General features: G+C 42.4%; 1 protein-coding gene across 1 annotated transcript; it reads right to left on the bottom strand.

Moving 5' to 3' along the window:
* Positions 1-23,764: 23,764 nt before the first annotated feature.
* On the bottom strand, positions 23,765-121,857 carry LOC124762290 (facilitated trehalose transporter Tret1-like). Its single transcript, XM_047249119.1, has 5 exons — positions 121,630-121,857; positions 103,555-103,594; positions 45,050-46,080; positions 42,260-42,453; positions 23,765-23,933 (listed from the first exon to the last, which is right to left on the bottom strand). The coding sequence occupies exons 1-5, from the start codon at positions 121,855-121,857 to the stop codon at positions 23,765-23,767; spliced, it is 1,662 nt and encodes a 553-aa protein (XP_047105075.1).
* Between the last annotated feature and the right edge of the window lie 22,322 nt (positions 121,858-144,179).

Below are 144,179 nucleotides of genomic sequence, written 5' to 3'. Positions count from 1 at the left end.
GGCCGCCGGTGTCCTACAGCCTCAGCCCGGCTCTCGGCTGTCATTTAGCGGTCCACGCCGTCGGTCGGCCTGGTGTCGAACGTCCCGTAAGCGCCTCACCCTCACAACCTGGTAGCGGTTTTGGCTACTGGGTGCCGGGTAGATGTGAAATAAGCCTTAACCACATTCGCAAATCCGAATATCATTCTCGAATTTCATACTGCCGATCGCTGCAGTGCCTGTTCCTTCAGATATGCATGTCTGTAAGTGTCCCTTCAGGCACGCATCCAAATCTGAAGGACATTACAAAGTTCATTAGAACACCGGAGGTTGTGTATTTAGTTTATTTCGTGCCTCTCAGTGAAAGTTAACAGAAAATAGTTTTTGAATGTGTGTAATGTTTTTAATTTCTTTACTGTATGTTTGATTTAGGATGGGCTGGGGTCAGGAGTTGTTCTCACAGAGAGTCATTGTTGGAGGTTGTGGCCAATGTGGGATCTGGATGAAAGAGTTGATGGTTGTCCACGAGCAGCTGGAGCTACAACGGCTACTGTAGATTGGCTTGATATTGCAAAAAATGGCTCTGAGCACTATGGGACTAAACATCTGTGGTCATCAGTCCCCTAGAACTTGGAACTACTTAAACCTAACTAACCTAAAGACATCGCACACATCCATGCCCGAGGCAGGATTCGAACCTGCGGCCGTAGCGGTCACGCGGCTCCAGACTGACGCGCCTAGAACCGCACGGCCACAACGGCCGGCTCTTGATATTGCCGCTGCTACTCGCCCCTGTGGGCGAGTGTCGGCTGGCCTCTCGCCGTCGCCAACACGTTGCGAAGATTGTTCGTGTCTCGTACTGTCAACGTGGCTAACAGAGAACCAACATCTAATTTGTGGCAAACGGTCAAAAGTCATCATAATTCTAACGAATAAATCTGAGACATTTCTTCCCGCTGACGATGTGACAAGAGTCTGTTATTTCTTCGTATCTCAGACTGCTTTATGCCCGTCACAAGACATTACTTTCGGAATGATATCACTTTCGTTATTAACTATCTTCGTTTCCGCTTTACCCAATAAGTGTGTGTAAAGATCTTACTTCATCTTCAATATTGATATATGTTATAAGAGAAGTAGTGATCTAGATCTCCTTACATGTCAAGAATTAATTCCTTTTTCTGTCTTTTTGGCACCAAATACAGGGTCATTCTGATTAATGTTTAAAAACCCCTGAAGCGACGCAGATGATGCTCACATTACTAATTTAGTATAAGAAACATGTGGCCGCAAATATCGGGAAATAATCATATAGTGGATGACAAATGTTGGACATGTAATGTCATCAGATGAAGCACCTTGTCACACGTGCAGCCGTGGAACCTGTCGGTCTGTCGCACCTCATCATCCCATCATTCACGACGGTGCCCACAGGCGTCACTGGATGGAGATATGGAGGGCCAAGTGCTCAGCACACCGCTCTCCCAGCCGTATGTCAGTTTCCGAGACGGGAGCCGCTACTTCTCAATCAAGTAGCTCTTCAGTTTGCCACACAAGTGCTGAGTGCACTCCGATTGCCAGCAGCGGTCGGTAGACCGGATGGTCACCAAGTTCCATCCAAGTTCTAGCCCAACTCGACAGTCCTTAATTTCGGTGATCTGACGGGAACCGGTGCTACCACTCCGGCAAGGCAGTTGGCAAATGCATTGCACGCGCTTAGGTAAGACTGGAATACGGATGGTACTGAGAGGGCTGAACTTGCAGTTATGAACTTCCTTAGGAACGGAACAAATGACAATTTTTTCGCTTTATATTGTGCCTTAACCTTTTAATCTGATCATATTTTTGAAACAAAACATTTCGCAAATTCATCTCGTGTTGTGCTCTTTTAAACGATGATTACGTATTTTTCTTTCTGTTTCTAGTTGTATTTGTATGTCTTCTTTTTCAAGTATGACTTTAAACTTAGTTTTAAATTTGTACACTTTAATTTATTCCAAGACTACCGGAAAAGACCCGCTTCGCACGGTTTCTATTTTTACTTTTGTCTGTGAACGTTCTAGATCACTTGAAAACATTCGAGAACACAGTAAAAGAAACATTTAAAATGTAGCAACAATATCATTAAGCCACGCTAAAAAATATTTTTGAACGCTCAAAAGTACTCTCCAGTACTCTTAAATCCACTGAAGCGCTCAGCAGCACCCTAAATTGAAATAACTGTCTTGGTGACCATTACAAGATGATAGCTATTCTGTAACATTTCGTAACATTTTGGAACATTCTACAACATTCTCCAACATTGTATACCATTCTAGAAGGACCATTCTGGCCAGTATCGGCCACTTCGGAGTCGATTCCGAGCTGTTTCACTCTCTTCCCACAAAAGGACACTGTGCGATGCCCCTTTTTGTCGCACAAATTCTCGAACCCAACCCCTGCAGTTCTAAACCTGGCCTTCTTCATAGATCAGGGTTGGAGGACTACCGCACCATATAACCCCCATGGCACTGCGGTAGTGTATCACGGAGTTATAGGTTCACGCACGCACAAACCACGCTTACATTTATTATGTAGTCTTCAGACACGCATGTCGTCCTAACTAACTCCTGCAGTTAAAACCTTCATGTATGGGGGATGGAGGATTATCACACCATAAAAGCCCACTGGACTGCGAAATTCGCTTGAAAGGTTTTGGCCGCACACGCAGACACGCCACACTTACTTTTATTATACACTGAAGAGCCAAAGAAACTGGTACATCTGCCTAATATCGGATAGGGCCCCCGCGAGCATACAGAAGTGACGCAACACGAAGTGGAATGGATTCCACTAATGTCTGAAATAGTGCTGGAGGGAACTGACACCATGAATTGTGCATAGCTGTCCATTAATCGGTAAGAGTACGAGGGGTTTAGATCTTTTCTGAACAGCGTGTTGCAAGGCATCCCAGATAAGATCAATAACGTTCATGTTTAGGGAGTTTCGTGGCCACAGGAAGTGTTTAAACTCAGATGAGTATTCCTCGGGACACTCTGTAGCAATTCTGTACGTGTGGGGTGTCGCATTGTGCTGCTGGTGGTGCCCAAGTCCGAGTCGTGTCTAGACTTATCAGGGGTCCCATATCACTCCAACTGCACACGCCCCACACCATTACAGAGCCTCCACCAGCTTTAACAGTCCCCTGCTGACATGCAGGGTCCATGGATTCATGAGGTTGTCTCCATACCCGCACACGTCCATCCGCTAGATACAATCTGAAACGAGACTCGTCCGATCATGCAACATGTTTCCAGTTATTAGCAGTCCAATGTCGGTGCTGACGGGCCCAGGCAAGGCGTAAAGCTTTAAGTGAAGGGTACACAAGTGGGCCTTCGGCTCCGAAATCCAATATCGATTATGTTTCATTGAATGGTTCGCACGCTGACACTTGTTGATGTCCCAGCATTGAAATCTGAAGAAAGTGCGGAAGGACTGCACTTCTGTCACGCTGAATGATTCTCTTTAGTCGTCGTTGGTCCCGTTCTTGCAGTATATTTCTCCGGCCGCAGTGATGTCGGACAGTTGATGTTTTACCAGATTTCTGATATTCACGGTACACTCGTGAAATGGCCATACGAGAATATCCCCACTTCATCGCTGAGATGCTGTGTCCCATTGCTCATGCGCCGACTATAACACCACGTTCAAAAGCACTGAAATCTTGATAACCAGCCACGGTAGCAGCAGTAAACTAACAACTGCGCCAGACACTTGTGTTGTATAGGTGTTGTCAACCGCAGCGCCGTATTCTGCCTGTCTAGATATCTCTGTATCTGAATACGCATGCGCACACCAGTTTCTTTGGCGCTTCGGCGCTGGCGGAACGAGCGACGAACGAATTATAAGGAACGGTCTTTCATAGTTCACTTTGGTCGCGGCTTTCTACTTATAGTTCCCGGGAACGGGAAAGGGTCGGTCTCGTTCCCGAACGGCATGTCGGCCGGTCTCGTTCCAGCCCCAGTCCCATTCCCGTCTGTCTCGGTCTCGGTCTCGGTCTTGCTCGGCCGGACTCGTCTTTCTTCGCGTGACCATTCGTCACAGTTCCACTGCCGACTGCTCATGGTTCAGTATCGAATTGTTGTTCTTGTTCGTTTCGTTTCGTTCGCTTCGCACACCCACTCTAGATCTGTTTCAAATCTTTTTTGAACTCTGAACTTCTGGTTCTTTTCGCATTCTATCCAGCGTCCACGACATGTAATTAAAATGTATTTTATAATTACGTATGTTACATAAAAATTACGTAATATGTAATACATCTTTTCAGGTAACAAAAGGGCGAATCAACTTACTTCACTATTTCGATAAACAGCAGAAGGAATACTTGTAAAAAGGCAAGATTTTTTGTTATTACACATGCAAAGGACGTCGGCATGGCACATACGACTCGCCCTTTTCCGTCTTTTTTTTATCAAAGGCAAAAGAGCATGTTCATTGTTATGGAAGGCAGACCGACTTACAAACGAATGAAGGCCGCGCTTCGTAATAGAGTGTCTGGTGTCACGTTTTGTAAAGAGAATATGATAACTCCTACAATATTAAACAATATTATTTCAGCGGTACAGGGTGGCGCACGAAAAAGGCCCCGAGCACTAGACTGTTCATTGTCGCTTACCAATCTTTATCTACTGTGTCGAAGTTGTTTGCATTAGCTTATTTGTTATTTCTTCACTGCCTGATTACAACATGTTTATCTATTCTGCTCGTAGCGGTCAACAAATCGTGCGTAATTGGCGAGCAGTCTGTACTCGGGGCCGGTTTTTCGTGCGCTACGTTATATTACTTCACTGCGATCAGCCACATAACGCTACAGTTGGCTAAACGAGATGTTTTGCAGAATCACGAAAATTTCAAGTGTGTGTTGATTCTGTTACTAATAAAAACTCTACTCCAGGGGGGAGGCAAGTGTCCCCTCTTTGCGCCTTCCATCTTCAGTCACCTACGCTACTAATTTTGTTTTTCATAAGAACCTTATACCAAGCACAATGAGTGGTGAACGAGTAAAAATGAACGGTTCCCAAAAAAGAGCGATCACCAGTGAACTAGTTCCCAAGGACGATCGATTTTGCCCATCTCCAGTGTGTGTGTGTGTGTGTGTGTGTGTGTGTGTGTGTGTGTTTGTGTAGTATTCCCTGTGGCGACCAAACGTCTGACCGTCACTAAATGGTAGCTTGAGTTGGGTTGCTTTGGGGGAGTAGACCAGACAGCGAGGTCATCGGTCTCATCGGATCAGGAAAGGAAGTCGGCCGTGCCCTTTCGAAGGAACCATCCCGGCATTTGCCTGGAACGATTTAGAGAAATCATGGAAAACCTAAATCAGGATGGCCAGACACGGGATTAAGCCGTCGTACTCCCGAATGCGAGTCCAGTGTGCTAGCCATTGCGCCACCTCACTCGGTAAATGGTAGCTTGAGCATCTTGCGCATGTTGTGGGATATATTGCTTTGTAAGGTTTTCATTGATAAGAGTCACTATTAATAACCTTGTGTTGTTTCTAAATACGATAAATTAAATGTTCTGGCCTTGTTTGTTTTCATTTAGTAAAATAAGCTCTGGCTGACTGACTGCTTGTTTTCCTCAGCTTTCTTACAAGAAAAAGGCAAGTGCCATAGCCTGATTTCCCAGAAACTTCGCTCAGTGGAAGAGGGGTCAAAATAAGCGAACACGAGTCTTGGCTAATGCGCAGATATTCGACCGTTTCTGAGAAAACGACGGACAAAGTCTTCGAGATACTTTGCGTGCCTTTTAGTGAGTAAATAGTTCAGTCACTGAGGTGCCACTGTGATCAGCCACATAAAATTATTATTTAATAGAGCTTAATAATGTGACATCCAGTTCAAACACGAATATAAATTGTCATTGACATCTAGTACAAAGGTATATAATCTGAATAATATTCAATCTCCAAGTCGAACATGTACATATCGTTAGCCTACGCTAACACTTCAGACCTCTGCCCTCCATCAGTGCTAACTTCTCACATCTAACATCCATCAATGCTGGGTGTTCACCTCCAACTGCCCAACAGCACTCCCATCACTGCTGGTGACTAACTTCCAACGCCCAACACTACTGGCGATTAACTTCCTACAACGAGTCCAACAAGCTACAGAGTCTCTTACAAAGAAAGCGCAGTCAAAAATCCAATGCAAGGCGCTACACAGCGCTGCCAACACAGAAGCAGCCCACTTACAGTACGTAGCTTCAGTCCTGCACAGTAGATTTTCACTTACGGTGTGTTGTACAATAGAACTCTAGACTATTAACTAACTGATAAGAAATACGGGGTCACGAAAACTGACAACGGCCGGAAGAGCCGTGTGCTGACCATGCCCCTCCGTATCCGCATCTGGTGACGCCTAGCGGCTGAGGATAACACGGCGGCCGGTCGGTACCTTCCGAGGCCTGTTCGAATCCAGTTTGAATTTCCTGTTCAAAATTGTTTCTTTCTGCGCAGTTTTTTGCACTATACAATAGTTCCAATTGATTTTTGGGAGAATTTGTGAGTGTTGCAAATTGCATTAACATCGTTTATGCATGCAGTCTACATCTATGTCTACATCATACTCTGCAAGCCACCTAATGTTGTGTAGCCTAGGTACTTTGGGTACCACTATCTGATTCCTCTAACCCTGTTCCACTCACGAATAGCGCGTGGGAAGAGTGATTGTCGGTAAGCTTCTGTATTGGCTCTAATTTCTCGAAGTTTCTCCTCTTGGTCATTATACGAGACGTATTTAGGGGGAAGTAATATGCTATCCGACTCTTCCCGGAAAGTGCTCGCGCGAAATTTCAAGAATAAATCTCTCCGTGATGCACAACGCCTCTCTTGTAACGTCTGCCAATGCAATTTATTGAGCATCTCCGTAATGCTCTTGTGCCGACTAAACGATCCCGTGACGACATGTGCAACTATTCGTTGGATCTTCTCTATCTCTTCTATCAGTCCTGTCTGGTAGGGATCCCATATAGATGAACAACACTCAAGAATGGGTTCAACAAGCGCCTTATTAGCCACTTCCTTCCTGGATGTGTTACATTGCCTTATGATTCGTCGTATGAATCTGAGTCTGGCATCTGCTTTACCCACTATTTGTTTTACACTTAAGGTTGCTCCGAATAGTTACTCCTAGATATTTTACAGCAGACACTGTTTCCAGCGGTTTATCATCAACGGTGTATCTAGACAGCAGTGTATTTCTTTTCCTATGTATGCTTAGTATGTTACATTTATTTACGTTTAAGATGAACTGCCAGAACCTGCACCATTCATCAGTTCTGTGGAGGTCATTCTGCAAATCGTTATTATCTTCTGGCGTTGCTACTTTGTTACAGACAACCGCATCATCTGCGAACAGCCTTAGAGAGTATTCGACGCTTTCTACTACGTCATTTATATATATATATATATATATATATATATATATATATATATATATATATATATATATATATATATATTGTAAATAGTAACGGTCCTATCACAATAGCTTCTTCAGTCTTATTACTTGCTAGGGACATCGTTTTGCTCTTTTTTTGTTTCTCCCTGATCATTTACTGTATTGCGGATTTCTATTAAACCTGTTGCTGAAATAAAAGTTGAGTGTGCTGACAGAAAGCCATTACGTAGAAAGTAGTCATCTTCACTACGTGAAATATTTCGTATTTTAATTAATTTTAACACCCTCCTCCACGTCGCACACGTAAACGTGTTATCTCTACCTCCTCATCCTGACGAGTTCTGCAGCATATTTCAAACCACAGGCATCCGTGTAATACTTCTTTCCGAGACCTGGCTCTACCCAAGCATTCCCACCAGGTAAATCAAGACTGCTACATAAGTTCACCAATAATGACGATAACCAACTGGAATATATGTTCAAAGACATCAAATCCCTTAAGCTTAAGGAACATATCTAATCTATCTCCTTTTGAAACCACAAAGTAAGCAGATTGGCCAGTTTAATAACTGCACTCTTCAGTCTCGAGTGGACAGCTGAGCATATAATTACAGCTAGTGATACTAACACAAATTTTCTGAACAACAGTCCTTCCAAAGCGAAATTTAAGTGTATGCTTTCATCTTCAAATCTGACTTTACTTCAGCTTACTTCTGCTTACACAGCCAGTAGTCACACCCTCATTGATTTACTTGCAACGTAATCCCCACTCAGAATAATTCTTATCTCTCAAACATCTTCGTCTGGCATACCTGCGCACAACGTAATTTCCTTGGCATACTCACTAGGATGTCCGAGAAAGAAACCAAGACTGACTATATACAAAGATTTTAATCGCATCAGTATATCTGAACTTGCAGCTCAGACACAAGAAATAGTTTGGGAGATGACTTCTGATTCTCAGCAGCCGTAAACAAAAAACTTCGTAGATCTTCTAACGAACTTAGTTACATGGCAAATGGAAAAGTGGGAAGAAAACCCGCAACTTGACTAATTGACAAGCTAAAACAGCTCATGAATCTCAGACCCTGCACATTGTATATACAAACTAATCAACATCGTATTGTTTCACAAGCAGAAGCGGGACGGAGTCAGTCAAGCAGTGAGAAATATTAAGATCACGTATGTCCATACATTAATCGACAACAGACCTAGTAGTCCTTGTCGTATAATACATGGCAATAGTCTTTTAGATCCTGAGTCAAATCAGATCTCTTTCCGATACGTTATTTATATCTTACAGAGTAATATGTCACAGAAACTAGATTACTGGTAACAGTTACAAGTCTGGCACAATTACACTCGCTACTGAGAGGTCAGAAGCACTGTAGAGCTAGGTAAGTACATTGCTCAATACTAAAACACTTTCAGCTGAAAGTTAGTTTCGTATCATAAATAGGATATGTATTTAAAGTACTACTACTAACCCTTACTTACACCATAATTACATACCATACCACCTGTAAAGACATAATAACAGCGGAGGTCAGCACAAGTGATGAAAACTCAATCAGAAATCAATTGTTACTAAATGGTTTGAGGCTCTCTGTGATCAAGAAGACAGCAGAGATTCAGACACTGATGGTCACCAGATAATGAACCCACATGTTTTAACGTCTCAGTAAAGCAGTCAGTGAGAATCAGATGATACAGATTTGCTGATTTCCTTATCGGTGACGAGGGACCTCAACAGATTAAGTCACTGCCACCAATGAGCTCATAAAAATTCCACCTCGTCCAGGAAGAGGTAGTGGAACTAAACAAAAAGATATATCCACTCAAAATGAAGGCTTCCATACCAGAGAAATTTTATAATCGTTTTCGTCTGCAATAAATTTGACAATTGGACCTTGTGTAGCCAAAGTGGACAAATATGTGATGCTGCTAAGCCTCTGCAAAATAGCACAATTGTAGATGAAAAGCTTAAAACCATGATTATTCTATACTGAATATACATCAGCAATTGATTCTCTTGACCAGAAGGTAAATACATACAGTTGGAAGAGACAGTCACATGACAGAATTTTGTCTGACGGACAAACATCCTGAACGTTGTAGCAATCAGTATCTTATCCTTATTTTCACAATAACATGCCAACTACATGGAAGGCAGATCCGATAATCACAGAACTTTTCATATGGAGAGGAGACTCTACAAGCTGTGTCTCCAAAATAAATTTCTACAAGTCACGGCACGTTATTACATTACTAGCCATCGAACAAAGACTGCGGGAACTGAAAGAGAAGTATGTTTCATGTGATCACATGTGTAAGACAGAGAAGCCGTCAATCACGAAAATTCGCAAAAAATGTATGGGAAGTGTTCGGTCGTTATATCTGATTGTGTCTCTGGGCAGTGCTGTACTGTACTCTCTGGAGGCATTTGTACATGAGGGACAGTGGTCAGTGGTTCACGCCTCCAAGGGCACCTAACTGAACACTCGCCGCGGGGAGGTAGAGATTTGGCAGCGGTGAAGGAGTTGCCGATCGGGGCGGGGCGCGCCATGTTAACTTCCCTATGAATAACAAGTGATTATCTCAGCTCTCATGTTTCGTTACAATCTCAATGGATTTGAACCATTAGTTGTCTGCGCACGCTAACAAAATCATAGCCAAATTATTTGTGAACAGTACAACTTTTAATGAGCAAATATTCCAATGTCAATCTGTAAAACTGAAAATTAGTTATTCAACTTTACAATGTTATAGTTTATAATGTTGTATATCATAATATAAAATATCGTCATAAATACTTTTTATTCATTGTGTGACAACAATCCTTTCGAAACTTGCTAACATTTCCTTTACTATCAACATTTGTTACTTGTTACAAGGTATGTGTCGTACAGACCACTGTTATACATTTTTGCTAGTCCAGCCACTCACGCATCAATGACATAACTTTCTCACAAATTTAGTAGAAAACATCTGATATATGGATCTAAATCATGACTGCTTAACAAGGAAAAGGGCAGAGGAGTGATAGATATGTTGAAGACTGGGAATAAATGAACAGGAGTTATACAGAAGGGTCCAGAAGAAAGTGGACGCTCATTGTTAGTTAATATCTTTGGAACAAGATGACATATCGTTGCAAGAATGAAATTTCCGCTCTGCAGCGGAGTGTACGCTGATATGAACTTCCTGGCAGATTAAAACTGATGCGCCAGACCTAGACTCGAACTCGTGTCTGCCAGGAAATTTTATACCGTTGCAATTTTGCGTGGTGGCGTAGTCTGTTGTTTTCTCGGAAGATCTTGGCGCAGGTTTTCTAGCAGGAGACAGTACAGCAATGAATGAAGTAAGATAGTCGTTTGAGCAACGCAAGGCCGTATTGAAGTGGTATTGTAAGTACTAAAACATGATGGCGGCATTATGGCGGTGGCGTAATGTCCACGAACTTAGCCGCCAACACGCACAACAATTTATCGTAGTAGGGATACATCTGAAGCCGACGGTACTGTTCAGGATGTCCCTAAGGAGAGATATAGGCGATCGAAAACATCGACAAGTCCAGCTTCCAGTGCTGCTGTGTTGCAACATTTTACTAGGTCACCTCAAAAATCTGTCAAGCACGGTGCAGGTGAAAGCGAGGTAATCCGATCAAGCGTACGACTAATTCCGAAGGCTGCAAAGTGGAAAGTTTACATTCCAAGATCGCTGCACGCTATGAACGAGGACGCCCCAGATAGAAGTATGGACTGCTGCAAGTGGTTTGAAGGGCTGTTTCGCGAGGGTGAACGGTTTGCAGGGGTGGTTAATTGGTCTGACGAGGCGCAGTTCATACTGAACGGTACTGTAAACTGCCTCAGCTGTGTGTATTGGGCTGCTGAAAATCTTCACATACACGTTGACAAACAAATTAATCTACTGGGTGTTAACGGTGGTGTGGCCTATCATAGCGATGTTTGGTCCATTCTCTGAAGGTACCGGTGAGGTGTATCTTCATACGTTGCAAACATCGATTTTACCTGCCTCCCGAGAGATGTTTGGAAATGAAAGATTTTACCTACAACAAGACGGCGCTTCGCTTCACTGTCGCAGAGATATTAGAACCTATTTGGATGAAAATTGGATGAAAATCTACCTGGACGATGGACTGGTCGAAGAGGAGCTGTTGAGTACTCACCATGGTTTCCAGACCCTACATCTCGTTACTTCTGTCGAAGGGGTTCCTGGAGAAATGATGTTTATCAACGGAAGCCAGCTATACTGAACGAGCTACGAAAGACCATCGAGGTGTCCTGCGCAGCTACTCTTCCAACAAATGACAGCCGTAGTTTGGTCAAAAATTCAGTAGCGTCGAAGTGGTTTGGCTGCTAATGGGGTTCACTTTAAAACCTCCCCCACGTGCAAGAATCGTAAGGGTATGTCATTTTGTTCCATTAATACCGAATGTCAAAGAACGTCTTTTCTGGACCCCCTCTGTATAACAGTCTGCAGGAAATTTTTATTTTTATTTTGTAATGTCCCTCATACTTACAGTGTGTATACACCAGTTTCAATTCACCAGCGATATTTTTCAGTTTTCTGGAGAAACATTCACGTTGACTACGATCACTTTTCATGTAAGTGCAATTTATCGATTTCAGCTAGTCCTCACTAAAATCAGAGTATTCTAGGGCTATTGTACATAGGGATGGTTCAAATGGCTCTGAGCACTATGGGACTTAACTGCTGTGGTCATCAGTCCCCTAGAACTTAGAACTACTTAAACCTAACTAACCTAAGGACATCACACACATCCATGTCCGAGGCTGGATTCGAATCTGCGACCGTAGCGGTCACGCGGCTCCAGACTGTACCTAGAACCGCACGGCCACTCCGGCCGGCGTACGTAGGGAATTGGCTCTTTGTGAACGAAAGTTTATATTGAGAAAATTACATACGTTATTATGTACAAAGTGGACCATTAAATAAACTCATAGTAGTGTGTCCTTATTTGAAAGACCTTGTCAGTTAATGATAAGAACTATAAATTTGTCCTTGTGAACCAGTAGACACATGATCAGACAAATTTATCGAGAATGGTACTGAAAAGGTACACAGTTGCTCAGAACTACCTCTGCAGTCTCACAAGACTGCACGAAAACTACAAGACATACTGAAAAATGACATATCAATGGATTAAGCATGTCTCCAAGCCGTGGCGTAGTTTCATAGCGCATCGCTAGAAGGCAGGTATGACAGAAAATGGCGTATTATTGGAGTGATGCATGCGTTTTGCGTCCTTGAATTCGATAAATGTGATTCAGTTGTCACGGATCAGTGACGATTTCGTATCAAATATCAGGTAAAAGCTCTGACAAAACACTCCATGGATGGTACATCTCATTCCGTGAGACTTGCCACTTACGTGTTGGAAGGAAAACCGATCGCCTGGGAACGTCAGCAGAGAAGATGGGCTGCAATTCGTCAGGAGCCCAAAAAAATTACCAAACGCGCAAGCAGAGAATTGAATTTACCACAGTCAACTGTCTGGCGCATTCTACGCAAATGTCTGCTTGTAAAACCCTAACAGCTGCAGTTGTTGCATGCGTTAACTATTTGCGTCTGTGGTTTCACATGACTTGCAGCGGTCCCTACGAAAAACCGTTTTCCACAGAAGCAGCGGCTTCTAAAACACGATTTTTCACAAAAGATGATATTCAATGACGAGACCGATTCATTTGTCTGGGGAGATGAATCGTTATAACATCCATTTTTGGGGTACAGACACCCATACGAGACTGTGGAACACAATGATTCACCCAAAGTTGACGATGTTAGTAGCATGTCCTCTGGAAAAGTTAACTAACCATTGTTGTTTGAGAAATTACTGTAATGGCTTGGACCACAGTTACAGCGAGACAGCGGAGACATCATTTTGCAACAGGGTGGTACTCTACCACACTTTCTTTCACGCATCCGTGATTACCTCGCTGGCGAACTACCTTCGCATTGGATAGGATGTGGTTCCCATGACGCTTTTCTTCGGTGCCAACCCCTCCCCATAGTCACCTGACTTAGCTCCATGTGATTTCTTTTTTCATGAGGTTGTGTCAGAGTTCGTGTGTTCCTGCGTCCACTGCCAATTTGGGAAAGAACCAGAGCTCCGAGCCCTAATAGAAAGCACTGAAGCTCACATAGTTATAGGTGCGGAAAACTGGTTAAAGCTGGAAATAAATTCAGCCGAAATTTTTGCAAACGACCTAATAGTTTTCAAAAAGGATAGATTAAGTGTAGTTGGTGACTGAGTATTTATTGCTGTCAAAAGTAGTTTACCTTGTTGTGAAATTGGAGTAGATAGTGTCTGCGAAATAGTATGGTTAGAGGTTATATTTGACTTTCGGACTAAACTATTGATTGGATCGTTTTACCGACGCCCCGACTCAGAAGATATAGTTGCTGAACAGTTCAAAGAAATCTTGAGTCTCATTTCAAGCAGGTACCCCACTCATACAATCATAGTTGGTAACTACAGCTTTCGACGTCTTACGGTGAGCAGACACCCTGTCGTCTGTTGCTCTGACGTCAACTGTTCGGAGCAAGTTTAAGATCAGCCCGGCACTGTCCGCAAAGATGGCCAGGTTGGCCGCAACAGTAGCAATTTCCTCTGATAGTGACTTTACTACAGGAGGCAACGTCCACATTGGAGTCCACGTGCGTTAAAATGACTGCCCTGGCTCCTCCCCTGTGATCCGCTTGCGTAACTCCTTCCACAAGTCTGACAAGATCATCCAAATCGCGGTAAGTCCTCGGGCGCCCTGCAAACAAAACTCTAGACTGATCTTCCGGCTTAATGCCTTACAGAATAGTTGCGACAATTTTTCTGCCCAGGGAGTTGCAATTCAAAGGCTACAGCAGCAGTAGGCACCTCCCAAACATACTTAACCAAACTCTCGTTACTATCCTGAACGCAAGAGAAATGTTCGTTAACAAGACCACTTTTGATTCTGACCGATAGATACTCTGAGTTCGCATGCACGCAACTTCTTTACGGACCCCCTGTTGAAAAGGACCTCTTCAATCATTTCCGCCAAGGACCCTCGATGTGAAAGGTACATCAACGGGAAAACATTTCCTATGCTAGTTGTAAGACACTAATTGCTCCTCTAACTTACAATAAAACACAAAAATTGAACTAGTTTCTCGTGGCTCTCTAAGCTGAGCCAGAGTGCCCCTTTCAACACCGGCAGAAAGGGGTTAGGTAACTTAGAGAAGGGCAAAAGAAAAGCTGTAATTGTCGGTCTCCCAGAAGTCTAGATCCGACCATATGCATTATCTCACAGCACTGTGAAATTTGGAAGTTCTGGAAGACGTTTTGTCGTCTTATGGAAGTGCTGTAGCTCCATGGGAGCTAGTAGTTCGCCGGCGGACGGGGTGGAGGTAGGACGTAGTGTGCTGTGCGCTGCGCCGTCTGTGCTTCCGCGTGGTAAGTCTTGAGCTTGCTGCGGCTTAAAACTCTTTTTATAGAACACTTCGAGAAGTAATGAGTAGCATGCAGTGATGGCTCAACCAAGTCGAAAAGATAGGTTGAAACTTACCTTTGATCCTCTATATGCCAGACCCAAGTCGTTCGAAGTAGAAAATTGGTTAGAAGGAGATGTGAAGCTCTCCTTTAATGATGTAACTGGGATCCACCTGTCGATTGTAGCTTGTGTCGTGTTTGTTAAATTGCGTAGTTCCGAGTTGTGCGAGAAAATAGTTGAGTCTTCCGGAGGTGTCATGAAATTTAAGCACTACCCACCCTAAGTTACGCAAACCAGTTTGTAAGCTGCTTATATTGCTACGCAGTTGCTTGATAACGGGTTGAAATTTCGGCTCGGTAGCAACCACGACAAGATCCTCTATCCTCCGCAGCCAGTGCTAAATTTGAGCCTTCATACGATAATTCTGAAGATGTGAAGGAACACTATCTTTTTAAAAGGTGAAGCTTTCCTCGTGTTAGAATAGGGAAGCGGCGCAGTACTGCGTAGCGACGCTTACCTGCCCAACCAGCTCCGCTGTTACCTGCACCGGAACGCCCACAGTTGCGACGATGAAACAGAAACGTCCCCATCATCTGAAAGGTTTCGTATCTTACTTTCGTACTGAAGCTGTTCCTTTCTCAAACACTCCACTCCAATCACAGCTCGACGCCTCATTCGAAAGGAAATGGATCTGCAGCACCAAAACAAAAAAAGCAACATCTTCGCATAGTTACGTCAGTCAATAATGCAAAAAACCTACGAATGATGTAGAATACCGCACAAATCCCCAAAGACAACCACGCTCTTGCCGCCAAAATGGAGCACAGCAACTGCGTGAGGTTGTCTAGGGGAGGGGGGGGGGGGTGGAGGACTTGGCACAAGTAAGTGTTGAACGTCATTCAAGACCAAAATATTTATTTTACCATGTACGCTTTAAGATCAATGAAACCAATTAAGAAAAATGTACATGTAAGATTTCAACAATTAAAAAACATTAAGAACAACAACAGTCCCGACTATGCCCGAACGTGTGGTGCAGTTTCTACTTTGCGTTCAAGTAAGACTTGAATACACTGTCACACTGACCCACATCATACTATTAGAAACATAGGAAACCCAAAATGTTGTGTATGATTATAAAAATATGTCCCGAGACAACAAATGAGCTTTACACTTAACTATCATGGCTATGGAAGAAAATACTTTCAACACCTCAAATGAAAGAGGCAAAAATTTTTTCAGTTCCTTGAGAATTAATCACTTGTCAGTAATCTTCAATTCTTATAATGAGAGATCATGTAATTATTAGGACGAAGAAATTGTTTTTTTTGGACTAGTTTATGTGACAAAAACGATGCAGAAGTTTCATACAGTATCTGTGCTTCAAAACGATAGCTACAACAAAAAGAATTTGTGTCCCAAACAATTTAGCATTTCACCTTATCGTGTTTTCTGACATCGTGTTCAGTGATTTGCAGCTGTTTGGTATCAAAGAATGTCCTGCAACACTACTGACCAAGAAAGGACACATACACTCCAAATAATACACAATCCGTAAAACACAAAGACAGGTACAATGCTGAAAAACAATTTTTTGTGACGCCAGGATACTGTTGATCAGAGGCAACGCAATCCGCAGTCTGAGAATCCAACCGGCGGCATCCAGGTAGTTACTCAGCGTAAATCAGATATGGACACCTCGCGCTAGTAACTGCTAGTATTACCTGTTGAGGGAAAGGATCTTTAATTTCAACAAATAATCAAATCATAAATGATCGCTAACTTCTCAATCATGGAACTGAATGCAATATGGCTACAAGTGTGATTACACAACCACACACCAATAAAAGGGCAGAGAACAAGTCCTTCAGTATTAATAGCAAAAGCAAAAGGGGCCTTATTATTTAACGCACCAAAATCTCAAGAAGGAGATAAGATTCGGGGCTACCACGCAGGACAGAAGATCAACAGGATTTGAACGTATGCACACGGTTGGCAAACTGGCTTCAATTACAATAGCAGTATATCAAATACCAAGAAATTGGCACGAACCATTTCCTCCCAGAATTAACAGTTTAGCTAGCAAGCATCAAAGGCACTCGCAGCAATAAATGAGAACTTAAACCCAAACCTATAAAGTTAGCATATACAAAAAGAAAAAGAACACAGTATTACTTACAGAAATCACAAATTAACGCTGGTACAAAAAGCAGTTGGATACGAACATGTGCAGGCCTCTTGAACTTGCACTCAAAAGTACCCAAGACCAGGGCTTAAGCAAGTAGGAAGATTGAGCCGGTAATTTTAAAGTTCTAAAATCCATGATGGCGGGTAAGATCCATAAGCAAACAGCGATGCACTGGGAAATACAATAAGAAGGACCCTTTTGCAAGCCGCGCACAGTCCCCAATTCACTCAACAGAAGTAAGGTAACGCGCCATAGTTCTGAGACAGCACTATTCCCTCTTAACCAAGGCGCCACAACCACAGACCTCAGCAGTAGGAACAGCTTCAGTCACGTCGTGTCCTCCGGAGCCGCCAGTACGTAAATTCATTCTCGGACACGAGTCCCCAGCGAAATACCGAGGTCCAGTCGTCCGATAGTGAAATCGCACGGTTCGAATGATAACAGGATGTGTCTGAAGAGCCCTTCCTGCTCCGCAACTTGCCACCGTCTGACTCGCTCCACACACTGGCACTTGCTTACCTCAGAACGGCACGCCCTCCGCTTGAGGGAAAGATGGCATGCGGAAGATATACCGCGACCTGTCGACACGATACGGCTCAGATATTATGCCCTTTTAAGGTATGCCAAGGCCTTTTGGGAACAGCAAAATACTGCATACGTATTCCTTATCATATAATCCTCCAAATTCGATATTAATCACACCTTTCCACGTATTACATTCATCCGCCTTTGTAAATTAACATTCAACGTGTCTCACGAAGGATCGATGTTCGATCCACAGAGTTGGTAAGGGATTTTCTATGGTAGGGGGGCGTTCATTTGTTGCAAACAGCGCGTGAGGACGACAATGGAACTGTTTGAAAGAGGCTCAGTTTCTAAGTCAGACGTTAACGGTTGTGAGGGACGAGTGATAACTATATCCATCCAATGGAGATACGTGATCATACAGCTTTCCGCCTTCACTGTTCTGTATTCTGCGACTTTTGTCTTTTTTACGTTATAAATGTCATATGGTGGAGTCCATCACAGGAAACAATTACACTGAATTAGGGATTCTTCTCATTTCATATATAAGATGCTATTGTTAAGCGATGTAGAAACAAGGAGAGGATACAGTCATGAATTTGTAACCATACTCACTTTGCAGCTTGGATGGGGATGTGACAGTTACTAGTGATGACTAGCGAAAAAATCATCTTGTATAATTATGATGGGAGAACTTTACACAAACATGGTAAAACTACTTCATCGTCCATTCACGTGTGGTTCGTCATGATGCTTTGTCTTTATTTTGTATGTTCAAACTGTTATCAGGTTGAAACAGACAAGTGCAGTTGGCTTCACGCTGGTTACATAACATTCAGCCTCCATAGTCCTGTTGCTGTCACGTTCATAAAAACACGTTGATCAAAGGTCAGTCTGAAGTGAGATATCGTAAACACTTCATAAACATAACATGCTTGTACTAAATGAGCGTTGTTTGGTTCTTCCCACTCACAAATTTCTTATCAAAAAATGGTTCAAATGGCTCTGAGCACTATGGGACTTAACATCTGTGGTCATCAGTCCCCTAGAACTTAGAACTACTTAAACCTAACTAACCTAAGGACATCACACACATCCATGCCCGAGGCAGGATTCGAACCTGCGACCGTAGCAGTCGCGCGGTTCCGGACTGAGCGCCTAGAACCGCACGACCACCGCGGCCGGCATTTCTTATCATTTGAATGTAATAACAAGGAGTCAACCTCCCGAAGAAATATCAATCGGGGTGTTTAGAAACAAAGTCTGTCATCAAAAACATGATAAGACCCTGGAAGAATGATGCTGAGTCTCTCTTTTCTAAAGGTTGTATCGTCGCACGGGATACCACTATTTGTTCATCTGGAAAATTTATTTTAATTTTAACTTTGTTAGCGAATGCCGTTCAGGTTGCCACAGTCGTCAGGTAATATAAAGTAGGTTAAATTTCTGTACAAGGAATGTATGGCCACCCTCTATCCCTCCACGTGCAGCCATCTGTGGTTCGTGACTGGCTGACGTTGTGTCACGTGGCCCTTCCAGCCATATTTTGTGTTCTTGTTACCTTTGTACTATAGGACATGTTCGTTTGGTAATTTCCATTGAAACGATTCCGTAGTATTGTGTTTCGGCTGCGCTTTTTGAGGCCAGAAAAGAAGAAAACTTTATAGGGTTCCTGGTGAAGGGAGAAATGCAGCAATAAGAAATTTTATTTCACGTAATTAACGTAAATCGTCTTAAGATGTAATATTCACGGATGAGTACGCGTATGTCAGGTAATAAAATAGTGCAGTGTTTTAACTTGAACAAGTCTGTAATTAAAGATGCCCGGGAATGATGTAAGATTAAATTCTTGGTCTATGAATTCTTTTTATTGGTCTACATCAGCTTGAAACACTCAAGTAAAGATGGCATATAAGTGAGCACATCTGACTATCATTTCATTTCTTTTCGTCATTAATGTTAAATGTATGGAACTCTGCATGTATGTGTCTACGACCATACTACTTGTCTGGCGTAGCGGTAATAGATTATACAGACGAACCTTCCTCATGAATCATCCCATTTATTAGTATAAACCATATGAAAATCCCTTCAGTAATTCTGATTAGCCTTCACATACCGACGGCGTGGTGGGGGGCAGGGAAGGGGGGAGGGGCGAGGAATTTTCTGCCAAAAGAATCACTCCTGGATGTATTAGCATCTCGTATTCTTACTATCCTGTTATTTCTTCTACTAAGTGTTTTACATTGTCATTCTGTGCTGTTCACTTGATTTTTAACAGCCTCCTGCAGAGCTGTGTAGCAAATGTTCCAAAATTTCATGCAGTCCACTTTTCAATTCCGTACAATATAGTGTTACAAAGCTGCTAGTTCTAAAACGCATTCCTCACTTTCGTTTGTATGTTTTATCGCAGTAGAGAACTCACAGAAATGAACTAGTTCTTCACCTGCGTCAATCTACTTCTGATCCCTCCACATATTGTTGCCTCCTCTACTGTTATGTTTTCAAATTTCGAAGTATAGCAACTCAACTACTCACACCTACACACATTCACGACTAACTAGGTCCTACCCTCATTCAGGCCTAAGTAGGCTGTTCGTTCCAGTCATCTACTCCTACATCTACATCCATACTCTGCAAACCACCATGAAGAGCATGTCAGAGGGAATTTCCAACTGTGGCAATTATTAGGATTTTTTCCTGTTCCACTAGCATATCGAGCACCGGAAATATGTTTGAAAGTCTCTGTGCATGCTGCAGTTAATCTAACTTTGTTTTGGCAAAACCTACTGGAGCGGTATGTGGGAAATTAAGCATACTGCTAGACTGATCATTTAAAGTAGGTTCTTCATGCTTTGCATGTAGGCTTTCTTAGGAAATTCTTCATCTGCGTGGCCATAGTGTCCGTAGTTGCTTTACAATTCTTGGGGGTATTTTTGTTCTGTCATTGCAACTACAAATATGCGTGATTTTTTCAAAATGTAAATAATTTAATTACAGACCACTGATGATGCTCTACCTCAACAAAGCGAAATGCCTCTGGTGGAAAAAATTCGCATTTTTGTAGTTGTAATGACAGAACAAAAATACCCACCCCCAAGAATTTCTTAGGAAAGTCTATCTGCCACTCATCAACTAGTTACATTTCTTCAGCATCTCCGTGACACTCTTCCACGAATCAGGCAAACCTGTGAACATTCGTGCTGCCCTTCTCTCTATACGTTCAGTATCCCCTGTTAGTCCGTTTGCTATGGATCCTACGCACTTCAGCAATTTTCTAGGATGGTTTGCACGGGTGTTTTGTAAGCAGTCTACATCGTAGACTGATTACGTTTTTGTAGTAGACTACCATCGATCCTAAGTATATCATCTGCTTTATCTATGATCAAGCCTACGTAATCTTTCCATTTAATACCCCCACAAACTGTTGCACCCTGGAGTTTTATGAGTTGATCAATTCCAGTTGTGGCTCTTGATACTTTAAGCCTAGGAGAACACGGTTACTCGTTTTGTGAAGTGCAGAATTTTTATATTTCTGAACATTTAAATCAAATTGCAAATCTTTGCACCAGTCTGCTATCTTAGCAAGATCCGAGTGAATATTTATGCAGGTTTGTTCAGCAAGTCCTTCCTTATGAGTTACTTCGTCACCTGCAAAACGTCTGAGTTTACTACTAATATTGTCTGTAACATCAACACGAAAGACATGGGCCCCAACATAACATACGACACGAATGACATGGATTCCAACACACTTCTCTGACGTACATCTGAAGTCACTTCTATGTCTGTCGACGATTCTCAAGGCAAGGTAGCATGATATGTCCTCTCCCGTCCAGACACAATGATATCAAGAAGAGAGAACTGGACATACAAGTGCAGCCTGCATTGTTGCCAGTGTGCCTCCCTCCCACTCCTCCCTCGTCCTATGCCCCCCAACCCCTCGAGCTGACTGTCCTACTGGTGGAATGTTCAAGGGCAAGTGTCTTATTGGTAGGGTGTATGGAGACAGCATGAATGGTTGCCAGATGTTTTCCAAGAGGCGGAACTACCCTCAAGGTGAAAAGGACAGGGAACCAAATGCAGGTTTGTGCACAGAGTGTGTTCCCTGCCTAAGGCTTCCTGACAGGAGCAGTCACGGAAGCCACTTGATAGACTTTAATGACGGTCTCTACGACGTCACATTCCAATACGGTGGCCCTGAAAATACAAAAAGTGTCACACAGTTCCGCCGAGCTAAGACAGCAGAGCCGGCCGCGGTGGTCTCGTGGTTCTAGGCGCGCAGTCCGGAACCGTGCGACTGCTACGGTCGCAGGTTCGAATCCTGCCTCGGGCATGGATGTGTGTGATGTCCTTAGGTTAGTTAGGTTTAAGTAGTTCTAAGTTCTAGGGGACTGATGAGCACAGCAGTTGAGTCCCATAGTGCTCAGAGCCATTTGAATTAAGACAGCAGAACCAGCCCTCAGAGTCACCCTAGACAGCTTCTAAACGATTTCCTCCATCCCTGTGACGGCGCTGTGGACACAGTCCAATCGCACTCAGTGTAAAATGGTAGAAAATCCAAGATACCTGTATACCGCTTAAATTTATGAAAGGTCAAAGATGGTCCATCGACCCTAAGCTAAAAACTATGATCTGCAATTGTTAACATCTTTTAAACAATTCCATATTTCATGGCCTATTTACTTAAACATAAGAAACAATTAGCCCCTCCCATTCAGATATGTACAGCAGTATTTTATTATCACTCAAGTATGGAAATTTAATTAAAAAAAAACACGCTGCGTATGGCGCAAGAGACATCGCTCACCGCACAAAGGATACTGGAATTCATTCTGGATTTCTTACAATGACTGCAGCAGTTTTTATGTGATCACACTGTACTGCTAGGAGTAGTAGGAAAGAATGGTGTTGTTATGAACATTTGCAGCCGCAGTGCACCGTCCTGTATGAATACTTATGGGCCTTGTAGGCTTGCAACATCTATCTGCTGGGAGCGAGCACGCCTGCTGCTAGAAATTGCCGTATGAGCCAGCTGGAGGCTATACGCATTTGTTGTAGCCCTGACCAGCAGCCAAGCATCTGCGGAACTTCCACCCAGCCATTCCTCAGCCGCCTGTCCATGACCGTGCAACTGCTGAATTTTTACTGAGTTTATTGAGCAGAGGATGTGCACAAACAGTGATACCTCTGCCTCTACTGGAAGGGGATTGCGTGAGGCAACCGGATTCTGGTGCGAGAACAGGAAGCACTTGACAGGCCTCAAGACGCAGACGGCGGACTTCTGCCTTTCAGGGAGAGGTGTAATGAGGGTTGCCGAAAGGGCAGGAGCTGTCGATGTTGTGTGCATTAAGACAATATCTCATGTGCCGGATGCTGGTGAGCACGCACCTTCTCTCGGCCCTCAGCTCACATGTTGAATCCACATCTGTGTTAATCTGTCTTCTGCGATGAAACATGCATGTGATAGCTCTGGAGAGCGGGAGGAAGGTTGTTGGCGTCTTCGTCTCGACGCTGATATTTCAAGTAAGCAGAGAAACATTTGAGTGTGTGTATTTACGCTTGATACTTACATGTCATCCTCTGTTCTAGAAATACCTCCAACACCACTCAGCACACAGGGTCGGCATCATGTAGTGGGCATCTTTCGGTGATAGCCAGGTCTCCTATAATGACTGTGATGACGATGGTGATCACGAAGCATCTATCTGGTACCAGGTGTAACTCACGTATATATGTTAACTGGTCAGACATACGTGGTCGTGCGGTAGCGTTCTCGCTTCCCACGCCCGGGTTCCTGGGTTCGATTCCCGGCGGGGTCAGGGATTTTCTCTGCCTCGTGATGACTGGGTGTTGTGTGATGTCCTTAGGTTAGTTAGGTTTAAGTAGTTCTAAGTTCTAGGGGACTGATGACCATAGATGTTAAGTCCCATAGTGCTCAGAGCCATTGGTCAGACATATAACATACAGATATGTCTAATGATAAATAAAATTGCTTAACGAATTCAAATCATCTTCCTGCTTTGGCATAGATCCTTCTCTGTTCCCTGACACCGACCCTAAAACAACTAACGAGATTCTACTCCCTCTAGACTCCGTTATAACATTAATTAAGGGGAAACTCAACGAACAATATTGCCGTCAAGTCCTGATCGTGCCATGGAGGCCACACCAGCTCTGCGTTGGTAGCTCAGACCCGCGCTGGGAAACAATGTGACGTCACCAACAGCACCTGAGCTGAGACCATCAACATCAAGGCAGTCAGCCTCACCCAGACCACCTCTGGCAGTTCTGATAATACAGGGAAACCTAATTTACACATTTATCACCTCTCATTTTTCACACTTATATCTTGTTTTGTGTACTTTTTCACTTTTGCATGCAAAGTTACCTGACTTCCAAGTTTTCAGTTTATATGTTTTCGCCTTTTTACGCTATTATTTTTTACGCTATTATTTTTAAGCCCCCCCCCCCCCCCGCACAATGTCATTTTTATCGCACTTATACCTTTTAAAGTATAAGAAATGGACGTGAAATTTTCGTATATGGTGTGACCGTGAAAATTGGTTTGCTGTCTTCATGCAAGAGTGCAGTCATTATTGTGGGTCGTAGCTAAAATACGCGCACAAGTGGCGTCACTGTTGTTCATGACCTTGTGGCAGTCGGTTTCAGATATAAAGAGAGGGAGTGCTTCCGCAGTCCAACCATCACAATACATAACTGATGTATGCAGTTGCAGCTCGAGGTAATTTCAGCAGGTGGAGAGCACACCGAGTAAAACTAGGAGTGTTTTTGAATGGAATGAACCTAATTTTTTTAGTATAGTTTCCAGTTTTTGTGCATGCGGAAAATGATGAGTTTGTCACAAAACAAAAGATGGTATATCTCCATTTATGAGAAAATAAATGTAACTAAAGAAATGGAAAGAAGTCCTAAAAGGAGCATTGCACAACATCTCAAAATCCCACGCTCTGCTTGAACTACCATAGTGTCCAATAAAACACAGATAAGACCTAGTGCTTCGAAAGCCGGCCAAGCACCCTGAGAAATGTACTCGAATCAGGGTGTAAAGTTTGCGGGCTTGAAAAATTGCGTACAAACTCCGTTTCAGCAGCAGAGTGCAGTTATTGTGCCTGTTTCAGGAACAATACTCAAGGAAAAGGCTTTAGAAATTTCAAGAAAAAGTTAAATGAGTGAAAACTTCCACAATTTTTCTGGGTATCTATACACCCTCAAAGTAAGATGTGGCATTGCTGGCTGCAGAGTCTGTGGGGAGACTAACAGCGTGAATAGCGTCACTGTAACATGCTGGAAAAAATGTGATCTTCCCAGTCTAACTGTAAAATACTGCCTGAAAAATGTTTTCAACGTATGGTAATCAGGACTTTTATTAACTTATTGATGTACAAAACACTGGAAGTTAAGTGCGATCCCTTCTTTGGGATAATAGAATCAAGCAGAGAATGATAGTCTTCCTCGCCACAAACACAGACGGCTGTGATAAATTCCCACCACTTGTGACTAGGAAGTCAGCAAAGACATTGTATCTCACCGAGTATGAGTCAGACAAGAAGACATGGATGACTGCAAACCTCTTCAAGAGTCACTCGAAAAGCTTAACGCGCTCATGCATCGTTAGAAGACAACTGTCAGCTCACCCTCTGGCACTATAGTTCAGCAACATAGAAATGGCAGTTTATAGCATATTGCTTGAGCCATCTTCAACCTCTGGACTTGGGAATTATTCCTGCCACAAAAGCGAAGTATACAGATATAGTGGTTCAAAGTGTGATTGCACACTTTAACAGTGGGAAGGAAGATCCTAAACTGGATGTATTGCACGTAGGGCAAATAATCGCATTGTAGGTTAGGATACTCTTTCCACACACAATGATTATTTATAGCTTTCCCGGTTATTTCCCTCTGAACGTTACTAAAATTTTTAGACTAGATCTATAAATTAAATTAAATGGCAGTGTATGTACATTTTTAATTTAGTTTTGCATATCTGTCACTATAGTACATAAGGACTGATTGGGATCAATTGAAGCCAAAGACAGTACAAAAATGCTTTAGAAAAGCTGGTACCACAAAAGATGAAACCCAAGCATTGCCCAAAAATACTGAAGATTTTGACGCAGCTTTCGATGTACCAGAAGATAATGACTGGGTTCTTTTTTGGAATGGAACTGCTATGTGTGATTGTATTGCTTGTGATGCCGATGTTGCCATGGGTTGTATGCAGAATGACGATGCAACAATTAAAAAAGTCGTGCCTCCATGAATTAAAACAAATAGTTCTGAAGAATATAAAGAATTGCATGGTGACTCCGTGGATCCTCCCTGTCAGAAGTATTTACTCGTTTGAAAGTAACACAATGTTATCCAAGAATAAGAAACGTTATTGATAACAAGATGTGCATAGTAATTCCATATGAACCTCTGATCTATGAATGCAGTGTTATTTCCAAAAAAAAAAAAAAAAAAAAAAAAAAAAATACACAATTGATTCATTCTTTAGTCCTAAGTAACTTAAATTGTCCATGATTTAGGCTGAAGCCTATTTGAACTACTGGACTTCCTACTATACAGTATATATGTATTTTATGTTTGCATGCATTTAAGGTTGACACACATGTGTTAAGAAGTCTCATTTTAATATTAATCTCAGTTGTAGGTAACGGAGGACCGAGTACCAGACATTGATCAGGAAGAAGCTGCCAAAGGAAGATCAGAGAACAGTGGAAGAAGAATGGGGAGATTTTAAGAGGGTCCTAGTTGAGGCAGCTGAGATTGTGTGCGGAAGAACTAGCACAAAGAGGAGAAGTAAGGAAACCCCATGGTGGAACAACATATGTAAAGAGGCAGTACTTCGAAAGAACAAAGCCTTCAGAGAATGGTTCCAGACCCGAACAGAGGAAGCTAGGGTAAAATATAAGGAAAGCAAGAAAGCGGCACAGACCATAGTAAGGGCGGAGAAGAAGAAGTGGATGGAAAAATGGACAAGAATGTTAGAAGAGGGCAGTGAAGGGAACAAAAAAGTACTTTACACCATGGTAAGAAATAAGAGGAACGACAGAAGCGAGTGCCTGAGGATCATGGATAATAATGGAAGAGTTGTGGAGGAAATGCATGAGCTCAAAAAGATTTGGAAGGAGTACTTTGAAGATCTGTTGAATGCCGCCAAGAGGGTAACTAACAGCGATGGAGAGCCTAAGGCAGCAGACGATGATAATAGTGGGGAAATTGCTGATCTAACTTGGAATGAAGTGGAAGAAGCCATAAAGAGGATGAAAGGGGGCAAGGCACCAGGTTGGAACGAAGTAACAGTGGATATGATACGAGCAGCAGGAGAAATAGGAACCCAGTGGCTATACAGAGTGCTGAGGGTCGTGTGGAAGGAGAACAGAATTCCTGAGGATTGGAAGAAAGGAATTATAGTCCCGATCTTCAAGAAAGGGGATAAAAGGAGATGTGAGAACTACAGAGGAGTCACCCTGCTATGCCACTGTGGAAAAATCTATGAAAAGATCCTGGAGAAGAGAATAAGAAGCAGTATTGAAAGTATACTGCAAGAGGAGCAGTACAGTTTCAGACCGGGAAGATCAACAACGGACCTCATATTTGCGGTAAGGCAACTGCAGGAAAGGCACTGTGAGTACGGGAAGGACTTAATCATGGCCTTTTTAGATATTGAGAAGGCGTATGACAGTATCTGTAGGGACAAGCTCTGGGATGTGCTGAACGCAAAAGGGATAGATGAAGAGATAACACGAAAAGTCAGAAAAATGTATGAGGGAAGTGAGAGTTGTGTGAAAGTGGGGAGGGAACGTACTGCATGGTTCAAGCTGGAAAATGGGCTGCGACAGGGAAGTGCACTTTCGCCTTTATTGATTATTATTGTTATGGATGAAATCCTACAGCAAGTGTCAGATGCAATTGGAGATCATAAAATGAAAGCAGTGCTTTTTGCCGATGACCTGATGTTATGGGGAAATTGCGAGAAGGAGGTGCAAGAGCAGTTAGATGCATGGGAGGCAACGGCAGCACAATATGGAATGCATTTCTCTGCAAAGAAAAGTGAAATAATTGTCACAACAAGGAAGACGAATAGGCCAAATGTGGATATAACTTGTGGAGGGGAAAAACTACAAGTGGTAGAGAACTTCAAGTACCTGGGAAGCGTGATTGAAAGTAAGGGGGGAAACGCAATGGAAATAAATGAAAGGTGCAGAAAAGCAGGGCAGTTCTACAAATGCATTAGGGGGCTTATTTGGAGCAAGGAGGTGCCACAGAAATCCAAGGGAATTATATACCGAACCTACTTTGTCCCCATATTGGCATACGGAAGTGAGACATGGGTAATGCACAAAAGCGACAAAAGTAGAATACAGGCTAGTGAAATGAAGTTCCAGAGGAGCAGGTTGGGTGTAACAAGACGAGACAGATTGCGAAATGTGTATGTGAAGGAAAGACTAAAGGAGGAACCAGTACAGGACAGGATAGAAAAATCAAGACTGCAGTGGTATGGACACATGAAGAGAATGGATGAGGGAAGAATTCCAAAGAGGATATTTGATCTGCAACTGGAGGGGAAGAGGCCCAGAGGAAGACCAAGAGATAGATGGGTGAAGGGAGTGAAGGAATGTGTGACGAGAAGAGGAGAGAACTGGACAAAGGTGGAAGAGGGGGAATGGTGGAAAGACAGAACACGATGGAGGGGCTTGTGTTCCCGACAGACCCAGCCAGTGGCTGGAAACTGTCCAAGATGATGATGTAGGTTTATTTTATCATTCCTCTTCAAAAACATGGAAATGAGATTCTATTGTAATATTCTATCAACTACCAGCAGCTTCTTGTCCCGCCCTGTTAGTATTGATAACCATCAGGCATATCGCACAGTATTGCCATAATCAGTGCTTTGAGGCGCATTTAGAGATAGAATCTCGTTTGCCCACATCGATAGTAATATGGTTAGCTACCAACATTCAGTCCTTTTTCTAAATGCGTGCTTACCTGTTTTGGAAAGAAAACCTCCTAAAATCATAAATGATCCATGGAATCCTGTCATTAGTTATAGTGCAGTGATGTGCAGTGAGATCATCAACCGAAACCTGTTGGTCATGGTAAAAAACTATCGCATATATGTAGGATGAAAATAGTGCAATATCATGGGACACTTCAATTGCTGATCTGTTAGAGAAAAATACAGCTTGGGTGTTATACAGACCTGCAAGAAAGAGGGTATGGGAAAGCTCTTATTTGAGTTCTGTTTTTGGAAATTCACCCATGTGTGTTTGATCCATTAACTGGTCGTCCTCCTACATCCATCTTCCAGAGGATATAGCTGTTAAACAGGGCATTATTAACGTCCAAAATACAACGTTTGCTCACCGTGGTCAGCTCTGGCTTGCTAGAGAAATTACAGGAATGATGCACGATATATGAGTAAGTACCAAACGTATAATACGCGTGGATATTATAACAGTGGTGGCATTGAATTACCCATAAAACTCCAGGACGTCAATAAATTTGAAAGTTAGATTTCCCATATATTTACTCGTGTATACGGCCAGGATGACAGAAGCAAACCTGTTAAGCATGAAGTTGTTGGACCCCTTCCTTTCTCTGATTATACCAGTCAGTTCCAGAATTACGCAGATTTGTCATTTACGCTCAGGTGAAAGAAGTCATGGGATAGCGCTGTGCATATATACAGAGGATGCTAGTATCATGCACACAATGTATAGAAGGGCAGTGCATTGGCTGTGCTGTCATTCGTACTCAAATCACTCCTACAGTATGAAAAGGTTTTGAAAGTGGTTATAGCAGCACGACAGGAATTAACAGACTCTAGACGCGGAATGTATTTGGAGTTAGATGCATGGGACATTCCATTTTGGAAAGCATCAGGGAATCCACAGTTCCAAGAATATGCCGATATCACAAAATTTTAGGCATTATCTTTCACCATGGGCAACGCAGTGGCTGACGGCCTTCACTTAATGACCAAGACCAGCAGCTTTGGGTAGAGTTGTCAGTGCTAACAGACAAGCAACGTTTGTAAAATAGCCGTAGAAATCAATATGGAATGTATGACGAATGTAGCCATTAAGACAGTATAGCGAAATTTAGCGGTAATGGGCTATGGCAGCAGACGATCGAAGCAACCACCTTTGCTAATTGCACACCATTGACTGCAGAACGGCTCTTGGGCTCGTAGCCATACCAGTTGGACGCTAGACGACCTGAAATTCGTGCTCCCATCAGATGAGCTCCGATTTCAGTTGGTAAGAACTGGTGGTAGGGTTTCAGCGTGGCGCAGACTCCACAGAGCCGTGGATCCAAGTTGTCAACAAGGCACTGTGCAAGTTTTTAGTGGCCCAGTAATGGGGTAGGCTGCAGTTACATGGAATAGACTGGGTCCTCTACTCCAACTGAACATGTCGTTAACCATTTGCAACCGTTCATGGACTTCATGTGCCCAAACAACGATGGAATTTTTATTGAGGACAATGCACCATATTACTGGAACACAAATGCTCACGACTGGTTTGAAGAACGTCGTGGACACTCGAACAAATGGTGTGAACAACCAGATCAAATGACATTAACCCCATTGAACTTTTATGAGGCATAATTGTGCACAAAATCCTGCACCGGCAACACTTTCGTAGTTACGGACGGCTACCAAGGTAAATTTTCTAGAGGGGACTTCCAACGACTTGTTGAGTCCATGAAATGTGAGATTACGGCAGTGGGCTGGGCAGCAGGAGGTCCGACGCTATATTAGGAGGTATCCCATGACTTCTGTGGCTTCAGTGTATATCTCAAGGAAATAAACAATGGTGCTGCTGGATAAAGAATATGTGTCACCCAATTTCTCGTTGCCACCCCCCCCCCCCTCCCTCACCAAATTTATCAAAAACTCGTGGTGCACAACATATTTACACTACTTGCCTGAACCCATTTCATATGAGTAAGCGATTAACATAGCTTCTGCTGCATTGCTCTACACAGGACCAGATATGTGTAGAGATACCTGCTGACGCAAATAAATTCTTAAAGTTTAAGAAATTTCACTACCAATACACAGTACATTTTATCGTATATGCTCACTTCAAGTATCTTCTCGCTCCTGTGGTGTGCTGTGATAGCGACTACATGGCTTTACATACTACCCTCAAAGACCAATATGTACTGTATGTGGCAGTGAAGTTCATGTGGTTTATCACACCAAAATTACTATGACCAACTCGAAGGAAGGTAAAACATTATTTGATGATGCAGTTGACTGCTATGTTTTTGGACTGCCATTTGATAAGGAAATGGATGCTCTGCATAGTAATCATTGTCGTCTGGGGGCAAGTTCTGTAGTGCAGCACACAATGAATGCAACCTGAACTACAAACTACAATGACACTTATCCATTTCTTTCCAGAATCAGTGGGTGTGTTGCTCATTTCCTTTTTGAGCACTTTGCTGATTTTGTCTTGTGCAATGACCTGGTTAGGATTCTGCCTGAGAGCAATGAAAACATATTTCATTTTCCAAGTGAATCATGCCAATGATTATGCTGCACTTCCTGGACTCACTATAGTGTATACCTGTACCACATCAGTAACTTGCTGAAACTACACATCAGGTGGATATGCTACTCTCTTGCTGCCCATTCCGATGATGGTAAGGCTCAACTTGTGACAAAGAAAGTGGTCTTCCCATATTACTATCAATTTCGATGGAGAAACTCCATAAAGCTGTGTTGGCCAACACAACCACATTTTCTAGAAATCTTAAAGGCTTGCCATAACGGGTGCAAAAATGGCCATTTCTAGAAAATTCTGGAGTGTATTCATGGAAACATATATGCTGGACTCTGCATTCTACTACACTGCACCAGGTCTTTTGTGGGACGCTACGCTCAAAAGCGCAGAAATCAATACGAAACTCTTAACCAATCTCCACACGATGTAGTTATTTGTGATCGAAATTTGTGGGGGAATTTGCCAGTGGTTTCATATGCAGGCAAAAGCAACTAACTTGTGAATAGGTGAAAAGTTCAATAGAACATCTGCTAATTCAAATAACGTCCTGTATCAGGATAACGTCCTGTATCAGGACGTAAACATTTTATATGGACATGCATGCAACAATCTTTGCCCATTGCGGGAGGCTTGACGCCTTTCTTATGAAGAAATCGTTGCGCTGGGTGATTTCTCGTCTGTGCCAGCAGAGTCTGACACACGATATTTCGTGGCGGGGGCATGCTATATCCTAACAGATTTGCATGAAGCACACAGCGATTTTCCGCTGTGTCCTGATTATCGACATCAGTGAAACCGTTCCCTCCTGAAACTGATGATGACAGGGATTAAAAAAGGGGGAATGGAACTGATTAGAATTAAAGTCTACCAGTCATGCTCATTATTCAATACATTGGTATTATTACCAGTAAGAGAAATTACGCAACATATGATATTGAGAAAGACTCTTAGAAGCCTGTAAATAATGCAATCAGGAAAACCACGCAGAATGTTAGAAACCATTGTGTTATTTATTTAGTCAGTTCCTATTATGGAAGTAACTGATTGCCAAGCCAAATTTTAAATAGGTTACCAACTTCAACAAAAAATTTGTACCTCTGGAAATGGCTAAGGTTTTCATAGAGTTCATTAAACCTTTTTTTGGCGATATGTGTATTTTCGGCCTGTCGAAACTCCACATGTTTCAGTTTCATTATGAGTTTGCAAAAACTCATTTTACTGTCCCAGAGCTAATTTACTGGGTAAAGGGTTGTGACCTTTATAAAGTATTAAGATGCCACCGCAATGTATTCGACGTATCAGGGTATACGATCGATAACTCTCTCGGCATAAAGCCTGCTAGCGATAAGGTTATCTTTGTGATGAAAGACGTGGAGAATGGGTTGCAGACAGAGGAATTTGTAGGTCTTACATCGAAATGAATGTATACTGCACCGTGACAGGTACCACCCGAAGGCAAGTGAATGGTGCGCTTTCTGTGGCCTCAATGATCCTCATGGCAGATGGTTTCTTGGCACTCCTATGATGTGGTGCAGATACGCTCCTTCGTATGTGGTATGCCAAGTCAGTTTTCAATCACAAACCATAAGGTATATTCTGTATCACAATTAAAAATCAGGCTGCTACTTCAAGATGACAAACGCGTCATAAAGTCCTTCTAAAAACTGCAAGCACATGTAATCTTTCAAGATTCTCATGGGAAAACATATTGCGAAAATATTGTACAAAAAAATTTGTTACCATACATCGGTGTTCCTGTTGATAATCGGCACATTAAATTCCGACCCCAGGCACATACAAACCATTCAGTATAAAAAAGGAGCCAATGCAGTTCCATAGATGTATAGTGAATGAGTTGAAACCATTCAGTATTAAACAAGGGCAACAGTAGACACAAAGTGAATAAGACACACGTCAAAACCACAGGAAGTGTTCGACGTCAGTACACATTTGGCAAAGAAAGTATAGTGTGCAGATGTAACCCAGTAGAGATAGCATTTTGGACTGCAGAAAGTGGAGTAATTTTGATTTTCAGGTATGTCGTATATATCAGCTATCTCCAGAGAAATCCAAGTTTTGGACCTTCACCCTCTCGTATTTTATCCGCCGTCTTGCAAAGACCTCTAAGAAATGACACTTTTTTCAGTCATTCTTCAGTAGCTCTCTTCCAGTGCCTTTTGGACAACAATATGCCATCATCAATTGTAAAGAGAGCTCAATTTCCTGCAAATTTCACACACTAAAGCTACTGGAATACGATGCCGTGAAAATCGGCAAAAGCGTCAAGAAATCTTAAAAAGTTAGAGATGTTTGTGGTTTGACCTTAGTGACTCCTGGTGCAGTTTTGTGCCCAATAACCAGTGATGTAGAGGATTTCATACAAAATATTTTTAATTACCCCTTTTACGACGAGAATTGTTGCCGTAACAATGTTACTGAAAGCGGTCCCGAAATTGAAAATACCATCGTCAGTCAAAACTAATATTCCTGAATGTAATTCAATCTGCAAGCCAAATGTATACAATATACACGTTTAGTTCATAATTTTCATGTCATTCCTACGGAGTAAGTATTTTTGAAAAAGAGAAACACATATTTTCAAAACTTTTGTATGTGCTTACGTTTCAGCAAAATACAATTTAAAAACAGACGATAAAATTTTGTATACGTGATTAAAATAAAATTTCAGTTAAACAATAATCAACTTCTCATGTTTTTATTCAGATGTGGGTGATGTGTACCGTTCGTGACTTCGACTAATAGGCTAGTAGACCATGTAACTCGTCTTCTTGCATTTTGAATTCAGCCTCTGGTGCATTACTACATGAACCTATAATCGTACAATGGATCATGCAAGTCCTGTTTCTTTGCAGCCGCATTTGTTGCCACAAGTCTTCTGTATTGCCATGAAATCACGTTCAGCAGTGTCTGCGGTGCTGGTTCTTTACTCATTGGCACTGGAGTAAGACCACAAATATTTTGCTTTCAGCCTCACCTGAGGGCGACTTTTTTATACCCCATCCCCCTTTAAACTAGCAGTTGAGTAATATATGAATGATACTGAAATGCCGTCCCCGCTGGAGGTAGGCGTGCCAAATAAAATTCGGAGTTTGCAGCATCTTTACAAAAGCGAAGATATGACAACTCATCTATACAAGTGATCGAGACACCTCCATAAAGGGCCACAAGGAAATTTTCAGTTGCTTCTATGATCTTCTCTTTTTGTGCAGCTGGATCCTTGAAAATATACACAGTGTTTCTGTGAGAAACATCCCTCTCAAGTTTGGTGTGAAATTTAGTTTCCCCCTGTCCAGAGTGGTGGTGATATCGCAACCACTTATCACATGGAGAAATAGAATGTTTTCCACAATATCTTTGTACATGAAGGACGTTTTGGAATACAGCGCATCTCCTATGTTACTCCTTCCACATCTGCAAAAGAACATATTGTCTGCCGCTAGAGCCATTACTAGAAAAAGTTATTGAGGCGAAACCGCTAACATATCTAACTTTTTTGCGATTTCGTGACATTTTTGCTGATTTTCACAGCATCGTATGTCAGTAGCTGTTCCGAATTTTTCAACATGTTGCAAATGAAAATTGCAGGAAATTTAATGCTCTTTAAAACTGATAATGGCATATCGTTGTGTAAAATGCACTAAAAGCGAGTTACTGAGGAAAACTGAAAAAAATGCCATTTCTTAGCGTTTTCTCAAGATGACAGATGACGCTCGAGGCGCAGAAGGTCTAAATCTTGAATTTTTCACGATATGGGAATACGTACAACCTGCCTGAAAATGCAGATACCTCCACCTTTGGCAACACAATGCCTTTTTCAGAGCTATCTGTAATAGGTTTATAAGAAACGTGACTCAGTTCACAAAACAACTGCAAGGGACTTAGCTATTGTCACCCACATATCGGTCCATAGGAGCAGACAGCACATGATCACAGTTACTTCCAAATATGTATGAATGTCATAGATGTCACATCTGGATGAAATTTCATTTAAAAAATTTAATGCACATAAAATTGTATACATGCAATGAACAAACAGAATAATTAGTTGTTACAGAAGGCTGAGTGGAGACACTTCTCATTCAAGTGAGTGTGGCTGTTGGGAACCTGCGAAGCGTCAACGACGCCATTAAACTATTATTAGAGTTCAGTTATTTATTCCGATTTTTTCTAATTTCCACTCCTTACTGTTGTCTCACATTCATCTCCTGAATCAGCATCACAGTGCAGTTATTGTGTGATGTGCAGAAGATTAATCTAGCTCCCTCTAAATATAGAACATATGCCCCCTTAATATAGAACATACAGTGTTAGGATGGCACCTTTCGGTGGTTGGTCTTTAGCTATTAAGAAACGCACTGGCAAGTAAGTGAAACTAGATTCTTTTACACCGCCGATGAAGATGAAACCGTGTCCATCTATGGTGGTGGAGGGCTGAACTATTGGAATGAAACGCACAAACCATGGGTTGAACATGCTGTGTGGTTTTCCAAGTGCTTGTTTGTTCCTCTTGTGGAGGGTGAGGACTTTGGGCATAATGTCTCTCAAAACATAGATGTAAAAATTACTGCAAAGAATGCAGCTAATATTGAATTTCCATGAAAAAAATAATGCAAAGGATGCGGCTAATATTAGATCTCCATTAATTTTTTGAAAGCATCATCAGAACAGCATGTGACTGAGAGCTCCTGACAACTCACGAGTGTGTAAAATATGCTTCCTGGAAAAAATGGGAGTATTTTTCCTTTTGCGTAGACATATTGGTATTTGTGTTAAATATGAACCTTGCCTTTCGTAGTGTGCTATGTATTAGATAACTGTTTTAGCTACAGTTAAAGCATTTTTGGCGAAGGCAGCGATGTCGTAAGAAATATTATTATTTCGTTATATGTTTTTTGTACATTGGTAATACACATTGTGAAAATTAAAACAATATCGTTAATAATTATTATTTTCTTCTTTATCCCTACATCAGTCACAGTTAGGCCTGCTGTTAATGCTATAGCCATGACTATACTATGATCGTAACTCCTGACATGTGTTGAAGAATCGCAATTTCTTATGTCAAAACATAGAACCGACAGACAATAACACCCTTATGTCAACCCATGCACTCTTTCATGGGATTAAAAAAACATCATTCCGTCCTCCAACAGAGAACTACTGTTATCACCTGTGCTACATAGTTCCATATGATCCGGTACCAAGTGCTTTTCGACATGTATACCCCATTAAGGTAGCAGCGATTAAATTCTGTATTGGAGCGCATTGTACGAAGAAAACGAAAACCTGATTTTGTCACCGCACAAAAACCAATTGCCACATATCAATCATAGCGTGTTGGCTACAGCCATGTGTCATCTTGCTTTAGTATAAAGCATTATACAGCAGATGTAATCGGTATTGTCGGTAGAAAGTCATTGGTTTCTTAATGTATGCTCTGTATGTAGGTCAGAATGACATCTCTAGAGACATTGTACCATTTACGATAGTAAGGAGCAGGAGGCATATTACGACAAATTTGTATAGAGACCAGAAAACCAACCAAAACAGAACTGATTGGTTTTGAAATGGATCATCAATCTGGACTAATGCAATGACCTAAAGATGACTCTTACCTTATGGATTCTGATAAAATGCGGGATTTTTTTAACAAAATGGACATGTGCGGCTACTAACGTCTGTCAAAAACGTTCACATTCTCCTCCGCTAAAGCGAACTTTGTTTTTAAGTTCTGATTTATAACTACGGAACGGACTGTTCGAGCTTGATCCTGTGTAAATATTGTACTAAATACGATACGGATACGGATGTATATGCATCTACTCGTGTATGGTGCAGAAGACTGTAGTTTTAATGGAACATTTGTTGATTGTGGTGTGGACTACCCTACAGAGCATCACTGTACTTAAGTAGCCCTGACAGACGTTTGGAAACTATATTACATACATCTAGTTTGATTCTATCGGATGACTGGGTATTTTATTCGTAAGCAAATTACATTTCAAAATCAAGAGGGAGTCTGTATGCTATAGAAGACTTAAGGAGTGAGTGGACAACTGACTGTTCGTCATAACAAATTAAATTTCAAAAATCACTGTGGTATTTATACACATGCACTGCAGTTTTAGTGGAACAGTGGTTAATGGCATGAGGGTGTACCACCCAACCAGACACACGCACACACACACACACACACACACACACACACACACACACACACCGATTTACTGCACATAAATAGGTCTGGCAGGCATTTGGAAACTGCAACAGCATTTCCATATAACTGTTTTTTGCATGCTTTGAATAACACGTTTGTTGCATCCAAAAACCTGTTAAAGTAGGTATATCATCTTGCGTTGAACTTTTGTTGATCTTAGAATGATTGAGTGGCGAAAATCACAAAGAGAACATCTCCATCTCAGTGCTTTCATTACCTTAGGCAAGACAAAACAACTGATATACTATCGCTCCATTGTAGCACATACCGGGTCCTATAAACCAGCTATGTTCAAGACATTTCGATGCTTTAGAAAAGCGCCCAGAAATGACTTTTGAACTGTTAATTTTAACACAAGGAGTGTTGATGTACTGACACTGCTGCTGTCGAATACATAAATGCTGAGGCAGAATGTGCTATACCTAGCTGTCAACGGTCGCTTAATATATGCCAATTTGTCTCAAAGCTTCTACCACTATTTGAACGAGCCCCACCTTCGTACCTCAGTACACATTCTCAGTTACCGTTATCACTTTGAGGTCATTGTCAGCTTCTATACTGACTTTAACTTGTATAGATCCGTTGGTGGTTAAATGGTATGTACTGGTGAATGGTAACACCGATTAGACAGCTCAGTATTACCTAGTCGCTCTCTACCAGTCGTGTGAGTCCTCATCTGTTCATATTAGTCGCTGATCTGTGAGGCAAATGCATCAAGATCGTATAGGCTAGTATACTCCATTCAACTATTTAACCGAAAAAGAAAGCTCTGGGGAAGATAACACATTGCTCCCAAAAACATAAGGGTAGATTTGGGTATGTATGGAGGTACAGAGACAGCCATGATGTACTCGGTCAGCAAGTGAGAGTTTGATGGAAAGGTAATCGATATTACTTGTACGATATACCCTCCACCTTGCACTGTCAGCGGCTTGCGACTTATTTGTTTTAGGTGTAGTATGCTCATAGGCCATGGAGTTGTCAACAAGTAGGCAAGAAGACCTGTGGTGCAGGTAGTAGATGACCTGAGCGTAAATAAATCTATTGCACATTAGTAGGACTGGAAATTCCCTATACTGTCACCATAATCATAGTAGAAATCCCCTACACTCTCACCGTAATCTTTAACTGCAGGAAGATGTCTTGCTGTAAGCATCTGTGTCGAGCTGGAATAGATTCTGGCTCAATCAATTTGCAGGAATCTTAAGGAAAGTGACACAAACACTAAGAATTGACAGGTCAGCATATGTGGGGCAGGGGAGCAGCCATAAATCCTATCGGCATGTTACCTAACTAACGTTATAACGTGGACCAAAGTTTAAGTACTGGTGGGTCTGTTTCTATAAAAATAAAATATGTACAACTACATGTGTGCCCACTGCCCCCTGCTCCAGCTGGAATACGACATCACGGTCAGTCCACTCTCGAATATAATCGGGCGGGGGAATGGAAACGCTTTGATTAAACTCTAAATCTTTCCCTAGTCTTACAGTAGCCCCTAACTGTGCGTGGTTGTGCGATGCAATTGCACTAATGTAAATAATTCAATGGATAGTGTGAATTGGAAGCACTGTGACACTGTTAGAATAGCATTAGCAGCTACAGGTATCTGCAGAGGACTGACAGTTGGTGAGAGTTGGAGCTGAATGCAAATGAAAGTAACTACCGGGTGGTTGTAATTAAGACTTCCCTATTTCACACGTTATAACACGGAAACTAATAAACAAGCGAGTACCAAACTTGGTAGCATTAATGTCAAGTATATGTGGAAGAGGAATAATTCAGAATCAGTTCAATTGACACACTTTTAATGTGCTGCTACGGTACATCATACCATTACATACCGGTACCATTACTGATACGAAAGGGTTCAATATGACACCCAATCAGTGTCCAGAAAAGTCGGGAAGCACAGGATTGCATTCTGCACAGCAGAACGAAGCGTGTCCGTGTGTATACTTCCTACTTCTCTTGATATGCTGCGCTTCAGATCAGCACATGTGTGAATGTTGCCCTGGTAAACCCTGTCCTTCAGGAGCCCCAAACATGAAATCACAGGGAGTGGGATCAGGTGATCGTGCTGGCAAAGCATTTGGAAACGGTCGGCTGATAATTCGATCGTTTTCATATGTGTTTCTGAAAAGCGGTGTGCAATGCGGCCCCATCTTGCATGAAAACTGTTGAGATCAATTCGTCTGTCTTCTATAGGGCGTGTATGACAGGCCAGCGAAGCATATCATTGTAAAGCTGGCCAGCCACACTGTACGTCTTTGGTCCTTGAGCCCCATCGTGTTCAAAAATGAATGGGCCAATGATGAACGTAGCCATGAAGTCACACCATACGATGACACATTCACGTACTGAGGAACTTCATGCACAGTGACTGGAGGTGAACATCCCCCCACTCGGCAATTTAGTATGTTCACCTCACCTGTCAGAGAAAAATGAGCTTCATCTGTCCTTAGCATAGTCCAGGGACAGCCCTCGTCAACTTCAATCCTTGAGAGAAAGTGGAGAGCGAAGTCAACACGTCGTTGCACGTCCTGTGGTGCAAGCTGCTGTATGATATGGATATTGTACGGATACCACATGAGACTGGTTCGAAGAACCTTCCATACAGTGGACCACGGGATTTTCAGCTGTCGTGACACAGCACGCGCACTGCCAGGCGATTGAGAATTGCGCGCAGTGTTGTCTTCCATTGCAGCAATTTCTACCACCTGTGGTGCAAACAGTCGTCGACGTTTACGCCGAGCGACAAAAAAAAAAAAATAAAAATAGTTCAAATGGTTCTGAACACTATGGGACTTAACATCTATGTTCATCAGTCTCCTAGAACTTAGAACTACTTAAACCTAGCTAACCTAAGGACATCACACACACCCATGCCCGAGGCAGGATTCGAACCTGCGACCGTAGCAGTCGCGCGGCTCCGGACTGAGCGCCTAGAACCGCTAGACCACCGCGGCCGGCCTCCGAGCGACGCCCAGTTCCCCAGTTGATTCGAACTTCCTCATCATGCTCCGCACGACAGGTGGGGAAAGAGGACCCTTCCATAATTCTTTCAGCCGGCGATGTTCTCGAAGTGCAGCTGCAGCATTACTGTTGTTTTGATTACAGAGCTTCACCAATAATGCCCTCAGCAAGTGGACTGCGACTGGTCAGGTGTGTGAGACACGATGACTGATCACAGCACTTGGTGGCCATAGTTGGAACTGGACGGTGGCACTGTGACGCATGGAAATCATGCACCCCCACTCTGGACATTAATGCTACCAAGTTTGGTACTCGTACGGTAATTAGTTTCTGTGTTATAACTTGTTAAAAGGGAAAATTAAATTATAACCACCCGTACTTAATCCCCATACAATCTTAATGAATTGTCTAAAAACTGTAAATAGCGCCATATGCTGAAAATTGTTAATTACTTAAAACCACGTATATTATGCGGTTTCCTGAAAATCGATAAAGCGCATCTTATATTTGCATGCCTTGTCTTAAAAAAAGTGGGGGAAATCGGTAAAATAGTAATTAAATATGCATCTTCTTAAAAAGTCGGTAAAAATTAGCCATGAAAACATAAATAGCGTCGTACAGTGCAGGAAATAGCACTGGATGCCTAACTTCAATGATAACTATGTTACTACCGCTGGACGTTACACAATGCTGGAAATTTGCAGTATCACATGAATTTACTCATGCTGCTACTGCTGCTTGAACAATGTCGAAATTAAAAGCGCCAGTCTAAGGATGCTGAAGACGCTAAAGGGTGGTGAAGCTGATGTCTGGGAAATGATGAATGGCTGCGCAGTAGGGGTGCCGGTGGGGTGGAAGGGCCAATAGCACCATAGTGGGGGGATGCCATTTTTTGGATCATAAATTACCATCATGAAATGGACAGCAATAACTTTACACTAAAAGCACTTGGTCAATAACTAATACCTGGGTATACATGAACCCAAATCCCAGACTAGGCCGTCATCTTGCCTGTAAATTATGTTAATTATCATGACAGTTATTGCCCACTAATTACATCCTAAATAAACAAAATATGCACCCAAGTGAGCAGTTTGTTTGCATAAGAGAATAAAGCCCCCTTTGTTCTGAAACCAGCTGACGTGCTCTATTACCAAAACGTTTTCATTGTTACAATTATATCACCAAATGTTACATGACGATGTTACATTGTATCCTAACCGACGTCTGACGTCGTTTGCTAAGATTTGCAGCCATTCACTTCATACGCCACTACAATAAAATAATAAATATCTTACTAAATCCTAATGCAGCACTTTAAAGACTAACTAAAATACATAAATTTAAACAATTTCTTTATTTCACCTTACTTACACTAGATTTACTGTATTTCTATTCTTCACAGACGAAACTTACTCATACGTATGTTCGGCATTGAACAGTCTGGATGCCTTATACGTTCCTTACCCAAAGAATTTGTGCATTTGTGTACCAAACGTTTGACCATCACAGTTTCCTCATCAGCTCTACTTTACCAACTTTGATTGGATAACATTTAAATTTCTTGACGCAGTGATAGCTCTGAGCGATTCCTTACACGACGTTCTCACGATCATTGCACATATCAGTCTATTAACAGATAGAATAAATTATACTCAGTCTTGCTTTACAGTTTCATCCAAGTGACTCAAGAGTCACTACTGATTTGTTTTCAGCTCGGACATTGTTTCATGGATTCGTCCATATTACTGCTGACTGCTCCACCTACACGACTGTCCATTTCCTCGTTGATCTGCGCGAAACTCTTGTTCCTCGTCTCGGGCATGAGAGCGTAGACATAAATAACGGCAAACACGCACATCACGGTGAAGCCCCAGAAGGAGTAGTAGGCGCCAAGGCCGTCAGAGACCACTTGGAACATCTTCTTGAGGAAGAAGCCATACAGTGCTATAACGACCGTGCCAATAGCCACGCCGATGCCCTTCACAGAGACGTGGAACAGTTCACCCATAAACAAGGACAGCACTGGTGCCGGGCCGATAGAGAACGAAATCTGGAAGAAGTTTAACACATGTTACAATCTCACTTATCCCAGTCTCCTTAGAGAAACTAATGTAATCAAAGCCAAAAATACTAAAATTTGCAATGTTTTTATGCATTTGGGAAAACTGTTGACATCCAATAAATCATTAAGCTCACTTAAAAATTAAGTGTATTGTTACTACAGCAGGGCTGCATGAAACAGTCAGTTATGCAGTAGTGACATTTCAGTCTGCTTTCATCACGTGTACTTATGAGTCATTGACACGTAGAAAACCATTTGCTTCTCTGAGGGTGAGATAAGACAGCTGCTAGAGGCAGCTGTGGGGATTAGCGACATTAGTTGTACAAACTGGGATGGTGCGCCAGTAACATACTGAGATGTCTCAGGCACACCTGGCCAAAATTTCTGAATGAAAACTCAAATTGTGCAGTAGAACTTTGCTATTGTGTTTTGACAAGTATGAAAATGTTCCTATGAAACAGCAGTGGAGGAATCCGTTGACATGAACTAAATTTCTTCACTCTGTTGTTCATAGAGTCCGGGTGTTAAGTCTATCCACATATTCAGCAATGAATATGGTCAGCCAAGAACGGCCTATGGCTATGAGATACGTCCATGACCGAAACTGTGTAGTTTTGTTGCACAAGTTACTGTTCGCCGAAGGAGAAAGTTTCAATATCTGGCACATCAACACTTGCATTGAAGTGATGATCGTTCTCTTTAAGAATGAATTCATACTTAGTCTGTAAAAGTAAAGCCGACGTGTTTCAGTATCACTAAGAACTGGGACTCATTGCAATCCATCATACACGATTAGACGTGGATCCTATGGAGCAGATACAGACTGGGTACGAGGTGCGGCAGAAAAATAATGATATTCATGAATAACTTTAGTTCCCAGCTGTATGTGCGGTTATCCCAACACAGCCACCCGGTTTGAAACTCGAGAACATTTCATCAGCAGCTTTGTTTCATGCTGGGAAGCGTTCGTTCACACACAAGTAATGACACTAGCATTCTGGCAACAATCTGGCGGTACTGCTTACTCACATTTCCCAACACTTCTAGGCAGGTCTCTCAGTGACAGCCGGAGCATAAGTTTTTACATGGTATCAGACGTTTCCAGAGGTCTGAGAGATAGTAAAATACTTTCGATAGTAACGGAGGCTTACGACGTCAAAAACTGAAGCAAATGTGAACTCTTGTCAATTCAGACCACAAAATAATATGAGGTTAATGACTAGGAAGTGTGAAGCAGTATTTGGACATGAAAAAGATACAAAAAAATGGTTCAAATGGCTCTGAGCACAATGGGACTTAACACCTATGGTCATCAGTCCCCTAGAACTTAGAACTACTTAAACCTAATTAACCTAAGGACATCACACAACACCCAGTCATCACGAGGCAGGAAAAAGATACATGCTGAGATAGTTTCAATATATAATTTACAAGTGAAGAGAATGTTTTGAATTTCTAGACATAACTGTAAATAGACCCGATTTCTTCCGTCATATTTTCAGTGATTACGAATTACAGATTTTCAGTTATGGTTACAAACCAAAATTCCTAAGTGAATAATGACACATGATGAATGGCCTCTATAGGAGAAAGCTAGAATGACCAAGTCGAAAATCATTTGTATGCTTTCTATTTACTTTTCAGCAAGAGAGCTGATAGCAAAAGCTGTTATCTCCGTTTCTGGTCCAAAGAGTAGCAGACTGATACGACTCATTTTGCGAAATTTCCCAGTTGACTCCGCAGCACTGTAGTCCAGAGAATCTCTCAAAGAGGTTTAACTTTCTTGAGTAAACCCACGCTTTAGCTACAGGTCGACTGGTTCTGATTACTCTGTCAATAATTGCGCTTTTCTGGGGGGTGCAGCCTATAACCACACTGTTAACATTTTAATGTTGCAAAACTATTCACTGGCGCTTATACGAGGCCAGAGAAGTTTTAAATAGTGTTCTGGAAGTACTAGGATCTTTTCTGAAAACTGTTATTCATAGGGACACATAACCATCTGCAAATGGTACACCGCCAACGAGCCGGCCGGAGTGGCCGTGCGGTTCTAGGCGCTACAGTCTGGAACCGAGCGACCGCTACGGTCGCAGGTTCGAATCCTGCCTCGGGCATGGATGTGTGTGATGTCCTTAGGTTAGTTAGGTTTAATTAGTTCTAAGTTCTAGGCGACTGATGACCTCAGAAGTTAAGTCGCATAGTGCTCAGAGCCATTTGAACCATTTGAACACCGCCAACGCAGATGATTATCCCTGAACCAGCTCAAAGATACTGGCCAGGAGCATTCAAAACTACCAGACAGTTGATCACACCACAGATCGTGTTCGTGAAATTACTCCTGCAATTAGAAGACTGGTTAGATAATTAATAACTACTAAATATCATTGGCTCAGATGCTCCAGAATTATATTACGAGTCTACCGAACCTTCTGCACCTGTACAGGAGTTTGTCTCGTCCGTCAACAAGTAAATAAGAATAATATAATGAAATCATAATGTAGTAACTACGTCCACATCGGCAGAACAAAGATACTATTTCACATAAAACCAATAGCAGCTTTCCATTAAGAAGCTGTTGTATTACATTGAATCCAATCATGCCGGCGAGTGGCACCCAGTCGAAGGCAGTAGGCACGTCCCCGTAGATGTCATCGACGTAGAAGTAAGCTCCCTCTGCAGCCAGACAGATGGCGCACGCCGAGAAAGTCGCCATGCAGAGGGGCCTCCGATCGAACCTCTCGACGACCAGCGACGACGCGACGTTTGCACCAAGCGTGACGACCGTCAGGATAATGGAAGAGATGTTCGAGTCGAGCTCGCTTCCACTCTTCTCAAATATGTACGTCGTGTACGTGGTGAGTGCGGTCGACCCTGCCGACATCTGAAATAGAATAAATCCTATCGCTAAGAGCAATGTCCGGCGGTGCACTGGCACCAAGATAACGTCCGTGAACTTTCCTTTGTTTTGCTTTTTCTCACGTATATCTTTATACAACAACTCCAGCTCAAACTTGAGCTCCTCTGGTGTTAGTTGGCCTTTGAGTCTTTCTAGACACTTCACAGCTTCCGCTTCTCTGTGATGCGTGAGAAAGAAGTATGGTGACTCCGGCATCCAGATGAATGTCAAGACGAAGATTATCGGAATTGAGGTGCAGATGAGAGCAACGGTGGTGATGGATAGGTAAGGTCCAATGCAATACACAAGCAGGGTGCCACACTGCATCAGGATGTAATGGATCACAATTAGCGTCCCCCTTAGGTCGGTGTCGGCTATCTCACACAGAAAAACAGGTAAGGCAGTAATAATGGCGCCTCCGCCCAAACTTCCAATCGCTCGAGCTGCGAGCAGCATTCCGTAGGAATCGGCGAACGCCACCATCAACCACCAGATGACAAAAGGGCCAGCTCCAAAAAGGGCCACTTTTTTACGCCCCACGACGTCCACTGCATAGCCGGCGGCAAATATAGTAACCAGCATGGTGAGTGAGTTGATGGAGGCGAGCCAGGACCCCTCGTCAGCGGTGAGTGGAACTGGTGAATCTTCTGCCTCCAGGATTGGTATAGTCGTTCCAGGCCAACCCATGAAGGTACCGTAGCACGTGTAGATCAGCGACGCTGTAAAAAAACAAAAAGAAGCCCATATGAATCTATTAGCTGGGAGATCCCTGCCACGTAGTGTGAAAACTTGATGAGGGATGACATGGTCAGCTTGAAAGTAACAATGGTCGATTATTTGGGAATGCGTGGAAACGAAAACAGTCTTTGAGCGTAAGCTTCATCTGCTTACAGCTGCAGTACTGCATAGTGTGCTAAGATGGCTGCACGTCACAGGCCATGAGTGTCTTCCACTGCTTTATCTTGTTTTTATATTGTGTGTCGAGGGAAATTTCAGCTATTAATTTTCTTTGCTTCTTTTACTAAGTTTAAAGATGATGATCAAACGATCGAAACCGGTTATGACACTGAATACAACAAATTGTCAACCAAAGACTGTTTTCGTTTCCTTGTGTTCTCTAGTAGGCAAAAGTTGATCTGGGAAGCTAAACAGTTAATTCAGTGGTTCTCACTGCAAGAATACCATTATCGAAGAACAAATCGAATGACCAATTCCTGAAAAAATAATATGGCTCACGAACGCACAGAAAGTACAAAATTGTTCACGGTTTCTCAGGGACTGTGGTTGATACAATGAAATCGAAGGAGGAAGAAATGACCAAACATGAGAATAACATTCGTGTTTCTTATCTCGCTAAGTAACACAGAGCGTTAAATCTATTGCATGTCCTATCTCAAAGAAGAAAAATGAGCGAAAGTCAGGTAATCAGGCGAAACTAGTGATTATGCTACGAATCGAATACTAGAAGTAGAAAATGTATTGTCTCTTGTGTTAAGGAATAGATACTTGAACGAATTTTCATTATGCAGCGGAGTGTGCGTTGATATCAAACTTCCTGGCAGACCAAGTTTATGTGGCGGCCCGAACTCTAGATCTTTGCCTCTCGTGGGCAAGTACTTCATTAGCTGAGCTGCCTAAACACGACTCAAAAACCATCCTCACATCTTCACTAGAGCTAGTACCTCGTCTCCTACCTTCTAAACTTCACAGAACTTCTCCTGCGAAACTTGCAAGACTAGCACTTCGGCTCACTGCTCACTGCTGCTAAGTCATCGTCTCCGTAATATCCTTTCTTCCAGGGGTGCTAGTCTTGTGAGTTTTGCAGGAGAACTGTGAAGTTCAGAAAGCAGGAAATGAGGTACTGCTAGAAGTGAAGCTCAGTTAGACAGTCACGCTTTCGCAGCCATGCAGTGCAGATGTGTTGTGTGTTTCTGCCTGTGCAGTGCACGCACTCGCTGTTGTTTACTTTCGGCAGCTTTTGCTTATGTGTCGCTTACATGTACTAGAGCTATGGCCAACCGTTTTCTAAAATCCACACCACGATTCACCTTTTTAATGATTACTCCAGACCAAAGGCTTTGGAAGGGGACGATTTCTATGTGACGAAGCTAAGATCCCAGCTTCTGACATTTGGGGCATCCATTTGTCCATCGTAAACAGTGTGATGTACGTCAAAGTCGTCAGTAATGCGATGTGTGAACAATTACTTCGTGACGCGAAACATGGACCAAGCTTTCGCCACGCCGACTGCAACGTCCGTGTGGTCACTGTCGACCATGTAGGCTTGGGCATACTCACCATGCGAGTCTGAATTAGCGTTCGAGACCGAGAGAGGTGGCGCAGTGGTAAGCACACTGAACTCCCATTCGAGAGGACGACGTTTCAACTCACGTCTAGCCACCCTGATTTAGGTTATCTATGTTTTCCCTAAATGATGAATGGCTGCACAGTAGGGGTGCCTGTGCGGTGAAACGGCCAGTAGCACCATAGTGGGCGAGATGCCATTTTTTGGGTCATAAATTACCTTCATTTAACGGACAGTTATAACTTTACACTAAAAGCACTTGGTCAATAACTAACACGTGGGTATACATGAACCCAAATCCCAGACTAGGCCGTCATCTTGCCTGTAAATTATGTTAATTATCATGACAGTTATTGCCCACTAATTACATCCTAAATAAACAAAATATGCACCCAAGTGAGCAGTTTGTTTGCATAAGAGAATAAAGCCCCCTTTGTTCTGAAACCAGCTGACGTGCTCTATTACCAAAACGTTTTCATTGTTACAATTATATCACCAAATGTTACATGACGATGTTACATTGTATCCTAACCGACGTCTGACGTCGTTTGCTAAGATTTGCAGCCACTTACTTCACACGCCACTACAATAAAATAACAAATAACTTTCTAAATCTTAATGCAGCATTTTTAAGATTAACTAAAATACATAAATTTAAACAATTTCTTTATTTCACCTTACTTACACTCGATTTACTGTATTTCTGTTCTTCATAGACGAAACTTACTCATATGTATGTTCGTCATTGAACAGTCTGGGGGGACTGATGACCTTAGCTGTTTAGTCCCCCTTAAACATCCCAACAACTACCACCAACAGTCTGGATGCCTTATACGTTCCTTACCCAAAGAATCCGTGCATTTGTGTGCGAAACGGGGGCGCTTTGATCTGCAGACGCAGTTTTCAGGGGTGAGGGACAGGTTTGGAAAGCCCATGATAAAAATCGTTAAACAGAAGTGTAAATAACTTTAGTCTGTAATACACTGAGCTAAAATAACCAAGAAGATGAGGGTAATGTACAATTAATCGTCAGCTGTGCTTTCGACGTTCCAAGCTGCAAGATAATATTTTTCATACTTACATGGGAAAGATAAATTAAAACGACACCTGCTACATCGAATGAACGAAATTTTATCGCATGCACAAGGAATCCTCAGAGTTTCTAAAGAGAAACGAAGCTCGTTGACATTTGAAAAATTTCTTTCTTCCGACAATTTGGATGCAAAACTCGCGTAAGGCACCATTTTCGTTAATATCGGCGCTAAAAAATTGGCAATGTACGATTGAATGTATTTCAATAACATTTTCACAAAAAGAAATTTGTTGTCAATACAATATGAACAATGTGAAAAAAATATAAATTAAAAATGACCGCCGCCAACTAATCCGTAGGGTCGCATCGAAGCTTTACATCACTGACTCGTGAAACTTCTCTTCCCATTTCCTCGAAACTACGTAAGTAGTACGCCTTACTACTCGCACATTTCGTTGTCCTAATGGAGGTTATTAAAATTGCACACAGTTTGAAGTACATCCTTGGTCCGCAGCCGGCCGCGGTGGCCGTGCGGTTAGGGCGCTTCAGTCCGGAACCGCGTAACTGCTACGGTCGCAGGTTCGAATCCTGCCTCGGGCATGGATGTGTGTGATGTCCTTAGGTTAGTTAGGTTTAAGTAGTTCTAAGTTCTAGGGGACTGATGACCTCAGATGTTAAGTCCCATAGTGCTCAGAGCCATTTGAACCATTTGAACCTTGGTCCGCACGTTGTGACCTCCTCTTTTCAATTGGGCTGAACTCTATGTCTCAGGTGTTTTCCCCTAATGCAAATATGTCGGACGGAATCCTAATCGTTTCATGAGCTGCCAAACTTGAAATCCGAAAAATTAGGGGGTATGTTCACTTCCAGCAACCACACTAAGCCGCCATCAATCAATGTGGACATGTTCCCAGAAATTTCGCTGGCATGAACCACGGCGAAAACGCAGAGGATTGGTTTCCCACGCAGGCCTGGCAAACCCAGACCGTTCCTTGTGTTTTCATGTCAATAGTCTGCAAGTAGGTCATGACGCCATTCCAAGGTTTTCGTTCCGCCCATACCAGACTGTGACTGTTGTATGACACGAGTGTAGACGCAATACCGAAATGGCGATTGTTCTTCTGTGGCAAGCGATAGAACGCCGTTTGGAGCCTAGAAAAGCAAGTTTATGTACAGTGTCGTGCTGTACTACAGTTATTACCACTGGATATATGACGAAATCATACGAGGAATATGATGTCTGTCTGCGCTTGCGTCATCTTGCTTGCTTCGATCGTGACCCCGTCTAAGATGTGTCTCACGTTATTAGTCGCAAAACAAAGTGTTCCTGCTTATTGAAATCTACTCCTACGTCTATTTGGAAGCGAGACAATGCATGTGTGTATTTGTATGTTGTGAGATATATGTATGATGTATGCAACTGAGAAACGAGGCCCACATCTGTAGCTGTTGCTCTGGCTGCTTTGACCATAGTATATTACACTGAAGAGCCAAAGAAACTGGTACACCTGCCTAATATCGTGTAGGGCACACGCGAGCACGCAGACGTGCCGCAACACGACGCGGCATGGACTCAACTGATGTCTGAAGTAGTGCTGGAGGCAACTAACGCCATGCATCCTGCAGGGCTGTCCATAAATCTGTAAGAGAACGAGGGGGTGGGGATCTCTTCTGAACAGCACGTTGCAAGGCATCCAAAGTATGCTTAATAATGTTCATGTCTGGGAAGTTTGGTGGTCAGCGGAAGAGTTTAAACCCAGAAGTGAGTTCCTGGAGCCACTCTGTAGCAATTCTGGTATTGCCCAAGTCCGTCGGAATGCACAGTGATGAATCGGAAGCAGGTGGTCGGACAGGATGCTTACGTGTCACCTGTCAAAGTAGTATCTAGACGATCAGTGGGCCCGTGTAATTCCAATTGCACACGCCTCGCAGAATTACAGAGCCTCCACAGCTTGACAGTCCCCTACCCACAGGCAGAGTTCATGGATTCATGAGGTTGTCTCTATGCCCGTGCACGTACGTCCGCTCAGTATCATTTGAAATGAGACTCGTCCGCTCCGGCAACGTGTTTCTAGTCATTAACAGTCCAATGTGAGTGTTGACGGGTCCAGGCTAGGCGTAAAGCTTTCTGTCGTACAGTCATCAATGGTACAAGAGTGGGCTTCGGCTCCGAATGCCCATATCGATGATGATTCGTTCAATGGTTCGCACACTAACAGGCCCAGCGTTGAAATCTGCATAAATTTGCGGAAGAGATGCACTTCTGTCACGTTGACAGATTCTCTTCAGTCGTCGTTGGTCCCGTTCTTGCAGGATATTTCTCCGGCCGCAGCGATGTCGGAGATATGATATCTTACCGGATTACTGATATTCACGGCACACTCTTGCAATTGTCGTACGGGAAAAGCCCCATTTCATCGCTACCCCGGAGATGCTGTGTCCTATCGTTCCAGCGCTGACTATAACACCACGTTCAAACTCACTTAAATCCTGATAACCTGCTATTGTAGCAGCAGAAACCGATCTACCAATTGCGCTGGACATTTGTAGTCTTACATAGGCGTTGCGACCGCAGCGCCATAATCTGCGTGTTTACATAACTCTGTATTTAAATACGGATGCCTGTACTAGTTTCTTTGCGCTTCAGTGTATAACCCACGATTATTTGCCGATAGTAAACGAAATATCCTGCCATACATGAATAATGAAATTTCTTTATGCTGTATAAGATCGCCAGGTTTTTCGTTTCAAATTGTGAATATTTTCTTTTTGTGCTGCTAAGTTTTTGACCGACCTATTTGTTGCCCTGTTCCGTCAAGAATTTTTTGAAGCAATCATGCTGAGGACGTACTGCCTCGCATCAACCGAAAAGCTTAGTTACGACGTCAACATGCTAATCTGTGGGCTTAAGACGATTTTTACACTGAATGGTGCCTTAATTTTCTTGGCTGGAAAATACTATGTTTGTTATGCCTACATGAGAGTCGATTCACTTCGAATATTTTAACAATGAATGCAATTTTTTCATACGTTACTCCCTACTAACTCCTGCAATGTTTATGTCGTTCATATAATACATACCGTGTGGAACAGTTTAGATGAGTTGTTATGCGTTAGGCTAAAATATTCCACGCGCACTCGAAACGGAATGTAAATCTATTGTAGCTGTTCAGACTGAAAGGCGCGTTAATTACCAAAATGTGTTGTGTGTCTGCGTCGACTAGTAATTGCAGATATGTGTTCGTTACGTCAGTCTTTGAGGAGAATTAGTCAAATGGAAATTGCGCCAATAATTCATCATATTGTGATACGGGGAGTTAACAGTGGTAAAATCACCACATATTCATGTAGCTCCTCTCACTTCGTTTACTACCATGACGCAATGATGCTGGAGTAATTACCCCAAATTCCTTACACCGGTTAAGTCTTCTTTCGGTGCTTGTTTTACTGTAAAGGGCACCGATCGGGCCCTATAAAGACAGCAGTTCTGTAGACGCCTGAAGCGACATGTGTGCTTGGAAACTACTTATTATGTCTTCGAACGGCCGGATAACGGTGCACATGTCAGCGAACAGGCGAGAAACGATGACACGATGCAACCCGGGAAGATCGCTTGAGGTCGGGACTCAAATTCACGCCGGAGTTGAGCAACAGGACAAATGAATGGCGGATCCGACGCAATAAGATATGAAACTTCCTGGTGGATTAAAACTGTGTGCCGGACAGAGACTCGAACTCGGGACCTTTGCCTTTCGTGGGCAAGTGCTCTACCAACTGAGCTACACAAGCACGACTCACGCTCCTTCCTCACAGCTTTACTTCTGCCAGTACCTCGTCTCCTACCTCGCAAACTTTACAGAAGCTCTCCTGCGAACCCTGCAGAACTAGCACTGCTGAAAGAAAGGATATTGCGGAGACATGGCTTAGCCACAGCCTAGGGGATGTTTCCAGAATGAGATTTTCACTCTGCAGCGGAGTGTGCGCTGATATGAAACTTCCTGGCGGATTAAAACTGTGTGCCGGACCGAGACTCGAAATCCGGACCTTTGCCTTTCGCGGGCAAGTGATGGTTCAAATGGCGCTAAGCACCACGGGACTGCGTCTGGCCCAAAAAAGGCCAGAGACCAAGTTGAAGGACAAGAATAGTGCAGGCGTCTCAATCTGCAGTCATTTCCTAGGGTTGACCTCAGGCGTCACCGTCGACGACAAGGGAGCTTAATACTTAGGACTTACAGTCAGACAGACCCAGTTATGTGCCATCGATTTCAGGGCAAACAGCGATATCCAGTCCCGCCAGTTACTATAGTTCAAATGCAGCACTAACCGCACTGCCGTTCATGCACCTTTCGGACTTCCTCTTTATCTGCACTGTAGCTGCAGCCACAACCAGCACTTTCTAGCGTTTTCGGTGGTGGACAAGAGTGTGGGGCCTCATGCTAAGAACTATACACATTGCATAATTGAAAAAGCAAGCTGCGGTTACTCACCACACTATCAAGGAACGTCAAGGCCATACTCTTAACTAACGGCAATTTGACAGTAGTTTTATCTTGACGTTTCTGTTGAATACTGCCTTCAAGATATCAATTAATAACGCACAAACTTCGATTGACAGGGTTTTCAGTGCATATCACCTGCTTCATCTAATGTACCACCAGTCCATAACGTGCGACTTGATGACACTATATGTGGTCGACGCACCTGCCGCAGGGGATTACCATTACTTTCCAATCTAAATTCCCCTCTGTATCTGTAGTATGAGGGGTAGTGAAATGAGAACAAGGCAGACGGAATAAAAGTAAATAAACTGTTTATTACTTCAAAAGTAATCGTCATAAGTAATCGTCATAACTGTTAAGACATTTATCCCACTGTGAGATAAGATGGTCAGTGCCATCATGGAAAAATGTTTGCGGTTGCGGAACCATGATTGTATGCATGCGTGCACCTCTTCATCCGAAACAAATCGACGGCCACGAATGTCCTCCTTCAGATGCACAGAAATATGGAAATCTCATAACGAAAAATCGGGAATGTATGAAGGACGTGTATGGCGTTCCCAGCAAGCTTTCGGCGGGGTGGACCAGACCACATATTGCCAATGTGGTTTCGACTACGCTGCAGATGTTCCGCTGGGAAACACTCCTTACACATCCCCCATGCAGTCTCTGTCTCTCCCCTTGCGATTACCGTATTTTTGGAGCCCTGAAGAAAGATGTATTAACAGTCATGGCGATTATTTTTCGGATAAAAACAGTTTATTAACTTTTTGCCATATGTGTCGTTTCCATTTGACTGCCCAATATATAAGTCGATTTAGATTAGCTATTTGCACCTGCAAATAATATCCTGCAGTATGCGTGTAGAACGTGTATCCACACATGATTAAAAGTTTAGTGGCAACACTATTCTTTCTGGAAAAGACGGTCGAGCTGATGGAAATCTCAGAATGCTCATACGAAACCCAGATTAGCTTTTCAGATATAAAATCGTCGTCTGTGAATTCTTCACGATGTCAGTAGATGAGTAAGTAGTCCATCCATAGTTCACCTAGGGCTGTGCACCATTCCAATGAGCAGTTCAACAAAATTTCTACGAGTATACGTCGACAGCAGTACGACGTACACTCGATTTGGCAAGCAATGAACACGGTGCGTGTTCAGTATTATAGGGAGCTATCGCAACGCTGTCGCTCTTGCTGTATAGAGGCATCATCCGTTCGGAACGACGTTTATTTGCTTGTCCTGGTAAGGTTAGAAACATCCGACACTTTGTTATATCTCACGAGATATCTCACATATTTTTCATTGCATTTAGTATGACAAACTTATTATTAGAGGTCTCTCACCTAATACACACAAAGTCAAATAGAGATATGCAGCAGGAGCTCTAACAATGTATAAGAAAATTGAACTGCAGGTAAGCTACTATACACAACATAATGAACGCATTATACACTCCTGGAAATGGAAAAAAGAACACATTGACACCGGTGTGTCAGACCCACCATACTTGCTCCGGACACTGCGAGAGGGCTGTACAAGCAATGATCACACGCACGGCACAGCGGACACACCAGGAACCGCGGTGTTGGCCGTCGAATGGCGCTAGCTGCGCAGCATTTGTGCACCGCCGCCGTCAGTGTCAGCCAGTTTGCCGTGGCATACGGAGCTCCATCGCAGTCTTTAACACTGGTAGCATGCCGCGACAGCGTGGACGTGAACCGTATGTGCACTTGACGGACTTTGAGCGAGGGCGTATAGTGGGCATGCGGGAGGCCGGGTGGACGTACCGCCGAATTGCTCAACACGTGAGGCGTGAGGTCTCCACAGTACATCGATGTTGTCGCCAGTGGTCGGCGGAAGGTGCACGTGCCGTCGACCTGGGACCGGACCGCAGCGACGCACGGATGCACGCCAAGACCGTAGGATCCTACGCAGTGCCGTAGGGGACCGCACCGCCACTTCCCAGCAAATTAGGGACACTGTTGCTCCTGGGGTATCGGCGAGGACCATTCGCAACCGTCTCCATGAAGCTGGGCTACGGTCCCGCACACCGTTAGGCCGTCTTCCGCTCACGCCCCAACATCGTGCAGCCCGCCTCCAGTGGTGTCGCGACAGGCGTGAATGGAGGGACGAATGGAGACGTCTCGTCTTCAGCGATGAGAGTCGCTTCTGCCTTGGTGCCAATGATGGTCGTATGCGTGTTTGGCGCCGTGCAGGTGAGCGCCACAATCAGGACTGCATACGACCGAGGCACACAGGGCCAACACCCGGCATCATGGTGTGGGGAGCGATCTCCTACACTGGCCGTACACCACTGGTGATCGTCGAGGGGACACTGAATAGTGCACGGTACATCCAAACCGTCATCGAACCCATCGTTCTACCATTCCTAGACCGGCAAGGGAACTTGCTGTTCCAACAGGACAATGCACGTCCGCACGTATCCCGTGCCACCCAACGTGCTCTAGAAGGTGTAAGTCAACTACCCTGGCCAGCATGATCTCCGGATCTGTCCCCCATTGAGCATGTTTGGGACTGGATGAAGCGTCGTCTCACGCGGTCTGCACGTCCAGCACGAACGCTGGTCCAACTGAGGCGCCAGGTGGAAATGGCATGGTAAGCCGTTCCACAGGACTACATCCAGCATCTCTACGATCGTCTCCATGGGAGAATAGCAGCCTGCATTGCTGCGAAAGGTGGATATACACTGTACTAGTGCCGACATTGTGCATGCTCTGTTGCCTGTGTCTATGTGCCTGTGGTTCTGTCAGTGTGATCATGTGATGTATCTGACCCCAGGAATGTGTCAATAAAGTTTCCCCTTCCTGGGACAATGAATTCACGGTGTTCTTATTTCAATTTCCAGGAGTGTAGTAACATAGGTAAACAAAAATTTCCTTTCCCTCCCCCCCCCCCCCCTCCCCAATACCGCCGACAGTTGTTCAAATTTATATGCCTACTAGTTCCGCAAATGGTGAGGAGATCGTAATGATGTAAGACGAAAATATGTATTCAGATAGTTAAGGGAGTCGAAAATTTGTGGCAGGAGGCTGAATTTCAATAGAAGGAACAGGACGAGAAGGAAAAACAGCAGAAGAATATGGGCTGGGTGGCAGTAATGAAAACGAAAGCGATCTCCTAGAATTTTTTTGCGAGCACCATTTAATTATTGTTAACAATTACTAACACTTGATTTAAAAATCGTGAACAAAGGTTGTATACGTAGAAGAATCTTGGAGAGACAGAAAGATTTCAAATCGATTATGTAATGACAAGACAAATACTTCGAAAACAGATTTTAACCTGAAAAACATTTCCAGGATTAGAGTCGTTAGGTAGACTCATTATGACCTGCGGAATAAAACTGAAGAAGTTACAAAAGAAGTAGGACTTTAAGAAGCTTGTACTTGGATGAGTTGAAAAAACCAAAGATTGTTGAGAATTTCGGTGGTTGGATAAGGTGACAGTTGACTGAAACAACGAAAAGGAACATAGTAGAAGAGCATGTGTAACCTTGTGAAGGCAACAAAGGAATAAATAGGGAAAAGGCAACTCCCAGTAGAAATCCTTGGATAACACTTGATGCATTGAAAATAACTGACGCAAGGAGAAAACATAAAAATGTGGCAAATGATGCAGATAATAGGGAATACAGAGCCTAAATAACGGAAACAAACTCGAAGACAATATTACAGAAAGAGAAGAAGAAGTAAATGAGGAAGAAATTGGATGTATAATAGTGCGAGAAGAATTTGTCGGAACTCTGAAAGAGCTAAGTAGAAACAAGTTTCCTGGTGTAGATTACATTCTCTCAGAATTATTGGAGTCGTTAGGAGAGCCAGCCATACAAAACTATTTCACCTTGCATGCATAATATAGAGGACAGGTAAAATGCCCTCAGACTTCTAACTGAACCATTACTTTAATAAGTCATGCTTGCAAAATACTGACACGAATTGTTAACAGAATGATGGAAAAACTAGAAGGAGTAGATGTCGGGGAAGATCCGTTTGAATTCCAGATAAATGCAGGATCACATGTGGCCGTGCAGGGCCTACGACTTTCCTTAGACTGAAAAAAGCAGACCTACCTTTATGGAATTTCTAGACTTAGAGAATGATTCTAACAATGTTGACTGGAAATCACTCTTTGAAATTCTGAAGGAAGCAGAGATAAAACAAAGGGATCAAATAATTATCAACAACTTGAACCGGAAGCAGTGGTTGAGAAGGGAATGAGACAGGCTTCTGGCCTATCCCCGTTGTTATTCAATCTGTACATTGAGCAAACAATAAAGAAAAGTATGGAGTAATATGGAAACGGATGTCACGTTCAGAGAAAAGAAATAAAAATTTGGTGTTAGGGCCAGAAGAGCAGTTTAACGGAATAGCTTGTGTTTTGGAAAGAAGTTATAAGATATTTATCAACAAAAGTAAAACAAGGGTAAGAGAATGTACTCGAATTAAATCAGGAAATTCTGAGGAAATTGGATTAGGTAATGACGCACGAAAAGTAGTCTTGCTATTTCGGTGGGAAAATAGCTGTTGATGAACCAAGTAGTGAGGATATAAAATACTGATTAGCTACAGGAATAAGACTGTGATTATTGCAATTTTCCAGCTGTAAAGTGTATCCCATTAAGTATCGCTATTGCAGTCGGATAACGTCGACTTCTTGCCACGATATTTTGGCTGACACCCATTCAGCCATCTTCCAGTGGTCAGACCGGAAATAGATGGATCATTGGAGCACTCCGTTTACCGTAAGCCGACATATACAGACCTGTCTTTGTAGGCGTCTCGGCCGCTGTGGCCGAGCGGTTCTAGGTGCTTCAGTCTGGAACCGCTTGACCGCTACGGTCGCAGGTTCGAATCCTGCCTCGGGCATGGATGTGTGTGATGTCCTTAGGTTAGTTAGGTTTAAGTAGTTCTAAGTTCTAGGGGACTGATGACATCAGATGTTAAGTCCCATAGTGCTCAGAGCCATTTTTTGCAGGCGTCTAGCTGCTACCACCCATCACAAACCATGGGGGACCTTCAACGTTGGTTCACTGTGTACATGTTGTGCCTGATGGGAACAGCCTTGCAAAAGCGCTGGTACTTCTACAGTCAGTGTTCAAAGATAATGGATTTCAACATCAGAACAGCACATCATTAAGGGAGAAGAAAAGTGACTATCCAAGCAATCAAGAGGGGAAAGAGCGGCTCAAGTCTAGGGCGCTCCTGCCGCACGCCCACAATATTTCGTCGAAATTAAGCAGAATCCTAAGAAACCATCAAGTCAAAGTAATCTTCAGCCCACCTACGAAGATGTGCGCTCTTCTCGGTTAGGCAAAGAACGACCTGGGATTGCGGAAGGCTGGAATTTATAGAATACCTTGCCTGTGTGGCAAAGCCTACATTAGTCAGACAATGCGCACAGTTCGTGAAAGATGCGTTGTACATGATCGCCACACTCGCCTTTCGTAGGCCCGCAAGTCAGCCATAGCAGAGCATTGTACCCCGCTGGACAGTACATACCACGGGAATCTTGGCTTCGAGGAGATCCTTCCATATTGAGGAATCGGTGGAAGTATGTTTAGCGCAAGATCTTATTAATCGTGATGGCGGCCTTCGATTGGACAAGGCGTGGGACCCGCTGATATTTCATTTCTTCAGAAAGAAAACATTTTATGACCAATGGCACGTCTAGCGACATTTAATCTTATTCTTTTTCGCGTATGATTTTCAACACCGCGAGTCCACATTCTGACAGAGAGCGCGCACGTGGTATCTCATTACGCATGCACCTGCGCGCCATAGATGGACCATTATTCGGAGAGGGTAAGTAACTCTACAGGGGTTGCTCATGAAGCGACTGCCTTTATGCATGCGTATTCGCTCCAATTTCTTGTATAAAGGTAGCGATGTGAAGTAGCAATAAAAAATACTATTCAGACAGCCTTATTACACTAGTATTTCACAATCCACACATTTCACCGTAATTTGAAAGAGTGTGTAGTCCCATGGCTGAAGAACGGGTTGAATATACCGCTGCCAGCTCCCTCCCCCTCCCCCCCCCCCCCCCACCTTCCAAAAAAAAAAAAAAAAAAAAAAAAAATTGTTCAAATGGCTCTGAGCACTATGGGACTTAACATCTGAGGTCATCAGTCCCCTAGAACTTAGAACTACTTAAACCTAACTAACCTAAGGACATCACACACTTCCATGCCCGAGGCGGGATTCGCACCTGCGACCGTAGCAGGCGCGCGGTTCCAGACTGAAGCGCCTGCAACCACTCGGCCATTCCAGCCGGCTCCCCCTCCCCCCCCCCCCCCCGGGGTCACATGTGGCGAGGAGGGATGCAATCACAATAAAGAAAAAAGAAAAAAAATATAAGCAATCTCCAGTGCGAAACGAACACACGTGGTTGAATGGTTATCAGTCGAAATATCGTGGCAAGAAATCGGCAGTAGCCGGTTGCATTCCCGAAACTTCTTGGAATAGGAAGAAAACAGTTCTGAAAAAAAAAGAAGAAATTTTGTTAACATCGAATGTAAACTTAAGTTTTAAGGAATGTGTTGCGGAGTATTTTCTGAAGGCATTTGTGCTGAGAGCAGCCTTTTACAATAGTGTAACGTGGGCCATAAGCAGTTCAAACAAAAAGCAAATATAAGCTCATCAAATTTGCCGCTACAGAAGGATGTGGAAAATTAGATTGGAAGATTGTTTAAGTACTGAAGATATGCTGAAGCTATCTGGGAAGGAAAGGAATTTGTGGCACAGCTTGACTAATGTAAGGGATGGGTTGGCAGAACACGTCCTGAGGCATCAAGGGATCGTCAGTTGATAGTGGAAGAAAGTGTGAGTGTGAAGACCGTTGAAAAAGACCAAGGCTTGCATACACTATGCGGGTTCAAATAGATTTAGGTCGCGGTAGTTATGCAGAATGAAGAGATTGGTACAAGACAGAGAACTGCATCAAACCATTCTTCACACTGAAACCGAAGCACCAACATCTAACATCGAATCCAACACTAAGAAATACTCGCAACTATGACATAAATATTGGAAACAGTAGTAGTTATATAGATAGTCTTCTTGGGTATGCAGCCGGAAAACGTAGTCATCTTCATACAGCATTTCAACTGACCTACTGGCCACCATCTTCAACTGGGTGTGCTTATGTACAATCTCACCACAACCATCGGCGGCTCCTTCATACTCTGCGACTGGCCCGGTCCGTGAGCATGAGCAGCCGCGCTGCTGCCCTAAAGTTCAGGTCGACTAGTAGCGCACCAGTGGCAGAACTAGACAAAACAATATGTCTCTAGCAGTACATTAATTTAAAGAAACTGCTGGTCGAAATGCAAGCCATTGTTGTTTAAGATCATGTAAAATGTGACAACGGTGTGCAGTCCTAAGGCATCGACTGCACACCGACCAGCTACTTTCGCTTTGCTTCAGGCTGATCTTCGGCAGCTGGGTTGTGTAGGGTTTACTCAGGAGCATTTCCCACTTCTCTCTGTGGGGTGGGTTTGCGTGTAACATCTTTATTTGCTTGTGTGTCTTGGGGGTGGGCGGGTACGAATTATCTCCTGTCTTTGGTGCAGATTCCGTCTTATTTCGGATTATTTACATTGACATCCAGCATAGCAATGGGTCGCGCATAGCGTTCCCTTGGCTGATGCGGGACTCCAAGGTTTCGTATCAGGGGATTGGCGGAAGTTCCAGTTCTGGTGTAGTATCTTCGTGCTATCTGTTGACGTCGTTGTGGCACTTCCAGTTCATCTGCGGCTTCATGGATGTACCGGTGCGGGAACTGCGGGGGAACGTGGAAAACACGACGAAGTACCTTATTTTGTAGCGATTGAAGGCGCTGAAGATGTGTCTTTGCCGTGTTGCCCCATACCTCGCAGGCGTAGCCAAAAATGGGGCGGATGTACATTCTGAATATCAGTAGACCGTTTGCTATCGAGAGGTCCGATCCTTCGTTTATGAAGGGGTAAAGTGCCCCTATCCTTTGAGACACTTTTCATGCGGATGTCGTCGACGTGGAGCTTCCATGTAAGCTGCTTGTCCATAGTCTCTCCGAGGTATTTAACGGAGTCCTTCCACTGCAGTTCGGTTCCATAGAGCCGAAGGTTCCGAAGATGAAGAAGCCGGCGAGGACCAGGTCGCCTCTTGGTGAAGATGATAGTTTGCGTTTTCTGCGGATTAAACCGGATACGCCACTTCGCCGCCCAGTCTTCTAGGGCATAGCAGGCACTCTTCAGGCGTGGGACAAGTACTTCGAGCCATTTTTCCCTAGTGTAAAGCATTGTGTCATCTGCGTAAATGGCTTTTTCTACGCGTGGTGGTGAAGGGAGGTCCGAGGTGAAGACGGAGTAAAGGACCGGCCCCAGCACCGAACCCTGTGAAACTCCTGCACGGATAGGTCGTGCCGTGGAAAGCGCATCACCGACTCTGACTGCGAAGGTGCGTTGTCTGAGGTAGGCAGCAACGAGTTTGACGTATGCCCTGGAGAATCCTAATGCGTGGAACTTCCAGACGAGGCCCTGGTGCCACACGCTATCAAATGCTTTTGTCACGTCGAGAAGAACAGCACTACAGAACTCTCCGTTGTTGAAGGCCGTTATGATGTATTCTGTCGCCCGAAGAATTTGCTGTGTTGTGGAGTGTCCTGATCGGAAGCCAAATTGCTCTGGAGGCAGGATTCGACGGTGGTCCAGGATGGTGTGGAGCCGCTTCAGTAAGAGCCTTTCAAAGAGTTTGCTTAGGTGTGACAGCAAGCTGATTGGTCTCTAGCTGGTGGGTAGTTGCCTGTTCTTCCCAGGTTTCAAGACAGCCACCACGATAGAGTGCTTCCATGCCTCTGGGTACGTTGCCGTGGTAAAAATCCAATTGAAGATAGCCGCCAATCGTACTATGGCGGTCCACGGGAGTTGCCGTAACGTCCTTCCCGTGATTTCATCACAGCCGGGTGCTTTGTTAGTGGACAATGCCCGGATGCCGTCTTCAACTTCAGCAGGTGTTGCGGGAGGGATGGGGTCATCATCTGCTCCATCTTCTTCGCGGAGGACGTCTGCAACTTCGTCTTCGATTTCTGCAACCCTCTGGGGGTCTACTCCGTCATCCAGCAGTCGGAAATTCGCTTCAAAAACGTCCGCCAGCATGTTTGCTTTATCTTCCGATCTATATGCTGTGCGGTTGTCCATCGTCAAAGGCGGGATCCGGCTTCTTCTGTTGGTAAAGAAACTGATCGAGTTGAAGTTCAGCGCAGCGTTGCGAAACGGCATCAGGAAGACGCTGACCCGCGCGCCAATGGAAAGAGCATGCAGGGCCTACCTCCAGAAAGATAGACTTCAAAGCCTCCCGTCAATGCTGAATTTACCAGCCACTCATCGCTGGTCGAGACCAGTTCGGTCGCAGAGTTCGAGAACACTGCTACTGAGTAATAGATAGACGATACTTAGCCTGCGTTCTGGGAGTGGTAATAGAGAGTAAAGTAATTGTATTTAGGAAGCACAGGAAGCCGCTTCATAACGAGAAGTTAAGTTATGTTTCTTTCCCTTTTAGAAATAAAGTATTCTATTAATCTGAAAGTGTTGGGTACATATCATTTTGGATTCCTGCCCTCCTCCTTTGTGTCGGTGCTGACTCCCACAGTAGCCGACACAACACCATGTCTTACTTAAAGGGAAATTCTTATCCCTGTTAAAAATGTTAAGAGAAAACCGAATTTCGGGAGATTCCATAACAAAATATCCCCATTGGCGAGAAGCAGGAGCAATCATTCGTGTCTCGTTATATATTTTATGGCCCTCATTAAGACAGTGTTACACCACTTCAGATTTCTCTGGCTGGACCAAACGAGTGTGACGATCGAGTTCCACTCATCGGTCCTGAATAGTACGTATAGTTTGGCCCTTATAAGCTATCCCACAATAACAAAGAATTTTTTATACTCTGGATTTTCTCAGTCCCAAGGACCCTAATCATAATCGGTTGTAAAAATACACGTTCGATACCACATTTCTTAAAATTCTAGAAAGTTTCGAGCGTATACACCCAGCGAAAGGTAAAAAAGTAACTGATTTACAAGAATCCTCTGATGGTTTCACCGGCGTTGCGAACTGAAGAGCACGACATATTTGTTGGTAAGTACAATCATCCTCCTTCAAATCAACTTTTAGGAAGTTCAGTTCCTGTATCAAATTTCTTAATCGGAAATGCCATACGCTCTCTTCACCAAAGTCTGCGAGGACTCTGTGTGTTGATGTGGTGGATAAGAGGTGATCTCGTGAAAATAACATCAGTATGCGTGCGTTTACTATACACCCTTTTCAAGGGTGGAAATTTTACACTAGGATGTAGACAGTTAAAATGATCCAACAAACGATTCAAAGCATTAATTCCATGATGGCGAACCATAATAGTATCATCAACGTATCTCCAGCAGCATATGGGTTTAAGAAACGATATCCTGAGCGCCATGTCTTCGAAGTCTCCCATGAAAAGATTGGCGACTGTGGGAGAAAGCGGGCTCTCCATACCCACTCCGTTAGTTTTTTTAAACAATCTGTCATAAAATAATCCGACGCAGACAGTTTGATATAGGTACTGAAACATCTTACATTTGTTTTTAAACGGAATGTATATACTGACCAACAAATACGCCGTGGTCTTCAGTTCGAACCTGCAGTCAAACCATCAGAATATACTTGTAAATCTGTTGCTTTTTTACCCCTGATTCTGGCAGTACACCCTCGAAAATTTCAAGAACTTTAAGATCATCAAAAGAGTATTTACACAACCGGCTAAGATTACAGCGTTTCTTGGATCAGTAAATGACGGCTTGGGGCTGAGGAAATCTGGAGTATACACAGTTCCTTGTCATTGTGGGATGGTTTATATTGGCCAAACTATCCGCACTATTCAGGACGAATGTGTAGAACACGATCGTCACACTCATTTCCTCCAGCCCGAGAAATCTGTGATGGCAGAAAACTGTCTTAATGAGCGACATAAGATGTGTAACAAATCGCGAATGTGTTGTAAAGAAATCTATTGAAATTCGATTATCTGACAATATTATTGATAGGGATACGGGTTTTCCTTTAATTAAGACGTGGTATCTGTTTTTATCTGATCTTAAACATGAACAGTCATATCGACGTGGGGCTTCTTTTAATTAGTGTCTGGCTAGTGATATATCGTTTTGCCTGTTTCTTCGACCGGTGCGCTGCTAGGCGACTCGCACTTGGGGGCAGCGACCGGCCGATCACGGTGTATAAAGGAGCCGCCAATTTTGCCGGAAACCCAGTTCCAACAAAGTGGTGTACCAGCATACTCATTTGAAGGTGGCAGCCGGTTGGTCCGTCTTCTCTCACGTGGAGATATTTGGATAAAATGGAGGACTCGGTATACCGAACACTATGCAATGATTCTTCGGAGCGAATGAAAAGGGAGACTCTTTCACTTCTTAAGAAGAGCTCCTTTCCTGAAGAGGTGTTTAAAAAACCTCACCCTGGACCTGCTATTGCCCTAAGATTATATGGTTTTTATAAGGTTCAAAGCATGAGATTCTTCTTCGTCCAGTTATGAGCAGTCTGCGTGTTCCTTCCTACAATTTGGCCAAATATTTACCTCCAGTTTCGGATCCAATGTTGCAAAATGTGCACATCATATTTCTAATTCAGTGGAATTTATCCGATAGTTGAGGTCTTTGTGCCTTGGTCTTTCACGAATGCTTGTTAGTTTTGATGTTGTGCAACTTTTTACTTCCTAGCGAAGATTCCTTGTTGTTAATTTGGTGAGAAACTCGACGATGAAACAACTAAGTTACGTCGTCATGTGCTGACATCGAAATATTTCTTATTTAATGATATACATTTTGAGCACACTGACGGAATGGCTATGGAGAGCCCCCTTTCCTCCACAGTCGCCAACCTTTTTTGGAAGGCTTTGTAGACATGACGCTCAGGACCTTGTTTCTTAAACCTACCTGTTTCTGGAAATACGTTGATGATCACAGGATTAATGCTTCGAACCGTTTTTAGATCCATTTTAATTATCTCCATCCTAGTAAAAAATTTACGATGCAAGTTGAAAAGAATAGCGAGCTCCTTTCCTTGATGTTTTGGTTCACAGAAATGACGCTGGATCTTTGGGGCACAGTGTACACTGAAGTCACAAAAAGCATGCGATTGCGATTTGTACCTATATGGATGGTCGTAGTATCGCGTACACAAGGTATAAAAGGCCAGTGCATTGTCATCTGTACTCGTGCGATTCATTTGAAAAGTTTTGCGACGTGATTATGACTCACGACGTGAATTAACAGGCTTTGAACGCGAACTGGTAGTTGGATATAAACGTATGGACTTTCAGTTTCGAAAATCGTTAGGGAATTCAATATTCCGCGCTTTACAGTGTCAAGAGTATACCAAAAATACCAAATACCTCTCACCTCGGAAAACGCAGTGGCCTACATCCTTCACTTAATGACCGAGAGCAGCGGCATGTGCGTGAAGTTGTTAATGCTAACAGACAAGCAACACTGCATGAAATAACGGCAGAAATAAATATGGGACGTACGACGAACGTGTGGCGAAATTCAGCGTTAATGAACTATGGCGGCAGACGACCAATGCGAGTGCTTTTGCTAACATAACGACACTACTTGCAGCACCTCTCCTGGGCTCGTGACCATATCGTTTGGACACTTGACGACCAGAAAACCTTGGCCTGGTCAGATGAGTCCCGATTTCAGTTGATAAGAACTGATGGTAGGGTTCGAGTGTTGCCCAGCCCCACAAAGCCATGGATCAAAGTGATCTCGCCGAACATTTATGGGACAGGTCAGTTCGTGCACAATATCCTATCCTGGCAACACTTTCGCAATTATAGATGGCTAAAGAGGCAGCATTGGTGGCCGGAATCTTCCGGGATAAGAAGTCACCCTCATTCTGCCAAAGGACTCGTCAAAGAGGGGGAGAAGAGGACAGAGGTTCTGGGCACTCTCTTGCCTCTGTGATGAGCAACTGCGCTTGAAAGGCGAAAGAATCAGCGGCGGTCAACGACATGTGGAAGCAGAAGACAATGGAAACCACTGCATTAAAGACACATAATCTGTATCTACAAGACATGTGGCCTGCAAGTGAAAAAGTTTCATGATGATCTCTCCGTTGGAAAAATATTCCGTAATAGTGTCCTCTTCGGATCTGTGGGAGGGGACTGCCGAATGGGAGATGGCTATGTGATAAAGATCAAATAACTAACGAAAGGGTAACGTTCTACGAGTCGGGGCGTCGACTGTCATAAATTTGAACGTGGTAGGGAAGCTAAAATATCTGAAAAGAAAAATGCAGAGTTTCAATCTAGATATAGCGAGCTCACTGAAGTAAAATGGAAAGAAGACAAGGATTTCTGGTCAGAAGACTAGGGTAATATCAACAGCAGCAGAAAATGGTCTAATGGGAGTAGAATTCGTTATGAATACGAAGGTAGAACAGGAAATGTCCTACTGTAAATGGTTGTTCACATCAGAATCGACAGCAAACCAACACCGTCAACGCTAGCTCAGGTATATATGACGACGTCGCAAAGTGAAGGTGAAGAGATAGAGAAAGTATATGACGATACTGAACGGATAATTAAGTACGTAAAGGGAGACGAAAATCTAATAACCAGGGGGGAGTGGAATGTGGTTTTAGGGGAAGAAATAGAAGAAAGGGTTACCTGAAAATACGGACTTGGTAGTAGAAAAGAGAGAGGAGAAAGATTAGTAGAGTTCTGTGATAAATTTTAGCTAGCACCACTGCCCGCATCTCGTGGTCGTGCGGTAGCGTTCTCGCTTCCCACGCCCGGGTTCCCGGGTTCGATTCCCGGCGGGGTCAGGGATTTTCTCTGCCTCGTGATGGCTGGGTGTTGTGTGCTGTCCTTAGGTTAGTTAGGTTTAAGTAGTTCTAAGTTCTAGGGGACTGATGACCATAGATGTTAAGTCCCATAGTGCTCAGAGCCCTTAGCTAGCACCAGGAAATTCTCTGTTCAGGAATCACAAGAGGAGGAAGTATACTACTTGTAAAAAGGGAAATACGGGATGATTTCAATTAGATTACTACACTGTCAGGCAAAGATTCCAAAGTCAGATATGTACTGTAGAACGGATAGTTGGAAAGATTACACTGAAGGCCGGTATGAGGGGCAGACTTTTCTGGTGACAATATGGAGGAGATACGGCATCCAGCATTATAAGTGGAAATTAAAAGTACGTTGGAATACTTAAAACCCAATAAGACGAAAGGGGTGGATAAATTCCATCACAATTTCAATAAACATTGGGAAGTGGCAACAAAACGACTATCCACGTCGGTGTGTAGAATATATGAATGTAATGCTGTACCATCTGACTTCCGGAAAAATATCACCCACACAATTCCTAAGGGTGAGAATCCTGACAAGAGCGAGAATTACAGCACAATCACATTAACAGCTCATAAACCTAAGTTGCTGACAAGAATAATATACTCAGGAATGGAAAAGAAAATTTGGTTTGTGTTAGCTGACGATCAGTATGGCTTTAGGAAAGGTAAAGCCCTCAGAGAGGCAGTTCTGACGTTGCGTTTTATAGTGGAAGCAAGACTAATGAAAATTCACGCCACACTAATAGGATTTGCTGACCCGGAAAAAACGTTCTACAATGTCTAAAGGTGCAATGTGTTCGAAATTCTGAGGAAAATAGGTGTACACTATAGGGAGGGACGGGTGTTATACAGAGTGTTACAAAAAGGTACGGCCAAACTTTCAGGAAACATTCCTCACACACAAATAAAGAAAAGATGTTATGTGGACAAGTGTCCGGAAACGCTTAATTTCCGTGTTAGAGCTCATTTTAGTTTCGTCAGTATGTACTGTACTTCCTCGATTCACCGCCAGTTGACCCAACTGAAGGAAGGAAATGTTGACTTCGGTGCTTGTATTGACATTCGACTCATTGCTCTACAGTACTAGCATCAAGCACATCAGTACGTAGCATCAACAGGTTAGTGTTCATCACGAACGTGGTTTTGCAGTCAGTGCAATGTTTACAAATGCGGAGTTGGCAGATGCCCATTTGATGTATGGATTAGCACGGGGCAATAGCCGTGGCGCGGTACGTTTGTATCGAGACAGATTTCCAGAACGAAGGTGTCCCGACAGGAAGACGTTCGAAGCAATTGATCGGCGTCTTAGGGAGCACGGAACATTCCAGCCTATGACTCGCGACTGGGGAAGACCTGGAACGACGAGGACACCTGCAATGGACGAGGCAATTCTTCGTGCAGTTGACGATAACCCTAATGTCAGCGTCAGAGAAGTTGCTGCTGTACAAGGTAACGTTGAGCACGTCACTGTATGGAGAGTGCTACAGGAGAACCAGTTGTTTCCGTACCATGTACAGCATGTGCAGGCACTATCAGCAGCTGATTGGCCTCCACGGGTACACTTCTGCGAATGGTTCATCCAACAATGTGTCAATCCTCATTTCAGTGCAAATGTTCTCTTTACGGATGAGGCTTCATTCCAACGTGATCAAATTGTAAATTTTCACAATCAACATGTGTGGGCGGACGAGAATCCGCACGCAATTGTGCAATCACGTCATCAACACAGATTTTCTGTGAACGTTTGGGCAGGCATTGTTGGTGATGTCTTGATTGGGCCCCATGTTCTTCCACCTACGCTCAATGGAGCACGTTATCATGATTTCATACGGGATACTCTACCTGTGCTGCTAGAACATTTGCCTTTACAAGTACGACACAACATATGGTTCATGCACGATGGAGCTCCTGCACATTTCAGTCGAAGTGTTCGTACGCTACTCAACAACAGATTCGGTGACCGATGGGTTGGTAGAGGTAGACCAATTCCATGGCCTCCATGCTCACCTGACCTCAACCCTCTTGACTTTCATTTATGGGGGCATTTGAAAGCTCTTGTCTACGCAACCCCGGTACCAAATGTAGAGACTCTTCGTGCTCGTATTGTGGACGGCTGTGATACAATACGCCATTCTCCAGGGCTGCATCAGCGCATCAGGGATTCCATGCGACGGAGGGTGGATGCATGTATCCTCGCTAACGGAGGACATTTTGAACATTTCCTGTAACAAAGTGTTTGAAATCACGCTGGTACGTTCTGTTGCTGTGTGTTTCCACTCCATGATTAATGTAATTTGAAGAGAAGTAATAAAATGCGCCCTAACATGGAAAGTAAGCGCTTCCGGACACATGTCCACATAACTTATTTTCTTTCTCTGTGTGTGAGGAATGTTTCCGGAAAGTTTGGCCGTACCTTTTTGTAACACCCTGTATACGAGAGCCAGGAGAGAACAGTAAGAGTGGAAGAGTAAAAACAAAGTGCTCGGATTCAAAAGTCTGTGAGATAGGGATGTACTCTTCCACCCCTATTCTTTAATCTATACATTGAAGAAGCAATGATGGAAACAAAAGAAATGTTCAAGAATGTATTTAAAATTCAAGGCGAATGGTCGTATCAGTGATAAGATTCGCTGATGACATTGTTGTCTTCAGTAAAAGTGACGAAGAATTCCAGGATGTGTTGAATAGAGTGAACACTTTAACGAGGACAGAATATGGATTTAGCGTAAATCGAAGAAAGACGAAAGTAATCAGAAGTTGCAGAAATGAGAACACCGAGAAAACTTAACATCAAGGTTCATGATTACAAAGTAGATGAAGTTAAGAAATTTTGCTACCTAAGCTACAAAATACCCTTGTCGGGCGGTGTCAGGAGGACATAAAAAGCAAACTAGCACCGGCAAAAAAGGCATTCCTGGCTAAGAGAAGTCTACTAGTACCAAATTTGAGGAAGAAATTTCTGAAAATGTATGTTTGGAGAACAGCATTTTAATGTACTGAAACATGGGCTGTAGGAAAACTAGAAAAGAAGAGAATCGATGCATTTGAGATGTCGTGTTACAGAAGAATTACGAAAATTAGTTGTGCTGATAAGGTGACGAATGAGGAGCAGCTCCACAGAATCTGCGAGGAAAGGAATATATGGAAAACACAGACAAGTAAAAGCGACAGGACATCTGTTAAGACATCAGGGAATAACTTCCATGCTAATAGAGGAACCTCTAGATGGTAAAACGTTTATAGGAAGACAGAGATTGGAATACATCCAGCAAAAAAGTTGAGTTCATGCTAAGTCGAGTTTTTGCGCTAGGCCAGGCAGAAGCACAGATCCGACACGATATTTGTAGGTGTTCTATAAATTGGGTCACCTCCGTTTACATCGCAAACTTACGCACAGTCATTGTTATTTTCATGCGATCACACCAACTCACGACGGTCTCGCAGATTTTGACGAAGAGAGCCTATGCCGTTTCCGACGAATACGGGAATTGAATCATCTTACGGTTTGTCTTTAAGCAGAGTATTTATACTGACCAACAAATGCGTCGTGCTCTTCAGGTCGTACATCCAGTGAAAACATCAGAGGATCCGTTGAGTATATCCTCGAAAATTTCAGAAATTTTAATATCATATGACATCTGAAGTGTATTTATGCTCCACCTAAGGTTAAAGCAACTCTTGGGTCAGTAAAAGATGACTTGGCACTGAGGAAACTCACAGCACACAAAGTTCCTTGTCATTATGAGTTAGATTACATTGTCCAACCTATCCGTACTATTCAGGATCAATCTGTAGAGCCCAATCGTCACGCTTGTTTGTTCCAACCGTAGAAATCCGTAATGGCAGAACACTGTCTTAATGAGGTACATAACGTGTTGTATGATGAGAGACAAAATATCGTTCCTGCATCCTGCTATTGGGAATGTTTTCTAAAGGATTCGTTTGAAATTCCACTGTCTGATAATATTATTAATAGGGTAAATGTTTCCTCTTAAGTAAGACGCGGCGCCCGATTTTACCTGATTTCAAAAAACAAGGATCTTCACTTAGACCAGTGGATTCTTTCATCTAGTACCCTGTTAGCGATACAACGTTTTTCGTGTTTCTTCTACCAGTGTACCACTGGAGCGACCGTCACAAAATTAGACACTCCTAGATCACATCCACTCCACGCAGTCCATCGATTCGCCCACGTCATAACTTCGTTGCCACATGTACACCGTTAAGAGCGCAACAAGACAACGCCACCTGAATGTTCTGTGTTTCCATGCGATATCAAGTGTTCACGTGCGGCTTCAGTCTTCCATGGAATGGTGCACTGATGTATGTTTGGTAGTGAGCGAATTTAGGAGCAAGAGCCCTCATTTAGTGCTACTCAGGTCAGTGTATGTAAAGGGCGAAGAGACATTCGAAAACACTCAAAAATTGTCGTGTCGAACGTACTGTAAATTTTATACTGAACTGGCTTCCAAGTGAAGAAACCAGGAATAATCATAAATTTTGAGTCAGTTCATAAAATAACAACAAGCCTTGTGGTATTTGGTATTAACAGTGCTATAAGGGATATAAATAGAAAGAGAAATTATGGAATATTACGATTTTGACAAAAATTTAATGTTCTTACACCCCGCGATACTATCCCTGGTGGACGCTTAAACTTCGTCCAATTCTATCTTGGCAACTCTCGGAAGACGAACCGGCTGTGTCAATGCACAGCAGACTGCCAGCTCTGGGGGAATGCTGAGCGAGTTGTAGCAAACAAGGAAGCTATCGCAGTACGGGGGAACAGCCAGGCGCTCAGGTCTGCAAGGGAAACATAATTACATTATGAAAGCCGAGAGATACTGTCATATCAGTGACAAAACAAAGTTTCATAAGAAACGGTATGCACAGCACAGCTTCTAGTATTCAGGTGCCAAGCCAGCATAAAAGTGCATCTGAAAGATGAAGTTTCGAAAATTTGAAGGTACTAAGAGAGCTGACAGCGAGGTAAAACCAGGACAGCTGATGGTGTAGCCATCTCTACCGCCGCAGAGCGCACGGGAAGTGGCAACGTGAATACCCCACCTTTCTTAACAAATCATACTACTGGTTGATAAGTTCTGACTGCCCGCTGCCTAGTGCGTAATTTCAGCCCTTGTGTCAGTTGCAGCTATCCTGTGGGTCGGGAGACTACAGAGGTCGAACCTCAGCACGCCTAGCTGTCTCCCGTTTTCTACGGAACCACGAGTCTGGCTGGAAGGACGCTGCTGCTGCCAGCTGCAGTGCCAACTTCCAGGGCCACACTCACGGAGCGCTTAGATGGCCATCACCCTGCAGGCTTGCTGGAGGCTTCACCTTCGTGACCTGGACGCTGTCCGTCATGCACCTTCGAGTGGGTGAGCGCTGCTGCTCGTCCCATCCCTATGGCGGGCACCAATGCTTCTGACTCCTGTCTCCTAAAAGGGGCCTGAGAGCTGTCCCATCCAAGCCAGTGAATACTTCTAGTGGGCCTAGGGCGAGACTCCTGAGTGGAAATCTTAGACATCCAGGAGAGCACTTTGGAGATCGATAAGCAGAGCTGGAGGCCGCCAGAATCCGAGGGTCTACACCCACCCGCGACGTAGTAACCATCACTGGCATTTCGCTGTGCTGGCGATAGTGCAATACAAGCGCAAACCAGCCTTCCGCTGCTAACGAGGCGCTATTCCCTCGGCCCGGTTATGGCACGGCGCTTTGGAAGACAATCCTGCATTACTGCTTAGTGAATGTATTGCTGACAATGATGTTTTCTTGGTGCACTCGAGTGTAATTAGGACCTCACTACCGTATAGCAACCACACATCTAGGTCAAAAGCAGCCGACCATCTATGCGGCTCTAATGTCAGGTCAACAGCTTTGAGTTGAAGTTCATAACAATGCATTGTGGTGTGTGACTGATCTTTGTTTACTTTCTTGTTCTCTATTTTGTATGACCATGTTGAGTCATTTTCTTTTGTATTATCAGTGGCTCTGAGCACTATGGGACTTAACAGCTTTGGTTATCAGTCCCTTAGAACTTAGAACTACTTAAACCTAACTAACCTAAGGACATCACACAACACCCAGTCATCACGAGGCAGAGAAAATCCCTGACCCCGCCGGGAATCGAACCCGGGAACCCGTGCGCGGGAAGCGAGAACGCTACCGCACGACCACGAGCTGCGGACTTTGTGTTATCACTCTTCTGACTGGTTTGATGAGGCCCGCCACGAATTCCTCTCTTGTGCCAACCTCTTCATCTCAGAGTAGCACTTGCAACCTACGTCCTTTGCTGTATGTCCTTCTCTACAGTCTTTTTCCTTTACAGCTCCCTCTAGTACCATGGAATCATTCCCTGACGTCTTAACAGAGTCCTATTCATCCTATCCCTTCTCCTTGTCAGCGTTTTTTTTTTACCTATTCCTTTCCTCTGCGATTATGTGCAGAACCTCCTCATTGCTTACCTTATCACTCTACCTAATTTGCAACGATGTTGAGCCGTAGGGACTTCAAAAGTACTTTAAAAGTGTCATTCGTTACACCACAAGAACCAGCAGAGTTGTCCCAGTTCCACAGGAACACTACAGAAGTTTACTTGCAGCCAGTGGGGCTTCCGTGTTGTAATTTATCGCAGGATGACTTGCATGTGTTCAAATTGTGCCAGCTACCTGTACCACATATAAAAGTATTAATCACAGGGCACACCAATGCACAGAATCTCGTTGGGCTATGATGCGGTGTAAAGATTACGTACAGTCTGGTTCTTTTTTGCCTACTGTGTGTACAGTATCCTTATCTTCTTGTAAAATGGCAAATGGAGTTCACACAAATACCACACACAGAGCAGTGAGTGTAAATGAAATGGTGGAAGCTCTGAAGGGACAGATAACTGCGTTTTAGAAACTACAGCGCAGCAGTAGCAAGACACTAAAGCCTTGTGTTCGAGAATAAAACAAGGGGAAGCCATTGTAGGACAACGATTGCTTGATTCAGGTACAATAAAACCTGTAGAATATACATGCCCATGCCATCGATCCCATAACAGCTAACATCATAGTCCCATTTTAGGGGAAATAACCGAGGAAGTATCGATTTTTAGTAGCGACTAAAGGCCTACGCCAAATTGGGAAAATGGTCGGAAGAAAAATCTTTGAATATAGATAAAGGTTAGTGGGGGACGCGGAACGTTTGTTGTGTACCATGAGACCTTCAATAAGGTCCGAACACTTGATGAACTGGCTAACAGTCTAGCACAGTGCTATCGGGAGCAGAACAGCGTGAAGTTCTTCAGGGAGATACTCAGTGGGTTATTACAGAAGCATGGCGAATAAGTGGAATCCTTCCTGACAGCATAGGAAACTGAACTCGCAAATGTATGAGCTAACGCAGAATGTGGAAGCTGATGAAGTGATTCAGCTTGAGGCAGACAACAAGGCTCTGGATGTTTTTGTAAGAGGTATTTCTGCTGATATATTGAGTAGGGTTGGAATTGATCACTCAAGTGACTTATCTGTTGCTGTTAGGATTGCTATGTGATTGGAGGAGATCGACATTGCTACACGAAGGCAGAGTGATCATGGTGTTTGTTCTTCTGAAGTGAAGTGTTTCGGATAAGGGCTCACGGGTCACGTCAGCGTGAATGCTATAAAGAAGAATAGGAGGCCCATAAAGCAGGTGATTGTTGGAAGAAAGCACGGGACAAGCAATGTCCGAATAATCGGGCATTAAATGGTACGGCAATGCCTCATCTGTTGAACACGAGACTTCAGAAACGTATGCAGAGATGGATTGTTGTTTGCTAGGCAAAGTAAATGGTGCAGAACATAAATTTCTGGTGGGCACAGGGGCTCAGGTATCAGTAGTAAGTCTGGATCTCCCTGGCGGAAAGAGACTGTAGTTGCCACGGAGTAGACGATAATGATGTGAATTCACAGGGGACCGCGTAGTTCAATTTTAACGTGGGAAATAAGTGTTTTCGATAACATGCAGATGTATTGTCGAGTGTGGCGAAGGGTATTGTGCGATCCTGGGACTCGACTTCATTGCTAAACATCACGCAAAAATTGACCTTTTACAGTATACAATTGAACTTGGTGGAACATTGTTTACGGCAACAGCTACATCTGTTACACTGTCGTAACGTTCACCTACCATGAAGGTGCAACCAAATAAACTGCATACATAGGCACTAAAGATTAATTCGCATGATACGATACCACAGGACATGTGGAAGTTGATTTGGGTAAGCAAAGGTATAGACGTGCCTAAGGATTTATTATATGTTGCAAGGTCACTGATCACTAATGAAGAATTTAATAAGTCGCACTGTTTTGTATGCTGAAGTATGGCATGCGTCAGTGACATGGATGGAAATTTTATGGTTCCAGTCAGTCTTGATATTTTTGGCAAGTATGAAGTTTGTCTGCCGAATGGTTTATTAATCGCTAATTGGGATATTTTGGAGGAAGATGATCTGGGTAGGTCACGTGAGGATCTCTGCCGCAAGCAAACCATCAATGCATCCGCATTATGTGAGAAAGTGAACCATTTACAGGGAAATGACAGAGAACCAATGGAAGATTTGTTACTACAGTCCACGGATTTGTTTAATCCGAGTGGTCCTTTACCAGCGACGCCACTCACGTAACACAGAATACAAACAAGGAATAATGATCCTATGTACAAGAACCCGTATTGAGTTCTGAAGTGTATGCAACCAATAACGGAAGAATTTATTGATCAGCAGCTAACTGACGTTATTATTCAGTATACTGATAGTCTTTGGGTGCCACCGGTAATTTCGGTCCCGAAAATGTCACTGTATTGCACTAAAAAATACAAATATTTATATGACTGCCGATACGTCAATCCACGAACAATCACCGATGCATATCTGATACCAAAACTAACAGAGACTCTCGACAACATGGGTCAGTGTAACTATTTCTCCACAATGGATTTAGACAGTGGGGATCATCTGATAGAAGTAGCGCCAGAGGAGCGACCAAACACAGCTTTTTCTATCCGCAGAGGTCGTTTCGAATATCATCGAACACCATTCGGACTCAAGAATTCCCCTGCTACCTTTCAGATATTAATGGAAGGTGTTCTTAGAGGACTGACTGTTTGATCTATCTGGGTGAGTTAAAAATGTTTGCAAAGGACTTGGAAGAGCATGTACGACGATTTGAAGAGGTATTCAAAGGACTGGAAAAGCACGACTAAAGCTAAGCATCGATAAATGTCATTTTGCAGTAACGGGAGGAGATCGTCATGGACATATGGTGCCACAGACGAACTTTAAAAATTTTTGCCCTAAATTTTAGTAATATAATATGTGAAAACAGACACTGTAAAGTGCGCAAAGGAAAAGTATAAAACTTCAGGGATGTATTAACTTTGTCAGAGATACCAGAATTGTAACCATTAATGTAATCTCTAAATGTACAAAGACCATCGACATAAGTGATTATATAAACCATTGTATAAGGGTCCTCGACCTCACTTTTTGATCTCATTGTCTACTTGTTTTGCTCGCTGACTTTGTTAGCTTGCTCGATTCTGAATTGCACTAGCTTTGATCTGGTATTTCTTTAGGTTGATGTTTAGCTTTAACTCTTATCATAAGAATAAAAGTTTAATCAGATTTTGAGAATTATTAAACGCAGGGATCATATAAAAGTATTCTGTTCACAGACTACAATTTTGGTTTTTCCGTCATAGCTGTCGATTAGTCGCTGCGATGACCAGATGTAAGTGAATGCGTCGATTACTTTGAGTATATTGATAAATTCAGTTTTATTTAATTACTAGTACCACTCCTTTCCCTACAAGATTAATAACTGCCGAATAATTTATTTCGAAGGCTTATCTTTTGGTCTACGTAATTCTCAAGCGCAATAACATGCGCAATCATCTTTTTTCTTCAAATTCCGACAGAACCAGCAATCCCTTTTGCATCACGAAGTCCCATTGTAGATTAATATATTCTTTTTTGAAAAGAAAACAGCATTCTATCACGATGGATTACCAAACGAACTGTCTTCCAGGCTAATAGTGGGCCATAGCTATTTTAAACGTGTTACTGGAACTTCTTAATAATTTACGTGAAATAATTAACTATAGAATCAAAATTATCTTTAACGTTGCCGTCATTGGTAATTATTTCAAGTCAGAATTAACAGAAATTTGATATTTTAATTTATGTGTTATTTTACGTAACTTCAATTCATTTAAAGAGTGGCAGTGACATTAAAGGTACATGATTAGCAAGGCCGGTGTGAGAACAGATCCACATTTGTTCTCAGTATTTCTGAATTTTTCATCACCGAAGACGTTAAATGGTTGCAAAGTTTCATCGGTGTCTGTAATTATTAAGGGCTTTGTATCGTTTATTACGGGAAAGAGCAAAATTTGAATGGTCTGCCGAATGTCAGACGGTATCGATACTTTAAAGGGAGCAAGGACGTCGGATTCAATTTTGATATCCCCCTATTTCGAAAAATAATTTATTGTTTTGTGATGCAGGTAATATGCCTATTGGGTGTGTCCAAGGACAGAATGTACAGGCTGTTTCCGTGAGAGCTTGCAAAAATTTAACAGGACAAAGATGATGTTCCATTGAACAACTTGAGATAGGGAACCTGGGGTCAGAGAAGCCAGCTTAAGGAAATAATAGGAATAAAATCACATTACTGTATAATTTTTATTTTCGTCAGGTACACTTAACTGCAAATACCATCAAAGACACAATTAACGTACGATTTGTACTGTATCTTACAGTATGTGGTGAAACTGATGGCCATCAACCTCAATGCAAGCCTGATATCGGCGAAGAAGGTTCTGGTGCACCCTGACAGGTATCCATGGTGTGTTTCGAATCACATCACTGGAATTCTGGCAACTAATTCCATTTCCGCATCGACCGGCATGTCGACTCATACACGAGTGACTTTAGATATCGTAATAGGAAATAATCAAGGGGATTCAGGTCAGGTGACCTCTCATGTCATGGAATAGTAACTCCCGTTACAATCCAGCGATCAAGAAATACAGCATTGAGGTGGTGGTGGACATCAACACTGAAGTGAGGGGGTGCACCGTCATGTTGCATCTACATCCTCTCATGGACAGCCAAGTGGACAATGTAAATGCAATACAACAGGGCCACCTTACGGGCAAATAAAGTAAACAAAACCTGCATCATGCTTCCCTGTAATAAGGCTCATCCTCCTTGTTTCCTTGCAAAAAATAAAGAATGCATGTGTAGATGAATAGCACAGTAAGTGTAAATTTGTACGCATGTCAGTTGTAAATAAGCTGGAAAACAGTAATGTTGGACAAAGCAGTAACAAGTTTACTTCCATATCTCCTTAAGCTAGCTTCTCTGACCCCAGGTTCCCTACCTCAAATTGTTCAGTGGAGCATTCTCTATGTCCTGTTACATTTTCTGCACGCTCTTACGGCTGCACTCTGTAGATGTTACAGAGCGTCCTGTAGTGTATGCATCCCCACAGTTCAAAGAAGCAGATGGAGATGCTAGTAGTAATCTACGGTATTACGTACTTCTGGTGTTATTTATATGGTCAAAATTTTAAGGTAGTGACGGATCACACTGCCCTCAAACGCTTATTAAGATTGAAGGACGCTTGCAGCATACAACAAGATGGGCATTCCGATTGAGTGAATTTGATTTCGACGCAATACACAAGCGACGAAAAAAGTATCTAACCCGGATAGTATAAGTATAAAAATTCCAGTTTCGCAAATACTGGTCATGACTGGATTACAAGTGGTGGCACCTTCAGCTTTCTGGAACGAAGTCTTGGCATAAGCACAAGACTGTATGGTATATGTTTTCAGTCAGAGTGGGTGAGGAGTAACAGATAGACGAATTGCCGAAAAATTTTGGTAGTGGAATAAAAAACGAGATGTCGAGCAATGTGTCAGGAACTGCGAACACTGTACACAACAAGCTGCTCTCAACCACAGACCAATTCAGTCAAAACGTCTATCAGAAGCCTCTAAAACTTTCGAAATGCTTGAATCGACATTTTTGGCCGCTTTAATAAAACACCAGCAGGAAATAAATTCGTATTGATTATAATTGACAATTTCTTGCGTTACATAGTAATGGTTGCATTCCCTGAGCAAAATGAGAGTACAGTTGCTCAAGCGTCCACAAATATTTGGTTGCTCACATGTGGCAACCCGGAAACATTAATTAACGACCAAGATGTGAATTTCATGTGTGAACTTATGAAGAAGCCGTGTCGATTGCTCCGAGTTAGCAAGTTGCGAACAAGCTCCTTCCACCCTCAAGCCTATGAGAGGAGAGAGTTCATGGCATGATTTCGAAGATGTTGAGCTACTAGATTAGCAGTGATTATGAAAATTGGAAGTATATTTAAATTATGTAACCGCTGCATACAATTCTAAAGTCCATACGGAAACTGGTCTTTCGCCAGACGAGGTAATATGTGGTAGAATACTGCCTCCTCCTTTGTAAGTGATTAAGTCGAAGCTTGGATCCGATGTCGAATCAGTAAAAATGTTTTCTAAGAAATTGCGAGACATTTGGCAACAAGTAAAATGCGCACATGCGGAAGCCTTAGAACGACAAGAACAGATAGGAATTTACCTTAATACAAGATTGGCCAGCTGAAATTAGTAACGAACCGATATACACCATAAGGCCAAACCAAAGAAATTTGTGATGCCATTTCATGGACCATACCAAGTAGTGAAAATGACGTCTCCTGTCTATGTTAAAATACAGATGCCAACAAAGACTTTGATTATTCATGTGGAACGTATTAAGCCTTTTAATGGAGCTGTCGATCAATTGCCAGTGATACCACGAGAATCTGCAGTATAGAATGCGAAGTCTTATGGAACAAAAGAGGAACACACGACTGATGACCGTAATAGTCCCAAATGCCTTACGTCCTTAGGTCACGTCTATAGATAATAGATAAGATATGAGATTGTTGCTTGCCTATATTGAACATCGTTTTGTTCTTACGTAGATTATTAGGAAGACATTCAGTTTTGTTTTGTTCTGTTTATAGCATGTTTTATAGCGTTTTGCATTTTCATTATCGAGGGATCTATACAATATTGTTTTTGCATGTGGGTCCCTTTGTTCGTAAATGTTTACCACGAATACTTCTGGGGAAAAAACTGAGTATACAATGTGGGTAATCTCGATTTCTGGGAGGGAGGGAGGGAGAGGGAGTAACAAAAGGTTTCTTTCTTTTAGGTCGCATACCGACATGGGTATAGGTACGGACCAAAGATGTATTAATAATTACAGAGCGAAGAGATGGCTCCGCTCTAATGCCATTGGAAGACCAGAGGCAAAATATTACGATCTGTTCATGTAGGATGATACAGACCGGTATGAGAACTTCAGTTATTCCATGGAAAAACAGAAGTATGTGAATGTGAAAGGGAAGTATTAACGCCGTATCCACATTTCCAGACGGTAGCCACCCACAGGGTCATTTGTAACGGGAAATGAACAGGTAAGAATAGAGTGGAATTATAGGATAGTGGAATAATGATTAAGGATACTACTTGTGACTCAGCTGGCGCGACACTTCACCTACCACCTACCAGCTACGATCACTGGTATGACTATACTTAAGTAAGAACAAGTTATGTTACACTGGCCCGAGAAGTGGCTAGAGGGAGCGGGGAGGGGGGGGGGGGAATTACAGCCAAACAAAAGCTCACCCAAATTTTTTTTTTTCGTAAGTGGTCAGCCAGTCCCATTTCCCTGTACTGTTCTTTTAGCTCCTTTGTATTTTGTTTTCCCTTTGTTTTAATTTCTTGATTAGCTATCTTGTCTCCACATTGGTTTTAATGCATGGGAGAGTGCCTGTGCGATAGTTATCGTGTGGTCGTTTCGTGTGCATGCGTGTACGACAGTTTTCGTTCTTATCCACATTCGTTTGTTTTAATCGATGTCAAGGCGCTGATAACCTCGCCGTTCGGCGCCCATAAATTCGCAAATCACACACACACACACAAAAGTTCCAGCACATACAGGAACACTGCAATAGATAACATCATAGTATCACGACAATAAGCGTGTCATCTACCAGTGCTGTAGTGTTTCTGATTCCGATCTGTGTAATCTACTTCTGTTTTAAACGAAAGTCATAGCCATCCCCACCACCGCGGAGTGCGTGGGAAGCGCCAATGTAAATACCCCACCCTTTTTAAATCTTGTTTCTTTTCTGATTTATGAGTGCTGATTGCTGACTTGTCAGAACATAGTTTCAGCCCTTGTGTCAGCTGCAGTTATCCAGTGAGAGGGGAGACTATAGAAGTCGACCTTCAGCATGCCTAGCTGTCTGTGATCATCTATGAAGCCAGGTACAGCGCCAACTTATGAGGCCACACTCATCGGGCACAGAGGCCGCCATCATACTACCGGCCTGTTGGAGGCTTGACCTACACGACCTGGACACAGTTCGTCACCCGCCTTTGAGTTTGTGAGCGCCTCTGCTGCTCATCCCATTCCTGGCTCCTAAACATGGGCTGAGAGACGACCGCTGCAAGCCAGTGAATACTTCTGGTGGACCTATGTTGAGACTCCTGAGTGCAAATCTTCGATGTTCAGGAGAGTGCTTTGGAGATCGACATGCAGAGCTGGAGGCTACTGGAATCGGCGGGTCGACGGCCACCCATGGAGAGGGAGGGAGAGCATTTTGCTGTGTTGGCAATACTGCAAGATGAGCGTTAACCGACTTCCATTTCTGACAAGGTGCCACTCCACCCAGCCGGCCGCGGTGGCCGTGCGGTTCTGGCGCTGCAGTCCGGAATCGCGGGACTGCAACGGTCGCAGGTTCGAATCCTGCCTCGGGCATGGGTGTGTGTGATGTCCTTAGGTTAGTTAGGTTTAAGTAGTTCTAAGTTCTGGGGGACTTATTACCTAAGATGTTGAGTCCCATAGTGCTCAGAGCCATTTAAACCATTTTTTTAACCACTCCACCCACCCGGTTGTGGTACAGGGCTTTGGAAGACTATCCTGTATTACTTATAAATATATGATTGACAATGGTATTTTCTTGATTCTCTCGAGTATAATTGGGGCCTCAAAACTGCATCCCACCCAGCTCTCTCTTGGCGCTTGTAGGAGTCTGGAATTGGACCCTTGTAATGTGTAGAACTATACTTTGATACTATGACAGAGGAGAGTATCCTGTAGACAGAAAAACCACAGTAATCCCATGAAGAAATTAATTATTCTGGGTAAGAGATCTTTGTTCTTTGTCATCTCTGCACGTTTTGTTTTTGATTCAGGATGTATAACGATGGACAATTATTTTTAATGGGATGCAGAACATTTCAGCAGCAAGAATGAAGTAATATGTAAAATATCCTTACTGCATGTTGAGCGCAATAGTCTTGCAGTATACTTCGATAAAACTTGGCGTTTCAAAAAACAACACACAAAAATATATTTTTTTCTATTTAAAGTACCTGCAGTTACTTTTATGCAGGATATATCGGTGATATGGATGATGTGTGCAGTGATGAAGGGTCAGTAAGAGCTGCAAATAAAATATTTTTCAGGAGGTTGGGAATATTCTCGGTCGTATTAAGACGAGCCGTCAAAACTAAAACCCTGGTATCGGCATACAGATGTTTAAACGCTGTCAGGTATGGAGTCTCTCGTAAATGAACTATGTTCGTAGATTGCATGATACAATAATGATGTCTCATTATTAAAATTAATTTCATAATTTTCTTAACAAATTCCTGGAACTATCTAGAAGTTAAAACAAGATGAAAATTCATGAGTGACGACATTTCACACTTCTTACAGTATTTTTTTATCTCGGAATATTTTTATCGTTTCATGATGAAGTAAGTATCATATGCATCTATAAACTTTGAGAATGTGTATGTATTACCGTCAGTCCAAACATGTAAGTGGTTCTGTTTTTTCCCACAGGTGGAAGTAAATTTTATTTGTTTTGTAACTTTATTTTTTTCGTAGCAGCTTACAAGAATTTTCTTTTTTAAAGTACTCCATCACAATCTCGACTAAAACAGATATGCCTAATATTTTTTTCGGAATTTTTATTAACATTTGAAATTATCACTAGCTAGCAAAGCTGTAGGACGGTGAGATGAGCTTGAGTTGCTTAACCGGCCGGAGTGGCCGTGCGGTTCTAGGCGCTACAATCTGGAGACGAGCGACCGCTCCGGTCGCAGGTTCGAATCGTGCCTCGGGCATGGATGTGTGTGATGTCCTTAGGTTAGTTGGGTTTAATTAGTTCTAAGTTCTAGGCAACTAATGACTCAGAAGTTAAGTCGCATAGTGCTCAGAGCCATTTGAGGTGCTTATTTTCATGATGGTTGCTATAGTTCACTTGCACTAGAGTGCAGCAACTCCACTGTTCATGCGCGTACGGTGGGCTGGCCGTGGTGTATAAAGGAGCCGCCGCTTATGTTAGAAACTCAGTTCCGGAGAGATTGTGCATCAGCATACTTACCTGAAAATGGTTGGCAGTTGGTCTGTTGATATATTGCGTCAAGAATGTTTCACTATTCGGAGCCATACCCGAGAAGAGTGTCATCAGTCATTACGCCAGGAAAGTCTACTTGATCACAGAAACGACTATAGCTGTTTGTATTCTAAATGTAAAATAAAACAAAAATTCCAGATAGGGCATGTATACGATGCTATCAAATGCATCCTGACACCTGGCTGAAAACGACTTACAAGTCCGTGGCGCCCTCCATCGATAATGCTGGAATTTAATATGGTGTTGGCCCACCATTAGTCCTGATGACAGTTTCCACTCTTTCAGGTATACGTTCAATCATGTGCTGGAAGGTTTCTTGGGGAATGGCAGCCCATTCTTCACGGAGTGCTACACTAAGGAGAGGTATCGACGTCGGTCGGCGAGGCCTGACACGAAGTCGGCGTTCCAAAAGATCCCAAAGGTGTTCTATAGGACTCAGGTCAGAACTCTGTGCAGGCCATCCATTACAGGGGCGTTATTGTCGTGTAACCATTCCGCCACTGGCCGTTCATTATGAACGGGTGCTCGATCGTGTTGAAAGATGCAATCCCCATCTCCCAACTGAACAGTGAGAAGCAAGCAGGTACTTAAAACATCAATGTAGGCCTGTTCTGCGATAGTGCCACGCAAAACAACAATGGATGCAAGCCGCCTCCATGAAAACACGACCACACCATAATACCACCGGCTCCGAAATTTACTGTTGGCACTATGAACGCTGCCAGATGACGTTCATCGGGCATCCGCCATAGCCACACCCTGCCGTCGGATCACCACATTATGTACCCTGATTCGTCACTCCACACAACGTTTTTCCACTGTTAAATCGTCCTATGTTTACGCTCCTTATACCAAGCGAGGTGCCGTTTGGCATTTACCGGCGTGACGTGTGGCTTATGAGCAGCCGCTCGACCATGAAATCCAAGTTTTCTCACCTCCCGCGTAACTGTCATAGTACTTGCAGTGTATCCTGATGTAGTTTGGAATTCCTGTGTGATGGTCTCGATAGATGTCTGATTATTATACATTACGATCCTCTTCAACTGTCGGCGGTCTCTGACAGTCAACAGACGAGGTCGGCCTGTATGATTTTGTGTTGTATGTGTCCTTTCACGTTTCCACTTCACTATCACATTGGAAACAGTGGACCTAGGGATGTTTAGAAGAGTGGACATCCCGCGTACAAACGTATGACACAATGACACCCGATCACCTGACCACGTTCGAAGTCCGTGAGTTCCGCGGAGCACCCCATTCTGCTCTCTCACGATGTTGAATGACTACTGAGGTCGCTGGTCTGAAGTAACTGGCAGTAGGTGGCAGCACAATGCACCTAATATGAAAAAACGTATGTTTTTGGGGGCATCCGGATACTTTTGATCACATAGTGTATGTAATGGACATTGGTGAGGGGGACATGGAGAAGGAGAACGTGTTAAAACACAAGTAATGAGGACTTCGGAGAAGTAACTGACTGATAGAAAAACAAAAAGAGAAAGCACTGTGTAGCAATGCATCAAAATATATTCTCAACCAATCTGCAGCTATGTACAAGCTCGATCCTGTAGCGAGCAGCTGAATGGCCAACATTCTAACGACAAGAGACGCCTCCCCTGCCTGTGACGAAACTCTTTCTGTTTAGCTTTTTGATTTGAGATACCGTTTTCATCGTATTTTTCGCATAAAGTATTCCTTATTATCGATTAGTTGCTCACTTAAGCAGTCTTCTCTCTGCTGCTGTCTCACTTCCATCTAGAACAAAATAAATGAAGATAGGCTTACCTAATTTGTCTTCTGCAGGTGGCCCGGAGAGAGGAGCGCTCACGTCTTTGCACCATATTTCATCAATATATCAGTGAGTCCTACAATGGGTCGGTGTGGTAAACATTACTTCATTAAACCACTTCATTAATTTATATTTTATTTAGGGGCCGAAAGAGAGAATATTGACGAAACACAGCCACAAGATTTCTTCTGCCAGCCACCAAAACTAACAACGGCCGGGAGAGCGGTGTGCTGACCTCATGGTCTTCCACATCCGCATCCAGTGACGCCTACCAGCCGGCCACTGTGGCCGAGCGGTTCTAGGCGCTTCAGTCTGGAACAGCGCGACCGTTGCGATCGCAGGTTCGAATCCTGCCTCGGGCATGGATGCGTGTGATGTCCTTAGGTTAGCTAGGTTTAAATAGTTCTAAGTTATAGGGGACTGATGACCTCAGATGTTAAGTCCCATAGTGCTCAGAGCCATTTGAACCATTTGACGCCTACCAGCTGAGGATAGAGGGTGGTCGGTCGGTGCCGCTGCGCCTCCCGAGGCGTGTTTGGATAGAGTTCAGTTCTAGTTTAGTCTATACTTAAGAAAGCGTTATGTGAAAGCACTCGAATGTGAACTGCACAGTGACAACGTTACCTGTGTTCTGATCCTAACAAATTCGCTAGGCACCCTCAAGAAACAACATCAGTTTTGGAACTTCAGAATGAACTGTTGTCACTCTAATGTATCCTAATTAATTTAATAGGACATCAAGTAATAAAAGAGAGGCCATTCTGAAATCATGTACAATGAAATAGGCGACTAATTAGCAAGGAAGGGCTACTGTTGAAACAACATTTGCCGAATTCAAACTTTGAAATTACAATAACGAAAGAGGCATTTGAAGAACCATCTCAATTCCTCATGATCTTGTAATGATACCTTGTGTTTAGACGAGCTGTTCCCTCGTCTAGAGCCGGCCGAAGTGGCCGTGCGGTTAAAGGCGCTGCAGTCTAGAACCGCAAGACCGCTACGGTCGCAGGTTCGAATCCTGCCTCGGGCATGGATGTTTGTGATGTCCTTAGGTTAGTTAGGTTTAACTAGTTCTATGTTCTAGGGGACTAATGACCTCAGCAGTTGAGTCCCATAGCGCTCAGAGCCATTTGAACCATTTGAACCCTCGTCTAGGTTTGGTACTGAGGAAAGGTGAATTTACTTGCTTGGCTGGGTGCGAATCATCGTGGCAAGGCTGTCGCACAGTCCTCCATGTAAGCTGAGATACAAAGGCGGTCAGTGCTTGACCAGATATGGGTAATCCCAGAGCATGGGGACTAGGATGGTGGATGCTCATATGGTTTGACAGTAGAAGACAAACTAGTAATGGCGGCTTTTAAGGCAGTCTAAAATGTGGCTACATACAACACTCAGAAATTCAGTAACAAAGCACAATACGATAGCAGAGCAAATCAGAATACATCTGCCATCTCCAAAAACGAGACGCATGCAATGAAACAAAAACATTTTCAATATCTTAAAAACTGCAAAAGTTATTAATGAACCTTAAAATTGATAACTCTTAAATACACTCATCAACAAAGTTCGGGAACCTGTACAGAAAATTGGAATAGTGATCAACATAAACATCATTTCCACCCTTTTTATTGCTCATGAAAACCACACATTGAATGTTGTACCACCATACAGCGAGACCTTCACAGGTGGTGGTCCAGATTTCTGTACACACCGGTACCTCTAATACCCAGCAGCACGCCCTCTTGCATTGATCCATGCCTTTATTCGTCGTGGCATACTATCCACAAGTTCATTAGGTTGGTCCAGACTGTCCCACCCCTCTACGGCAGTTCGGCGTAGATCCCTCAGAGTGGTTGGTGGGTCACATCGTCCATAAACAGCCCTTTTCAATCTATCCAAGGTATGTTCGATAGGGTTTATGTCCCGAGAACATGCTGGCCACTCTAGTGGAGGATGTCGTTATCCTGAAGGAAGCCATTCACAATATGTACACGCTGGGGGCGCGAATTGTCGTTCCATTAAGACGAATGCATCGCCAATATCCTGCCGATATGGTTGCACTATTAGTCGAAGGATGGCATTTACATATCGTACAGCCGTTACGACGCCTTCCATGACCACCAGCGGCGTACGTCGGCCACACATATACCACCCCAAAACAGTAGGGAACCTCCACCTTGCTGCACTCGCTGGACAGTGTGTCGGTTTACCTCCAAACACTTCTTTGACGATTGTCTGGTTGAAGGCATTTGCGACACGCAGCGGTGAAGAGAACGTGATGCAAATCCTGAGCGATCCATTCGGCAAGTTGTTGGACCATCTGTACCGCGCTGTATAGTGACCCAGTTACGGAGATGGACCTCGCCATGGACGTCGGGAGTGAAGCTGTGCATCATGCAGCCTACTGCGCACAGCTTGAGTCATAACACGGCGTCCTGCGGCTGCACGAAAAGCATTATTCAATATGATGGCGTTGCTGTCAGAGATCCTCCAGGCCATAATCCGTAGGTAGCGGTCATTCACTGCAGTAGTAGCCATTGGACGGCCTGTGCGAGGGATGTCATCGACAATTACTGTTCCCTGTATCTCCTCCATGTCGGAATAACATCGCTTAGGTTCACTCCGAGACGCCTGGTCACTTCCCTTGTTGAGAGCCCTTCTTGGCACAAAGTAACAATGCGGACGCGATCAACCTGCGGTAGTGAGCGTCTAGGCATGGTTGAACTACAGACAACACGAGTCGTGTACCTTCTTCCTGGTGGAATGACTGGAACTGACCGGCTGTCGGACCCCCTCCGTCTAATAGATGCTGCTCATGCATGGTTGTTTCATCTTTGGGAGGGTTTAGTCACATCTCTGAACAGTCAGAGGATACATTATCCACAGTCAACGTCTGTCTTCAGGGGTTCTCGGAACTGGGGTGATACACATCTGTGGCTATTTCATTTATTGACTTATTAGGTTTTATATCTTTTTCACTATGGAAATGTCGTAGTCTCCACTACAACACAGCAGCTGTATGCGTCACGGCATGCCTCAGATCTTGCCTCACTTGTGTAGTTATCTAATGATAATTTTTGTCATTTTTAACGTAAGCACACTTGCACGAGAATTCTGTGTTATTTATTTTTGTTCAGACTATTATTTTTACTTATTGTAAATTGTTTGAGCATAGCTCAATGTTAATAGGATTCCTTATACTAAGTATTGTAATAATACATGGGTTTAACTCAAAGATAGTCTCGTTAAGTTAAACCCAGCCTTTAGAACCTAAGAATACTCTATATTTTGGTGGAGATGGCGTTTAGACAATGAGAATGAGGAAGTGGTGGAACGCTACTGAAGCACAGAGCTGAGACGGATGCAAGACATGGACACTTAGTTCCGAAAGTCAGAAGCAGACCAGCCTGATGTGATGTGCAGTCTTCAGATGTGAAGCTGATAGGTTTTGGGTTGTAATTTGCCACTCGAATACTCTAATTTTCGAAGGGACTTTACCTTTCGCGAGTACTAAATATGAGCCCGTTATAAACTTTGATTTTATCTGCTTGCGTGAAATTAAGACTGGACAGAGTATGAGTTTCTACTCTTTATCTTAGGTATGTAGACATATAAATCTCCATACTAAACTCTAAATTATTTTGAGCTGGTGAATAGGTCATGTTTTGTAATCACAGAATAGTACTTAGTTTTCCTACGTCTCTGCTGATTAGTTAGTTTTAGGCACCCGGCTGCCATTGTGTGGGGTACTTATGATTTTCTGGTTGAATAAACGAACAAATATCCGACATCATCCTCTGGTGTCATCTACATCAATTTCAAATTATAGAATAAAACTCTTTTTATTACTTATTTTTTATGTTCGATATCTAATATATATGCTTATTTTATTAATTCGCAATTCAAAGCTATGCATGGATTACTTGACCGCAGGATCACGGGAACAAATATGCTGCGAGTATAGCTGCTGGGCATGGACGCAGACATGTCCAGCTCGATCCTAGGATTTCGTCGAGTCATCGTTTGCAAAAGCCGTGCATAGCTCAAATACTGGTCTGTTCCGTTTAGCCAGTTTTACCAGGTTAAAGCAATTGTAAAAGATAGTAAAGTCGCAAACTTCCAGTTCACAAATGGGCGACACTTTGCAATGATTAAAGTGTTCATCGCCGCTAAAAAATATGTTATTCAGAATTCATACATCTAAATCACCTACAGCTCGACTGTTCCCGTTACTCTACTATGAAGATCTAACTCAACAATCCGCAAACTGGGAATTTCTTTTACGTGGTCTGTGCGCGAGTCAATATAGCATCAAAAACTGATTACTGGAGGAGCATGTCGTGGAGCAATGTTCTTTCCGGTCACACAACAGAAGACTCATGGCGTTTTTCATTATACTTTTTTCTAATCAAAATAGACAATGATAGAATTCTGTGATTTTTTCGCACCATGAAATCAACTGAGCAGACTTATTTCGAAAACAGAGGTAGTGATATAGTTTTACTACATTTAGCGTTTTTGCTTGGGAATCGCTCATAACAATCCGTTTCTTCGCTAACGGCACAGCAAGATATTGTCCCAAGTGCGACTTTCCCATTCTTTTAAGATCCAGGCCGTTCTAGAGAATTTGCCTCATAAGCCGTTCATACTTGTCGTTCCGACTGCAGTGTTCCCTCAATAGAGCGTTAAATTTTGAATCCCTCCTGTGCCAGCAGTCCCCCCTACTAATTAGTACCCAGTGAGTATAGGACTATCCGGTACTGATTAATGCCCCAAACCCTCAAACTGTCTTCTGTAGAATATTCCTAAAAGTTATCACTCTTATTCAGTTGCTTATAGTTCTCTATATCTGATAAATTCTACCTCCTCGGAAATCGAAATAATGTTAACTTCATTTCCTTGCCCTTAAAAGATGAAACTATCTACTGAAATCGACTGTTCCAGTCCCAGTCGCTGCAGCACCTACAATTCTATTCAATGCATTTTTGAGAGATATTTATCTGTCTCAAAGTGACCAACGAAAACTGCTTTCGGGTAGTTCTTCGCAGTTGCATTTCTCTTTATCATATTCTCGGCCCATTGGCGCTGAAGCCTACTAGTGGCCATCTCCTTGTTTATTTTCACCAGATATATTTTTTCTTCCGGTGTCTGCTAACTCAACTTTATGCACATTTTCTCAATCAAGCTGAGTTGCCTTAACTAGTGCACCCGTTATTTCTGGACTCCGCAAGCTGTCACACTGTGCCTGCCTAAACGACAGAAACCTCTTGGATCGTTCTTATATCTTTCCTCGACTTCACATTCCTTCTCAGACTCATTAGTGATATAGATTTTGCTTCCTTCGTCGACACTAGCGTGACTGCGAGTATCAGACACTAATCTCTTTAGCTCACCTGTTATATCACCCACTGTTGAAAGATATCACAGTAAAACCATGAAAGGCAAAGTAGATGCTATTCCACATCGGAGTTTTGGGGATTGTTTTTTTCTTTATTTGAGAGGAAATACTGTCTAGGGCAAAATGATAGCGTGATATATGTATCAGTACTGTATCTGTGGTCGTAAAAATTGGAAAAACCGATGTTTTCTTTGACAAATACTACAGGCATACTTTGCTTCGGAACTGTGTAAAGGGCGCTATTTGGGCACGGGCGAAATTTTACATCGTTGTACGGATCGAGATGGTACGCTTATCAAATGGTTCAAATGGCTCTGAGCACTATGGGACTTAACATCTATGGTCATCAGTCCCCTAGAACTTAGATCTACTTAAACTTAACTAACCTAAGGACATCACACAAAACCCAGTCATCACGAGGCAGGGAAAATCCCTGACCCCGCCGGGAATCGAACCGGGGAACCCGGGCGCGGGAAGCGAGAACGCTACCGCACGACCACGAGCTGCGGACAACGCTGATCACACACTAGACCCCCATTCGGGAGGACAGCAGTTCGAATCTTCGTCCAACCTTCCAGATTTACGGGGGTTGGACAAAACTATGGAAGTACCGGACACACAAATTACTGCCATGCCTAATACTGTGTAGAGAACCCGTTGGCATTCAAAACAGTTTCGAGTCGTCTCGGAATTGAAGTACAGGTCGTGTACGGTTTTCCAAAGGAACGTTATACAAGTCTTCCTGCAAAATAACGGCGAATTTAGGTAACAATGATGTAGGAGCATCACGCTTACGGACCCTTCTCTCCAAAGTAGGCTAAAAAGGCTCAGTAATACTGAGATCTCATGGCCATGTTGGCCAGGGGATGTTTTAATTAATCGTTGTGGTCACAAAATCAGTTCCTGAAGGTGCGAGCTATCTGGAACTCAGTATTACCGCTGGGGAACACACCTGATGAGCCAAATGCTCACATAAACTTTGGAAGTAACATGACCTTGCAGAGTAAACACGTGCCCCATGGAGTACCATGATATGGCTGCTAAAATCAACACAGAACCCCTTCAATGTTTTACTCTTCGGACGTAAACTTGGCCAGAAGTCAGAAGCAGTGTGGAACAAGATTCATCGTACCAAATTACTTTCTTCCAAGGCTCCATAGTCCATGTCTATTTTTTTGCTTAAGCAACATGTTTTCCTGGTAAGGGCATTTGCATCACTAATGAGTGGTTCTGGGGTTCCAGCTCACCCTGCAGTTCCCTGATTATGGAGCCCCCTTCGTGTTGGTTTGGTGCTGACAGGGTTCACGACAGCGACATTCTACTCTGCAGTGACTTTTACAACTGTTGCCGTCTTAGTTTCCACCTCAATGACCGCCTGTCACGATCACTCAACACACAGTTTCATCCACCTTATAACTTAGCGGATGATGTTTTTCCGCTTTCCTTAATGCCGTATAAATCTTCGATACCGTGCCTCTTGAAAAACCAAACACTTCTGCTCTCTTGGTTACAGAAGCATCCAACACACGAGCATTAACGATTTACCTAAGTTCGAATTCACTTAACCACGACATAACGCACTCATATTTGTACCGAACACTGTTCTGACCTCGACTGACACTTGTGACGCCGGCCGGAGTGGCCGAGCGGTTCTAGGCGCTACAGTCTGGAATCGCGCGACCGCTACGGGCGCAGGTTCGAATCCTGCCTCGAACATGGATGTGTGTGATGTCCTTAGGTTAGTTAGGTTTAAGTAGTTCTAAGTTCTAGGGGACTGATGATCACAGCAGTTAAGTCCCATAGTGCTCAGAGCCATTTGAACCATTTGAACACTTGTAACATATTGAAGACGGTGCACAGATGCCGTTCATGCATAAATACCGCAGCACAACCTGCAGGCTTGGATAGCATGTGCGTTTATGTTCAAGCACGCATTTCTCTCGGTGTTTCCATATTTATGCCCAACTTCCTTATGTTTTCTGTGGTTCCCTACATCCCTTCGGTCTTCCTCTCAGGTATCACGACCAATTTCCTGCCCCACCGTTACTAATACGAGGTTGTGTTCCGTCTCTGTACACGGGATGTTCAACCCTAGTATTCTTTCCTTTGCCTCGTTGGCTGAGAAAGTACATAATCGCATTGAGTCATTTCAGTAACATTACTTGGTTACCCTATGAAATAACTTGATCCATTACAACTGTTAAGTCCCACAGGATTCAAAATATCTTTTATTTACTCTTTCTTTTAAATATTAGAATACCGCTAAGCTTTACCTTCTGGGATTCTATAAAAATGACTTGATTAATTGCAACTGAAAAGACCCATACGTTTAAAAATATCTACTATTCACTCGTTCTTTTAAATATTAGAATACCACCTAGCTTCTAGGGATGTTTTCGTAGCATTTCTGTCTTGAGCTAACGGAGTGGTAAGTAAATGTGTAAGATTTTATTTGAGTTGATATTTTTAGTCATATTTATTTCTTGTATTGTATTCAGTGGTATTAATTTCTTGTATTATAATTCATTTCCTGCATTTCAATTGGAAATTAACGAAAACGATTAATCTCAGTTCTTGTGTGCTAAGCGCATACTAGTCCCAACTACCTAGATTATCTGACTCACAGATAATACTGAGAGTTACAGAGCGAATGATTTCTGTGAGAACATTTTCGATGTATTTTTGTACAACTTGTCTCTTGAACAACTTGAGCTGCTAAGTAACGACTCGTAGCCTTCTCCCCTTAAAGTTCCAGCACGTATGATGTGAACTAGAGCTGCCACGGAAAATACAAATGAAGTCAAGAGGACAGTAATATTAAGTTAGCCACCTCGCAGGATGGTGTCACTTTCTTAACCTGTGTGACACGCCTTTCTAACGCGCAGTTGTGTGGTGATGCTGCACTACGATGTAACTGGTCCGTAACCTTGTGATGTTAAAAAAACTTTCCCTTGTATTTGGATGGGGCCCTAAACTCGGCAGTCGTTTTCACCCTTCATATTTTTTCTCACCGTTAACAGCTACACTGCTCTACTCCACAACTGCCTAAGCGAGTCGTGAAAGCAGCGTCAACTAGAATGACTCCCCTCAGCCAGAGAGGCACAGGAGTCTAAAACGCATTTTCCAATACAGAAGCACTTCGATTCGCTATTGTATCCTTGACAGGAAGTTCTCAAAACAGCGGCAACAGTTTCCGGAACTACATTACTCTTCTGCTTTCAGTCACTCTTCTGGTCGGCATGAGTCTGTCCTCATAGACAGTACTTGCATTCACTAACATTCAGATGCCGTTGTCGTGGAAAGCCACGAAAATGAGTGGGTGGAAAGCTAGGAGGCAGCGAGTATTTACCTGTCACCGCAGTCAGGTACTGCATCGTGCGACGGCTGCGTCCTACCGCCATGCTGCAGGTAATTGGTTGCACCTTGTACTCAAATACAGGTAAAAAGCCCAGGCATGCTTTATACGTTTCGGCCGCTCGTCAGATTTTAATTGAGCGATATCAAATGGCAGATAAGACTGAGAGCGTCGTCGAATATTATGAACTACTCAGTTTCAGTAGTATTGTTATCTCATATGGGATAACGACTATGTAAATTATCTAACTCTGCTAGCTTATTTTTTCATGTCAACAGCGTACAGGCAGCAAGCTCTGGATAATTAGCTTTTCATTAGCGATGGTATGAAACACGCTTTACTTATATGCAGTGGGACTCATGAGTTCGAGATTACACGCCAGGCTGCTGCAGATATGATTGCGCCACAACCAGTAGCAGTACCTGCATGGAAAACTTCAGTCAACTAAAGCTTTTACCATACATTGCTGAAGCACTTCCTCCTCTGTGCTTTTAGTGCATTAATGTTACACTCTTGGACGTTGGGTGTGCAGAACTGAAGATATTAAGTAAAAACCATTTTGCCACATGTTTTCTTGATAAATTTATATTTATATGTTTTAATAGGGCACGTGGCTTTGTATGTTCAGGACGACAAATCAAGTGGAATGTCCTACAGAAAGATATATACACCGTCCGTCCAAAAAGATCCGTGACTGATTATATTTCTGGGGACAAGGGGTTTCAAATTGACAAGGGATTTCAAACCACCGTACAGTGCGTGGCGGAGGGTACCCTGTACCAATCCTACTCATTTCCTTTCCTGTTCCACTCGCAAATAGAGCGAGGGAAAAATGATTCTCTCTATGGCTCCGTATGAGCCCTAATTTCTCGTATCTTATGTTCGTGGTCCTCACGAGCAATATATGTTGGCGACAGTAGAATCGTTTGGCATTCAGCTTTATATGCGGATTCTCTGAATTTTCTCAATAGTGTTTCTCGAAAAGAACATCGCGTTCTTTCCAGTAATTCTCGTTCGAGTTCCCGTAGCGTCTCCGTAACACTTACGTGCTGTTCGAACATACCAGTAACAAATCTAGCAACCCTCCTCTGAACTGCTTAGATGTCTTCCTTCAATCCTACCGCGTACGGATCCCAAACACTCGAGCAGTACTCAAGAATAGGTCGCACCAGCGTCATATATGCGGTCTTCTTTACAGGTGAATCACTCTTTCGAAAATTCTCCCAATAAACGTCTTTCTTACAGCAGTTCTCACTTGCTCGTTCCATTTCACATCGCTTTGCAAAGTTACGCCCAGATATTTAAACAACTTGACTGTGTCTAGCAGGACACTAGTAATACCGTATCCGAACATTACAGGTTTTTTCTACCTACTCATCCGCATTAACTTACATTTTTCCACATTTAGAGCTACCTGCCATTCATCACACCAACTATAAATTTTGTTTAAGTCGTGTTTTATCGTCATACAGTCACTCGACTTCGACATCTTACGGTACACCACAGCGTCATCAGCAATTAACCATAGATTGCTGCCCAAGCCGTCCGCCAAATCATTTGTGTATATAGAGAACAACAGCAGTCTTATCACGCTTCCCTGGGATTTTCCTGATGATACTTTGATGAACACTCGCCGTCGAGGACAGTATACTAGGTTCCATGACTTGGAAGACTTCGAGCCGCTCACGTATCTGTGAACTTATTCCATATTCTCGTGCCTTCGTTAACAGCCTGCAGTGGACCATCGTGTCAAATGTTTTCCGGAAATCTAGGAATATGGAATCTGCCTGTTGCCCATCAACTGTTTGCAGAATATCATGTGAGAAAAGGGCAAACTGAGTTTCTAACGTGCGATACTTTCTAAAACCATGCTGATTCGTGGACACAAGCTTCTCAGTCTCAAGAAAGTTTATTATATTCGAACCGAGAACACGTTAAAAGATTCTGCAGCAAACCGAAGTTAGGGATGTTGGTCTATAATTTTTCGGGTAATTTCTTTTGCCCTTCTTATATAGTGAAGTCACCTGCGCCTTTTTCCAGTCACCAGGGACTTTGTACTGGCTGAGAGATCCACAATAAATACACTTTCAAATCTTTCAATTGTTTCTCTACGCCAGGGATGCTTATTGCTATATCGTCCATACGGGAGCCTGCCCGATGGTTAAATGACGGTATGTTTGTACGAGACTACTGTGTAAACGATTTCTTGAACGTAAAATTTAAAACTTCGGCTTTCGTTTTGCCATCTTCAACTGCCTCACCAGACTGGCCAACAAGGGACTGAATGGAAGCCTTAGACCCGTAGACCTACTTAGCGATTTTACATAAGACCAGAATTTTTAACAAATTTTTTATTAACAAAAATATTGGCTCCCCACGAAGTGCCTGATATAAAATCTCCATCTCGTAAAAATATCAGTAAATAATAGTGGGAGTGCTCATATTTACTAAATATGACGTACTCCCACTATTATTTACTGATATTTTTGCGAGACAGAGTTTCTACATCTGGCACTTCGTGGGGAGCCAATATTTTTGTTAATTTATGGCCAATTTTGAGCTTAATGTCCTGCAATATATGTTATTGACGTAAACTCAATGACTTGAAAATGACATAAAAAGCCGAAACTTGTTTCACTTTGTCCGATGAAGGACTGCTTGGATAAATAATCTTTGTCCTCACGACACTTTGGTAAAGGAAAAGAAATGGAACACAAAGCGTATACGTCCTTACCATTATCGTATTACTGATGTAACGAAATAAAGGTAGGAAGATTGGAGACTCTTAATCATCAAATCTTATCACGGCACGCAGGAAAACAGCGACTCACTCGACCAACAAGACTAGTCAGATGCATTCGCAACTCAGTGAAAATATAATGTTGGATCGGTGTAAGTCGCTCCTGTAAATGATGCAATTTGCTTTTCCTTTTTTTTCTTAGATATGACTCAGAATTTTGGTTCACAGTGACACTACTTGCCTAGTGGCTTTGCAACTATTGGCACCAGCTTTTTCTATAATTTATCCTAAGTTTATCTATGCTTTTTCTTGCACAGATTAAGACAAAAATTACGTTAAATTTTAGCGAAGAAATTTTTACTTGAGCAAAGTCACGTCATATACCGGGCGGTTATAATTAAACTTTCCCCATTTAACACGTTATAACACGAAAACCAATCACCTATTAGTACCAAACTTGGTAACTTTAATGTCCAGAGTATGGGATGCATGATTTCCATGCGTCCCAGCTTCACTGTCCAGTTCCAACTATGGCCAATATGTGGCGTGATCAGTTATCGTGAATCATAGTCTAAGAAACCTAATCAGCCGCAGTGTACTTGTTGACGTGTCAATACGAGCTTGTACAAAAGGAGCAGAGCATTGTTGGTGAAGCTCTATTATCAAAACAACAGTAATGCGGCAGCTGCACTTCGAGAAAATTGTCGGCTTAGAGAATTATGGAAGGGTCCTGTCTCCCCACCTGCTGTGCGGAGCACGCTGAGGAAGTTCGAATCCACTGGAGAACTGGGCGTCGCTCCGGGAAGAGATCGACTACCGGTTGCACCACAGGTGCTTGATGAAATCGCTGTTGCAATTCCCCATCGTCAGGTAGTGCTCGTGCCATGCCACGACAGTTGAAAATTCCTTGATCGACTCTACGGGAGGTGCTTGAAACCATTGTCAAATGATATCCGTACAAGATCCACATCGTACTACAGATTGCACTACAGGACGCACAACGACGTGTTGACTTCGCTCTTCGCTTTCTCGCAAGGATTGAAGTTGACGAGGGCTGGCCCTGGACCGTCCTATGGACAGACGAATCTCAATTTTCTCTAACGATTGAGGTGAACACACAGAAATGCCGAGTGTGGTGTCCTCATCTCCAGTCACTGTGCATGAAATACCTCTGTATGGTGAACGTGTCACCGAATGGTGTGGTGTCATGGCTACGTTCATCATTGACCCATTCTTTTTTGAACAGGCCGGCGCTCAAGGACCAAAGACGCACAGTGCTGTCCTTTACAGTAAATGTTTGTTTATCTAACAGATACAATCACAAGTCAACATAGCACTACTAAATATGTCTGTCACCTACCACACTTCAGCTAAGAGTGTATCAGACTAAGCAGAGACAAGACCGTGCCACAAGACCAAAGATTGTTTAACAGTGGCGTAACTTGCCTTCTCTCTCTCTCTCTCTCTCTCTCTCTCTTTGATGTGCGCATCGATAACATAGAAAAATCAAAATGACACGACCACCTTATAACTTCTACTAGCCCTCAGGTGGCTTTTGCCATCTTCAGATCAAAATCGACATCTTCTTTCCAAGCGTACTAATTTTTTCCGGCTGTGTATTCTGTGTGTGTCACTATCACCAACATTATTGTTATTATTATAGCCATAGCAATTAGTCAATACTATTTATTAACATTCTCTCTACATACATTATCTTTTTTGATTCTATTGATAATAGTTTATTATTATGCGTGTACTATTAAAATTATTGATAGGTAACTATCATGCAAAAAAGTGTACTACGCATTCGTAACCGTGGTCCAATTTCAGAGATGGCCTGAAGACCCAAATCTCATCACGTTAAATAAAGAAATAAATGAATAACAGTGATTCTCCAGCACTGCTCCGTTCTGTAACTTCGTTCATGACTTTCAGATAGCCACATATAGTTTTATCTGGTGGGTCACCGCAGATGAAGTAATCCATAGTTGACAAATAAACCGTTTCCAGATGTATGTAAATATTTATTTACAGGAACACGGCCGGTTTTGTGATATCAAATCTCATCCGCTGGTGCACATCCGAACAAGATACAAAGCATACAGTCGACATTAAGTTCCAAAAACGGACACTGATCCTAAGCAATATAAGCAATATGACAACGAATAAGAAATACTTCAACGTCAGTAAAACATTAAGCCATGATATGGGAAGAAGGCAGACTCAACATTCTCTAAACAAAATACTGTTACCCGCAACAAGCATGGCGTCACGAATCGAGTTCACCAGTTGAAAAAACTGACATGTTAAAACCATGTTCATCTACAATGGAAACAATAAAATAAGAAAAATCTGAGCTATAAACGTTGGAAGCACAACTGTTTAAGCACATCATATCAGGAAGCGGCGGACAGCATCCCTCCCATAGCCTCGCCGAACAGGGCCAATGACAGTACTCATGTTATCTCGCGGCGGAGTGCACAAGCGCCATCACACACATAAGCGTGAAAGTAACAAACATATCTGCGCGTATCCAAACGCCGTAGGAATGACTGAGCACCCACCGTTACACAGCACTACCATACAAACTATAAAATATTTCACCATAAAATACAGATGAACCGATACAGAGAAGACGCAAAGTCATATAACAACAAGCACGGGATAAATAACCAAGCACTCAAAAACTGTGACATTACGTTTCATAGCACGCAGAATCACTGCTGAATTGCCTTCCACAAGTGGCTCAACAAGCTTTCACTGGCTCATCGTGTGTAATAACAGTAGCGTCGTACTTATCACAGGGGACCTTCTCTCTTGGTCAAGATTCCGTGGAGTAAAGAAAGCCGGCTTTATCTTTTTTGTCGTAAGCTTTAGACTACTCTTTGTGAAATCGTACCGAAGTATAGTCTTTTATGGTAACCAATGAACTCGTCTTCTCCTCGTCCAAACTCTCTTGTGTGATTCCATCATTATTTGATCTCTGTCTAGCCGTATCGAGTTCTTTTTTGCGCAGTATACCATTATTAATATTTATTACATGATTGAAGTCGTATCGATGGAACATACAATGTGCAGAATACTTTGAAATTCTCGATCGAGCTCCTATTTATACAGTGGTACACTGTGAAGGCGATATAACATGGACCTGAAGCTGACATCTCGTATGTAATGGGGTGATTAGACCTGTATCTTCTTCATCTTATATCTGAGGATGAGATTTCATATCACGAGATGGGTTAAAGTCAAAGTGTTCATGGTCTGATTAAAATATAGTTTTTTCCTATGCTTTTGCTGTACCTTGTTAATTAACGAAAGGGCGCTGATTGTAGTTTTTATGCATTTTCTACTATCTTTCTTGCGAAGTAGAGTAAGTACAGCACTGTTTCAGTTTTACAAGGGGATTTCACGGCCTCGGAAATTCAGTTCGTGATGAGACTTTGCAGATTGGTTGTATACTTCAAGTGTGTCCACCCCTAAAAGTCGCAAGCGCATTAGGCAGAAGATTCCGAGAGAAAGACAAGGCTCGGTCTTGCTTTCGGGTATCTTTTTATTTTGTATTTTTATTATTTTAACAATTATAAAATTTCTAATGACGTTAATCACGTAAAAGATTATCAATTAAATCGTAAGGAATTTTATGTATGTAGATCGAAGGGGCGAGTGAAAATTTGTACCAAGGCGAGGAATCATTTCTGTAAGTACCTGCACCTGTGTTTGTGGCTGGGTCCCCCATTTACGTTCGATGCTGATGTGCTGTTCCAGAACATCGAGAGCATCAAGCAATTCTGTTCGTGTGTAAGGGAGAATTTAAAGTAGACTGGAGCGGCAGTGAGAATTCGTATCGAGGACCCAGGGGCCAGAGTAATCTGTGCAGTGATGTGATCTGCCTAGTAAACGGGAGACCCGGGTTCGATTCCCGGCCTTGGTACAAATATTCATTCACCGCTTCTGTCCGTGTGGATAAAATCATATCTTTAAGAGACCAGTTAAGTCTCTGAAATTGTGTCACTTCTTTTGTATAAGTCCCTGCACCTAATCCTCAATGCGACAGAGTGACGTGGTTTATCGAACGGTAAATGATTTTTAATTTTTATCTACATTTGTAACCTTTAATTATCTTGTTTTTTGTCTTCGTACTTGGGCTTTAATCGTTGAAACTTATTTTAACTGATCTCTTTCATTTCTGTCGATCCTAATAATTCGTTACCTTTAGTTTCCACCTGATTTTCCAATAATTTTTTTTGTTTTCCCTCGACATTCCCATTCATCTCGTCATTACTAACGTATTCCACTCCTCTGTCAGCTTTTATCTTCGAATTACTCATATATCCGGTAGGCTCTTCTTTTATTTACCTCTTTATTAACTTGACCCACGTCTGTTTACCTTCGATATTTGTTCACATCATTTCCCGAGGTATATCCAGTAGCATCCTATGACTCAACATCCAGTCCATAACTAATAACACTGGTAATTGGATATGAACTAGTACTAACATGGATTGTGGTGGTGGTGGTGGTGGTTAGTGTTTAACGTCCCGTCGACAACGAGGTCATTAGAGACGGAGCGCAAGCTCGGGTTAGGGAAGGATTGGGAAGGAAATCGGCCGTGCCCTTTCAAAGGAACCATCCCGGCATTTGCCTGAAACGATTTAGGGAAATCACGGAAAACCTAAATCAGGATGGCCGGAGACGGGATTGAACCGTCGTCCTCCCGAATAACATGGATTGCGGTATTGTTATTCCTGGTATTTGAAATGTCGTCAACACCTCTTCCTCTACCTTCCTGTCTTTCGATCCCGTCAAACCGAGAAATTGGAGAAATTGTACATTAGTAACAGTGAAAGATGGACATCTGCAGTTATCTTTATTCTTTTACCATAATTAGACAAATGGCTAACCTGACTTCCTGTGTCAGTCAAAAATTCCATTAACTTTTCTTCGATACCGCTTGTACCTTCCTTTCAACCACCTGTCTTTCCATAAGCAAATCTTCTCCTAAGCCCTGCTATCCCTGACATCTTAAAAATGCACTCTTTTTACTCACTACGCCATTTTGTCATACGTCAGAGATACAAGCGGCCAGCGATAGTGATTTCGTGTGCAGACAAGCTGCTGTGCTCAGTCAAAACAAATCATCTGGTGTCTCTTTTCTGCCTGTAATTTGTGTATTGCATGTTCGTATTCCGGTTGCTACGGGTATATTTATCCACTCTCATTTCTTTTTTGTAATTCTGCTGCCTCAGTTTACGTATTGTCATTTTGTCATTGCAGGTAGTGAGTGAAGTTGTGGACGCTAGAAAATGGAGTGCCAAGTGCAGAAAACGGAACATATCCGACATGTTCTTCTGTTTGAGTTCAATAGTGGGGTGACAGCAGCGGAGGCAGCCACAAAGATTTGTGCAGTGTGTGGGGATAATGCTACTGAGCAGAGAGCGGTAATAAAACCGTTACCTCGTTTTGAGGAGGATCGTTCTGACGTTAGTGGCTCTCCAATCTCAGGAAGGCTGTCGGGGTTCGATTAAGATCGTTTAAACGCATTAATCGACAATTATCCACGTCAGTGTACTCTAGAACTCACAAATGTGATGAACTGTGATCATTCTACCATCGTACGAAATTTTCATGCGACGTGGAAGGTTCGCAACTCGGGCGTATGGATAACACATGATCTAAGCCAGAATCAGCGGGTAGTCATACGTGCATCTCTACTTGCTCGTAATCAACTGGCTCGCCAACAACACCGACAATTCCTGTCCCGCATGATTACTGTTGACGAGAAAAGATGTCTTTATGCTCGAATATGGGGAAAAAGGATTGGTTAAGCCCAACCAAAGCAGAAATCCCCGTACAAAGACCTGCGCGCACAAAAGATAATGTTAGGCATTTGGTGGAAAAGCGTAGGTATGGTGTTCTACGAATTGGTTCCCCGAGGTGTAACCATCCTGCTGACTATTACTGTCAACAGATGAGACGTCTTGAAGTCGCAGTCGAAGAACAACGACCAGGAATTCTGCGTGAAGTGATGCTACTTCACGATAACGACCGTCCTTAATCAGTTAGACTGACAAAAAGCACTACACAGGAGTTACGTTGGGAAGTCATTATCGCAACCACCTTTTTCACCTGGTCTTGTGCCCTCATATTTTCACCTTTTTCGCTCTCTGTCGAATAACCTTCAAGGAACTTCCTGTCAGATTATAACTGTGTGCCGGACCGAGACTCGAACTCGGGACCTTTGCCTTTCGCGGTCAAGTGGGAGATCTGCCAGGAAGTTTCATATCAGCGCACACTCCGCTGCAGAGTGAAAACTTCATTCTGGAACCTTCAAGGAACTTAATTTTCAGATGAAAATGCGCTCGGACCATAGCTCGACGAGTTCTTTGCCTCAAAACCAAGCGATTTCCACAGTCGTGGAATCGAAAAGTTACCCCAGCGTTGGCAGACTGTTGTAAGTAGTGAAGGAGAATATAATACTGAAGACTAAGCTCTCTGTTATGTGTATCTGTCGTGCTTTAAACTTATGGAAAATGCTACCGAACTTATGCACCAACCCAACGCTATACCCCCACTTTCTACAGCTTTCGAGCAGTTATTAAGGAAAGTAGAACAGAAACTTACTATCCCACCAGAAGAGGGCCGTCGCGTCGTCAACATAAAACTGTAAATAATAGGGTAAAAGTTTGCCAAACTGTGAGTGTGACACTCTTAAATCAACTCAGAACAACATTTTCCCACACAAAAAGTATACAAATAAGCAATTAATCTCACGTGTAGCTTTGTGTCAGTGCAGGATTTTATACACAAAAGAAAAGTCTGATTACAGAGATAATACGCTGAAGTACAAACTTTCTAACTCTCTCCAATCAAAAATTCTGCAAACTGAGTTGTTCAACAAATTAAACAGAAGCATTTGCAAACAATAATAAAGTTTTTCTCCGCAGTAAGTGCCTCGTTTCCGTCTGATGTGTGTATCAGTTAGCGACTATCACGCATCTTTGTATTTTACACAAATTACGTTGCACTGAACCGACATTTCACTTGCGCTGTACTTAAGCACATGATACACTTTTAATTCCTTGCACCCTATCTGATTCTCGTGCGCGTCTCCCTCAAACGGCAGCAGCTTCAGTGCTGTCAGCACTGCTGCATCACCGCTCCGTTATAACGGCCAGACCATCAACTTGCATAGGAAGAAAAACGACCCGTAAGACATCAACTGAAATTATTTAAAAGTAGCCTTGATCGCAGCTGGTTTTAACTTCTGACCGATTTCGGCCTATTAATTACGGGCTATCATCGGTCGCTGTTCTCCGAAAATATTACATAAAAACACTCGACTGAAAACTCAATCGTATCTCCCGTCCTTGACGGACAATACCCATACGACACAGAAAACACCAGGAGAGCAAAACAAATGCATTCGGAACCGCTGTGAAAGTAACAACACACACAGTTACAGTTTTTTGCCTCTGCTGCTGCAAACTGTATGAAGAGCTGAACGGATGAGACTGTTGTAATTTATTAATAAATATTTTATAAGCAATGTAAATTTTTTCAGTTAGTTTAAATAGCTAGAAAGGTGACGCCATTCAGCCGAGAGACGATAATAATGAATTTTGGCTAAAATTGAAGAATAAAAACAGTAATACACCGAGGCTGCACTCAGACTCAGGTCGGTCTGCTATCTGGACTCTCTTGAATTATTTATCAAGCATTTCGCCATAGTAGAGAGACAGAGATCAATGAACTATCGTCAGACAAAAACAAATAGTGGTTGCCATAAAAGTAGCAAAAAAAAACAGAGTACAAAAAAACATCTCAGTTGTGTCTACGATACGTCTGTCCATGAAGTTCCGCTGTCATGCCGTCACCAAGTTCGGTCGGTATTATTGTGGAACAATAAAGGGGAAATCTGACGGTCATGGAATGCACCTATGACTTCTCGCTTTATCTCACTCTTGAAGTGGAACAATCAGGTGCTCTATCTTCGATGTCTTTCTCTGATGGTTCGGTAGCTGAATTCTTCAAAGACCACTTGAGATAAGACACTTAGCTACCACAAACACGCAGAATTCTAATTAATTTATTGACAAGCTGTACTGCTACACGTGACAGTGCAGCCGCTGTAAGAGTCCAGTCCCTACTATGCATTTAATATAATTCCAGACGAATTACATAATCAATACGTTTACATTTTTGCCTGATTTTGGGGCAATATTTTGCGATACACCTCCATGTCACATCGTTACACGTGTCAATGGAAGTGCATTCGTAACAGAAAGGATCTTCATTTTTATATCTGCAGGAAAGAGAAATCTGAAATGCCATTTCAACCTTTACAAAACTAAATTTCTGTTAGATCTACATTTCAGGAATATTATTTTTTTATTCTTTTGGTTATTGTGCTCCACATCAAACTGCTAAACGTCCATGCAAAAAAAGAAGACACCCTAAAAGGAAATTCGAAGTTTAATAGTAGTAAAAAACGAACAATAATATCAATAAACATATTTAATTTATAATCTGATAAATATTAAATTGTACAAAACAACCCAACATCACTATCCGACAATTCTTAGTACTCATTATTGTTACCGTAAAACGACTTTAAAACAGTCGGTGATGTAACTGAAACAAATTATTAGTCTACATCACCGGGTGGCAATAACATCGGATGGAAGCACGCAGTGAAATAAATTTTAGAAAGGATAATTGTCTGCGCAAATACAGCTTAAGTACTACCTGAGTTTTTTGCACGTAATATAGTAACCAATGAACTTTTTGCACACATTCAGCTTTCTTTATTTCCAAAGGATCGAGATTATAAAACAACTTTTTACAATATCTGTGATAAAAATTAATTTTGAATATAGAGAGTACAACTCCAACTGCAACTAACATATTTGGCGTTACTGCCGGATTATAAATAAGTTACAACAATTAAAATCTTTCAAACTATTATTAGAATGTTTATCTAACTAGACTTGTAACTGAAAGTTGCAAGTTTACTGTTATACATGCGAGTTGGTAACCGTTACGTTCCGAGGAGCCGTGTGTTACGTCCTCGCTGCTAATGATAAATGGGTGGAAGGTGGCCAAAGGTCTGTCGCCATAGGAATCTGGACAGGTAAGCAAAAGATTAGTTGACACAAGTGCACTTTAAATAAATATGTTGTACTTAACTTCTGGGTGAAGAATTGCTACACTGTCAATAACTTGTTGCTACTGACTATACGCAGAGGTCTGACGCGGGGGGGCGTACGCGTGTAAGTACACTGAATGTTTCCTAGTAGAGCGAACTAGCAATAACACGGTGTAACGCTCGGCACCAAATGGCAACACGGAACTAATCCCCAACTAGAACAAAATCCACAGGTGGCCGCCGCTTATAACACCGCTCTGGCCGTCTTCGCTGGTCGGCGGCCTGGTGGTTCTTCGTTGGCGGCGAGATATCGGCTCCGGAAGATACAAAAAGTGTAGGTACACAGTTAAATTTTAGGAAATATAGTAACATGTTTGACACAAACAGAATTTATAGGTAAGTAGCTGCTAATAATGTCCTCGAAGGTGTGATTTTTTTTTCTCAGATTATTAAAGTGTTGGTTCTTAGGGTCGTTTTCGTGCTGATCTTGATGTGCTTCGTTATTTTGTGTTTCTGGGTATACGTATCTCGCATATTTGGCTGCACTGGTGTTCTTTAGAATTCCTAATTTTAATAGTTATGCTGCCCTTAATATAATCACTTTCTTGTGGGCTGGTAAGAAAGTTTAGGATGCTATACCATTTATTACATACCATTATACATAGATTACTTTTAACTTAGGTATTACTCCAAGAACCTGAAGCCAACATGCAAATTACAGCTTGAATGAGAGAGATGAGGTATCATTCTGTCTTCTTTAAGGCCACGGTATTCGAGTTACCTTTAGTTTCCATCAGATAACAAAGGAATTTTGGTATTTACTACTGTTGCTTCCTCATTCTGAGATAATTACTGAAATTCTGTTGTTTAGATTTGTCGCCTCATTACCATATGAACCTAAGGACAGAAATTTCTTCTCTTATGACATGCCTCTGTTAAGCCATGGTCTTTTTACTTTTCAGGCATTAATTTAGTTACATGAGTACGTAAATTTAACAGTTCTGAAGAAGGCAATTATTTTTTAACATTAAAATAAAAATCCTTTTACATCACACAACCTTGAATAGTCTTCTTTAGTGCAATATAGATGCTAAAACAGCCCTTTTTTAAGCAAGGTGTTTCAGTGGCTAAGATACTCCAGCTGTATGAGAGACTAGCTTGACTGGAACTTCCTCTCACCATTGAAAGTTACGAAAGTACAAGTTTCATTATTCTCATAATAATTTCTTTAGCAACTGCGAACTGCAGAACACAAAATTTTAGATATGCATTACCACAAGCTACTGTGCGGTTAATGACAGATATGTGTAGAGTGAAAACGTTCACTTATGAATATGAACAAGAAGAAGAACAGTTGAAACCCAGTGCTTCCCTACATTTGGGAAACTAGACCCTATGTGATGTGTATACTACATTCTCTGAATATTTTCCAAACAGAAGTCCCAACAATTTTCAGTGGGAGAATAAATTTATGAACACCATGATGTGTTCTAAATACAACAAATATGTAGTGTCGCACGTAAAATTCTTTTGCATTTGTGACAAGTCATTTAAAATTCTTCTCACCAATTCGCGCAGCAACTTCTTCCACCGGTACGTTAGTGACAGATAATGCAATTAAAAGATTTTTCTATCTCCGTTTAGTTCAGTGTCAGAATGTGAACTTCTTAACAATTATAAACCATTTACTAACGTAAAGAACCATTTGCAAATCCTGTCAGTCAACTAAAAGTGATATGTGAGAAAGAAAGCTCTTTGGTGACGTAATTCCAGCTAAAATGCTGTAAACATCATGTACACAAACATGAAATGAGAAGATAAGTTTAGCATTATGATGTGACTAATGACATACTTGGTCTCACAGCAAATAAGTCAGACTGTCACCTGTATTTCTCCCTGGTGAGACTGGAAATTTCAAAAGTATGTCTGAATGTCATATTCAATAAGCCTTACTAATAAACTACAAGGACAACAACACATTGATGCAGTTCTTGTGTAATGCGTATAACCTGGAGAATATCTGTCAATTTATGCTTTGGTGTTAGTTTTAACAACTGAACCATGTCTGAATGTAATTCACTAATCTCATAGGGTTTAGTGTGGATCTCGTACCGCGTTGCTATTCGGAGGGATTTAACGAAATGGAGGTGAAATATTTTCGTTAGTTTCCAAAAGTGGAGCTCTTTCCTGCATCTTTTAACTGAGTCACGGTAACCTTGTTTCTGAAGCTACCAATTTCACTATTTACACATCGTAGTGTGAAGTCGTTTTTTCCAAAAGTTGGCAGGTTCACACTTCCAAAGAAAATAAAGACATCAATAGCTTCCAAAACTGCAGAGAATATACCAATTGAAGATATAATGAGCTGTTCCTTTAACTTGTCTGCATAAATGGCTACAGCAGTTGAGCGTCTTGAACAATCGCAAAAGTTGGTACACCGTCTCAGTTGTCTTTGATACAGCTTGTACAGTGTGAAGTGAACTTAATGCCCTCAGTTCGCTTTGACATTTAATAAGTTTTCCCTTTCAAATGGAGGAGACAAAGATGATATCGACGCCAATAAAGACGGTAGTGGTGAATAATTGCCTACAGTAGGAAGACGTTTGACCTCAGAAAAAGAAACTAGTAATACAGTTTCCAAGATACGCCTGATTATCTCCTTAGCCTTGATGAATGTTTGCTTTTTAGTCTTCTCTGAAGATCCGACGACGGTGTAATCCTCTCCAGACAACCAGCACCAACACAGCTAACATGTCTCTTAATGAAGGGGAGACGACAGGCAGCGAGTTTAGATCTACGTTTACATCCATACTCTGAGCGCTAACGTAAAGTTCATGACAGAGGGTACTTTGCATTGTACCGGTTACGAGGTCATCTTCCCGTTTCACTCGCGCTTGAAGAGCGGGAAGACTTTCTGTTTAAATGCCTCTACATGCGCGGTAATTAACCTAATATTGGCCTCAGAATCGTTATGGGAGAGATATACATGGTGTAAATTTTAAGATGACAAACCAGAATAGCTCGAAAAATAAACTTCACACGAAAAAATGTGTAGAATTCAAAGTTGATTATTTTCGAGGGGGACATCTGCTGGTGCTAAAATTAGCCCGACACCCCAGCCTACTGGGGATGGGGTGGGAGGCAACTTTAAAATTTCAGTTGGTTACCCCCATTTTTTATTGCAGAATCAGATTCTACATAAAAAAACTACGTACATTCTGTCTTAAACATTTGTTTTGGTTCTTGGTAGTTGGCGCTGTAATTCAACAAAATCCATGTTCTCATTTTCGCGTGGAAAATGATTACGGATAAATAAAAAATATTTATTTACTTCGTAAATTTTTATTTGCTAGAACTAAAACACTCCCTCTCTCACCACATGGTGGGGACTGAGAGAGAGGAATTAGAGTTTTACAAATGTTGACCCAAATAATGCATTAATTTTTTTCGCAGATGCAGATAAGTGGGTCAATGACTCGCCAATGACTCGTCGATATTATAGTCAAAGAATACTGTTTCTTCATTATGTAAAGTGCACAGTTTAACACTTCTGAACATTTAAAGCAAGTTGCCAATCTTTGCTGCACTTTGAAATCTTATCAAGATCAGACTGAATATTTGGGCAGTTCTTTTCAAACAGCAGATTACTTCATTATAGATAACGATATCATCTGCGAAGAATTTGAGGTTACTGTTAATGTTTTCTTCAAGGTCATTAATATACAAAATGAACAGCAAGGGCCTCAATACACTTCTCTGAGGCACATCCGACGTTACTTCTGTATCCGTTGATTACCCTCCATCCAAGATAACTTGCTGGGTCGTCCGTCCCATGAATTCTCAATTCAGTCACAAATTTTGATTGATTTTGCGTACCATTGTAATTTTTGTAACAAGATTAGGTGTGATTCTTTTCAGAAATCAAAAAAATGCTGCCTCTATCTCACTGCTTTGATCCATGGCTTTCAGAATCTCATGTGAGAAAAGTGCTGTTTGCCATGGAGAAGGTAATTCTCTTCGAGGTACCTCATTATATTTGAGCTTGTGAGCTCACATATGTTCTAAGATTTTACAACAATTATTATTATAAGGTAGTTTTGTGGATTACTTCTCCTATCCTTCTTGTAGTCGGGTGTGGCTAACTCAGCCGCTAAGTCGGTGCAAAATCTGATATGTGTTCCAATGGGTGCAGGGGCTTTGCTCAATTTTACCAATTACTGATCTTTCTCAACACCACTGAAGCTACTATCTATTTTATTCGCCATTCCACTGGTGCAAGAACTAAATATGGGCAATACCACTTGTTCTTCGTTTGTAAAGAAATATTCGATAATGGAATATGGAGTTTCTGCTTTCGCTTTACTACCCTCAATTTCAGTCCCTGTCTTGTCCATGTGTGTTTGGTCGCTACCTTTGGTACTAATAACAGCCTTTGCATATGACCAGAATTTCTTTGTGATTCCTGAGACATTTTTGGATCATATTCTGCTGCGGTAGCAGCTGAAGGATTCACGCATTGTCCTCTTGATACCCAAACGTGTTTTACTGAGCATCTTTTACCCCCGGTGCTCTAAGAGTAGTGTCTTTGTTTCATAATCAACACCTCTTCAGTCCACGGTTCGAATGCCGGCGCTGCTTAAATTTTGATTAATAATCAGCATTGGTGCCCAAAGACTTCCGGCATAAGAAGTCACTCCATTCTGCCAACGGCCTTGTCAAAGAGGGCAGAGGAGTGGACAGGCACCCTCTTGTCCAAGGGGTGGGAAACTGCCCCTAAAGGCGGAAGAATCAGCAATGATCAATGGAATGAGGATGCAGAAGGCAATGGAAACCACTGCATTAAAGACACATAAAGTGTATTCACAGGACATGTGGCCTGTAATTGAAGCAGTGTCATGATGGTCTCTTCATTGGCAAAAGATTCCGGAATAGTTCCGAATTCGGATCTCCGGGAGGGGACTGCCAAGGAGGAGATTGCCATGAGAAAAAGATTGTATAAGCAACGGAAGGTTAACGTTCTACGAGTCGGGGCATGGAATGTCAGAAACTTGAACGTGGTAGGGAAACTAGAAAATGTGAAAAGGGAAATGCAAAGGCTCAGTCTAGATATATTAGGAGAAAGTAAAATGAAATGGAAAGAAGACAAGAATTTCTGGTTAGATGAGTAGATGAGCAGCAGAAAATGGTATAACAGGAGTAGGATTCATTATGAATAGAAAGGTAGGGCAGAGAGTATGTTACTGTGAACATTTCAGTGATAGGTTTGTTCTTATCAGAATCGACAGCAAACCAACACCGACAACGATAGTTCAGGTATAGATGCCGACGTCGCAAGCGGAAGATGAAGACATAGAGAAAGCGTATCAGGATATTGAAAGTGTAATACAGCATGTAAAGGGATATGAAAATCTAATAGTCATGGAAGAGTTGAACGCAGTTGTAGGGGAAGGAGTAGAAGAAAAGATTGCAGGAGAATATGAGGTTGGGACAAGGAATGAGAGAGGAGAAAGACAAACTGAGTTCTGTAACAAGTTTCAGCTAGTAATAGCGAATATTCTGTTCTCGAATCAGAAGAGGAGGAGGTATACGTGGAAAAGGCCGGGTGATAGGGGAAGATTTCAGTTAGATTACATCATGGTCAGACAGATATTCCGAAATCAGATATTGGATTATAAGATATACCCAGGAGCAGACAGACTCAGATCACCATACAGTAGTGACGAAGAGTGCCAGCCGGAGTGCCCGTGCGGTTCTAGGCGCCACAGTCCGGAACCACGCGACCGCTACGGTCGCAGGTTCGAATCCTGCCTCGGGTATGGATGTGTGTGATGTCCGTAGGTTAGTTAGGTTTAAGTAGTTCTAAGTTCTAGGGGACTGATGACCTCAGAAGTTAAGTCCCAAAGTGCTCAGAGCCATTTGAACCATTGCTGAAGTGTAGTCTGTGGTTTAAGACATTAGTCAGGAAGAATAAATATGCAAAGAAGTGGGATACGTCAGTACTAAGGAATGACGAGATACGGTTGAAGTTCTCTAAGGCTATAGATACAGAAATAAGGAATGGCTCAGTATGCAGTACAGCTGAAGAGGAATGGACATCTCCAAAAAGGGCCATCACAGATGTTGGGAAGAAAACATAGGTACAAAGAATTCTTCAATTGATCGATGTAAGGAGGAAGTACAAAAATGTCCCGGAAACTCAGGAATACAGAAATACAAGTCGCTAATGAATGAAATAAATATCAAGTGCAGCGAAGCTAAGTCGAAATGGCACCAAGTAAAATGTGAAGAAATCGAAAAAGAAATGACTGTCGGAAGGACAGAATCAGCCTACAGGAAAGTCAAAACAACTGACGGTGACATTAAAAGCAAGGATGATAACATTAGGAGTGCAACAGGAATTTCACTGTTAAATCCAGAGGAGAGAGCGGATAAGTGAAGAGAATACAGTGAAAGCCTCTATGAGGGGGAAGATTTGTCTGGTGTGATAGAAGAAGAAACAGGAGTCGATTTAGAAGAGATAGGGAATGCAGTACTAGAATCAGAATTTAAAAGACCTTTGGAGGACTTAAGATCAAACAAGACTGAAGGGATAGATAACATTTCATCAGAATTTCTGAAATCATTGGGGGAAGTGGAAACAAAATAACTATTCACTTTGTTGTGTAGAATGTAGGAATATGGCGACATACCATCTGACTTTCGGAAAAGCATCATCCACACAATTCTGAAGACAGAAAGAGCTGCGAAGTGCGACAGTTACCGTACAATCATCTTAACAGCTCATGCTACCAAGTTGCTCACAAGAATAATATACAGAAGAAAGGAAAAGAAAATTGTGGATGCGCTAGATGATGATCAGTTTGGCTTAGGAAAGGTAAAGTAACGAGAGAGGCAATTCTGACTTTGCGGTAAATAATGGAAGCAAGGTTCAAAAAATGGCTCTGAGCACTATGGGACTTAAATGTTGAGGTCATCAGTCCCCTAGAACTTAGAACTACTTAAACCTAACTAACCTAAGGACGTCACACACATCCATGCCCGAGGCAGGATTCGAACCTGCGACCGTAGCGGTCGCGCGGATCCAGACTGAATGGTTCAAATGGCTCTGAGCACTATGGGACTCAACAGCTGTGGTCATAAGTCCCCTAGAACTTAGAACTACTTAAACCTAACTAACCTAAAGACATCACTCACATCCATGCCCGAGGCAGGATTCGAACCTGCGACCGTAGCGGTTGTGCGGTTCCAGACTGTAGCGCCTTTAACCGCTCGGCCACGCCGGCCGGCTCCAGACTGAAGCGCCTAGAACAGCTCGGCCACTTCGGCCGGCAATGGAAGCAAGGCTAAAGAAAAATCAAGACACTTTCATAGGATTTGTCGACCTGGAGAAAAACGTTCGACAATGTAAAATGGTGCAAGTGGTGCAAGGAATTTCTGAGAAAAGTAGGGGTAAACTATAGGAAGAGACGGGTCATATACAATATGTACAGAGGGAATAACAAGAATGGAAGACCAAGAACGTAGTGCTCGTATTAAAATGGCTGTAAGACAAGGATGTAGCATTTCGCCCCTATTGTTCAAGCTATACATCGAGGAAGCAATGATGGTAATAAAAGAAAGGTTCAAGAGTGGAATTAAAGTTCAAGGTGAAAGGATATCAATGATACGATTCGCTAATGACACTGCCATCCTGAGTGAAAGTGAAGAAGAATTACATGATCTGCTGAACGGAATGAACAGTCTAATGCGTACAGAGATTGGATTGAGAGTAAATCGAAGAAAGACGAAGGTAATGAAAAGTAGTAAAATGAAAACAGGGAGAAACTTAACATCAGGAATGAAGGTCACGAAGTAGATGAAGTTAAGGAATTCTGCTACCTAGGAAGTAAAATAACCAATGACGGACGGAGCAAGAGGACATCAAAAGCAAAAAGTGCACTCCCGGCCAAGAAAGTCTACTAATATCAAATACCGGCTTTAATTTGAGGAAGAAATTTTTGAGAATGTACGTCTGGAGTACAGCAGTGTATAGTAGTGAAAAATGGAATGTGGGAAAAGCGAAACAGAAGAGAACCGAAGCATTTGAGATCTAGTCCTACAAACGATTGTTGAAAATTAGTTGGACTGATGAGGTAAGGAATGAGGAGGCTCTGCGCAGAATCGGAGAGGAAAGGAATATGTGGAAAACACTGATAAGAAGGAGGGAAAGGATGATAGGGCATTTGATAAGACATGAGGGAATGACTTCCATGGTACTAGAGGGAGCTGTAGAAGGCAACAACTGTAGAGGAAGACAGAGATTCGTGGCGGGCCGCATCAAACCAGTCAGAAGACTCAGTAAAAAAAAAAAAAAAATCCTCTGTACTCTTAGAAGTTTCTTTACAATGACTGAATACCATGTAGAGACCCATCATGAACTGTGCATATCTACTGTGTGCATATCTTTCAAGTACATGGTCAACAATTCTTCCAAACCTGATCCATAGTTCTTCTACATGCTACTATCGAGAGCTAAATATTTCGAATTCCTCTTTGTAATTTGCAGAACATAGGCCTATAATCCTTCTACTTGTATTAGTTGCACTCTGACATAAGTAACCATTACTGTTACAACTGCCTCATGGTCACTAATACCAGTTTCGAAGTAGACATTCTCAACGAGGTCAGGTCTGCTTGTTACTATTAAATCCAATTTATATCCAGCAAGAGTGAGCTTCCGAACAACCCGTAGTTCTCAAAAAGCGTAGGATGTATATCACTCCCACCACTTACAGAAGGTTTCGGAGTTGATTATTGGATGATTAAAGTTCTCTCCAATTATAACAGTGTGATGAGGAATTTATGTGGTTCTCTCCTCCGCCTGCTTGACGGAGTTAGAATGTGCTTGCCTCCCATACAAGTGGGCCCTGGTTCGATTCGCGGCCGGGTTGGAGATTTTCTCCGCTCGTGGACTGGATGTTGTGTTGTCCTCATCATCATTTCATCCTCATCACCCGCACGCAAGTGGCCTAATGTGGCGTCGGCTGCCTTGGCGGCCGAACTTCCCCAGACGGGCCCCCCGGCCAGGAATGACATACGCTCATTTCATTTTGTGTGGTCTCTTAACTTTTCGATTACATCTGGAGCCTTGACACTGAGTCATGCCTAAAACTCCCGCGTGCCGTCTCAGTTTCTATCTCAGATGATTTAAGTTTCTTATCTACTGCGACAACTCCAACACCTCCATTTACCATGAACCTATCGTTCCATATCATGCATTAATTTTCCCTAAAATCTCACTGGCGTCAGTTTCGGAATTTAACCACCTTTCTGTACTTAGTATCATGTGAGCTCACACTCTGTAGCGAATACTTCGACAGGCGATTTCTAGGATTTTAATACTAAATGATTCAAATGGCTCTGAGCACTATGAGACTTAACATCTGAGGTCATCAGTCCCCTAGAACCTAAAACTCCTTAAACCTAACCAACCTAAGGACATCACGTACATTCATGCCCGAGGCTGGATTCTAACCTGTGACCGGAGCGGTCGCGCGGTTCCAGACTGAAGCGCCTAGAACCGCTTTAAATACTCTCGTCTGTAGTAATTATTTATTTGGATTTAATACTGATACTTCCGATTTCCTTCAGCTACCGTTATCCGGACTCGATGGAGAGTCACCGAATCTAAAAATAACTTGCTTTAAACCCTGAAACGAAGCAAGTTGAGAATCCAATCTCATCTGCGTATTTTTCGGCCTCTCAAGATGTTCTAAATTTTTTTGCTAAACTATAATAATTACCAAAGAGTGCATAATGTTTTCAGATACATAAATATGCTTGGTTTCATTGAATTTCGTTGCTGATTACGTGTTACTTTCTAATATAGTTGTAGTGATTTAATTAGGTGACTCAGAAACTTAATTATGAAGTATCGTTAATTGAAAAGTTTCATACAGTACGATCTTACATATTTAGTGAGAGGTAGGAGACATATTTCGGCATATTAATGCCTATATTTTGAGAGTACATATCTCCAACTTGTCCGTAAGGCATTTAAAATTGTCTGAAACTAATTATCTTCTGAATTAATTAACATCATTGCTATCTTCAGTTGCAAATTACGTCAAATTTACTGTTAGATCCAGACCTTTGGCGTTATAATGTTGTTGATATATTTTTTTATGTTTCATTTGACGTGCAGCGTTTATTAGTTAACTGACTAATTAGAAAGTTCAATAGTTTGAGGTTCATAGAATACTTTATTTAAGAAGGCTACCATTGATAATGAGCAGTATAAAACATATTGTTGGAAGCCAGGCAGTCTGCGGCTGAGAGTCAAGGGAGTGACACCTGTGTCCCATGTCGCGAGCAATGTGTCTTAATCCGACAACTAACGTTCTGAAATATTCGCATACATTGCGTACAGTTCGCTTCTTCACTCGTGGGTTTAATTGATGACTTCTGTGACAGTATTTACTAATTAATCTCGAGTGAGAACTTATTAGCAGAACACAGTGATTATTGACTCCGGACAGCGGTAGAAACTTCATCTGTCACACTGATGAACCAAAACATTGTCACCACCGTCCACGGCGAGACATAATTCTGCTTTGTGGCGTTGCGGGCACACGGTTAGAAAAATAAATAAGCGGAACCAAATGAGGAATCATTCTAGCGGCGATGAGGACTGCAAATGGAAAAATATACTTGGACAAAGTGCAGATTTTTTAGGCTCAGCACCTTGGAACGAGCATTCCAGAAATGGCGAAGCTTGTCGACTGTTAAGAGTGCTACTCTCGTAAACGTCTATGAAAAGTGGTTGAAGGACGGTGACATGCGGTTCTCGGCGCTCAGTCCGGAACCGCGCGACTGCTACGGTCGCAGGTTCGAATCCTGCCTCGGGCATGGATGTGTGTGATGTCCTTAGGTTAGTTAGGTTTAAGTAGTTCTAAGTTCTAGGGGACTGATGAACACAGATGTTAAGTCCCATAGTGCTCAGAGCCATTTGAAGGACGGTGAAACCAGGAGCAGGCAGTAGGGTTCTGTTTGTCAATGTGTCAACAGGCAACGTGGAGGTCGAAAGGCTTGTCTGCTCTATAAAGCAGGATAAAAGGCGGTCTGTAGCAGATATGACGGAAGACTGCGCTACTGGCGCAGGCACAAGTTTTACTGAGCACACCATTGTGTCGCAACAGGCGCTGTAAGCATTGTGAGAAATACAGAGGTGAGCGAGTGTACCAAGCTTCAACACTTTAGTGCAAATAACAATTAACAAAAGGAATCTTAAATAGGTACTTCAGAGGTCATGTTCCGCCATCGCTTCCATTCTAAAAATTATAGCCGGCAAAGTGTAAATGCAGTCGAGCTGAAACTATTTCAGTAACTGAAGCTTAAAAAATAGTTCAAATGGCTCTGAGCACTATGGGACTTAACATCTATGGTCATCAGTCCATTAGAACTTAGAACTACTTAAACCTAACTAACCTAAGGACGTCACACAACACCCAGTCATCACGAGGCAAAGAAAATCCCTGACCCCGCCGGGAATCGAACCCGGGAACCCAGACGTGGGAAGCGAGAACGCTACCGCACGACCACGAGATGCGGACAAGTAAAGCTTACTTACGACTATTTATATAAAAATTATGAAGGTGGTAAAATGTTACACAACAGAGTTATTAAATAATATGTGTCCGAGAAAGCGGCCTTTGAGATTCTGGTGACTGTGCTTAGAGTGGTTGACAACCAATGTTCCGATCGGCCGCCAGCTGCGCCCATATATAAATACAGCCAGAGGGGCAGTAAATCTGTCCGCGTCATTCAAACGCCGGCATACGCTCTGCCTCAGATGACGTCAGAGAAAGGCACCTACCAAAGGCGTGTAAATAAATAATAGTAAAAAGTGAACTCGCGAGGACTGTACACCATCCTGGCTCACTTAGATTCACGGAAGTAACACTTCGTGTGCCGCCCGAAATGTTGACAAAACCGTGTGGAAAGTGGCGAGATTATTTTCCACTTTTGTGGTGAGAAATCAGGGCGGAAGAGCATTTTACTCGGAACCTACAGCAGAGGTCGCCTCCGAACAGCTATTAGTGCTTTTTCTGATAGGAGCATTATTATTATCAGAAATATTATTACCTTCGTGCAAGTGAACTTTTACTGAATATACAGAGTCACAATTATTGAATATATGAAAAAAGCGTAAATTAGTTACAATTTAGGATGTGTAAAGGCTTTATTCAACATGAAAACTTCACTAAAGATATTCGGATTTAGGTTATGACATATATGACGTTCCTGCCATTATTGGCGATGATGTGGCGCAGACGAATAGCGAAATTCTGTATGACCCGCTCAAGTGCCGAACATCGATGCTGTCAATGACCACCTCAATGGCTGTTTTCAGCTCAGCAATGGTTTTGGGGCTATTTATGTACACCTTGTCTTAAATACAGCCCCGCAAAAATGAGTTCCACGTGTTCAAATCCGGAAAATATGGCAGCCAATCGAGGCCCATGCCAGTGGCCTTTGCGTACCCCACAGCCAGAATGCAATCCCGAAAGTGCTCCTTCAGAACATTAAACACTCTCCTGCTTCGATGGAGTCGATCTCCGTCTTGCATGAACCACATCTTGCCGAAATCAGAGTCACTTTGGATAATTGGGATGAAATTATCTTATAAAACCTTCACATACCGATCGGTAGTCACCGTGTCATCAAGGAATATCGGGCCGATTATTCCGTGACTAGATATTGCACACCACACAGTCACCCATTGAGGGTGAAGACTCTTCTCAGTCACGAAATGCGGATTCTCAGTCCCCCAAACGCGCCAATTTTGCTTATTGATGAACGCATTAAAATGAAAGTGGGCTTCGTCGCTAAAACAAACCATACATGCACATACTAAATTCCATCATGCCCAGCGGCCGACCGTGCAGTTTGAATGTCTTAACGCAAACTGTTCAGAAGTTACGACACTTTTATTTCATATAGTTCAATTATTTCCACCCTGTATCAATCAGCTAGAACTCAAAACTTTTATTTATAGTCATAGTTCCTGATCCCGCTGAGTAAATATCAAGTAGGAACATTTTCTTTCACTGAGCACAATACGAATGTGGACTTGCAGACTGGAAATTATTGTCCGTATGTTCTCAATCACGTTCTGGCTGACCGCAAAAATAGTTTTCAGGCTCTTGTAAATGGTGAAGAAGACAAAATCCACCGGCTGCCCAAATATGGTGCATGGCCTGGGAAACTGAGTAGTGAAAGTGATCAGTACAAAACAGGGAACTTGGTATGTACTAACAAGAAACCGAAGTGAAATACGCCGAAACCAGTGCGAGAACAGTGTTTTGATTCACTCGGAAGTGCGGAGACTAAATTCTGAATAATAGCCACAGTAACCATGACTGAGGCGGAAGGACGGAAGAAGACGACCTGGATAGCGGCTAGCATTGGAAATGAAAGGAGCGTTTGGCGTCATTGGCCAGGAGGTCACTTGCGGGGCAGGTCCGGCCGCCTTGGTGCAGCTCTTATTACATTCGACGCCACACTGGGTGACCTGCGCGCCGGATGAGCGGAGAAAATCTCCGAGCCAGCCGGGAATCGAACCCGGGCCTGTAGGACGGCAATCCGTCACGCTGACCAGTCAGCTATCGGGGGCGGACACAGCTACCATTGACGCTGAGGTTAGAAGAAGACAGTGCATCATCACGGAGCTGCGTGGACCTTCAAGCATTGCCCGCGCTCACCAGTACTCATGTGTGCAATAACTGTATTGACGACTCTTGTATCCAACACCAATATTACTTTTCCCCATGATTTAGGTACAACTAACAGCAGACTGCAATATGGACTGACCAATGGTTCTATCAGGTCCCAGCTCACCATCTTGTTTGTTTCTTCACTTACTGTCGGCCGGAGTGGCCGTGCGGTTCTAGGCGCTACAGTCTGGAACCGAGCGACCGCTACGGCCGCAGGTTCGAATCCTGCCTCGGGCATAGATGTGTGTGATGTCCTTAGGTTAGTTAGGTTTAATTAATTCTAAGCTCTAGGCGACTGATGACCTCAGTAGTTAAGTCGCATAGTGCTCAGAGCCATTTGAACCATCTTCACTTACTGGTTTCTTCAATCTCCACGGTATTGGATATGATTTGTTACACTATGTCTCTTGAGGAAACACCTCCAAATTGCTTCTACGAGGACCAGTGATTGTTTTCGCAAGGCTTGATTATCTGTTGGCCTTGGCCTCGCCTCCTATATGGTTTGATTACTTTGCCCTTGATTTCTATGGTCATTATATACAGTATTGTACCGCCTTTCAAATCGCCTCTGTCTGTTTCTGTTTGGCTCATAATTTCTTCCGTTATTCTGCTGTTCCATACAGTTTTATCCATTGTTGTAACCATTATTCATATTTGTTCGACGAAAATTACCCATTTGTCTTCCATTCATTCTTCTGTTATTACTGTTATAACCTGTCTGCCTATTTTCCATTTGATAGGATTTATTGTAATTATTTCTTCCTCTTTGTTCCTCCTGTAGCAAATCGAGTAAATCTACTGCAGATATGAATTCCTCCAGATTATCTTCTGAAATATGCAGCAGTTCTTCCCTGATCTCCATCGGAAATGAGCTTTAATGATCATTATCACACTTTTACGGTCTATTGGTTGATCCCAATATGTTGCTTTATTCAAATATTTTTCGAAGTATATCCGTAAGTTCCAGTTTCGGTAAGAGACGGGTTCCGGGTTATGTACTTTCTTCTTCAATCTCTCCTGAATGCTTCTTGACCAATATTGCGGAATGCCTTCTCAAATTCTTCGTAGCTGTAGACAATTGTCTACTACGTTAGTCACCCACAGACTACCATCACCTTTGATATAACCTGACACATATTCGATTTTCTGTCAATCAGACCAAGCTCGTAGTAACACTCCTCTGTATCGTCTGATAAATACGACAGGATTTAATGTCTTCTTTTCCAGAAAAAAATATTTGGAATTGCCTCTGCTTTAATATTTTCTTTTCCATGATAGATCTGTTATAATCACTCGTAGGTGACATACTTCCATACATCTGTTCCTTTCTTTCTTCAGTAGCCGCCCACTGCAGTTCTTCTATCCTTTCAGCGCCCGTTTGCAAATTCTTTGTAACTTCTCCTTTCCATCTTTGGAACTCGGTTTCTCTCTGCTCTCAAACTCTTGATATATTTGGAGAGGTAGGCCTTTACTCAATATATTCTCTACCGCTTCCTTGATACCTTTATTAACACACAATGTCACTTGCTGTTCCTTATCCACTACCCAGTCGTCTAATTGTTGCTTAAACTGCTGGTTTTTTTCTTGGAGCTTTTGTTCCATTCGCCTTTCACATCCGGACGCTATTTCCTTTACTGTTCAGGCTAGGTCTCGTACCTCTACTTCTACCGTTTGTTTTCTCCCGGTTTCAGTTTCACTTTTTACTCTGGTTATTTCGATCGGAAAGTGTTCGTGGGTTTGCTTCATACTATTTATTTATTTCCTGATTTCTGTCTGTTCATTTGTCAAAGTACTCACATCAGCTAATACTTCAACAAAATCTTCACTTGTGGGCAGTTCGTTCACTTTACTCGTTATACCCTTCACTTTCTCGACTAAATCTGCCTGTTCTGTAACTAAATTGTTCACAGTGGTGGTCAGATTTGTTACTTTAGCCACTGTATTTGCCTGTTCCATATCTATGGCTTCTACATTTGCAGAAATAGCCGCCTGTGCAGCTGACATATTCACTTGAATAGGAGACATATTCGCTTGCTCAGCTGACAGTTTCGTCTGACTGGACTGTTTCGAAGTTAAATTCTCAACTGTTGTTGAAATATTCGCTTGAGGAGCAGACATAGTCATTTTAATAGCAGACATGTGAGACTGTTCTGAAGCTAAGCTAGATACGGTATTCATCAAAAGTTTCATTTGATTTAAGAGCTCAGCCATAGCATCTTTGGATTCTCCTTGGCTAGCATCTACCGTTTGCCCTGGGTTTTGTTCATCACCACTGGGCTGCATATTTGCTTCCTGTTCCCTCTGCGTTTTAAACTGTGATCTGCGTATAACCATAAGAATTCATTTGTTCACTGTTCTTTTAATTACTTTACTCTGGACACAATTCAGCTTTACCCCAAGAAAATACACATCAGATTCTACGTATACCCCAGAATATTTCTCTGCAATTGTGAACACGTCAACACAAAAACATAAATCACTCTGCATATAATAAAACATAGAATAATTATATCTACAAATATTCCTAACCCAGCTGTTATTTACAGAGACCAGACTAATATGTGCAATAAATTAGAATTGCATTCTTGTGCTTGCCTTGGTTGCGCAGTAGAGCCGCATGAAGTTCATATGAGATGCATCCACGTTGTCGTCACTGTCTGATGTCGGATGTAGCTCACATTGAATGATTCCATCAGTCGTACATGTAATTATACAAAACAAAACATTATTACATATACATAACATAAAATACACATTCATCACAACAAATCACAATATATGCAATAAATACATATAACTGAATGATGGTGTTTTAATTTGTTTTTTTTTTTTTGGTCATAAAATACTTGGCAGTGTCTATATTTCACTCCTTGTAGGTCCTGTCACGTTTTAGCCATTTTTATAATATTATGTCTCATAAGAAGAAATTAATGTTTTTAAGCTGGTAATATTAAAATCGTTCTTATTGAGCTAGTGTGTGTAGTGTCTCTGATTGCATGTCTGTGAACGCGATTGTTGTTGTTGTTGTTGTGGTCTTCAGTCCTGAGACTGGTTTGATGCAGCTCTCCATGCTACTCTATCCTGTACAAGCTTCTTCATCTACCAGTACTTACTGCGGCCTACGTTCTTCTGAATCTGCTTAGTGTATTCATCTCTTGGTTTCCCTCTATGATTTTTACCCTCCACACTGCCCTCCAATGCTAAATTTGTGATCCCTTGATGCCTCAGAACATGTCTTACCAACCGGTCCCTTCTTCTTGTCAAGTTGTGCTACAAACTCCTCTTCTTCCCAATTCTATTCAATACCTCCTCATTAGTTATGTGATCTACCCATCTAATCTTCAGCATTCTTCTGTAGCACCACATTTCGAAAGCTTCTATTCTCTTCTTGTCCAAACTATTTATCGTCCATGTTTCACTTCCATAGATGGCTACACTCCATACAAATACTTTCAGAAACGCGAAAGAACGCGATGGACAATTTCAATTTCCAGAGAGGCGTCGACTACTCCCACAGCTTACGTAATTTCGTACACGTAGACAAGTTACTCTCCTTGTATGGAAGCAGCTGTCGACTCCGACGGTCACCTGTAAAATTCTTGAAATGTAAGGGAAAGAAAACTTTATAGGATCTTCTCGAATTGGGATACTGCCACTCGCATTTGCTAATTCGATGATTGTCTGCGAGTGAAATGAGTTCGTTGTAGCAAAGCAAACTTTCTCTATGCTTTTGATAGTGTTATTGAAGCAGGTTCTACAGCAAACATCAACCACCAAATGTTCGAAGTCCCTTACAAGCTTGTACATTACAGTTCATCACAGAATCGTCGATCAAAAATAAATACGTGAAATTATCTTTGAAATGCACCAGACTGCATTATGGATGTTACTAAACTCCACATTAACGTTACATATCGCTTGTGAATCTCAAAAAAACGCAAATTATACAACATGGAGGCTAACAGTGACTGTTTCATTGCACACACTTCATTCACGTCCTCTCGATATACTGTCTATCAACAAAGTCCGGTCACATACCAATTTTCTTACATTTCTTCGCTTACCATGGAGCAACGCTAAATCAAGGAAGAAATATTTCGCTCGCGCAGGCGAGATGCACCACCTCGCGATGTATATTAACTCTGAAAATATAGCAATAGAAATGTCGTAAAACTGTTCTAATCACGACATGTAACCGCTAGTACTGACCGAGAAATCAAAGCCATTGGCGGTTCGTGATTGGCTGACGTTGTGTCACGTGGCCCTTCGTGGCCATATAGGGTGCTCTTGTTACGCTTGTATTATAGGACATGTTACGTTTTGGAGTTTCCATTGAAACGATTCCATAGTACTGTGCTTTAGCTGCGCTTTTCGAGGCCAGAAGAGAAGAAAACTTTATAGTATTTCTAGTGAAGGGAGTAATGCAGCAAGAAGAAATTTTATTTCTCGTAATTAGCATAAATCATCTTAAGATGTAATATTCACAGATGAGTACGAGTATGTCACGTAATAAAGTGATCCAGTGTTTTGGCTTGAAGAAATTTGTGATTAAATTTGCTCGGTAATGACGTGAGGTTAAATTCTTGATCTATGAGTTCTTTTTATTTGTCCGCATCCGCTTGAAACACTCAAGTAAAAATGGCATATAAATCAGCACATCTGACTATCATTTCATTTCCTTTCGTCGCTAATGTTAAATGTATAGAACTTCGTATAGCTAGCGGAATGTATCTACGACCAGACTAGTTGGCTGGCGTAGCGGTAATAAATTATACGAAGTTATATACACGAACCTTCCTCGTGAATCAGCCTATGTATTAGTAAAAACCATACGAAAATCCCTACAGTAATTCTTGAGATTAGCCTTCACATGCCGACAGAAAAACGTCGGTGTTTGGTGGAGCTGTGGGAGGGAATCTTCTGCCAAAGGAATTATTCGTTGGTGTATTAGCGTCTCGAATTCTTACCATCCTGTTATTTCTTCTACTAAATGTTTTACGTCGTGATCCTGTGCTGTTCACTTGATTTTTAACGTTCTACCGGAGAGCCACATATCAAATGTTTCCAAATTTCGTGCCGTCCACATTTCAGTTCGTACACCATGCTGTTACAAAGGTATTAGTTCTGAAACGCATTCCTCACTTCTGTTTGTCTGTTTTATGTCAGTAGCGATCTCACGTAAATCAACTAGTTCTTCAACTGCGTCAGTCTTCTTCTGATGCCTCCACATATTGATGTCTCCTCTGCTGTTGTTTTCCAGTTTAGAAGTTTAGCAACTCCACCACTCATTCCTACACACATTCACACCTAACTAGGCCCCTCACACATTCAGGTCTAAGTAGGTTGTGCGTTCCATTAATCTACATCTGCTTCCATACTCCGCAAACCATTGTGAGGAACTTGCCAGAGGGTACTTACGGCTGTGCAATTATTACGGCTTTTTCTCGTTCCACTAGCATATCGAGCACCGGAAAAGTGTTTGAACGTCTCTGTGCATTCTATACTTAATCTAAAGTTGCCCTAGCAAAACCTATTGGAGCATTATGTAGGGAGTTAGGTATATTGCTAGACTGCTCATTTAAAGTAGGTTCTTGAAGCTTTGCAGGTAGATATTCTTAGAAAAGTCTGTCTTCCACGCATCAATTGGTTCAGTTTCTTCAGCACCTTGTGACACTTCCACGAGTCAGTCAAACTTGCGACCATTCGTGCTGCCCTTCTCTCTGTACGTTACTGTTTTGTATGGATCCTACACACATGAGCAATTTTCTAGGGTGGTTTGCACGGGTGTTTTGTAAGCAGTCTACATCCCCACAAGCTGTTGCACCCTGGAGTTTTTATGAGTTAACCAATTCCAGTTGTGACTCTTGATATTTTAGCCCGAAGATAACACGGTTACTCATTTTGTGAATGGCAGAATTTTTATATTTCTGAACATTTAAATCAAGTTGCCAATATCCGCACCTGTCTGCTGTCTTAGCAAGATCAGAGTGAATATTCATGCAGGTTTGTTCAGCCAGTCCTTCCTTATAAGTTACTCCGTCACCTGTAAAACGTCTGAGTTTACTACTAATATTGTCTGCAACGTCAACACGACATAAATGGGTCCCAATATGACATACAACGCGAATGACATGGATTCAAGCACACTTCTCTGACGTACATCTGAAGTCATTTGTATGTCGACGGTTCTCAAGCCAAGGCAGCATGCTATGTCCTCTCCAGTCCAGACACAAATTTCGCTTCATATCAAGAACAGTGAACTGGGCACGCGAATGCAGCCTGCATTGTTGCCAGTATGCCTCCCTCCCCCTCCTTCCTCTTTCTACGCCACCCTCCCAACCCCTCTGACTGTCCTACTGATGGAGTATTCGAGAGCAAGTGTCCTATTGGTAAGGTGTATAGAGATAACATGAATGGTTGCCAGATGTGTTCCAAGATGACGGAACTAGCCCACAAGGGCAAGAGGACAGGGAACCAGACGCAGGTTTGAGCACAGAATGCGTTCCCTGCCCAAGGCTTCGAGACATAGGAGCAGTCACGGAAGCCACTTTATAGACTTTAATGACGGTCTCTATGACGTCACATTCCAGTACGGTGACCCTGAAAATACAAAAAGCGTCATACAGTTCCCCCAAGCTAAGATAGCAGAACTAGCCCTCAGAGTCACCCTAGACTGCTTCTAAACGATTTCCTCCATCTGTGTGACGTCGCTGTGGACACAGACCAATTGTGCTCAGTGTAAAACGGTAGAAAATCCAAAATACCTGTATATTGCTTAGATTTTAAGAAAGTCGAAGATGGTCCATTGATTCTAAGGCGCTTCGGTCCGGAACCGCGCTGCTGCTACGGTCGCAGGTTTGAATCCTGCCTCGGGCATGGATGTGTGTTAGGTTTAAGTAGTTCTAAGTCTAGGGGACTGATGACCTCAGATGTTAAGTCCCATAATGCTTACAAGGGAACCTCCCCATCGCACCCTCCTCAGATTTAGTTATAAATTGGCACAGTGGATAGGCCTTGAAAAACTGAACACAGATCAATCGAGAAAACAGGAAGAAGTTATGTGGAACTATGAAAAAACTAAGCAAAATGTACAAACTGAGTAGTCCATGTGCAAGATAGGCATCATCTAGGAAAGTTCGAGTTCAGGAGCGCCGTGGTCCCATGGTTAGCGTGAGCAACTGCGGAGCGAGAGATTCTTGGTTCAAATCTTCCCTAGAGTGAAAAGTTTACTTTCTTTATTTTTGCAAAGTTATGATCTGTCCGTTCGTTCATTGACGTCTCTGTTCAGTGTAATAAGTTTAGTGTCTGTGTTTTGCCGCCGGACCGCAAAACCGTGCGATTAGTAGCCGAAAGGACGTGCCTGTCCAATGGAAACCGAAAACATTTGATCGCAAGGTCATAGGTCAACCGATTCCTCTACAGGAAAACACGTCTAATATATTCTATACGACACTGGTGACGGCATGTGCGTCACATGACAGGAATATGTTGTCGACCCACCTAACTTGTACACTTGGTGTATGGGTAAAAAGATTCTTCTACCTTGCCCAATTTAAGTTTTCTTGTGGATGTGATAATCACTCCCAAAAAAGTGTGAAAACATAAGAGTTTGTCACATAAACTGCAACAAATGAATGCAACAGTTTCGCAGTCGCACAGTTTTGTCTGTGCTCTGACCGTCAAATCCTGCATATGTCCAAGCAAATCTGAACATGTCCTGGAATTTTGGAGAGCGAAGTTGATTATATCTGAGTGCCTGAACTTTGATAATTGTCTGAAAATAAAAAATTAAAATTTTCTCCCGAGGGAAGACTTAAACCAAGGACCTATCGTTCCGCAGCTGCACACGCTAACCACGGGACCACGGCGCTCATGAGTTTACACTCACCTGTATGTTGCACATCTTACACATGGACTACTCAGTTTGTATATTTTGCTTATTTTTTCATAGTTCCACACAATTTCTTCCTGTTTTCTCGATTGATCTGTGTTCAGTTTTTCAAGGCCTATCCACTGTACCAACTTATAACTAATTCTGAGGGGGTTGCGATGGGGAGGTTCCCTTGTTAGAGCCATTTTTTTGTTCTAAGGTTAAAACTATGAACTGCAATTGTTGACGTATTTTGAACAATTTCATATTGCATCGCCTATTTATTTAAAGATAAGAACCTTTTGCCCCTCCTCCTTCAGCAGTATTTTATTGGTACTCAAACACGGACATTTAATTTTAAAAAAATGAAAAACACGCCGCGTATGGCGCAAGAGACATCGCTTGCTACATGAAGGAAACTGAAATTAATTCTGGAGTTCTTACAATTACGACAGCAGTTTTTGCGTGGTCGCACTGTACTGCTAGGAGTAGTAGGAAAGAGCGGTGTTATTATGAACGTTTGCAGCCGCAGTGCACCGTTCTGTATAAATACTTCTGGGTCTTATACGCTTACATCATCTATCTGCTGGAGCGAGCACGCCTGCAGCTAGAAATTATCGCATGAGTCAGCCGATGGCTACACGCCTTATTTGTGGCCCTGACCCGCAACCAAGCACCTGCCGAACTTCCAACCAGCCATTCGTCAGCCGCCTGACCCACGACCGTGCAACTGCTGGACTTTCGCTCAGATACGTGAGCACAGGATGTACACAGTCAGAGATACCTCTGCCTATACGTGAAGGGGATTGCGCGAGGCAACTGGATTCTGGTGCGAACAGGAACAGCTTGACAGACCTCAAGACACAGCCGACGGAATTCTGCCTTTCAGGCAGAGATGTAATGAGGGTTGCCGACGTGCCAGGAGCTATCCATGCAAGTGTGCATTAAGACAACTTACCATATGACAGATGCAGGTGGGCACGTGCCTTCTCTCGGCCTTTCAGTGACTTTATCTAATACATTCCTTCACATGTTGAATACACATCAGTGAAAATCAGTCTTGTGTGATGAAACATTCATGTGATAGCTCTGGAGAGCGGGAGGAAGGCTGTTGGCGTCTTCGAGTCGATGGTGATATTTTTTGTCTGTAGAGAAACATTTGTGTGTGTTTATTTACGGTTGATACTTACATCTCATCGTCTGTTCTAGAAGTACCTCCAACATCAACCAGCACACAGGATAGTGGGCATCTTTCAATGATAGCCAGTTCTCCTATGTTGACTGTGATGACGATGGTGATGAGAAGCACCCGTCCTCATTTAGATGAGGATTTGGCAGCTTCCGAATCGCAACAGCCTTTTACGATTATGATGATGCTATTCTCATCCATGAGCTCACAGAGCTGCGGCACGGTTTTGGACTAGCACATACGCAAGCAATAATTCATAAAAGTCTTTTGGCGAGAAATTTTCACTTTCACTTATCAGCAAATATTTATCTGATACATTACTTTCACAGGAATTTTAGAATGATCAACAGGGTGCTATGGTTCAACCCTCGACTGTCATGACTGGGAACTAATTTAGTTAAATGTAAGAAAATTCCGATGGAGCTTCGTAGCAGACACTTATGAGTGTAACGACCATGAGTATGTGCCAATAGGCACAAGGGCGAGGGAAGTTCCAGTATTTGTAAACAATAACGCCTTCAGACGCGGCTGACTCCCAGTTATCACTTGGCGTCCTGCCAAGGCCACAGAATGTGAGTAACACTTTCCAATACGCCAAAGGAGTCGATGGTGATTGCCAAACTCACGCAGTAAACAGATCTGAATTTTGGGCACTAGATGGAAATTAAGATGAGCATTGTAGATAGAATGTTCCAGATAGATAATGAAGAAGATTGTGTGCAAACAGATCCGAGTGGGAAAAGTCAGTTAGGAAACATTCATAGGGTCAGCGATGAGCAGCAGTCACCAGTTATAGAATCAGTGACTAGTAATGGAGTTAGAAGAGTACCAACCAAGGTGCCAGCAACTTGCACGTCACTAGTTACTGATGGAACAGTACTGTAGAACTTCATTCACAAGAAGGCAGTACTACCTTGAGCAACACAACACCTGGTAGATGAGTAGCAATTTTACAAATGCCTTATATTTATTTCATTGAATGGTGTTCAACAGACAATGTGTCCTTTTCTCAGTTAGCGATGTAGCGGATTTCACGTTGATATAGGGACAAGTAGTTGAATAGTGCATTTATGCTGTGAATTAGGCCAAGGGGCCAGTGATATAATAATTAGGTCAAATGGCTATGGGTTTGGTAATTAGGTCAAGCAGCCACTGACTCAGTAGATGAGAGAACAAATGGTAACAACTGCCCTTGCCCCTGAGCTAGGCACCCCAGGTGGCGCATTTTGTACTGATTAGACAGGTAGCGCTTGTTCCTTGATAGTGGGTGCCCATGTGTAGTAGACAGTATCCTAGTAACAGAGAACTGCCCTTTTTCCTGAGCTACACACACCAGGTAGTGTATTTTACATTGATTAGGAAGATGGCACTTGTTTCTTGATACTGGTTGCACAGTTGTAGTAAGACAGAATCGTAGTATCAGGAGTGTCGACAATAAAAAACTGGTACCAGGTGTCACTCATGTATATATATTAGTTGCTCAGATATATAACATAAATGATAAATGAAATTGCTTATCAAGTTCAAAACATCATGCTACTTTGGCAGATCACCATCACTGTCATAGATCGCTCTCCGTTCCCCAAGACCGAAACTAAAACAACTAAGGAGGTTCTACTCCCTCTAGACTCCGTTATAAACAATAATTAAGGAAAAACGTAACGAACAGTATTGCTGTCAAGTCCTGATTGTGCCATGGAGGCCACATCAGCTCTGTGTTGGTAGCTCAGACCCGTGCCGGGAAATGACGTGACATCACCGACGGCACCTGAGCTGAGACCATCAACATCAAGGTAGTCAGCCTCACCCAAACTGCCTTTGGCAGTTCTAATAATACAGTGACACCTCGTTTACACATTAATCACCTCTGCGTTCCTCACAGTTGTACGTTGTTTTGTGTACTTTTAACGATTTTTCCTACAAAGTTACCAGACTTTCACGTTTTCAGTTTATACGTTTTCGCTTTTTTACGCTATTATTTTTAACCCACTACAGCCATTTAATCGCCCTTATTCATTAAGAAGGCAAAAAAAAAGTCATTAAATTTTCGTATATGGTGTGACCGTGATTACTGGTTTGTTGTCTGCATGCAAAAGTGCAGTCATTATTGTGGGCCGTAAGAAGAATATAATAATTCGAATTCCAAAGAAAGCAGGTGTTGACAGCTCTGAAAATTACCGAATTATCAGTTTAATAAGCCACGGCTGCAAAATACTAACACGAGTTCTTTACAGACGAATGGAAAAAATGGTAGAAGCCGACCTCGGGGAAGATCAGTTTGGATTCCGTAGTTGGAACACGTGAGGCAATACTGACCCTATGACTTACCTTAGAAAATAGATTAAGGAAAGGCAAACCTACGTTTCTAGCATTTGTAGACTTAGAGAAAGCTTTTGTCAATGTTGACTGGAACACTCTCTTTCAAATTCTGAAGGTGCCAGGGGTAAAATATAGGGACCGAAAGGCTATTTACAATTTGTACAGAAACCATATGGCAGTTATAAGAGTCGAGGGGCATGAAAGGGAAGCGGTGGTAGGGAAGGGTGTGAGGCAAGGTTGTAGCCTATCACCGATGTTATTCAATCTGTATATTGAGCAATCAGTAAAGGAAACAAAAGAAAAATTCGGAGTAGGAATTAAAATCCATGGAGAAGAAATAAAAACTTTGAGGTTCGCCGATGACATTGTAATTCTGTCAGAGACAGCAAAGGACCTGGAAGAGCAGTTGAACGGAATGGACAGTGTCTTGAAAGGAGGATATAAGATGAACACCAACAAAACCAAACGGGGATAATGGAATGTAGTCAAATTAAATCAGGTAATACTGCGGGGATTAGATTAGGAAATGATGAATATAGATTTAAGTGTCAGGAAGTCATTGCTAAAAGTATTTGTATGGAGTGTAGCCATCTATGGAACTGAAACGTGGACGATAAGTAGTTTAGACAAGAAGAGAATAGAAGCTTTCGAATAGTGGTGCTACAGAAGAATGCTGAAGATTAGATGGGTAGAACACATAACTAATGAGGAGGTACTGAATAGAATTGGAGAGAAGAGAAATTTGTGGCACAACTTGGCTAGAAGTAGGGATCGATTGATGGGACATGTTCTGAGGCATCAATGGATCACCAATTTAGTATTGGAGGGCAGAGTGGAGGGTAAAAATCGTAGAGGGAGAGCAAGAGATGAATACATTAAGTAGATTCAGAAGGATATAGGTTGCAGTAGGTACTGGGAGATGAAGAAGCTTGCACAGGATAGAGTAGCATGGAGAGTTGCATCAAACCAGTCTCTGGACTGAAGACCACAACAACATTGTGGGCCGTAGCTACAATAATGGCACACGTGGCGACACTGTCGTGATAAAGAGGGTGAGTGCTACCGCGGTCCTACCATCACAATAAGTAAAAGATGTATGCAGTTAGAGATGGACGTATATTGAGGAGATTTGTTATTGTTTCGGTCCTCAATTGAGAGACTGGTTTGATGCAGCTGTACTCTATCTTGTGCAAGCTTCATCATCTCCGAGTAACTACTGCAACCTACATCCCTCTGAATCTGCTTAGTATATTCCTCCCTTGGTCTCCCTCCATGATTTTTAGCGTCCACACTTCCCTCCAATACTGAATTGGTGATTCCTTGATGCCGCAGAACGTGTCCTACCTACCGATCCCTTCTTCTGGTCAAGTTTTGCCACAAATTCCTCTTGTCCCCAATTCTATCTGTCCCTCCTCATTAGTTAAGTGATCGACCCACCTAATCTTCAGCATTCTTCTGTAGTGCCACATTTCGAAAGCTTCTATTCTCTTCTTGTCTAAACTATTTATCGTCCATGTTTCACATTCATACATGGCTACACTACAGGCAAATACTTCGAGAAATGATTTCCTGACACCTGAATCGACACTCGATGTTAACAAATTTCTCTTCTTCAGAAACGCTTTCCATGCCATACCCAGTCTACATTTCATATCCTCTCTCCTTCGTCCATCATCAGTTATTATGCTCCCCAAATAGCAAAACTCATTTACTACTTTAAGGGTCTCATTTCCTAATCTAATTCGCTTAGCAACACCTGATTGAAACCGACTACATACCATTCTCCTCGTTTTGCTTCTGTTGATGCTCATCTTAAAGCCTCCTTTTAAGACACTGTCCATTCTGTTCAACTGCTCTTCCAGGTCCTTTGCTGTCTCCGACAGAATTACAATGCCATCGGCAAACCTCAAAGTTTTCATTACTTCACCATGGATTTTAATTCCTACTCCAAATTTTTCTTTGTCTCCTGTACTGCTTGCTCAATATACAGATTGAATAACATCAGGGGTAATCTGCAACCCTGTCTCACTCCCTTCCCAACCACTGCTTCCCTTTCATGCCCCCTAAACTCTTATAACTGCCACCTGGGTTCTGTACAAATTGTAAACAGCCTTTCGCTTCCTGTATTTTTCCCCTGTCACCTCCAGAATTTGAAAGAGAGTATTCCAGCCAACATTGTCAAAAGCTAGAAACGTAGGTTTCCGTTTCCCTAATCTATCTTCTAAGATAAGTCGTAGGGTCAGTATAGCCTCGCGTGTTCCGACATTTCTACGAAATCCCAACTGAGCTTCCCCAAGGTCTTCCTCCACCAATTTTTCCATCCGCCTGTAAAGAATTCACGTTAGTATTTTGCAACCGTGACTAATTAAACTGATAGTTCGGTAATTTTTACACCTGTCAACACCTGCTTTTTTGGGATTGGAATTATTATATTCTTGTTGAAGTCTCAGAGTATTTCGCCTGTCTTATACATCTTGCTCACCAGATGGTGGAGTTTTGTTGTGGCTGGCTCTCCCAAGGCTATCAGTAGCTCTGAAGGAATGTGCGCTACTCCCGGGGCCTTGTTTAGGCTTAGGTCTTTCAGTACTTTATCAAATTCTTCGCGCAGTATCGTATCTCCCATTTCATCTTCATCTACGTCCTCTACCATTTCCATAATATTGTCCTCAAGTACATCGCCCTTGTATTCATCCTCTATATATTCTCTCCACCTTTCTGCTTTTCCTTCTTTGCTTCGAATTGGTTTTCCATCTGAGCTCTTGATATTCATACAGGTGGTTCTCTTTTCTCCAAAGGTCTCCTTAATTTTACTGTAGGCGGCGTCTATCTTACCCCTAGTGATATATGCCTCTACATCCTTACATTTGTTCTCTAGCCATCCTTGCTTAGCTGTTTAGCACTTCGTATCGATTTCGTTTTTGAGACGTTTGTATTTCTTTTTGCCTGCTTCATTTACTGCAATTTTGTATTTTCTTCTTTCATCAATTAAATTCAATATATCTTTTGTTACCTAAGGATTTCTACTAGCCCTCGTCGTTTTACCTACTTGATCCTCTGCTGCCTTCACTATTTCATCCGTCAAAGCTACCAGTTCTTCTTCTACTGTATTTCTTTCCCCCGTTGTTGTTAATCGTTCCCTAATGCTCTCTCTTAAACTCTCTATAATCTCTGGTTCTTTTAGTTTAACCAGTTCCCATCTATCTAAATTTTCATCTTTTCACAGTTTCTTCCGTTTTCATCTACAGTTCATAACCAACAGATTGTGGTCAGAGTCCATATCTGCCACTGGAAATGTCTTACAATTTAAAACCTGGTTCCAAATTCTCTATCTTAACCTTATTTAATCTATGTGAAACCTTCCAGTGTTTCCAGACCTCTTCCAAGTATGCAGCCTTCTTCATGATACTTAAACCAAGCGTTAGCTATGATTCACTTACGCTGTGTGCAAAATTCTACCAGGCGGGCTTTCTCTTTCATTCCTTATCCCCATTCCATATTCATCTACCACTTTTACTTCTCTCCATTTTGCTACCATCGAATTCCAGTCCCCCATGACTATTAAATTTTCGTTTGCCTTCACTATCTGTATAATTTCTTTTATCACATTATACATTTCTTCAATCTCTTCATAATCTGGGGAGCTAGTTGGCGTATAAATTTTTACTACGATGGTAGGCGTGGGCTTCGTGTCTACCTTGGCTACAATAATGCTTTCGCTATGCTGTTTGTAGTAGCTTACCCGCGCTCCTAATTTTTTATTCATTATTCAACCTACTACTGCTTTACCCCCATTTCATTTTGTATTTGTAACCTGTAATCACCTGGCCAGAAGTCTTGTTCCTCCTGCCGCGAAACGTCACTAATTCCCGCCCGATTAAGAGATCTGACATTCCAAGATCCGATACGTAGAAAGTCAGTTTTCTTTCTCCTGGTAACGACGTGCTCCTGAGTAGTCCCCGCCCGTAGATTCGAATGCGGGAACCACAGGTTTGTCTGAACTCTCAACAGATACTCCTCCGTCGTAGTTGCACCTACGGGACAACTATTTGTGTTCCTGAAGCATGTAAGCCTCCCCACCAACAGCAAGGTCCATGGTTGATGGAGGGGGTGGGGGGAGAGTACGCCGAGTAAAACTGGGAGTGTTTTTGAAAGGGGTGAACTTAATTTTTTTAGTGTAGTTTCCAGTTTTTGAGCATAGGAAAAATGATGAGTTCGTCACAAAACAAAAGAAGATTTATCTCCATTCATGAGAAAATAAATGTAACTAAAGAAATGGAAAGAAGTCCTAGTGAACCTAAAGGGAGCATTTCAAAACATCTCATAATCCCATGTTCTGCTTCCTCTACCATACTGGCCAAAGAAAGACCGGTAAGTCCTAGTACTTCGAAAGCTACTCAAGCAGTGAGAAATGTATTTATATTGGGGTGCAAAGTTTGCGAGCTTGGAAAAGTGCCTACAAACTCGGCTTCAGCAGTAGAATGCAGTTAATGTGCCTGTTTCAGAAACAATACTCATGGAAAAGGCTTTACAATTCTCAAGAAGAAGTTAAACATTAACAGTTTTTCTAGGTGGCTAAACATCCTCAAAGTAAGATGTGGCGTTACTGACTGCAGAGTTCGTGGGGAGACTAATAGCGAGAATAGCATCACTGTAGCATGTTGGAAAAAGTGTAATCTTCCAAGTATAACTGCAGAATACTGCCTGGAGAATGTTTACAATTTATGATAATCAGGCCTTTTATTAACTTATTCATGGACAAAACATTGGAAGTTAAGTGCAATCCCTGCTTTCGGTTAAATAGAATCAAGCAAAGCATGATGGTCCTCCTCAGCACATACACAGATGTCCGAGATAAATTCCGACCACTTGTGACTGAGAGGTCAGCAAAGACTCGATTCTTCAAGGGAGTAAAATTGTAACTCACCGAGTATGAGTCAAATTAGAAGACATACATGACTCCAAACCTCTTCAACTGTCACTCGATAAGCTTAACGTGTACATGCATCATTAGAAGTCAATTGTCGGCTCACTCTCTGGCACTACAATTTAGCAACATAGAAGTGGCAGTTTATGGTAAATTGCTTGAACCAAAACTAGACTTGGGCATCATTTCTGCCACAAAAGCAAAGTACAGGAAGATGCTGGTTCAAAGTGTGATCGCATATTTCAACAGTGGAAAGGACGATCCTAAACTCGATGTGTTGCAGGTAAGGCAAATGATCGCATTGTAGGTTATGATACTCTTTTCACGTATACTAATTATGCATAGCTTTCCCTCTTATTTCCCTCCGAACGCTACTAAAATTTTTAGACTAGATCTATAAATTAAATGAAATGGCAGTAGACATACGTGTATGTACATTTTAAATTTAGTTTTACATATCTATCAATGCAGTACATAAGGACTGCTTGGGATTAATTGAAGCCAAATACAGTACACAAATGCTTTAGAAAAGCAGGTATCACAAAAGACGAAACCCAAGCTTAGCCCGAAAGTGCTGAAGACTTTGACGCAGATTTCGATGTAGCAGAAGATGATGACTCGGCTCATTTTTCAAATGTAACTGATTTTGATGATTATATTGATTATGATGCTGATATTGCCCTGTGTTGTATGCAGAATGACGATAAAATAATTAAAGAAGTTTGGCCTCTATGAATCGAAACAAATAGTTCTGAGGTACCCGAAGGATTGCACGATGAGTCCGTGGATTCTTCCGGTCAGAAGTACTTACTGAATTGGAGGTAACATGACGTTACGTAAGATGAAGAAAAGTTACTGATGACAAGATGTGCATAGTAATTCCATATCAACATCTGATCTATGAATGCAGTGTTATTTCCAATATCCAGTACGTAATTGATTCATTATTTAGGCTAATTAACTTTAATTGTCCATAGTTTAAGCTTAAACCTGTTTGAACTACTGGACGTACTACTGTACAATATATATGTATTATATATTTGAATGCATTTGAAGTTGACACACATATACTGAGAAGTCTTGTTTTAATATTAATCTCACTTGTAGATTTATTTTACCATTCCTCTTCAAAAACGCGAAAATGAGGTTCTACTGTAATAGTTCATCAATTGCCAGTAGGTCTTGGCCTATCCTGTTAGTATCGATGAGCACCAGGCATATCGCACAGCATTATCATATTCAGTGATACGAGGTGCATTTCGCACATCCACCGAAACCCTTTGACGATGGTAAAAATCTATTGCTTATAAGTAGCATAAAAATGGTGCAATATCGCTACGGTCACAGGTTCGAATACTGCCTCCGGCATGGATGTGTGTGATGTTCTTACGTTAGTTGGGTGTAGGTAGTTCTAAGTTCTAGGGGACTGATGACCTAAGAAGTTAAGTCCCATAGTGCTCAGAGCCATCTATTTGTGCAATATCATGGGACACATCAACTACTGAGCGATTCGAGAAAAAATACACCTTGAGTGTTAAACAGACGTGCGAGAAAGAGGACACAGGAAAGCTCTTATTAGAGTTCTCTTTTTGGAAAGTCACTTATTTGTGATGTGTGTTTGATCCATTAAATGGGCGTCTTTTACATCCATCCTCTAGAGCAGTGTTTTTCAACCTGTGGGTAAAGCCTTTCTTGGGGGTTCGCGGTGGCAGGAGAAAGCAGTTGCAGCGTGGCTGGTAAACAAAAAAAATAATTAAAATAAATAAAATAATAAAACTTGTCCATTTTATACTCGCTCGGAGCGAAGCGCGAGGACAATTGCTGGCATACTTCGATAACTGATTATAGTAACCGCAAACGCGCGACTATGCCCCCGCTGACCCATTCTGTACCCCACGCCTCTTCCGTGGGAAAAAGTATACCTAATGATGTCTCTGCCCGCAGAGCACTGCGACGTCTTTTCACATGGCACTTAATTAGTCAGTATAGCATCAATAGAAAGAAAATTAAATGCATTGCCTTTGAGATCGATGACATACTTTTATTACTGTTCTGGGGGGTCACCAGAATATTTTTACTTGGAAAGGGGTCGCGTATTCAAAAAGGTTGAAAAACACTGATCTAGAGCATATAGTTGGAAAACAGCGTATTATTAACGTCTAAAAAACAACAATGTTTGCTCTCAGCGGTCAGTTCTGGCTTGCTAGAGAAATTACAGGAATTATGTACAGTATATGAGTAAATACCAAACGGATTATATACGTGGATATTATAACATTGGTGGTATTAAACCCATAAAACTCCAGGATGTCGATAAATTTGAAAGATAGAATTCCCATATATTTATTCACGTACATGGCCTAGATGACAAAAGCAAGCCTGGTAAACAAGAAGTTGTTGGACCCCTTTCTTTCTCTGATTTTACTAGTCAGTTCCAGAATTACGCTCAGGTGAAAAAAGTCACGTGTTAGCGATATGCGTATCTGCAAATGGTGCTATTATCACGTACACAAGGTGTAGAAGGGCAGTGCATTAGCGGGGCTGTCAGTCATACTCAGATCATTCAAAAAATATGAAAAGGTTTTGGAAGTGATTATAGTCGCATCACAGGAATTAACAGACTCTGAAGGCGAAATGGCATTTGGAGCTAGACGCATGGGACATTCCATTTCGGAAATCATTAGGGAACTCAGGATTCCAAGATCCATAGTGCCAAGAATGTGCCGATAACACCAAAATTCAGGCATTGTCTCTCAATATGGGCAATGCAGTGGCCAACGGCCTTCACTTAATGACCGAGACTAGCAGAGTTTGCGTGAAGTTGTCAGTACTAACAGACAAGCACCGTTCTTTAAAATAACCGTAGACATGAATGTGGAATCTATGACGAATGTATCCAGTAAGGCAGTGCGTCGAAATTTAGCGTTAATGGGCTACGGTAGCAGACGATCGAAGCGAGAGCCTTTGCTAACAGCATGACATTGCCTGCAGAGCCTCTCCTGGACGCGTGACCATAACGGTTGGACTCTAGACGACCTGTAAACCGTGGTCTCGTCAGATGAGCCCTTATTTCAGTTGGTAAGAGCTGGTGGTAGGGTCTGAGTGTGGCGCAGACCCCACACAGCTGTGTATCCAAGTTGTCAACAAGGCACTGTGCAGGTTTGCAGTGGCTCAGTAATGGGCTGTATTGACATGGAATGGACTGGATCCCCTGGTCTAACTGAACTTATCATTGACCATTGGCAGCCAGGCATGGACTTCATGTTCACAAAAAACGATGGTATTTTTATGGAGGTCGGTGCACCATGTTACTGGACCACAATTATTCACGATTGATTTGAAGAACGCCTTGGACATGTCGAGCAAATGGTGTGGTCAACCATATCACCTGACATGAATCCCATCTAATTTTTATGAGACATATACGAGAGGTTAGTTTGTGCACAAAATCCTGCACCGTCAACACTTTCGCATTTATGGATAGCTGCAGAGGCATCAGGGCTAAAAATTTCTGCACGGGACTTCCAACGACTTGTTGAGTTCATGTCATGTGAAGTTACTGCAGTAGGCTAGGCAGAAGGAGGCCCGTCGCAATATTACGAAGTATCCCATGACTTCAGTTGCTTCATTGTATATCTTAAGAAAATTTGTCAAAAACTCATGGTCCAAAGCATATTTGCACTCCTTGCCTGAACCCATTTCGTATGAGTAAGTGACTAAGATAGCTACTGCTGCAGTGCTCTATGCAGGACCTGATACGTTTAGAGATGCCTACTGAGGCAAATAAATCCTTAAAATTTTAGAAATTTCACCACCAATACAATGTACGTTTTGTCATATATGCTCACTTCCAGTATCTTCTCACTCCTGTGGCACACTGTGATAGCGACTACACTGACTCACGTAGTACCCTCACAGAACATTATGTACCATATGTGGCAGTGTATCACACTGTGTGTTCGTACAACTTGTGTTGTAATCGTTTTGGATCATACATTCGGGAAAATCTTGTCATATGTTTGCTCGCTGAGGCTGAGAAACTTGTAAGTGAAGTTGATGTGGTTTATCACACTAACATTACTATGGCGATCTCGAAAGAAGGTAAAACATTGTGTGATGATGCAGCTGACAGCTATGCTTTTGAACTGCCATAAGATAAAGAAGTGGAGGCTCTGCATAGTAATCGTTGTCATCTCAGTTGTAGTGCAGCACACAACACATTCAACCTGAACTACAAACTACGCCACTTAAAAATTTTTTTCCAGAATCAGTGGGTGAGATGCTCATTTTCTTTTTGAGCACTTGGCTTATTTTGTCTTGTGCAATGATCTGGTTAGGATCCTGCCTGAGAGCACTGAAAACAAATTTCATTTTCCAAGCGGATCATGCCAATGATTATGCTGCACTTTGTGGGCTTACTTTGGTGTATGCATGTACCTTATCAGAAACTTGCTGAAACCATACATCAGGTCAACATGCCACTCACTCACTGCCCATTCGATGATGGTAGGGTTCAACTTTTGATAAAGAAAGTGGTCTTCCCATACTACTATCGAGTTTGCCGGAGAAGCTCCACAAAACCGTGTTGCCCAACACAACCATATTTTCTAGTGTTCTTAAGGACAATGCCATAACGGATGCAAAATATGTCGATTTCGAGGAAATTCTGGAGTGTATGCATGGAAACATATATGCTGGACTCTGCATTCTACTACACTGCACCAGGGCTTTTGTGGAACACAGCGCTCAGAAGTGCAGAAATCAATGTGAAACTATTAACCAATCTCCATGTGATGTAGTTATTTGTGTGAAATTTGTGGGGGAATTTGCCAGTGGTTTCACAGACAGGCAAAAGTAACTAACTTGCGAATGGGTGAAAAGTTCAGTAAAACATCTGCTAATTCAAGTTACATCCTTTATCAGGATGTAAACATTTTATATGGACACACGTGCAACGATCTTTGCCTACTCAGGGGGGTTGATGGCTGTCTCTTTAAGAAATAGTTGCACTGGGTTATTTCTCATCTGTGCCAGCAAAGTCTGACATATGATGTTTAGCGGCAGGGGCATGCTGTATCCTAACAGATTTGCATTAAGAACACGGCAATTTTCCGCTATGTCCTGATTAACGAGATCAATGAAACGGTTCCCTCCCCAAACTGATGATGCCAGGGATTAAAAAAAAGTGGAAAAGGAACTGATTAAAGTTAAACGCTCGTTATGGAATATTCTAAGGGAGATTATGCAACAGATGATTTTGAGAAAGACTCTTACAAACCTATAAACAATGCAATTTCAGGAAAACCATGCAGAATGTTTGAAACAAGTTAGTTCCTGGTATGGAAGTCAACTGATTCTCAACCAAAGTTTTAAATAGGCTACCAACTTCAAGAAAAACTTTGTACCTCTGGAAACGACTAAGGTTTTCATAGAGTTCATGAAACCTTTCCATGTCAGTATGTGTAAATTCGGCCTATCCACACTCCACATGTTCCAGCTTCATTATGAGTTTGCAAAAACTCATTTTGCTGACCCAGAGTTAATTTATTTGGTACAGGATTGTGATTTTTATGAAGTATTAAGATGCCACCCCAATGCATTCGACATATCAGGGTATATGATCGATAAACCTCTCAGCATAAAGCTTTCTAGGGATAAGGTTATTGTTGTAATGAGAAACGGGGCGAACAGGTTGCAGACTGAGGAATCTGTAGGTCTTACATCGAAATGAATGCATACTGCACAGTGACAGGTGCCACCCAAGGGCAGGGGAGTGGTGCGCTACCTGTGGCCTCAGGGGTTCTCATGGCTGATGGTTTCTTGGAACTCCTGTGATGTGGCGCAGATATGCTCCTTCGCATACGGTACGTCAAGTCAGTTTTCAATCACGAACCATAATGTATATTCTGTATCACAATTAAAAATCAGCCTTCCACGTCATGATGACAAATGGGTCATTTGCAAGGACGAAATCAGAACTACGCCATAATTGCTTTATTCACTTGGGTGTTAGAGAGTGGAAGTATTTGTAAACATGTGTGGCGTGTGTGCGTGCATGTGTGTGTGTGTGTGTGTGTGTTTGTGTGTGTGTGTGTGTGTCTGAATTCCTAAGGGGCCAAACTGCTGAGGTCATCGGTCCCTAGACTTAACAAACTACTTAAACTAAAAACTGTATCAGTTGCAACCTTTCAAGATTCTCATGCGAAAACATATTGGATAAAAAATTTTATATGTACTGTGAATAAACAGACTAATTTATTGCCAAAATATTGTACATAATGTGAATAAACAAAAACATTTGTTACCATACATCATTGTTACTGCTGATAGCCTGCACATTAAATTCCAAGCCCAGTCACGTAGCTGTTTCTGAAACCATTCATCATAAAAAAGGAGCCAATGAAGTTCCATAGATGTATAGTGGATGAGTTGAAACCATTCAGGATAAAAGGAGGGCTACAGTAGAGACAAATGGAACAAGAGACACGTCAAGACCACAGGAAGTGTTTGACGTGAGTACATATTTTGCTAAGAAAGTACACTGTGCAGATGTAACCCACTAGAGATAGCATTTTGGGCTACAAAAAGTGGAGTACTTTTGATTTTCAGTTATGTTGTATCACCCGCCTCGTGAAAAATTCATGTTTTGGACCTTCCTCCTCTTTTACGTTATCCGCCTTCTTGAAAAGACCATTGAGAAATGACAATTTTTTCAGATTTTCTTCAGTAACTTTCTTCCAGTTCATTTTAGTCAACAATATGCCATTATAAATATTAAAGAGTGCTAAATTTTCTGCAAATTTCATACACTACAGCTACTGGAATACGATGCTGTGAAAATCCGCAAAAACGTCGAGAAAACGGATGAAGTTAGGTATGTTAGTGATTTCGCATAATGACTTTTTCTAGTACAGTTTTGAGCACAATGCTTAATAATGAGTGTTGTAGAGGATTTAATTTCCTTCAAGCTTCATACAAAACATTTGTAATTACCTAGTTTACACTCCGAGAAATGTTGCATTAACAATTTTAGTGGAAGTTGACGCGTAACTCAAAATACCAGCCTCAGTCAAAAATAATATTCCTAAATGTAATTTGATCTGCAAGCCTCATGTATACAATATAAACAATTTGTTCATGATTTTCATGCAGTTTCTTGGGAATAAGAACATTTGAAATACAAATACACTCATTTTCAAAATTTTATATATACTTACCTTTCAACGAAATACAATTTAAAAACAGACCAAAAAATCTGTATACATGATTAAAATAAAATATAAGTTAAAAAGTAAGCAATTTCTCGCGTTTTTACTCAGATGTGATTGATGTATACAATTCGTGACTTAATCAGTAGGCTAGCGGACCATCTAACTCGTCTTGTTCCATGCTGAATTCAGCCTCTTGTGCATTACCGCATGATTCGAATCCACCATGAAACTATACTCGTATAATGAAGCATCGAAGTCCTGCTTTTTTGCAGCTGCATTTGTTGCCACAGGTCTTCTGTATTGACATGAAATCACGTTCAGCAGTGTCTATGGTGCTGGATCTTTACTCATTGGCACTGTAGTTAGACCACCAATATTCTGCTTCCAACTTCACTTGAGGGCGACTTTTTTATACCCCATCCCCGTTTGAACTTGCAGTAAAGTAATGTATGAATGACACTGAAATGGTGTCCTAGTTGGAGGTAGGCGTGCCAAATCGAATTTAGTGTTTGTAGCAGCTTTAAAAAAGTGGAGTTATCGCAACATGCTATACAATTGTTTGAGACACCTCCATAAAGGGACACCAGCAAATTTCCAGCTGCTTCTCTGATCTCTTTTTCTGCAGCTGGATCCCTGTAAATAGAGACAGTTTTTGCGTGAGAAACACCCCTTTCAAGTGTGGTGTAAAATATAGTTTTCCCCTATCCAAACAGAACGGAGGTGGTATCGAAACCACGTATTACATGGAGAAATAGAATGTTTTCCAAAATAGCTTTTTATTTGAAGGACGTTTTAGAATACAGCGCATCTCCTATGTTACTCCTTCTGGATCTG

This window comes from Schistocerca piceifrons, chromosome 1, assembly GCF_021461385.2.
Source record: "Schistocerca piceifrons isolate TAMUIC-IGC-003096 chromosome 1, iqSchPice1.1, whole genome shotgun sequence".
NCBI classification, from domain to species: Eukaryota; Metazoa; Arthropoda; class Insecta; order Orthoptera; family Acrididae; genus Schistocerca; species Schistocerca piceifrons.
The sequence above is the reverse complement of the archived record's forward strand: the minus strand, read 5'-3'. Positions and strand labels throughout refer to the sequence as shown.

What these genes read in the sequence shown, in the direction of transcription:
- LOC124762290 (XM_047249119.1), bottom strand. Translation starts at nt 121,857, where the DNA reads ATGTCTCCTATTCAAGTGAATATGTCAGCTGCACAGGCGGCTATTTCT. An exon ending in GGCCCTCTTCTGGTGGGATA is followed by an intron (nt 46,081 to 103,554) that starts GTAAGTTTCTGT and finishes GTTTTTTTACAG; the next exon opens with CGTCGCTGATCTACACGTGC. An exon ending in CCGGCATGATTGGATTCAAT is followed by an intron (nt 42,454 to 45,049) that starts GTAATACAACAG and finishes AACTTCTTCCAG; the next exon opens with ATTTCGTTCTCTATCGGCCC.